Raw genomic sequence first — 112973 nt, forward strand, 5'->3', positions numbered from 1 at the left:
ATATATTTCCTAGAAATTCTTCAAAATGTTAGGCCCTGTCATGATAATTTTATGGTTGATTAGTTTTCTATCAAGTGCCTAAAATGCATGTAGGAGATACATACACTGTTTCTTGCAGAACAGTCATTAAAAATATATTTGGTTACTATCTGACTGCTGGTAGCACAGTAGACAGAATGTTGACCTGGACTGCTGAGGTCCCAGGTTTGAAACCCTAAGGTCACCAGCTTGAGCGCAGGGTTGCTGGCTTGAGCATGGGATCATTGACATGATTCCACAGTCCCTTGGCTTGAAGCACCAAGACTGCTGGGTTGAAGCCCAAGGTCGCTGGCTTGTGCGAGGGGGTCATTGACGCAGCTGAAGCCCTTGGTCAAGGTATGTATGAGAAGCAATCAATGAACAACTGAAGTGATGCAACTACTAGTTGCTTCTCACCTCTCACTTCCTATCTCTCTCTCTCTCTCTCTCTCTCTCTCACACACACACATACACACACACACACACATACAAACATATATATATGTATTTCATTACTAAATTTTCTTCAAGGACTTTACTTGTTACTAGTTAAGAAACTATTCTATACAAATAAAAACACCAATTAAAGGCGAGTGAGAAGAGAGAGAACAGGTCATTTATTTTCAGTAACCAGACTTTCTGTCACCAATCACAAGGACCAAATGACCCTAGGCTGGGTGAGTCTATGGAACAATACAACCTTCAAAAGATAATCATTTTCACATTCTCAGTAGCACAAACAGGACCATTTGATTTCTTAAACAGAAGAAAACCCTTTGCACAGCATCATAATAAATAAATAGTTCTGTACTAAGACGTATTGTGAGAGAAGCAATTCTGAAAACAGTATCTGTGGCTCACAAGCACCCATCTAATCAGCAGGAAATATACTCCTTACTGGAATACTTTTTCTAGAAAAAAGAATCACTGAAAATTCAGTTCAAGGGTTAGTGTCTTTTAAAATCAGAAAAAAAGAGTAGAGAGAATAAATTTTATTTTCTAATTTTATTCTAAAATACAAACAAGACTCTTTAGGATAATGTCAACATAATTCCTTGATACCTTTTTGTCTACAAATTCCTAACACAAAAGTCATAAATTAGGCTAGAAACTGCTGACATTTGATCAAAACTAACAGCACACAAGGAAAACTTTTTTCTTTTTAATTATCAGTTACATGAAACAAGCAATTACTAAGTACAAGGGCCTTTGAATTACAAAGCTTATAAAACAGCTCTACAATTACCAAAATCTCAAAGGTCAAAAAGACACTAGGAATTTTTTTAAAATCAAGGATGTTTGGAAACAGAACACTAGCTTAAATCATATGAAACAACTTGGACAAGACTTTGAAAAGTCACAACGGAGATGAAGTTGAAGAAAAGTTTGAATTCAGTATAGTTAAGCCACAGTGCCACCTAAAACCCATTTCCTTTCCTAAATGAAACAAAAGTTATCTCAAAGCTTTAAGCATTTAAATGATCTGAATTTCATTTATTTGTCCATGGAATATAAGAAAAGCACTCTTATAACACAATGTAAAAGAAAAGACAAACATATCATGCAGACTACTGCAAGTACCTTCCTTTATCACAAAGTACATCGATTACATTAAGGCTCTTTGTAGAATGCTGGAACTTCAGGCAAATGGCTTTATTCAAACTAAAACACATTGCAAAGCGGGGAGGGGGGGACAAAAATTTCCACCTTTGATGGAAATTTCCATGAATTTCTACAGAAGTGAGTAAAGAAGAAAGTAGACTGCTTTTCAGATAAAAAAATCAGTGCCTTAATCATCTTAAGTGCCTTAATTTTTGTGAGAAATTTTTGTTTCATTATTCCAGTTATATTAGTCTGTGCCATCCTTAAAAACAGAGTAACCTGAATTTTTTTTAAATTTCTTTTCCTAGAGAACACTTACAATGAACTTAAGGTAACCTGCTGGCAAAGAATGAGACGAATCAGAATCTGTCCAAGTGTAACAAGTATTAGAGTACCAAGAGGTTTGACAGTTATAGCTGGATACAGGAAAATAATTTTTAGGTCCCCAAAATCACTACCATCACTAACCTTAAATTAACAAAAAGCCATAATTCATAAAATCTGTTCACTTTGCATAAAGAATTCTAACATGATCATGGAATGGTTAACTCCAGGGGCACGCACCCCACCTAGGACCACAGCAAGGGCTCGCAGCGTAAGGCGAGAGCAGCATCTACTTCAGCAGGTTCTGCAGCATGGCCGTGGCGTACGTGGGCCTGGCTTGTCTGCTCTCAATCGCATTCTGAAGGTACTGGATGCCTCCACAGCGCTCCCAAATCTCTTCAAACTGTCTTGGCAAAATCTCAGCACCACGCTTCCGAGTCAGGCCTGTCTCCTCCAGGTTCAGCTCACACATCTCCATGTCATCCTTACCTGCACGAAGGAGACAGAGAAGAATGACCTTATCTCTGTCAGAACCATTTATTATAAACGTTAGTCCTGAAATATCTATCAATTCTTAGAGATTTGAGAACTTTTAAAACTTTCTTCTTCTAAGATTAAAATCTGCTTAATAAATTCACCAGAAACAAACGTGTCCTCACCAAGGACCTTTTCAAACAAACGATCAGGGTTAATAAAAATGCTACATTTCCTTAAACCACTACAAACAAATCAGCTGACAGAAACAGCAAATGACAGGTTCTTGGGATACAGACAAGTTTCTACCTGCTCTACAAGGGCATAATCCAAGTGAGTTCCTATTATAAAGAAATTAATCCTCAACTGAAAATGTGATTTAACTGCAAAACTCCATCCCTTGATCCCGAAATGTAATGAATTATTATATTATATACGAGGCTATTTCATTCAGAGTTTAAAATCCTTTCTTGCTTGATACATTTTTTTCCTGTGAGTCATACACACCAGCCACAAGCAGGATAGGTGGCTTGTCAGGATGGAGCTCCATTTGCCGGGCAATCCACGGTCCATCAAAATGGGCGTACCACCAGCCTTTCTTCTTGTTCTGCGGGTCCTTGTACTGGTCGGCGGGGCGGATGAACGGGATGCGGAAGAAGCGCTGTTGCCGGCTCACTTCCATCTCCTGCTGCCTGGCGGGAAGCTGAGCGGCGGGGTTCTGCTGAGCTGTTACACAGAGCAGGCAAGTTACACCCGCAGCTCAAGGGACAACAAAACAGCCTTTCTTCTTAAATGTCCCACACATATTTTTAAAATCAAGGAAAAAGGGTTCCCCACCAGTAAATTTAAAACAAGATGTAAATAATAATCACTTAGAAACGAATGCAATTCACAGTGAGTTTTCTTTCCCTGAAGTTCCTGAGCCTTGCAAACACACACAGGCAGTCCCGTGCCTGCACTTTCCCCAACAGCAGCGGCCCTGAAAACCACCTGCAACCCCGCAGATCCCCACACATGGCTGTATCACTAACCTAAAATCAGCTCCCACGGCAGGAAAGCAAGCTAGTTCTGTTTACTAGAGTTATATTTTTCCTCAGAGAGTTCCAGTGAAACCTGGAGAACTTTTACAGGGCTATTTATGATAAAACAAACAGTAACTTCACAAATCTGAAGGATCTCAGATATTTTTGTCAATTCAATTGCAAGTTCCTCAAAAAAGTAGAAGACAAAAGTTTTCTCTTTTGCCAATTTTGGGATTTAAAATGGCCAAAATAATACAGACATTTTACTAAAACTATTTCAACAACTTCAGGCCAATAACAAAGACAAAAAAGCTGTAACAGTAAGCAAGAACTTTCCCTCAGATACTTATTACTCTGAAAACAGATTTCTCTTAGAATAAAATCCACTGAGATAAGTGAAAAGTGTGTAACTTGGTTCTTTTTGCCAATAGAAAAAAATCCTCGCTTTTCTGAGACTGGGGATTGCCCTCATATTAAACTTTCCTCTCTTGCTCAATTTTCATTACTAAACAGTTAGGTTTCTATTTTATCTACAAATATAAACAGTTCTCTGAGACAATAACTTTATATTTTCAGCAATATAATTTGGGAAAGTCTGTTTAATATGCTTTATACTTACAACTTTTAAAGTGGACCAACCGTTTACCACAGCTCAATTAAGAATCTCACTGAAAAGCTAAATATGTCGATGAAAAATTATATAATTTGTGTAAGTCAAGAACAGCCACACGGCTTTTGTAACAATTTCCAAATACCGAAAGGATGAAAATACTCTTATTCTACTTTTCACACCAATAGCCAAAGATTTATAGCAGCTGAATTTATTTCTGTGCAAAACAGAGAAAGCAAAAAGCAGTTAGCAAAGCGACATATGCCTAGGAGAGAGGGAAACAGAGGCCCAGTTTTGTTAGTGACTTTAAAAAGTAGCATCACATTTAGCAGTTAACAGAGATGAGCTTATTTATTCTTGTGTTCCTTTCCCCTAAAACTTACAGCTCAGTGTTTCCATTTTAAGTTTTAAAAATTACCTACTTTGTAGAAAATACATTAACTCAAACCTTTTTTAAAAAAGGATTTTAAAAAATCGATCTCTCCATCTTAAGCAGTGAATTAGATGTCAAAGTCCAGTTGACAGGAAGCTATGATACTGACAGTAAGTCTACTGTAATTTGATGTATTGGGTAAAATTAAGAAACCCAGCATAAATTCTTTGATAGCTTTTTCTACTACTGTGAGAACTGAAATTGTATTAGGGAAGCCTGCAAACAAATATTCATCTAGGAAAGTACAAAGATACAGACATTAAAAGCTTGAAACTAATCTTCTAAACAACTATTTCTTTCACATCCAATGATGTTATCTTCAAAAGTATGAAATGGGCCCCAGCCGGTTGCCAGAGTAGTGGAGTGGCCTGGTGTGTGGATGTCCCAGTTCAACTCCTAGTTAGGGCACACAGAAAAAGTGCCCATCTGCTTCACCCCACCCTCTCTTGCTTCTCTCTCTTTCTCTTACCCTCTTGCAGCCATGGCTCAATTGGAGCAAGTTGGCCCTAGGTGCTGAGGAAGGTTCCATGGCCTCTGCCTCAGGTGCTAAGAGCTCGGTTGCTGAACAAAGAAGCAACACCTCAGATAGGCAGAGCATCACCCCCTAGTGGGCTTGCCTGGTGTAAAAGCTGGAGTCTGTCTCTCTCATCTCCCCTTCTTTCACTGAATAATAAAAAAAAGTGTGTGAAATGAATTCCAGATATATCCCTCTAAATTACTAAAAGCACTTTAAAAAAATCAGATCCAATCAGTTGGCAAATAAATATGGAATTACAGTAAGTCTTCACTTAATGTCATCAATAGGTTCTGTGACTTTAAGTGAAATAACACATAATGTGACCAACTTTATCACAGGCTAACTGATATCAAGAGTTCAGTTCCTATGGCATTTCTTCAACATTATAACAAAATGACACTAAATGAAAGGAAGCAATTCGAAGACCTCCTGTATGTCCAAATCACTGTTGAAACTGATTCTAGAAGAAATTTACCATACATTAAGATGATTCAAATCTTTTAAATTATCAAAAAAAAGTGCATTGTAGGAAGCTACAAAAGTAACAAAAATCTCTTCCTATCAAACCTGTACTTGAATTATTATACAAAACTCAAATCTCTTTGGATAGTAATGCATATACCACCACAGTGTTTGAAACCAGCACATAAAGTTAGCCTTTATTCTAAAAGATCAGCTGCTTATTAAGTCTGAGTTTTGCTACAATAAGAATTGTGTATACTCATATTTTAAAATGTTAGTAATTTTTTAAAATGAAGTAATTTGATAAAACACATTTTAAATTTAGATTAACTAAATTTTGTTATTAATTATATTTTGGAGTAATCCAAATGAAAGTATAATTTCAAATTAAATACCTAATAAAGGTAAACCAACATTAATGTACTATAATTCCACTTAAAAATTGTAGCAAAACAATGTTTAATAGAAGTTAGTACTTTATGAAGTATTTTTAACCCATCTTCCAGTTAGCTCATGAGTTACCACCCAATGACTTACGTGAATTGTTCAAAAATGGTGCAAAATCTGTGAACAAATATTTTATGTTGAAGAAAAGATAAAATCACCAAGACTGTTAAATGAGCATTCTTCTCACTTATAAAAGCCTTTCCATCAGCTGAGGTGGTGACTAACAAATAACAAATACTCTCAGAACTACCTACAACTAAATGCTTTCTCACATTAAAAAAAATAGTGTCTATTTTTATTTTGTTTTAGGAAATTATGTTTGATGGACATATGAGGAGGACCAAAATTTAAAAATTTATAATTTTGGGACACAGTACTATCCAAATAAAAGTCCAACACAATGACTTAATAATGACATAGTAACTCAAGGCATTACCAGAATTTTGGTAGAAAAAAAAAAGGATAAATTCTAAACTTATTAAAAAATTATATGCACTAGAGAAAAAGTATGGCTATGTTTACATATACCCAGTATGTTTTAATTTCTTCAAATTTTCTAAATATTAAAAACATGCCATTTTTATTTTAGGAATTATGAAGTAAAACTGCTCTCCTAAGTCATGGTTTTAAACAACTAAACACAACAAATTTTTGCTGGGTAATATTCCACTGCACCAAAAATTATTTCTGAAAATCTTTCTGTAGTAAATGTGGTGAGAGCAGGCCAGGGGGTCTGAGGATCCAAATTCCAAGAATTTACCATGATTTGTCAATGTATTCTTCTTAAAGGCAATAACATCATTATATTTTTGTTAATCAAAGGTGTCATCATTTTATTTTCTCAAATTAATGAATACAAATCCTTCCAAATACTGAACTACAGAGCAGTTCTTTTTAAAGGCTGACTAGCTGCTCCACTATAAACCACCTGAGTACAAAATTTTCCCCACTGAGCTGGTCACGTATCTTGGTGTCCACCTTGCCTTTCACCTGTAGCTCTGCTGTCAGAATGAGTTTTACATGAGAAACAAAGAGATAAAAATAAGAGAGTACTTTTCTGAGCAGAAATTACATTTTATACTAAAAATGACACATAATCAAATTTTCTGAAGGCTATATATAGGAGTGTGTTCACATAAACTTCCTCAATTTGTACCTGGATGGGACTTTTTAATCTACTCTTTTGTTCTTACAAAACAGTGTATTACAAATGAAACAGGGTAAGCACCAGCATGGTAAGCCATGTATTATTTGCTCCTGTTGGGGCAAAATGGGATTGAGTAAAGGCATCAGAGTTTGGCTTGAAATTAAAAGAAATATTTGTATCTGCATTCAAAATACGTATGCAACATTAATTCCTTTTTAAGAGTTGTAATCATTCATATGTATAAATTTTGAACTCAAATATAATGAAAGACTAACGGTCATCTTTAGAATATCAGAGCAAAAAGAATAGCCCATTGCAAGGCTTACAAAACAAAAGTAACTGTGGTTGGAAACCGGGTACAGTCAGTGAACAGGTAACAGAATCATCCTGTCCTCTTCAAGTCCCAGTGACAAATTTTCAAACTGGAGACACCGTGGAGGCCACAAGATCAGTGCTGAGAGGGTGCTCCACTCGCCACTCCTTAGTCCCCGTGACCCCTCACTGCCTTCCAGAGCGCAGGTGCCGACGGATGGCTCCCCAGGCACAGTCACTCTTACTCATAATGTATTTCCCACAATCAACCTATTTTGTGACAACTTAGAAACATTAAAACCCCACCATTTAAATGACTTGAATCAAACATTGCTTTTATTTGGTAGGATGGTGAAGGAGGCAAAATATAACTGAGAGCTCATTTTCTAAGTCAGTTTGGGTCACGCATTTGCCAAACTCTACTATCGAGTGCTGAGAATATACTCCTTTAAAATAAAAGACATTAAAGATGCTGTCATCTTGATGTTAACCAGAATTAAGCTAATAAATTATGCCAGTTTAAAGGAAGCAAGTTGAATAAATGAAATTCCAATTTGTAAGATCCCATGAAATTCCAAGTTGTAAGACTAAATTACAACTCATATATTACAGGTATTCTCAACGAACATTAAAGCTAGTGCATGCTTTCACTAGGTTATGCCTACCCTGCTCTGTTTTCCAATTTTAAGAATAGAACTTTCCTTTTGCATAACAAAGTAACAAAACTCATTTTTGGATCTTGGTCAAAAAAATTGAATCCTAGTCTTAGCAAAACTCAGTAACACACCAATATACTATTTCTCACTCATGTTTTCACAGTACGTATCTACATTATTGCATAACCTCTTCAGTATAGACAAAATTATTCTAACCTACAGAATGTATCTTAACAGATAAGACTTGAAAGCTGCATTTCATAGAAATAATGCTATGAAAGACAAGCCATCATGGTTGCGATATGCTCGGATCATAGTTCTATAGTAAGAAAAAAATTATATTGGACATTTGATGCAAATGACTTCTGTATAGTTACTTGTATTTTATTATCTACACTTTGGAACATTCAAAAGAACTATTTGTTTTTACCATAATCAGTAACAGACTTTGGAGCACGTTGCTCTGTTTCAGTATTTCTCTTCTTGTTCTTGGATTTCCAGGCATGATACACTTTTAGTCTCCTATGAAATTCTTCTCTGCAAGCTGCCAGGAGCTCAATGTCTACAGATTACATAGAAAGAGCCAATAAATAAATAAACAAACAAACATCTAATTTAGTTAATGTAATTATTCTGTGGTATAAACATATATATAGTATAATATAAAGTTTTCATTTTTAATTAATAGTAAGACATCAAAATTAAGTAATTATTGATAAAGATGAGCTTTTTAAAGTAACATTACCTTTTATATTTACAGAACATTTCATTATGCATTATTACTATCTTATATAATTTGTCCCACATAAGAACCTTGACTAAATAAGTCTTTTATAGATGAAGAACTTAAATTATCACAGAGATTAAGTCATTTGTCCAAGGTCACAGGCCATGATGACAGAGGGCATGTATGAGAAGCAATCAATGAGTTCACAACTAAATGGAACTAAGTGAAACGAGTTGAAGCTTCTCTCTCTCTCTCTCTCTCTCCCTCCCTCCCCTCCTTCTCTCTTTCAAATCAATAGAAAAATTAAAAAGAAACAGTTACTGTGTTCAAATGCAGACTAGATATATATATAACACACTTTTATGTTTATAATTATGCAGATAAACTCAGTGATGTGGGAAAGAACATAGTGAGAAGTTCTGTACAATTACGACACTTTAGTTACTAGTCCTGGTGTCCTGCATTCAAACAATGATTTAACCAAGAACACAACTACATGGGATCTTCTAGATATAGTATTTTACTGTGTTCCATTGAGAGAAAAATAGTGTTAAAAAGAAAGGACTGCAGGACTATCTTTTACATTGTATTCACGAACCAAAAGTGTCTGATAAGTATTTAAATATTATAAATATATTAGAAGGGTCGGTCATTAATATAGCCCAAATCATAATTTATTTCTCTATGCTTTTCTTCTCAGACCTAGGCAAGAGATAGGCAAATTGATTTAATTTAGTAAGTGTGTCTTTCTTTTAGCTTTGTTGAGTAAATTAGGACTTCATTTAAGGTAACAAAGGGAATGGCTTATACTGATCAGAGTGTTTGAAATCCCACTCTGATCTGGGTACTTATTACCTGTCGAGTACAGAGCCTTCCCATTTTCCATCCTCTCCACACACTCACCACAAGAAGTATTGATGGTATCGCGGAGTTCTGCATATTTCCATTTACTAAGATCATGTTTCTTGGTACCAGCAGCTGCCTTGGTGGCTTGCACAGCAGGAGCTCTGCAATTGTCACATATTTTTACATATTTAAACTAGAAACATAAATGAAATGTTGACTAAAAAAAGTAAGACAGTGAGTGTTAAGAAATGGAAATAACTACTAGAAAAACATGTAATTTTTGTATCTTTGACAGATGAAATTAAGAATGGTGTACTATATAGAGTGTCCAGGTAAATTAAAATTTTCCAGAAAAAAAAAAATTCCAGTGTGCCATTTAATAGCCATGTTAGGTTTTCAATCAGAATTTCTGATTCCAAAATTCTAGTACTATAGATTTCCCCCCAGATTACAGTTTAAATGTTCTAACTGAAGGCTATATAAATAAATTATCTAAAGTTAAATAATACATTGATATGTAGTCCTCAAAATAAGAAAAGAAATCCTCAACACACTTGAAGATCATTCGTTAGAAACACATTAAGGATTTGTTTATGGGCCTTCAGACCACACAGCACCATTGCCTGCAGACTACTGGAAGCTGGAGGCAGCCAAGCCCCTACATACCTAAAGGCTCAGAATCTGCCTGGGCAGCAGGACCTCCCAGGGGCCACAGGTAAGTGGCTAAACCAGAACCCACTGCATTAGTCATTAAAGACAGGCTCAAAAAGCTATTGGATTCTGGAAACACCGAGGACTTTCTGGTTTCATTGTTAAAGAATACTTAGAAAAGTTCTAGAAGCAGATAGAACCCCACCCTCATCTTTAGTGAGTAAAAATATGACAACTAGTAAATTAAACGAAGGGGTTTTAGGTCATGAAGCTGATAACAGAGACTGCGAAAGGTACAAGTGTTGTATCTTGTCCTGTGTAATGGGAATTATTTTAGTGGGAAGAGAGAAAATACATTTTAAAAATTAAAAATATGTATAAAAAATAAATAAAAATTAAAAATATGTATAAAATATAAAAAATAAATAGTAAATTTAAAAATAAAATGGGATAAATTCAACTTTTTCATAGCAGTGCTACTCAGGGTTTAAGACTTGTTTCTATATACATAACTAAAAATAATTATTCAGAAAATACATAATTTAAAATAATTGTTTGGAAAAGAACAATTTCTTTTCTGTAATAATGAACATTCCAGTAGATTACACTTGCCACAGAGGAGACACTTAGAATAAGCTGCAAGTGATGTTTAAGTACAAAGTAACAAAACAAGAATTTAAATACATCTGATCTCAAGACATGAAAAGAAGACACAAATATCAAAAACTAAATATTAAAGAACTAAAATATTGCTTCTCGGGTACCACACAAGGAATTTTGTATTCATCATCCACTACTTGAAATTTTTCATCTTTTAATAAGGAACAATCAAAGTCTAATACAAAAATGAGCTATTTTCTCATCTTTTTACATTTTAAAAGGTAACAACAATCTTGACAGTCAAGATAGAGTGAGACTGATATTGAGAACTGATGTCTGAAAATATATATCCCTCTTCCTGAAATAAAGGAAATTATTTCTTCACTAGTAAGCTTAACAATGAAATAAGGTCCTTTTGCCTCCTTAAACGGCCTATTTATGCTTTCATTTTAGAAAATAAAAAACAACATACTTCAGCCTACATACAACACTTAAAAATTATTTTACACACAGAAGCCTGGCTAAAGAATAATAATGTGTGACCATTTATTCCTTCCTGAATTTCTGTGGTTAAAATCTGTTTTAGGTTTATTGAAGAATCCATACTTTTCATCAGCTTTGTGACAGGCAATTTTTCATGTAGCTTTTTCTTCTTAATTGCTTTGCTCAAAAAGAGCCAGCTGTGTATCAACAAGGTCTATCACCCTAATAATAAATTATTGCTTTAACATTTTAAATGAGTATTTTTAATATCCCTACACCACCATTCAATAAACTAACAAAAAATTCTCTTCCTAACTCTTCGAAGAGTCTTTTCTAAGAGAGCAGCTGAAAAATTATTATGGGTTTTTTGCTGTTACTTTATTTCCTTTTGAAAGAAAAAGTGAGTTTATAATTATACAGATTGTTATAAAATACATGAGGTGTCAATATACATTAAGGTGTGTTTTGATACTTTTAAAAAATAATATAATTGGATTAAAATTATTGCTTACAATACGGTTCTAGTATTACTAACTTTTCATTCATATTACCTCAAACAAAAATACACCTGCCTAATAACATATTCAGCACCCTAAAAAGTACACGAATACAATGCATTTAAGCGTGCAGATCTCTGGATTATTAAAATAGTAAAATAAAGCTTAATTTACTGATTTATTAGACTTATAAAGACAATCGTGTAAGCAAAACAGTAATGTAGTAGCAAAACTGACTTTGGATTTTTAAAAATATATTAATTTTTACATTTTCAATTAATCTTGTAAATTCACAAGTAACAGTTAAAATGTTATTGATGCACATCCACTTATAAAGGTAATGGACCAGACCCTGCCGGGAAGTTACATCCCTTGAGTGTTTATATCGGTGGTTTTTAAACATGTATTCATGTATTACAGTGTAAAAACCCTTAGGAGCCATAGTCTTCCTCTTCTTCCTCCCTTGCACCCAGCCACAGGGGTTGCCCATCCAGGGGGCAGCACCACCTGTAGGAGGAGTTTGAAAAGTAAGGTTCCCCTAAGAGACTGAGTTGGTGGGGGCCAGTGATAAGCACAACAGCACTAACAACAAGGAACAGTCCCACCCAAAATGCCAGTGGTGCTGCCATTGAGAAACATCGATTTAGAGGAACATTGGTTTTTATCTTTCGCTACGTGCGAGTGAAGTGACATTTCTTGTACAGAAAATTTACACTGAAAGAGTAGGTTATTCATATAACAAACAGGTTCTGGTCCAAATAATGATGGGTAATTTAAAGATATGATTTTGAGGTGACACTTATTCCCCCAAATTGCACTGCACTAACCTACTCAAGAATTCTGACATTTCTTTCGCCATTTGTTCCCTATAAGAAAAATGACAATGCAACATAGTTAAATAAAAGACAATTACATATAAAGTACTTAAAATATCTAAAAGAATTAAAATTCTTTATTTTCAATGATTATTGAATTACTAAACATTCACTACTATTTTACTTTGCAAAGGTCTATAGTATACTTTTTAACATACATAGCAATATATAGCAAAATTTTTGTTTAAATCCAGTTAAAGTTATGTGAGCTTTCCTATTTTGCATAAGAAATTTCAGCTAAAATCTCATCAGCATCATGCTTCTGTGGTATTTTTTAAAATGTACAGAATAAAATCAGCGTGTTCTAACTGCATACAGAAAACCTAGCAGGATATAGCCTGATCAGTGGTGGTGAAGTGGATAGAACATTGTCCCGGGATGTTGAGGTCCCAAGTTTGAAACCATACGGTCATTGGCTTGAGCACACAGGATCACTCAGTTTGAGTGCAAGCTCACTACCTTGAGCGCAGGGTTGCTGGCTTGAACCCAAAGTTCACTGGCTAGAAGCCCAAGGTTGTTGGCTTGAGCAAAGTGTCACTGGCTCGGCTAGAGCTCCCTGGTCAAGGCACATATGTATGAGAAGCAATCAATGAACAACTAAAGTTACATAACTACGAGTTGATGCTTCTAGTGTCTCTCCTTTCCTATCTCTTTTCCTATCTCTTTCTCTTGTCTCTCACTAGAAAAAAAAAAGAAAACTTGGCAGGATATGGATTCTATACAAAGATTTTTACACTGCATTGTTTGGAAAACATTAGATAAGACATAATGGTGGTAAACCAAGCTGATCAATTTTACATTGCCAGAGTTTAAATAATTCTGATGTAGTCAAAGTTCTAAAATTCTAAATTACTTTTTTAAAAATTCAAATGCATCAAGTACTTGTTAAGCATAATTATTAAAAGTGTTCTAACCTTTCAAGGACATACATTTTCCCAAGGCAAAAACTTAAGTTATCTTTTATTACCCAAAAGTATATAACTTTCTCAATACTTTTTTAAGTCTGTGACATGGAATGGATGTTTCATCATGTTCCGCAGCACTTCATTAACTTCATTATTTTATATTTCTGTCCTCTGCTGTCTTCCTTCATAATCAATCATTTTCTTATTCATTCTATTCATCAGACTCTGATAAACCTCTAAGTCTTACAAACTAGTAAAAGTCAAAACAAAAGAAGATGGGTATGTTTGCTTGAGGGCAAGTTTCCTGGATGCCTGGATACTCTAATTATAAAGCAGCAGAAGGCTCCGTGGTCTCCTTCCTTGTTAATGACCACGGATAAGATCAGGTACTGAGAGATTTCTAGCCAAGCAAGTACAGTCAGAGAAAAAGTCATCTTTCAAAACTGATGATCAAGGACAACAAACAGAATCTAAAGAAATTACCTACTGAGCAATTTATCAATCTCTCTTTAGGCTAGTCAGAATTTTCTAACTTTCAAACTCAGCATAATTTTGATAACTATATATTTTTAATTCTATTATTATCTTACCTCAAGGTTTCTATCTTAGTATCCAAGAGCATCTCTGTTTTTCACCTCTCCTTCTCTTAAAGCACCTTCCATTTCTTTACCCAGAGTAGGTTCCAAGGGAAGCAGAGCTCTTTACTCCTTTGTCTATTGATCAGGTAGAGACTTTTCTCTATGCCTCAACACTTAACTGGGAGGCAATCTCTACTGATTTAATGTCTCACCTGACACTATATTACTGCTCCGGAAGCTACACCAAATATATTGAACAGAAACGGTTCCTGTATACAGGTTTTTCCTTCTGATTTTCCAAACTAAATATCAGTGCTCACAATTTCACCTAAGACATTGGTTACAGAGTTTAAATCAAGCTCAAATATAACTATAAAGAAGTCATTCTAGGGAAGGGCAATAATAGCCTCCTCTCAGTAACACTTTCAAAATTTTTGGTGCACTGTGGTTAACAATGATGTTTTCTGCACCGCTAGTGTTTGATGGGGTGAGAGGTCAGGGATGCCAAAACTCTGGCATAAGAAAGAGCTGCCCTATGCCCCAAGTGATTTAACATGCCCACCAGACGTATTGAGGTGAAATGCACAGATATATAATTTTACATGTAAACAAAGTTTTATGTGTAAAAGAAGCTTCTTTTTTTTTTTGCCTGGTTTTAGTATTCACATAATTATTGTAAGAATGCATTTATTGTATAATGGAGAGAAACTGTACTCAACTCTGTTCACAACTTTACAAAGGATTGTTAACAATTTCATGGCACTGATTTGACTGATGTAACAATCCTATATAAATTTGCATTTGAAGCTGTTGCATTCATAATTCGGACTATAAACACAAATGTTTTAGTATCTGATTATGTTCTTCTGTAGTTGTGACCAAGCATTTTCATATTGAAATAAACATTGTTTCATTATAAACTACTGTGCATATAAACTTCTCTTTTATATGTATTATTTGGAGAGAATTATTTATGTAGGTTGCATCATTTATAAAACAGGTTATTGGTGACTGAGAGAGTTCAGAACCATCACTATAAACACCATACTTGAGGTCTGTTGAAATTCAGATTTTACATATATTCCAAAATTTTATATATAGTATATATAAAATATAGGCAAAAATGTATTTTATATGTATATCCCAAATATTACCTAGATTTTCTCTCTGTGGAGAGATTTTCATAACAAAAAGATACACTAGAACCAAAATTAGCATTATATATATTATATGTAACTTCAGATCATGAGCTATTTTAGATACTAATAGAATAAACTATCATATATACTGAAAACTAAACTATCTGCTATGACTCAAATACTTAAAATATTTTACTTATTCTTTTATCTCCACATCTGCTTCTATAAGGCATTAAAAAGGCATTAAATAATCAATTAAAAACACATAAAACAAAATCGGTGTTTAAACAAAGTTAGAAAACACAAAGGAAACGAAATCATAAGCCCCTGTGACTGTGCACCAGAAAAGAACACTGTGGGGAAAAAAGAGTCATACTATTCTTTTTAATTAAAGAAAATAATGTAAAATTAACGTCAATGTGAAAACAACTTCTCCTAAAAGTACCCGCAACCTATTAAAAAGGTGACATGACTAAGTCCAGTTTTAAAAAGGGAAATGACATACGGTGTCATTTTGGGTCCTCCTCCATCAATTCTGTGAAAAGAATACATTTTAGTTAATATCATAACCAATTCTGAATTGTGAAAATCTGGTTGTGCCAAATTTATGTGTCAGTGACTTTACTGATTAAAAAATTACGTGATTTTTATTTAACCTATGTATGAAATCACTCAGAATTTTAATGTTTTAAAAGCTTCATTAGAAGTGATTACAAGAGCATAAATTAAAGGTGTTCAGTGAAAATTAGGGTGCAAATACATTACATCTAGATTACAAAATTCATACATGATGAGGTTTGCTTGCTTGTTTTTAACAAAATGTGGAAATTTGTAATTGTAGGCACAGGCACACCTTGTTTTATTGTGCTTCACTTCACTGCGTATCACAAATGTTGTGTTTTTACAAACTGAGGGCAAGACCCTCCACCAGCAGAAAGGTTACTACTTGCTTTACTGCAGTGATTTGGAACCAAACCCACAATATCTTGAAGGTATGCCTGTTATGTGAATACATAACTCTGCAACAAGAATCATGTGTTCATATTTTAAAATGTATTACATATGCGAAAAAAATTCTTACGTAGAAGTTACTCGATGGGAACCCAAGCTGGAAAAGTAAATTGAAATTGTTTATTGCAGTAGAATCCATCTCTATATACTATATTATGAACAGGGTTAGAGAGTTCTACTCATGAATTTTTAAAAAGAACTCAGTACTAACAAAGGAAAAATAAACATCCAAAGACATCAGGTTAGCACAGGGAGTAAGATAAAATGATCAAACATGGAAAATCTGTACAGAACAGCATCCACAACAAGTTGCTAAGGCTTCTAGTACAGAGTATAAAATGACCAGAGGTTCAGAGGAGAAGGAGCGTACCAGACCCGGGGGGCAGTGAAAGCTTCCTGGAAGAGGGCTTATAAAAAGGAGTTCAGTGGGCATTCCAGAGGAGGGACCGCACCTCTGGGCCCGTCCCACAGGAGAACTAAAACTAACTCTTCCGGCTTTCAAGTTATAACTGCTTGAATATCTCCTAATTACTTAGCAGTAATTAGGTCCCATTCCTAGTTAATTCTGCCTAACTTAAATCACAGGCAACCTGTCCTTTATGTTCAAGGTGCTAAGTGGTCCACTCTTCCCGAGACGACTCACTTGGAAAGAAGTGCATCTTTTCTAAAGATGGAAAGCAGCCCACAAACGAGCCAGTATGTTTTCATATTATATGGGATGACACTGGATATAGCTTAGTATTTCAAAAGCTCACACATAAAGCTAGGCCATGAATACCAATCACTACATTAATGAGTCCTTTCGCAGTGACTTTCAGCCATACTAAAGCCAGCGCTGTCCACTGCAGCAGGTCCTCACACATCAGGGATGGCAGCTCTAAGAGCTTGGTTTGTTTAGGAGCCTGGCCAACCCACGAGTCAGTTACACACAAGGACTCCTGGCCATTCTAACATGACACAGGCGGAAGGAATGGAGCAGAAGCTAAGCTAGGTCTGCAGTTACAAAAGCCACAGATGGGCAGAAATGTTTTAATTACATGAAATGTTACTAAAGAGTCCAAATACTGGACTCAAACCTAAGAGCTTAAAAATTATAACACCTGTGCACCTGTGTTTTATAGGCCTATTCTGTTTATTTAAATATAAGAAATATACTTTCATATACAATTCAGACTTCAGAACACTTCAATATAATCACTTACTAGAAAAAGAGTGAAGGGAAGTTAACATACCCTTTTCCTCCCCTATCCTGTTTTCACAGTTAATAAAACCTAAGCACTGTCTTGGAAATCTACTGGTTGCAGTTTAATTATATTTTGTCATAAACAGTGCTCTAACATTCTGAAAAGCATGGTTACATATATTTATGTGCCTCAAAATATAGCAACCAAGATTAAGGATCAAGTCCACTGGAGCGCCCAGAAATACAGCACCTTGCATAGTGCTTGGCATATAGCAGGTGCTCAACACATTTTTTTTAGTATTTTTTTGGTTATTGGACACTTCTTCCACATTGATTGAATAGAAAGGGCATGGGCTTTAAGATCAGAGAGACCAGGGTTTAAATCCTATGCTCTCCACTTATTAGCTGTGTGATCTGAAGAAGTTAGTTGAGCTCATTGAGTCCCAGTTTCTTCCAAGGGGGATAAAAATACCCCTACTCTAACTCACTGAAACAGAAACCAAAAGGATGGTTAGCAGAGGGAGGAGGTGGAGGAAAGGGTGAAAAAGGTGAAGGGGAATATAGTCAATGATAATGTGATTAGTTTGCACAGTGACGGGTGGTCACTAGAATTAGTGGGGTGATCATATCATAATGTATAAAAATGTCAACTCATTATATTTTTAAACCTTTATTTATTTATTTTAGGGTGGGGGAAAGAGAGAGAAGTGGAGGAGAAGCAGGAAATATCAACTCCCATATATGTGTTGATCAGGCAAGCCCAGGGTTTTGAACCAACGACCTCAGCATTCCAGGTCGACGCTTTTATCCAATGCGCCACCACAGGTCAGGCCCTCACTATATTGTTGTATATCACACTTGAAGTTAACATAACCCATATAATATTGTATACCAACTACACTTAAATAAATTAAAATTTTTTAAATATATGTATACACCCTGGCTGGTTGGCTCAGTGGTAGAGCGTCGGTCCCGTGTGTGAAAGTCCTGGGTTCAATTCCAGGCCAGGGCACACAGAAGCGCCCATCTGCTTCTCCACCCTTCTCCCTCTCCTTCCTCTCAGTCTCTCTCTTCCCCTCCCGCAGCCAAGGTTCCACTGGAGCAAAGTTGGCCTAGGTGCTAGAATGGCTCCAGCCACAATGGAGCAATGCACCAGATGGGCAGAGCATCGCCCCCTGGTGGGCATGCTGGGTGGATCCTGGTCGGGTGCATGCGGGAGTCTGTCTGACTGCCTCCCCACTTCTAACTTTGGAAAAATACAACATCAACAACAAAAAAGTACACACACACACACATATAGAACATACATACCTACATATAAAGAAACTTCACAAACTAGTTTTGTTGGTTTTATAAATAATCAGAATAACTAATGTTTCTACATTCTAAATTTAAGATGAAACCTTCCCAAAACTTTTAATAAGGACTTCCCTATATATTCATATATATGTGTGTGTATATGTATGTACATATGTATTTCAATTTGCATTAGGAAAATAATAAATCCAAACCTCAAATACATAAACTGGATTATAATACACTGACTGATTTCTATTCCAGCATTTAGTGGCAGGTATTTGGGAATTAGATGTCTACCCTCTGTACAATACTCTGACAATTTCAGAGAAAAAGTGGAGCTGTTTTCTTAAGTACTCATGAACTGAAATATCAGTTTTGCTTTTCAACAGTTTAACAATTTGATTAAAAAATGTTTTATTCATTTGGGTATAAAAATGGATATAAATACGTCTTAAAAGATTTTACTTAAAATATATCTGGACCTAAAGGAATATGACTTTCTCCTATTCCCTTCACGCTGAAATGAGAGGCACAGAGGTAAGAAAGCAAAGAGCGCTGCGCCCACCCAGTGGGCCCCATACCTGCGGAGCGCCGAGTCCAGCTGGGCCTCGTCGCTGATGAGCTCTGCTTCACTCTGGGCGATCCTCAGGGCCAGCTCCCGGTCCCGGCGCTCCTGCTCCAGAACCGCCTGCTGCTGGGACTCCTCCTCCCGCTGTCGGGCCAGCTGCTCCTCCACTTCAGCCTGCCAAGGACAGAAAGCCGTTTCACCAAGGTGTCTCCCGTGTTCTCCTGATCATTCCCATTACGACTTAAAATTACTTCAGATAAGTTCTTTACTAAGGAACATATTTTGTTTAACCAGAAATCTCTTCAGTCTCTATGCTCATCTATATTATGACTTATACTTGTTCTTTCCAAGTCCAAGAGAAGGTAAAGAAACCATAGTTCCACCATTCTATAACTCGAGAGTGTTCCAAATATCACACAAGAATCCTGTGTCACATTAACACCAACACCAGGCAAGCAAATGTCAGGAATTTAAAGTGTGGGCTATGCTCAGGATAAATTAATAAAGACAAGAGACTCAAATACATAATCAGTTATTCTCAAGCATGGACATTTTTTAAAAATGAGACTTAGGAGAGAATCTTATCCTAACCTATTACCATTAGTATCTACAAAGTTATAAAATAACATTTTATAATTTGTTTAATTGGAGCTATATATTCTAAAATTATGTTTTAAGTAAATGTTCATCTGACTTCCCCCTAGGTATAATAATAATAACAGTAAACTAATATTTATTGAACTGAGTGTTGTTTAAAATGCTTCAATGTGCAGAATGGATGCTCACAACTTTACCCCATTCCAAAGAGAGAAAACAACGGCCCACAGTCACTCATTGCAACTTGTGCAATGTCATCATTTCTGTCAGAGACAAAGTCTGAATTTGAACTAACTCCAAAGCCCCTTCCCATAACCACTTCAGAAGCTGCTTTTCGTCTCTGGGACACACCAGTGATGGCTTATTTAGCAAATCAAGATCTTGCTTTCACTCCTTCTGCTTTATAATTTTGTAGTTTCTACTTTGATAGAAATGCAGTCCAACTGACTAATTGGTACATACCTGAATACGTTTTTCATCATCTTCCCTTTTCTTTCTCTCTTCTTCCTCTTGTTTTCTCTTTGCTTCCATCTCAAGTTTCCTAATAAAAAATAGAAAATTCTTTAAAAAATTTAATAGAAAATAAGGAATCCTTCAGAAGGCAATCTCACTATTAATAAACAAAAGTTACAGAATGTGGATTCATATTAACCTCCTGGCCATATATATTATCAACTTAGTTTTTAAAAAATAAATCTAACTCCACCGGTAATTCTGAAACAAAACAAATACAATTATACTAAATAAGCTTTAACATCTCTAAGTTAACTTGGTTGTAAAGCCTAGTTGTAAGGTTCTGGTTACACGTTCTCCCCTCTTCTTCTCCAGTTAAGCAACTCATGTTCCTTCTGTCCACCTGATAATGCAAATTTTTTAAAACGTTACCAGTTTTAAAAATGCAGAATAGTCATAGTGCCTTTTTTCTAGCTTATTAAACAACATATAACTCACTACTTTAAAAAGAAGAAATCTTCAGGTGTAAAAAATCTAACCAAAATTCAGATTATAGTTAAAAATCATTTTGTTATTATAAAAATGAGATTTTCTTCATTTTCAGAATTATTCTAAAATTACAGTCATCAGCTATATAGCAACATTTTGAACAACATATGCAACAATGTTATACCACGTAGACTAGGTGTGTAATAATGAACCGCATATACAACAGTGTTAGGCCGTATACCCTAGGTGTGTAATAGGTTATACCACCTAGGTTTGTGTAAGTCCATTGTACGATGTTTGCACAATGATGAAGTTGCCTATTGACACATTTCTCAGAACATATCCCCATCTTTAAGTGGCACATCACTGTAGTGTTTTTAAATGAGAATAACTTTTAAAAATAACATTTTTCAACCAGCCACAAGAATTCACTGTTCTGTTAGCTCCTAATTCAAAACAATATAAATGCCTTACATCCGCCTTTCCTCCTCTTCCTTTCGTCGACGTTGTTCATCTTCTTCACGTCTTTTTCTTTCTTTTTCCATTTCTTCTTGAATACGCCTCAGCCTTTCAGCTTCCTCTTCCTGCTGTTTTTTTTTCTGTAAAGCACTGAGGAGATCCTCTGAGCTTCTAACTAAGGCGTCATATTCTTTTTGTATCTGTTCCCTTGTCATCATAGTGGACTTTAAAAATAATAAACATGTACTTAAAAAGCTATCTTTTGTTGCACAACAATGTGAATATACTGAACATGACTAAAATGTACATTTTAAAAAGGTTAAGATAGTAAATTAAATGTTATATGCCTTTACCACAATTAAAAAAATATGTGCAAAGATGGAAAAGGTTGGTAAGCAATAAGCTCATTATCTGTATTATACTATTTGTACATTTAAAAGTTATCTTTGCAGACAAATATCTACATCTAGTTCCTATTAACCAAGTAACCAAATATCTAAGGCAGCAGTTCTCAACCTGTGGGTCGCGACCCCGGCGGGGGTCGAACGACCAAAACACAGGGGTCGCCTAAAGCCATCGGAAATATATATTTTATTTAAAAATGTATTGTATAGCCTGACCAGGTGGTGGCACAGTGGATAGAGCGTCGGACTGGGATGCGGAAGGACCCAGGTTCGAGACCCCAGGATAGCCAGCTTGAGCATGGGCTCACCTGGCTTGAGCAAAAAAGTTCACCAGCTTGGACCCAAGGTCACTAGCTTGAGCGGGGGGTTACTCGGTCTGCTGAAGGCCCACGGTCAAGGCACATATGAGAAAGCAATCAATGAACAACTATGGTGTCGCAACGAAAAAACTGATGATTGATGCTTCTCATCTCTCTCCGTTCCTGTCTGTCCCTGTCTATCCCTCTATCTGACTCTCTCTCTGTCCCTGTAAAAAAAAAAAAAAAAGTATTGTATAATAAATATGTATTTTCCGATGGCTTTAGGCGACCCCTGTGTTTTGGTCGTTCAACCCCGCCGGGGTCACGACCCACAGGTTGAGAACCGCTGACCTAAGGGGTATACTGAAAGTAACATACAGTAGTTAAAAATTATTTTTTAAGAAATTAATTTTGCCAGCATTTACTAGTTTTTAAAAATAATGTTCAAACACTACCTAAGGAACACTTAAGAAACGATTTAATACATCCAAAATCGTGGAATGATTTTCCTCAATGAGCCTTCAACACCTGTGGCTTGGTTGATTTTAATTGATTAACACTACATAAACAAGGATGGCTCTTGATATATTTGTAAAATCAGTTAAGTTTATCCAAAGCATTTTTTTTTTTCTTCCCTTGATCTTCTTTCTCCATTCTATCTCTAAGATTAAACTCCGTCTACATAAAACATTTTCAGGAAATACGAGAAAAGGCTCACTTTAAGGTAGTATATCACACATAACTGCAGTGACTTATTAAACTAGATGAGAAAAACATTAAGACTCTAAAATATACCAGAAAAAGATATAGACAGATGAAATGTAATTACGAGTATATGGAAAAAACTTCCAAACCCACTGGTAACCAAAGAAATGAAAATCAATACAAAAAAAAAGAGGCCCTATTCTTTTTCTACAAATTAGGAGGAAATTAATTGCTACTTTTATAAGTTAAATAATTTATGATAATTACCCATATAAAGGTAAATATAATTATAGGAACAAAATATATGGCACAACGATAGAGGCAGAAAACTCAATGTACTTTAGGATAAGAACTATGCAAAAAATATGTACATATAAAGTAAGACAGAAAGGGGGACATACAACTATAAAATGGTTACATGTGTTAGTTTGGTATGGGTTTTTTGGTGATTTTTCTAAATTTTCAGTATTATATTACTTTTATCATTTAAAAATTGATTTCTGAAAGTAGAAAACATGAAACAAAATAATGTACACTAATCCTCTCTCAGTAATGATTATGCAAAAGTTTACCAAGAGTATTTAGCTGCTATTTAAAATAGTAAATAGTAACTAAATAAAATAGTACTTTAAAAACAATAAATAGTAAATAGTATTTTAGTTACTATTTTGGGGAAAAATCTTTCCTAGTAACAGATGAAGGTATATAACTGTGTTGTTTTGTTTTTCATTTTTTTTTGCTACAAAAATTTTCAAGCCTAGAGTAGGGAAAGTAATATAATGAGCATCACTTGTCATCATTGGGCATATTTGTAATGCTTTGTATCCTTCAAACAATAAGGACATTTTCCTATACAATTTCAACACCAATAACAAAAGATATTGAATTTTTTTTTAATTTTTTATTTATTCATTTTAGAGAGGAGAGGGAGAGAGAGAAAGAGAGAGAGAGAGAGAGAGAGAAGAGACAGAGAGAGAGAAGGGGGGAGGAGCTGGAAGCATCAACTCCCATATGTGCCTTGACCAGGCAAGCCCAGGGTTTTGAACCGGCGACCTCAGCATTTCCAGGTTGACGCTTTATCCACTGCGCCACCACAGGTCAGGCGATATTGAATTATTTTTAAAAATCAAAATTGGCCCTGGCCGGTGGCTCAGTGGATACAGCGTTGGCCCAGCATATGGATATTCCAAGTTTGATTCCCAGTCAGAGCACACAGGAGAAGTAACCATCTGCTTCTCTCCCCCCTTTCACTCCCTTTTCTCTCTCTCTTCCCCTCCCACAGCCGGTGACTCAATTGGTCCAAGCATCAGCCCCAGGCACTGAGGATAACTATGTTGGTCCAAGAGTATCAGGCTCAGGTGCTAAAAATAGCTCAATACTCGAGCATCGGCCCCAGACAGGGCTGCTGGGTAGATCCTGGTCAGGGCGTATGCCAGTGTCAGCCCACCTCCCCTCTTCTCACTTAAAAAAAAAAAAAAGTCAAAGTCATTTGGGTTAAAATTACATACCTTAATTTTGGCCATTGAAGCATCAATAGAAATTTCAAGGTCCTTGACCTGTTTATTCACCTCTGGTTTTCCATCCTTCAGTGCACTTACTACTTCATTAAATTTATCAAGCCTTTTTTTCAGTGTGCCCACCTTAACCAGGCCATCAATGCTGTAAAGATAATGTTTCATCAGAGTTTATTTCACCATTTAATGCTACAGGTTGATTTTTCATTTTAATAAAATGACAAGCATTTTGTTAAATAGGATATTTTACTCCTGTTTTTTATATTATTCAGTATTTTATTTTTTAGATAACTGTTGAGGGTTAAAAAAAATCAAATATGAGTGTGAATGACACTGATGTCTGTCAATAAAATGCAAGTCTTCTATATTTACACTAAAAAAATTGAGAATTTAAATTATAAAATAACTTAAAACAGTTATCTAGTGTCCTTAAAAGGTGTTAATAAAAAAAAGGTGTTAATAATTAAGTTATTCAAGACCTCCAAATTTAAAGAGTATTAATTAGTAATAAAAGATGCAAAAAAGAAATAAAGACTAAATTTACAGAGAGACAATTCCTATAGATAATCCAGAAAATAATGGTTAAAACATTAATGGGATGGATATTTTTCAAAGCAATGTCAATGTGACATTCATCAAGAAACTTCAGTCACTAAAATAATCAGAATAAGAGAGCTACTTTCAACCAATTTATTTTTGACCTTTTATACTGTCTACATTTTTGTAAGCTCATTCAAATTCTTTTGTAGAATGAGGGCAGAGATGAAGTAATTAAATAACTAATTTCAAATAAATAGTGCAACTAACATCATTTTACAAAGAACATGAGGAAGGAGAAAACTCTGAATACCCACTGCCCTTCATTAGGACTGCAGAGCCACTTTACATCTGGAGAACTAGGTTTTGTAGGAGTCTTCAGGCACCATTCATCTTACCGAGGTTTGTGTCTCCTTTTGCAAAGCCACATTCGAACAGTTTTTTGCATTTCAATGCAGGCTTCAGCTCGATATTTTATTTTGTTTTTCACTATGTGTAAGAGAAAAATATGATAGAAAATTACTCAGTTTAAATCAGATATAAAATAGTTTTAAAAACCACTCACTTTCACAAAGCAGTTCTCAAGAAACTTGAACTCTTATTAATGAAGCTATTATACCAGACATCAAAATCAATACATTTTATGTTCAATTCCACATGCTTCTTAAAATAAAAAGTACACCATGAATACAACTAAATTTACATGGTAAATGTAAGGAAATAATACATTATGCTCCTCTATTGCTTCTCAAACTGTCCTAGGCAATACTGGTCTATGAAATGTTAAAAGATGTGTCTAGAAGAGATTCATCTGTGAAATAAATTTAGGAAAAGCTATATGCTACTTTTGGCGATTCACAATGAACCTACTGAGTGAGGCCTCTGAGAATCCTACAGTAAAGAACTTCATTTAATATTTAACTTCAATTACTCAGAATTTCCTAGACTGATTTGACCCTGAGACCTTTTGTTAGAGCTTCTCTAACATCTGGCATATATACTGACTGGTTATCAACTTCGACACTGCACAACACATTCTACAAAAAAATGGCATAGTATAGATAATCAATATAATATGTCATCCATTCCAATGCAATGTATAAAACTGAAAGCATTGAAATATGTCTATATTTTATTTGGAATATGATGGGAAAAGAGCTGAGATTTTTTTTAAATCATAGTTTTTATCTATATTCATTATTGTCTAGCAAAAGACCTCAATAATAATCTTTGTTTGCATAGTTCCTTTTCATTACATAAAAAGAATTTTATTTTTCTATTAGTAAGGAACAATTTACTAAATCTTTTCCATGTGTCTAGCAATGTTCCAGGTACTCTGGTGAGTGGGGAGGGGAATTATAAACTTAGTCAAGTTACTAACAGCAGCTCCCTGCACTGAAAGGTTTTCCATAGACCCTAAGGTAACCCCAAAATATGCTGCCCCTCACCCTTGTTTGGGATCAGAGGCAAGTACGACCTGGCCAAAAACACAAGAAAAAAGCAGCTCAGTACAGTGTACTGGAGAATAGGGTCTAAAAGAGCAGAGGCAGAAGAGGTCGAAAAGAAAAGCTGAAGCCCCACTTCACATGGTCTTAAAAGATTCTAAGGCTTTTGACTTTGCTCAGCATTTAAGAGAGCCTTACTAAAAGGCCTTTAGTTGAGAGAGAGAAATCCAGAGCCCAGGAAAAGCAACTTGTTAGTCACTGCAGCTACTCTGCGAGTGGAGGAGGGCTCCGCTCGGGCACTGGGCAAACAAGGGGAACAAATTCAGTGCTTGGAGGAAGAGCCAGCAGGGTTTACTGAATGACAAGACTTACTTCAGGAACAAGAAATTCTGTTTTCTTTAGGACACGATGAAATTAATTCTCCTATAATACAGTCAAATAAAGAAGTATCACATACACTCAAAACCAAGTCCACGAATACTAATTTCTCACATGAGGTATCACTTGAGGAAGGAGGGAAAGAACATGAATAAGTGATGCAGTCCCCGTTGTCCACTCACCACTGAGACAACTGTGTAACACTCCACAAACCCATTCATTTCTGAGTAATTACAGATCTTGGTGTGAAAGAAAACACCTACATTTGATGACTGAGAGTGAACACCACTGAACTTTCTTCCAGCGACTGCAGATAAGCCAGTGATTGACTCTTTTAACCAACTCTGCTAGATGGTCAGGGTCAGACTTCATAATCTGATCAAATTCTGCAAACTAGGAAATAAAATGATTTAATATCTGTATCAAAAGATAAATGGGCTTATACACACAGAGATACAAAATAACTAGAACTCAAATCCAAAATCTAACTTTCTGGAACTGTCACAGCCATTGCAGAGGTAGGTTTCAGTGGAGTCTACAGCAAATCCAAACACACTTGACTGTACCTTGCTGCCTTTCACTTCCCCTGCCTTTGGGCTCAAGCCAGTGACCACGGGATCATGTCCATGACCCCACCTTCAAGCTGGTGAGCCTGTGCTCAAGCCAGTGACTTCAGGATCCCAGGTGCTCTACCCACTGCGCCACCCCCCTGGTCAGGCGTGAAATTCTTTTCTTTTTTTGGTTTTTTAAATTTCAATTGTTCATTTTTAGAGTGAGAGGTGAGAGAGAAAAAGTGGGGAGGAACAGGAAGCATCAATTCCCATATGTGCCCTGACCAGGCAAGCCCAGGGTTTCAAACCAGCAATCTCAAGGTTCCAGGTTGATGCTTTACCCACTGTGGCACCACAGGTCAGGCAGGTGTGAAATTCTTAATGAAGACCGAATTAAGCCCTGGCCGGTTTGCTCAGTGGTAGAGCATGGACCTGACATGTGAAAGTCCCGGGTTCAACTGCCCGTCAGGGCCCACAGGAAAGGCAACCATCTGCTTCTCCCCTATTCCTCTCTTTCTCTGTCACCCTCCTGCGACCCTAGCTCGATTGGTTCAAGCACATTGGCCCCGGGTGGTGAGGATGCCTCCATCTCGGGCACTAAAAGTAGCTCAGTTGCTAGCAGTCCCAAATGGGCAGAGCATCATCCTCAGACGGAGCTTGCCGGGTAGATCCCGGTCGTGGTGCATGTGCGAGTCTGTCTCTCTATCTCCTCTACTCTCACCAAAGGAAAAAAAAAAGAGAGAGAGACTAAATAAATATATTTTAGGAAAGTTTCTTACTTATTTAAAACAAAAGTATTTTCTGGCTTACCCTTATTTAAACAGAAAACATCCAATCAAACAATTCTATGATTCTAATACTTCTATAGCTAAAAAGAACTAAAACTTTTACAGGGTATTACACACTGTAAATGTCTCCCATATTCATATATGCATGTTGTTAGTGATCATAATTCAAGAATAATTCAAGTCACCAAACACTTAAAAATATTCACTGAACCCCAACTATCCATATTCATTATGTTTAAGTTTTAAAAAACAGTACTTACCTTGCCAGGTCTAAAAAATACTTTTGTTAATCCAAACTTGTAGTCAATTTCATTTAAGCCCAAAGCTTTAAAAAGAGCCTGAAAAGTAAAAGTTAAAAAGGTCAATGACAACGAGTAATTAATAAGAAAGACATCTACAGCTAAGAAACTTCAATTCAGGTGGCATGTGTACCTTACAAAACAGTCTTGGATCTAATCTTGCGAGTTTATCCGGCATGTACTTCTTATACATGTTGTAGAGCTCATGAAATGAGGCCCGGGACGGGAAACCACCCTGCATCAAGTCCAGGACAGACACCATGCCTAGGTTCAGAAACAAACTCACATTACTGCCAACCACTGGACAGAAGTCAAGAACAACTTGTGAATGATCATCTTTATAAATTAATGTTCAGAAAGGTGCAACTTACAGGAATTATCAGCAAGGAAATATTACATTGGAAATCTCATGTTTATATTTACTATGACCCAATTTACCCATGACCTAAATCTACTTCAGCAAATTTCATAACACCAACTCTGAATAAACCATTTCTTTAGAGATAAACTATTGGTCTCTAGGAAGCTCAAATCTAGTTTGTAATTTTTTTTTTCTGCCACAAACCTCTGTGTCATAATCAAAGACTATAAGGCCTGCACTGGATCACTTCCCAAATCCTGGTGTTAATTTTAGAACAGGATTTCTGAGAGAGTCTCCAGGAAGTAGTCACATTCCCATGTTCTCACCAAGTGGTCAGGAAAAGGGAGTTCACTATTTCACTACAAAGATTCCCTTTCACTCAGCTCTCAAAGAACCTAGGCTGCTGGGGTAGAGCCTATAGAATGGATATCTACTTCCAGTGAAATTCTACTAGGTGGTTAATTTGAGCCTTGAGTCAATGTGAACTTTTCATGTCAGGAAAAGCATAAAATAGGTAGAAAAAAGCTCAACTACAGACAATGCCAAAAACCTTTGTTCACCAAAAAACCCTGGATTACAGACTCTGGGACTATTCAACTTATGGAGAAAATAAAATTATTCAATAAAAAGTGTGAGGACAAATGGCTAGGCATTTAGAAAATAAAAATTACATTTGATCCCTTCCTCACTTATACCCAAATAAATTTCTGCTAGCCAAAAACTTAGCAAAACGATACTATACAATACAAAAAAGTAGATTTTTATTTTAAAATCATCTCATGGTAAAGTTAGCCTTTCTAGGCAGTCAGACTGCATTTTAAACTGTTTTAATAGGAAAGGGGTAAAACAAAAATAGTACTCAGGGTTGATGGCAGTGCAGGAAAATGCACACACATTCCTATTGGGAGAGTAAACCAGTGTAACAAGTTTGGATGGCAATTTGGAAATATTTATCCCTTTGACTCAGTACTTTCTACTTATATGACTTTATCCTACAACTTGTCACATACGCGGGCCAATATATGCATAGAGAATGTCTATATAACCACTGGGCCACTATTTACCATAGAAAAAGAACTAGCCCTGGCTGGATAGCTCAGATGGTTAGAGCATCATCCTGAAGCACAGGGTTGCCAGTTCAATCCGTGGTCAGGGCTCATACAGAAACAGATCTATGTTCCTGTCTCTCCCCCTCTCCTTTCCTCTCTCACTAAAATCAATCAATAAAATTTTTTTTAAAAAGAAAAAAATCAAATAACTTAAATGTCAATTAATTATGTTACAACCATATATGATGGGTTCATTAAAGAGAACAGAGTTTATCTACCCAATATAAAAAAACATATCCAAGACATAAGAGTTAAGTGGTCACCCCTGAGAAGTGACACATTTTTACTTATATTTTTCTGTACCATTTCATTTTGTTAACAGTAAACATATAAATAATTTTTAATACTAATCAATGAAACACACAAAAGCATTCATTTCTATGGAAAGAAATCTCCAGAACTAGATTTAGTTCTAGGCTCTGCTTGAAGAAACAAAAGTATGTTTTGGTTGATGCTGTCACAATTTTTTTACTATTTATATCAAATACACAAGTACCCTTGGAAATGTTGAAATCCACCACTGCTGAATGCCTTAGCCTGTCCTGTAACTGTGGACAACATATGAACTGGATCAAAGTTCATTAAGAATCTTATGGAGCTTAACAAATTACCAAGCTTATGGCTGTTTTCTCAGCACATCAAGATAATTTACTCAAAAGATCTTCTAATGCTTAAAAAAATAAAAATCACCACACCAAGTACTCTTTGTTTAAGAAATTCCCACGACCCGATCTTCCACTGGGAGTGTGGGAGGGGCCTGTTGGTGCAGTCCTGGCCGGTTGGACTCAGAACCCCTCTCTGCTAGCACAGACAGGCAGTACGGCCCAGGGTTACAGAGGAAGACGACCTACCTGCCTTCTCATACCCACCCCTGCTTTACCCGGCATTGGCTGATTAGAAGATATTAATTTTAGTAAAAGATACCCTAGGTTAATTAATTATTTCTAAATTGGAAAAAAATAACAAAAATGGGAAGGCAAATTAGAATTCAAAATCTATGTTTTTATTTAGAAAGCTTCATAAATATTTTTATTTCTACCAGTTATTGTGGGGTTTTTTTGGCATTTTCTCATTGCTTATCCATATGACTAGAACCAATTCTATACTGTTAGTAGTATTTTCTTTTAAAAATCAAACTATTATGAATTAGTATCATCTACATATTGAACTGCCAGTATATCTCAGAATGTTGAAATATACTACTTACTGAGAGAGGATCCCAGATAGAGCATCACTACGCCCATACTCCGCTAATCTAAGAGTATGTATAGGTAAGTCTAAACACGTCTGCCTTGCCAGTACACGAGATGCTCACTCAGGAAATATATGATTACATTAGGCTAAATATCTCCTAAAGAAAATTTTAAATAAGAAAAAAGTCAAACTCAAAGTAAAAACAATCTAAAGAAAATATTACAAAAATACATCTAAACTATATGTAGGAATGCAGCAGACCTAAATTATTTAACTTTCTTGTATTTGCTAAATTAATCACAAATAAATCTTTATATTTGCTAGACTATGCATTTCATTCAACAAATATTTACTGGGACTAGTTTACACCTTGCCCTGCTAGGAGGCAGGGATGCATGTGCAAGCCAAAACAGATAGTTTCTGCCCTCAAAAGGTTTATAGGTTAAAGAAAAAAATTATTATTATTATTCAAATGCATATAAAATTTATGACCGTGAAATGAAGGTGCTCAGCGCCCCTTACCCGGGCTCCCTTCCCATGAAGAAAGGCTTTCATAAGGAAATGACAATCAGGCTGAGATGTGAAGACAAAAGAGGCAGAAGCAGCCTGTGCACAGGCCCTGCCACAGGAGAGAATTCGGAGCATTTACGGCACTAAAACAAAAGCCTGTGTAGGCTGCAGTACTAAGGGAAGGGAGGGGAGGGAGATGACGCTAGGGACACAGGGGCCAGTCCACACGGGCCTCAGAAGCTACTGGGATTCTGTTCTTCACCTCAGGAATAATCAGAAGCCATTTTAGCATTTTAAGCAGTAAAAAGACAAACTCAGACTTGAGTTGTACAGCTGTAGTTCTGGATGTATGGGAAGAACAGGCTGAGCAGATGCAAGGAGAATGCTTAGGAAGTTACAGCAAAAAGCCAGATGAAAGATGGTGACAGCTTGAATTAGGAAGTATGAAGACTCGCTAAGAGAGATAGATCTAAGTGAGTAGGTCTTAAATATTCACCACAAAAAACAGATGGTAACTATATGACCTTACAGAACGTTAGCTAATGCTGTGGTAGTAATCATTTTGTACTGGATAAGTGTATCTGTATAAGTATCAAATCAACACATTGTACATCTTGAATTTATACAATGTTATATGTCAATGATATCTGAATAAATCTGGGGGGGGACACACTATTTAAGAGGTCACACCAAAGGGATTTGAGAGGCAGAAAATATGTAGTTATGCTGTTCAATATGGCAGCAACTTGCCACATACTCTGTAGTTGCACTAGCCACAAGTGACTATTTACATTTAAATTTTTTTTAAATTAAAATTAAATAAAATTTAAAATTCAGTATTGACCTCATACTAGTCACATTTCAAGTGCTCAACAGCCACAGGTATCTAGTAGCTACCATATTGGACAACTCAGATACAGACAACTTCCATCTCCATGGAAAGTTACACTGGACAGCAGTGACAAAGAGTGAGAAGGAAAATCTGCCTAACTCAAAGCCTGAAAACTCTCATAAATAATATCCAGGTAGAAAAAGGTGACCCTGTAGAGACGCAGGAAAGGCCAGAGAATTCAAAACAAAAGCAAGGACATATGTTGTTTCGGGATCCAAGAAAGGATTTGTAAAAGGTCCTGGTCACAGTCAAAGGCTGCTGTGAAGTCTACTGAGATAAGGACTGCAAATAGAACATCTGATTTAGGATCAAGGAAAGCACTGATGACCTACCTCATCGAGAATTATTCTGTTGGACTGGTCAAAGTGGAAATCGAATTCTGTGGGGTTGAAGAGCAAGTGGAAGGCAGGAGAAAAAAAAAAGCAAGACTAGACTATTCTTGGACAGAAAAGGAAAAACTGGAGAACAAAATGGGAGGCGAGAGATACGGAGGCAGCTGGAAGGGAAGGCAGGTCCGAGGGAAGGAAGGTCTCAGCATGTTTACAGAGGAATGGAGAGATCCAGCTCAAAGACGTGGCTCACCATGGGCCAGGCAGCTGTGATGGTGGCCCTGGCTACTGGCTTTACACCCGGCGTATGGAAGACCTAGGTTCAATTCCCGGTCAGGGCACACAGGAGAAGCGACCATCTGCTTCTACATCCCTCCCCTCCACCTTCTCTCTCTCTCTCTCTCTCTCTCTCTCTCTCTCTCTCTCTTCTTCTCCCACAGTCATGGCTCAAATGGTTCAAGCAAGTTGGCTCCAGGCTCTAAGGATGGCTCCATGGCCTTGCTAAAATAGCTCGGTTGCTGAGCAGCAGAGCAAAGCCCCAGCTGGGCAGAGCAGTGCATCACCCTGTAGGGGGCTTGCCAGGTAGATCCCTGTCGGGGTGTATGCAGGAGTCTGCCTCCCTGCCTCTCAATTAAAAAAAAAAAAAGATGATTCAGGAAAGGGTAGGAAGGAATGGGTTCCAAAGAATTACAGTCCAACTAAGAAGAGAGGAACTTCCTACCTTCTGAAAAGGAGGGAAGGTAATGCAGATAGGAAGCAGTGTCTGGTAACAGGTGAAGCTTTGTTTTGTTGTTATTGTTTTTGGTTTTTTGGTAAGAGATGAGGCTGTCTGCTGGCAGAGGCTCAGAGATCTGAGATGAGCAGGATTGGTCTGACTAGTTTCCATGGAGAAACTGAATATGCTGACCAGGGAAACTTGACAGAATGGGTTACAGAGCCCTTTAAAGGTTAGTGATCATGAATTTATAATGATGCCAATCTGTCTTGCTTATCTTATCTGTGCAGATGAGGAAGGACAGAATTAGTTTCATCAACAGCTAAACTTCTGTAAGAGAGGTCAAGGGCAGATCCAGAATGGGGCGACTGAAGATTTTACAAATAGGGAGGGGACTGTTTTAAGAAAAAGGTACATACATGATTACAAATTACAAAAGAACACAAAATCAGGTGCAAGCTTGTAAAAGGAGCCCATTTAAATGAGGAACCCTGAAGCATAAGTGTCCTTAGCTTTATAATAAATCCATCACTGAGAGGAGCAAAATAAGGAGTCAGAGAGGCACAAGAGTTACAGGAAGTGTCACAAATCTGAGATGGACTGAAAGGAAAGCAGAGGACTGGTGTCTTGGAAATAAGTTGTTCAATGAGGGATGGAAGATGAGCATGAAATAAAGGAAAAACAGTGAGCCTGGTGCCTAAGCCTCCTGGGATCGAGCAAGGTTAGAATGGCAGGTGAGAGAGAGGAAGAAGGAACAGTTTAACCAAATGCATAAAAGTTCCACAGAAGCTGAAGACAATGTGTTGTTCTCACTCTTTTACAAGTGGTAGCACAGGTAGTAAGGACAGCAAAGCCAACCTCCTGACCCAGGTTATGTGGGGAATGAGAAATGAACTGCTGGGTTGAAAAGGTCAGAGAAACGCCACCGATCAAGGAGGTTCGTATGTTTGTAGTTTTCATAGATTTTACTTTAATGTCAAATTGTTTTATTTTACAATAAACCATATCCCAATATTGCTCCAATAACTCTAGCCATGCTTTTCTTATAATTAAAGGAAATATAAAATAAAAATCTTATTACACTTAAAAATCAAGATAATTATTAAACATTTTAAAACAGTGGACATATTAAATTTTATTTGAGCTTAGACTCCTGACACACGCTGATACAGATTATGAAAATATGGAAATACCTGAGCACTGTAGTTGAGACAAAATTTGAGCACCTTCAAAGTGGTGGCTTGTCATCTTTAAATTAGGTTTTATACAACGAATAAAGCTTGCTCCCTAGAAGAATAAAGACAATACATACAGCATTCTCATTATTCCATTTCTCTGAAGACCAGGAACTTTCACTGCATATTATCATTAATATATGAATCTCTTTTAAAATAATCTCTCAAGTACATCTATGTCAAATCACTATGTTTTACTCCTGAAACTAATATAATACTGCATACCAACTATACTTTAATAAAAATAAATATTTGAATAAAGAAGATGAGGTAAATATACATAATGGAATTCTAGTTGCCATAAGATAAAATACTACATTTGTGACAACATGGATGGACCTTAAGAATATTATGGTAAGGGACTAAGTCAGTCAGGAAAAGCTAAGAACCCTGTGATTTCTTCATTCAAATCTGGGATACAACACTGAAACTCAGAGACCCAGACAACAGTATGGTGGTTATCAGAGCGAAGAGGGCTAGGTAATAGTAAAGGGTAAAGGGGGCCAAATATATGGTGACAGAGGTGATTTGATTTTGAATGGTGGGAACACAATGCAATACACAGACCATGTATCACAGAAAGGTACACTTGATACTTATACAATCGTATTAACCAGTGTCACCCCAATAAATTTAATTTAAAAAATTTTTATTTTTATTTATTTATTTACTTACTTACTTACTTACTTACTTATTAAGTGAGAAGCAGGGAGGCAGAGAGACAGACTCCACATGAACCCCAACCAGGATCCACCTGGCAAGGCCATTTCCAGGCAATGCTCTGCCCATCTGGGGCCATTGCTTAGCAACCGAGCTATTTTTAGTACCTGAAGAGGCCAAGATGCCCTTCTCAGCACCTGGGACCATCTTGCTCCAACTGAGCCATGCTGATGGTTGCTTCTCCTGTGTACCCTGACTGGAAATCAAACCCAGGACATCTACACGCTGGGCCAATGCTCTACCACCGAGCCAACTGGCCAGGGCCAAAAAATTTTTTTAAATAAATAATCACTAAGGAACTGAAAACTTAGCATAAATTTGCAACTTAAAGCTTAGAATAAATTTCCACATTATACACTAATATTATTAGAAAAATACTGCATTTTTCAGTGCCAAAAAATTGTTATTATAAAAAGAAAAGTCTCTCATTGTGAAATATTTTAACATATTTAAACATTCTCTTTAATCCTAAAATAAAATACATTTTCCTTCCCCATAATAATTATTTTTACTTCCCTCAGACTCTAGGATAATCTTAATAATATTCAGAGAATTCTATGTATTTATAAAATAATTTGACTTCAATTATATATTTAACTTTTTTTCTGAACAAACTTAACCAAGATGGTCACCATTTTAATAACCATTTTTTAAAATGAGGGAATTTGGTTTAAAATAAATTCTAATTATTCTAGATTTACTGAACCTGAGTAAATATTCATAGTTCAAGAGCACCAATTAAAAACCCTGTTTTTCAAAATATACTCACAGTACTTCGAAGTTTATCCAGAAGCAAATTTAACTGTGTCTGTAAAAGAAAGGAAATTACTTTTTTCAAAACACAAAAACATACTACGTCACAAGTTAATATTAGTTCTTTGACATTAGAATAAAATAACATGCAGTAACATGGATACATAACATATTACCATTTAATAGCTTCTGGTACACAAACTCTTTGACAGTAACATACAAAATGTATGACTAATATAATGCCAAGCACAATAACTTATTTTACTTATACAGAACTTGTCTAATTAAAAGACTCAAAATTAGCAGTACTAAAAAACACACATGCACACATGCAGGTGGGGTAAATAAGGAAAGTGAACAGGCAGGGAAGAAAATAAATGAAAACGCTGGGGATGCCTCAATAAAAGATCAGCAGAGCAGTATTTGAATACATGGCAAACTAGTATAGTTTGTGTCCCACTCCATTAAGAATGAAAGCATGTTTAAAATATACATAAATGGTACGTATTTGGATTGTTTTATATAACACATCATAAATAAAATTATCCTGCTTTGTTGTAGAAACTCTCATTACTATTTTAAAACGTTTCACATCTCAATTATTTTTAAAAGCTTGGATGTTTTTCTCCAAAATAAACTGACAATGAACACTACAAGTTACTATGCTTTCCTCTTTTTAACAACATTAAGTGCTATAATTTACTCTCATTCAGTACTTATTTAATACAAATATTTGCTTCTCGGCAAAGTTAATTATATAAGCTTCTTATATCAACTTTATACTAAGATGTTTATTATACTACTTACTAAAGATTAATTAAGATGATATTTCTTAAATTAACATATCGGATCAATCACAACTATATTTAATAATAATTATAGTTTACTGAATGCTTTCTATGAGTCAAGCACTACTCAAAGCTTTTCATGGGCATTATCATGTTTAATCTGCACAACAATTCTAATTAAGAATATAGCATTAGCCTCATTCTACAGGTGAAAACAATGAGGCCCAGAGAGATAAATTACTTACCTAAGAACATAAAATTGGTCATGGCAAAGTCAAAATTCCAACATAGGCCTAACACCAAAGTTCATTCTCTTACCAGTAACACAACAGTATACAGCCTTACAGAGTTCATGCTTTATTTGTATTTTATTTTTATTTTAAAGCATACAAATATTTATATATATGTATATATAATGACAGAATAAGGTTTCCATCAAAAAGGATTGCTTTTATTAAAACACTAACAGTAAAAGGGTTATGTTAAATAATCTGAAAACGTTGCTTCTCAAAAGTAGAAAACTACTGGTTCTCAGTGATATTGGATAACTGAAATATTATTGTAAATGCTAGCCTATTTTGTTTTTTATTGCCTCATATAACTTGACTTTAATTTAATGAGCTATTCTATTTAAAATTAAGAATTAATATTTCATTTCAAAGTATCTCATAAAAACATATTTTGAATTTCATTATTAATGATGTCACTAAGTTACAGCTTCCAGCAGTTTAAAGTGTGAAGCACATTTTATTGCATATAAGCAATTTTCAAGTATCAGAGTAAAAAAATACTTGAAAAAATTTTTTAAGAATTCCCTGACCAGGCAGTGGCACAGTGGATAGAGTATTGACCTGGGATGTGGAGGACCCAGGCTGGAAACCTCGAGGTCGCCAGTTTGAGCGTGGGATCACAGACATGACCCATGGTCACTGGCTTGAAGTCAAAAGTTGCTGACTTGAGCAAGGGGTCACTGGCTCAGCTGGAGACCCCTTGGTTAAGGCACATATGAGAAGTCAATCAATGAACAATTAAAGTGCCATAACTATAAGTTGATGCTTCTCATCTCTCTCCCTTTCTGTCTCTCTCTCTCTCTCACTAAAAAAAAAAAAATCATCATTTTAAGAAAGTTTTGTTTTTATTTTATCATATAAAATTTCGGGTATGTTCTTACCAGCATTCCAACTATTGTAGTAAGAAAATACTTAATGAATAATATCCATTTCATTAAATTAACATTATTATATATCTATTAAGGAATTTAAGAATAGCCATATAAGAAAATGTTGCTCAAGAGAATTAGACACTTGTAATTAATAAATATATAACAACGCTAAAGACTTTTCACTCAATTACCTGAAAACTGTATTATTAGCTTTCTTCTACATTTATGTTTCAACTTTTTAAAAAAACCTAGCTTTATAAATTTTTATCACGTCAGTGTTTTAGGGCCCATTTCAGTGCACAAGGGATTACAGGAGGCTTATTCTGTTAGTATCATAGTATTCTAGTACTTAAATACTATTTCTAATTACATCATTTTTAAATATTTAAAATATACTATGAAAAGCATATATAGAATTGTCTTGTAAATGTAACAATGATAATGGAAATTTATGAGAAAAATTAATTCTATTTCTTTGTTCTGTGTGTTATAATCTTTTTAGTCATTGAACTTTTAAATATCTTTTTCTATGTTAAACACTCAACAATTAGAACCAATTAATGTAACAGTGTTCTATTTCTAAGACACACCACGTAATAATTCCTGGTCAGATAACAAAGAATAAATTCGTAATCCAAAATTAATAAAACAAATGAAATGTTTTTCAACGTTAAGCAATTTGAACGGTTTGCCACACACAGCACTTATCTTTTACAGTTTTTAAAAGCGTTAAATTTTAGCATAATATGCACACCCATAATGCACTGCGACAGAAAGCACATTGAAAACGAATTACAAGCTGAATCATTAACTTGAGACGGCCTCTTTTTAACATGGCAGCCACTCTATAAGTAAGAGTCCACAAAGGTGATCATTTACCTGAAGCCCCTGGCTGTGCCTGCTTTTCCTCTCAACTCAACTAGTCCTCTCTAGCCATCCAGAGCTGGACTACTCCAGCTAAAACACAACTGCTGAATGAGGAAGGAAACAGAAAACACGTGGGAAAGAGAAGGTCTGAAGGTCAACCAGACAGTAAGCAGAAGCAAGACCATTAGGAGAAGCAGTCAGCATGGTAAGTAACAAGTAAGAAGTCATTCATAAAATAACAAGAATTTTGGTACGTTCAATTACTATACTTATTTTACATACATATATTTTTGCATACAAATACCAACAATGCAGGTTCTGCTCTTGAACTTCACTCATGGGATTTCTGACGGAGCCTACAATATGCACTGTAGAGTATAAAACAATGTATTTTATTTTAAATGCAGTGAAAAAAAGTTCAAGCAATATATTTAACACAAATACCTTAAACTTGTTTCCCACACTGATGAAGCTAAGTTTTCCTGCTTTTTGTTTAGTGTCTTTGTTGTTGTTTGTTGCTGATTCAAATAATTCCCGTATAAACTTATCTCTGGATTCACAAATTAAGGATTCAAGAGACATATGTAAAGCATCATTATTTTTCTCCACAAACTGGGTCTGAAAAACAAAGCAAACAGGAATGATTCGCTCTAGTTTGTGAGGACGCCCCTGGCACAGCGCAGCACAGCAGCGCCTCTGGGTGCCGGAGAAGCTCTGGGTCCGCACTGTGCAGCACAGTCACCACCAGCCAGTGTGCACACTGAGCGCCTAATGTGGAGCCAATATACTGAGGAAACAAATCTGAAATTTTATATTTTAATTTAAATTCAAATAGCCAGATGTGGCTACATGTTACCATAATATTGCACGGCGCAGCTTCAACATCAAATGGTTTTTTCCTGGTAGGTTATACTCACTGTCTCATAGCACACTGCCCCTGCAAAATGCCTGATAATGAAGCCTTCATCATCTCTGAGGTTTCTATGAACTGCCAGCTTAGACTTTCTGGGAATCTAAAAAAAACAATATACATCAGTAATTAAGTTATCAAAAATATATTACATAATTCTCTTTATAAAACCTTAAAGTACCAGTGGAATCTAGCAAATATCAATATTTGTTTATAACATCTAAGGAAAGAAAAAAGGAGTGAGACCAAAAATTAACATTATTTAGAAGCACATGCAAAACATAGTGGGCATTTTATCTAGTTAGCTGCCTACGTCAAAAGCAGTGGTTCTTGCCCTTCACTGCTGACTTAGCATCACCTGGAGAACCAGCAGTCCTCCCAAAGCCTATGCCATTTACATCAGGTGATTGCTAAGTGCAGCCAAGGTTAAGAAGCAATGTTCTGAAGAAACACCTGAAATCAGCACTGAAACCCACTGTTTTAAACCAAACATCCAACCACAATCAGCATGACTCTATTTGAAGAAAACTAAGTTATTTTAGGGTTGTGTAATCTAATTAGAATATCTCGTATTTGTATGATAATTAAAAGCTTCCAAAATGTTTCACATAAAAGATCTCAGCTGGCTTTCAAATTAACGTCATATTAAGAAATACACAATCTCACTTAAAAACAAAAAAGCAGAGACTTTGGAACATTACTCGGCTTTTTCAGGGTGAGGGAGCTAGCAGACTACAAAGCCTCCTCTGTGTTAGGTAACAGACCAGCACGAGTGCAAATAAGGGGCCCTAATTCCAGAAGCGGATTTAATAGTGGGCGCACTGGGCGTGCGTCCTGGGCTCCTCCCCCAACTTCTGAAGGGCCCCAACTTCTGAAGGCCCCTCAAAACCCCAACTTTACACTTTTTTCTAATGACACCAAGTCATTAGACTTGGTTTGGTTTCATATGTGCAAGTTTAATATTAACAGTATATATTTTTTATTTATTTAAAAATATGGCTAACATGTATTTTTATTTTCCCTGTCTCTCTTTCTTATAAGGGGCCCAATATTTTCTTCTGCACCCGGGGAATCAATCGTCCTTAATCCACCTCGGCCTAGCTCTCAAATCCACCACTTCCTCACTGCTGAACTTGGCAAGTCAGTTATCTCTCCCTGCAAGTCTCACCTCTAGCGTGGGAATAAAAACAGAATCTACCCTAAAGAGAGGATTAAATAAAACAATTCCAGTAGAATTATTTCTACTGGCACATGCTAAGCTTGCAATAAATGGTTACTATTACTTTTTTTAAATTTTTATTTATTGATTTTAGTGAAAGAAGAACAGAGAGACAGAAACACCAATCTGTTCCTGTCTGTGCCCTGACTGGGGATTGAACTGGCAATATCTGTGCTTCAGGACGATGCCTTAACCAACTGAGCTATCCTGCCAGCGCTACTACTACTTTTATATCCAAAGGCATACACCAAGAGTAATGGTCTATACAAATTAGAATTTACTGTCTTGTTCTTTTTCTCTTTTGAGAAATGTGGCTAAAATCCATCCCTGTGGTTTTCATTTGCTATCCTTGGAGTTATAGGTCTCTGATATCCTGGTCACAATTTTGTTGACTAGCAATCAGTATCTTTAATAAATGCAACCATGGACCCACAGGCTGCTCATAACAAAGACCAGTGAGCAATGAATAATAATAGGACTAGATACATATCGTCAATCTTAGCAAAAGTTTTGTTGAAGAAACATTGTTTTATTTATGTTTCCCCTGAAGGAAGAGAAACAGGCTCTCCACGTTACAAAATATTTAAGGATACAGAAGTACTACAAGTCAATGGAACAGGTGATTGTGGGATCCAGTCTCTAGAGAAAGTGATCACAATTATATCAGCTTATCAAGTAAATGCATTCAACCTATCTACCTAATACATTTTTTCTTTTTTTTTTTGCATTTTTCTGAAGCTGGAAACAGGAAGAGACAGTCAGACAGACTCCCGCATGCACCCGACTGGGATCCACCCGGCACGCCCACCATGAGGCGATGCTCTGCCCACCAGGGGGCGATGCTCTGCCCCTCCGGGGCATCGCTCTGCCGCGACCAGAGCCACTCTAGCGCCTGGGGCAGAGGCCAAGGAGCCATCCCCAGCGCCCGGGCCATCTTTGCTCCAATGGAGCCTTGGCTGCAGGAGGGGAAGAGAGAGACAGAGAGGAAGGCGCGGCGGAGGGGTGGAGAAGCTCCTGTGTGCCCTTGCCGGGAATCGAACCCGGGTCCTCCGCACGCTAGGCCGACGCTCTACCACTGAGCCAACCGGCCAGGGCCCCTAATACATTCTTAATTTAGTTACTGATGTGAGACTACTTGTCATCATTCACTTAAGCTCATGGAACCATTAAAGTAATGACTTATACTATGCTACAATTTTAAAACAATAAAACAATATGAGTAGCATTTGCAACTCTAAACAGTGTTTCCTTTCTTTCCTCCTTTCTTTTTAATTGTTCTCGGTAAGATGAGGGAGCACCTATCTTCATAGATGAAATGACAGCAGTGTCCCCTTATCTGCAGGGGATACGTTCCAAGATGCCCAGTGGATGTCTGAAAACAAACACAGCACCAAACCCTACATACTCTATGTCTTTCCCTACACACATACCTATGACAAAGTTTCAATTTATAAACTAGGTACAGAAAAAGATTAACAACAACAAATAATAATAAAAGAGAATAACAACATACTGCAATAAAAGTTATGTGAATGTGGCCACTTGTTTCAGGGGATCCCTTCCTGAAGTCTTCCAAAAGGCTCAATGCTTTCTAGCACAACACAATTCCATCAATCAAAACACATTTTCTGTCATGTCCTCCACCCACAAATTTAATGCCTTTTCCATCTTAACTGAGCACTAAACACACTGTGGCTGTAACTTTTGCAGTTTGAGGTGCGACATCAAAACTACATGAACGTCTTTTTCCTATTTCACAAGTTCAGGAACAGAATATTTGTTCTTAATGTAGATCTTAGTCACCTCAGCATACAACTTTTATCCTTTCCTTATTTAGAACTTTCACCTTTAAGGAAGCACTTTGCAGCTTTTCTTTGGTATATCTGAATTTCCAGCATCACTACTTTTGTGCTTTGGGGCCATCCGTGAGTAAAATAAGAGTGACTTGAACACAAGCGCTGAGATACCATGATAGTCAATTTGATAACGGAGACGGCTACTAAGTGGATACACTGGACAAAAAGATGATTAATGACTTGGGCAGGATGGAGCAGGCAAGTGCCAGATCCTGCCATGCTACTTAGAATAATACGCAATTTAAAACTTTTGTATCATTTATTTCTGAAATTTTCCATGTAATATTTTTGGACCAAGGCTGACCATGAGTAACTAAAACCACAAGGGGGGGGCCTACCACACATCCATAGTGTATAGGGCTCTTGCTGGGCACAAGAAATTGTCCCTGAATTATTTCAGGTGATGATGGTTGAGTGTAAACATAGACACAGAATTAGGTGAACACAGGAAACACCAACAGGCACACAGTCCGTCATCATGGAGAATAGCCCGACTGTCCTTTGCTGAAAGGATTCCCACACACCCTATGACCCAACAGCAGTTCAGGGAACCAGTTTTCCGGCCCTTTTAGAACTGTATTTCTCATTTATTTCTACTGCTGTGTGCCTGTTTTTCCCTTTAGCTAATTCTTCTATTGCTTCAGTTTTTATGACCCCCTCTTAAGTATATTTTCTATTAAAAACTCCTTAGGAAATGGCATCAGAATGAACTCACTAATCACTAATACGGATTACATCCACCAGTCACACTAACACACACATTTCATTGATGATCTTAAAATGCGCAGAAAAGCAGTTGCTTGTGTCTCTAGATGCTAACGCCTAGAATGTGAACAGGTCACATGGTACAAAACAAAGCAACTATGACCATTTAACACAGAAGGGAGACCATAAAAATACTAGGTAAATCTTTTGTCCATTATAGTTAAGTGAAATGCATTTTCAATCCAGCTTAAAGGGCCTTGGTTACATCATTATCTTCAAAAATAGATAAATAAATTAGATGTCCATCTATAGAAGAAGATGCTGTGCTGGATAATATCAAGTGATCTAAGCCCTGTATAACTTATGATTCTATTTTCTAATACCTAATATGCCTTTCTAAAGGCTTCTCTTCCCATCAGAGTCTAAATCCTGGAATGGCAAACTCACAGTGAGTCGGAAATGATCCCTGTGCTTCTGGTGAACTGCGGACGTAAAGTGTTGATCACTTGGCTGGGGAAGGCGATTTTCTTCATCCAAAATATCCAATATTCCCACTAATTTTGCTTCAATTAAGTCTATTTCAAAAAATTAAAAGATTTGATAAGGTAAAAACAACATTTTAAAGATATGTGAACAGTTTACTAATTACAAATTAGAAGGGTTGGTCAAGAACAATATAACAGATGATTTCATAAGCAGTCCATCAAAAACTATAAAAATCAGGTAAATTTTATTACAGTTATGTCAATTTATTAGGCAGTAACGTATTTAATATAGCTTTCATAAAAACAACTCCTTAAAGAAAATGACTAATGTAATAACCACTCCATTTGTGAGGGCAAGAGGCTAAGGAATCAGAAATCCTCTTCTTCCTGATGAAATCTACACTCAATATGATATAAAAACTATAGAAGCTTTTGCATACATAGCTTTTTAAAACTACTAATAAATATTTATTCAAATGTTTCCCAGCAAAACTTTGGTAATAGTACACTTTTATGTTCCTTTCATTCATTTTTATGTTTTTTGAATTTCCTGTTTGTTCAAAATAACTGTAAAATGTAAACTTCTTAAATATAGTATATAAGAACTGTTAAATGGGACTGACTCTAAAAATTATAGGACATATAAAGAGATATTAAGATTCTAATTGTGTTGGTCAGAAAATTATGATCTTGAGTCAATTACTGGTAGTAAAGGAGGGTGCACACTAAACGAGAGTATTTTGACATATGTAGAGGACATGGAAGGAAGGAGTTCCAGCTATGACATCAACACACAGTCAAAGGCACAGGGATCTGAAAAAGGATATGATCCATAAAGGGAACACTGAGTAGACCAAGGAGGATATAAAAGTGCTTTGGAGAGTTATACTACTATAAAGAATTATTATAATAATACTATCTTTGTACAAATCTAGCACAAGAGTCACTGACTCAATTGTCAAAATAGGTTTTTAAAACTGTTACTGGATCAAACCAGGTCCAGCTATTCAGTAGTTTCATCAAAAGACAACACCAATTAGATTTTATAAAAAGTAATGTGAATGGTGGAGTGAGAGATACTCTTGATCTCTCCCCTTGAAATTTCAACAAATTGAACAACTATAATACAGCAAAGGAACCCCAGCTCAGCGCGCAGGCATGCCTGAAAGATCTGTTCACCAAATGGACTAAAAGGGGGATGAGTTGGCCCTGGCCGGTTGGCTCAGTGGTAGAGCGTCAGCCTGGCGTGCGGAGGTCCCGGGTTCAATTCCCGACCAGGGCACACAGGAGAGGTGCCCATCTGCTTCTCCACCCCTCACCCTCTCCTTCCTCTCTGTCTCTCTCTTCCCCTCCCGCAGCCGAGGCTCCATTGGAGCAAAAAGATGGCCCGGGCGCTGGGGATGGCTCCTTGGCCTCTGCCCCAGGCGCTAGAGTGGCTCTGGTCGCAACGGAGCAACACCCCGGATGGGCAGAGCATCGCCCCCTGGTGGGCGTACCGGGTGGATCCTGGTCGGGTGCATGCAGGAGTCTGACTGACTGTCTCCCCGTTTCCAGCTTCAGAAAAATACAAAAAAAAAAAAAAAAGTGGGATGAGTTGAAAAGAAAGGTAAAATATAAAATGCATTCGCAGTGGACTCTGGAGAGGAGACAAACTCAGAGTAACTGGGTTTTCTTTCTCTGCCAGACTATGGGAAGGAGAAAAGCTTGAGCTGTCTGGGTTTTGTCTGAGGAGTACGGGGAAGGAACCTGAAATGACTAGGTCTTCTTCTGCCAGGAGAAGCAGTAAGATAGAGGAGCAGAGGAGGAGAAACTAAAACCAAGTGGCCAGAGCTCAGCGTCACCAGTGTTCCCACAATCTGCCTGCAGCCAACACTCACATAGACAGAGAAAACTAAAGTGTGGCTCCCCAGCCTACCAGATCCCGCCTCCCTCATCTTGCAGGTACAGACAGCAGCAGAGACAAACCCCACAGGAGCCACACTCTCCTGAAGAACAGAAGTGCTCCATGTCTGACCCCAACTCTGTTAAGACGTGGGGAGGTGTGCCCGGAAGCTGGACATCGCCATTGCTAGAACCATAAAGTGGAAGCCAGAAAGCCAAAGCCAGAAAGCCTTCATAACACACCCCACCCACCAATGCAACTGTGGCCCTGCCTACATCACTGGGACAGCAACACCTCAGCAGAGGACAGCCCAGAAATTTAACAAAGCTAAAACTCATAATACAATGACAATGACTGGAAGAAACCTCCCCAAACCAAAATTTATTTTTCAATTATTTTCTTCTTATTCGTTTTTTTCTCTTTCTCTCTTTTGAATCATTTTCTTTAATTTTTATATTTTTAGTGTGGTTTTTTTGTGGATGTTCTGTTTTTGATTTTTTTTTTTTTTTGGCTTTCAATCTTTGTTTTCTGTGGATTCTTGTTTACTTGTCATAATATTTTAAATTTTTATATTCATTATATATTTTTAATTTTAATATTTCATTTTTTGTTTTTTTTAAATGAGGGTTATTAACAATACCACTCACAAATGCCATCAAGAAATAAGAAAGCAAATACTATAGCTACACAAGACAGAGATGTAGTTCATAAAAAAATTTTAAAATCTCAACCACATAAAAACCCTAGAGTTAAATGATAGAGAATTCATAATAATTGAAGTTCTGAAAATACTCAACGAGATGCGAGAAAACACAAACAGGCAACTTAATGAGCTCGTCAAGGAGATTGAAACTTTAAAACGAGAGATGAAGAACTCAATGCATGACCTGAAAACTGAGGTAGCAAGTTTAGCTAATAGAACAAGCAGATGGAGGAAAGAATCAGTGACATCAATAACAGGCAACTAGAGATGCTATAGAAAGAAGAGAAGAGAGACTCACAAATTTAAAAAATGAGAGAGCTCTACAAGAATTGTCTGATTCTATCAGAAAGAGCCATATAAGTATAATGGGCATATCAGAAGAAGAAGAGAGGGAGAAGGGAATGGAGAGCCTATTCAAACAAATAATTGATGAAAATTTCCCAAGCTTATGGAAATAGAGACTCAAATCCAAGATGCAAACAGAATGCTGAGTTACCTCAACCCAAACAGACCTATTCCAAGGTACATCTTAATAAAATTGTTAAAAATCACTGACAAAAGAAGAATCCTTAAAACAGCTAGGCAAAAGAACATAACAAAGCAGCTAGGCAAAAGAACATAACATATATAGGAAAGCCCATTAGGTTATTATCAGATTTCTCAGAAAACTCTACAAGCCTGAAGAGCATGGACCCAAACATTCAAAGTACTGAAAGAGAGGAATTACTAGCCAAATATACTATAACCATTAAAGTTATCCTTCAAATATGAAGGAGAAATAAAAACTTTTTCAGACATACAGAAGCTGAGGGAATGTATCACTGAAAACCCCCACTGCAGGAATTACTCAAAAGGGTTATTCAACCAGGCACAAAGAACAAAACAAATCAAAACCATAAGTGAAAGCTCCAACAAGGTCACAATAAAAACAAGGTAATCTGTGACAACAGTAACATAAAAGAGGAGAGAATAAAGACCTGCAGTACGAATGGTGGATGAAGTGCAGAAGCACTCATAGGACAAAGAAATCTTGTACATATAAACATTTTTCTCAAAAAAACCTAATGGGAACCACACACAAAAAAGTCACTACTGAAACACATAACTTAAGAGTAAGAAACAGTGGAAAAAGTATAGAATACCATGAAACAAAAACAACTGACAGAAACACAAAAGAGAAGAACCAAACAAGACTCAGAGCTACCAGAAAACAGAACATAAAATGACTTTAGAAAATCCTCAAGTGTCAATAATTATCCTAAATGTAAAATGTAAATGGACTGAATTCACCAATAAAAAGGAACAGAGTAGCAGATTGGATCTGCAATCATGTGCTGCCTTCAAGAGACATATCTAAGTTGCAAGGACAAAAGCAGACTCAAAGTGAAAAGTTGAAACACAGTTTTTCAAGCAAATAATATCCAAAGAAAAGTAGGTGTAGCCATTCTCATGTCTGACAATGCTGACTTAAAGACAACAAAAAATCAGAGACAAAGTTGAACATTTCATAATGATAAAGGGGACACTGTATCAAGAAGACATAACACTTCTTAATATATATGCACCAACCCAGGGAGCACCAAAATATGTAAGACATCTACTAACTGATTTAAAAATAGAAGCAGACAAAAACACAATCATACTTGGAGACCTCAACACACTATTGATAGTTTAGATAGATCACCCAAACAGAATTATCAGCCTTAAACAATACATAGGACTAAATGGACATAATAGACATTTACAGGACATTTCATCCCAAAACATCAGATTATACATTCTTCTACAATGTACATGGAACATTCTCCAGAATAGACTATATGTTGGGCCACAAAACTAACATCAACAAATTGAGAAAGATAAAAATTATATCAAACATATTTTCTGACCATAAGGCTTTAAAATTAGAATTCAACTGTAAAAAGGAAGTAAAAAAAACCCCACAGAAATGTGAAAATTAAACAACATACTTCTAAAAATTACTGGGTCAAAGGAGAAATAAAAGCAGAGATCAAAAGATATACACAGACAGATGAAAATGACAACACAGGCCTGACCAGGCAGTGGCACAGTGGGTAGAGTGTTGGACTGAGATGCAGAGGACCCAGGTCCGAAACCCTGAGGTCGCCAGCTTGAGTGCAGGCTCATCTGGTTTGAGCCTGGGCTCACCAGCTTGATCACAGGGTCACTGGATTGAGCGTGGGATCATAGACATGACCATATGATCACTAGCTTGAGCCCAAAGGTCACTGGCTTGAGCAAGCAGCCATTCGCTCTGCTGTAGCCCTCTGGTCAAAGCACATATGAGAAAGAAATCAATGAACAGCTAAGGAGCTGCACCAAAGAATTGATGCTTCTCATCTCTCTCCCTTCCTGTCTGTCCCTGTCTATTCCTCTCTCACACACAAAAAAGAAAATGACAGCAGGGCATATGAAAATTTCTGGAATGCAGCAAAAGCAGTAATAAGATGAAAGTTTATATCATTATAGGCTTACAACAAGAAACAAGAGAGATCGCAAGTAAACAACCTAACATCACATCTTAAGGAACTAGTAAAAGAACAAAGGCAACCTAAAGTCACCAAAAGAAAGGAAACAGTAAAAATTAGAGAACTAAATGAAATAGAGAACAAAACGACAAAAAAAAGTAATACAAGAAAGAGCTAGTTCTTTGAAAAGATCAATAGAATTTACTTACTAGGCTTACTGAGAAATGACTAGCTAGACTTACTAAGGAAAAAAGAGAAAAGACTCATATAAACAAAATCCAAAATGAAAGAAAATTACCACAGACATCACAGATAAACCAAGGATCATAGTAGAATACTATGAACGATTATATGCCACCAAATTCACAAACCTAGAAGAAATGGTTAAATCCTCAGAAGTATACAGTCTTCCTAGACTGAGTCACATAGAAGTAGAAAACCTAAATAGACCAATGAGCAGAGAGAGAATAGAAAACAACCATCAAAAACTTCCCCAAATACAAAATCCAGAATCAGTTGGCTACACTAGTGAATTCTACCAAACATTCAAAGAGATTGGAACCTATCCTTCTCAAAGTCTTTCAAATAATAGAAGAAGAATAGAAATAAAATAGAAAATATTTCCAAACACATTTTATGAAGCCAACATAACCCTCATAACCAAAACCTGGCCAAGGAAAGACAAAAAAAGAAAACTACAGACCAATATCTTTAATGAATACAGATGCAAAAATCCTAAACAAAATACTAGCAAATCAAATATAACACATTAAAAAAATAATAATAGCCTGACCAGGCGGTGGCGCAGTGGATAGAGCGTTGAACTGGGATGTGGAGGACCCAGGTTCGAGACCGCGAGGTCGCCAGCTTGAGCATAGGCTTATCTGGTTTGAGCAAGGCTCACCAGCTTGGGGCCAAGGTCGCTGGCTCGTGCAAGGGGTCACTCGGTCTGCTGTAGCCCCCTGGGTCAAGGCACATATGAGAAATCAATCACTGAACAACTAAGGAACCACAACAAAGAACTGATATTTCTCATCTCTCTCCCTTCCTGTCTGTCTGTCCCTATCTGTCCCTCTCTCTGACTCTCTCTATCTCTGCCACACACACACACACACACACACACACACACACACACACACACACACAAATAATAATACATCATAATCAAGTGGAATTCATCCCAGGAGCATAAAGATTGTTCAACAAACATAAATCAATCAACTTAATACACCACATCAACAAAACAACAAAAGTCATATGATCCTATCAACAGATGCAGAAAAGGTATTCAATAAAATACAACATCTCTTTAAGTTTAAAATACTCAATACAATCAGAATAGAAGGAAAGTACCACAACATAATAAAGGTCATGTATGACAAACCATCAGCTAATACAGGGGTCCCCAAACTACGGCCCGCGGGCCGCATGCGGCCCCCTGAGGCCATTTATCCGGCCCCCGCTGCACTTCCAGAAGGAGCACTTCTTTCATTGGTGGTCAGTGAGAGGAGCATAATTCCCATTGAAATATTGGTCAGTTTGTTGATTTAAATTTACTTGTTCTTTATTTTAAATATTGTATTTGTTCCCGTTTTGTTTTTTTACTTTAAAATAAGATATGTGCAGTGTGCATAGGGATTTGTTCATAGTTTTTTTTATAGTCCGGCCCTCCAACAGTCTGAGGGACAGTGAACTGACCCCTGTGTAAAAAGTTTGGGGACCCCTGAGCTAATATATACTAAATGGTAAAAAACTGAAGGTTTTTCCTCTAAAATCAGGAACAATACAAGGCGGCCTACACACTCCACCCTTATTCAACATAGTTCTAGAAGTCTTAGCCAGGGTGATCAGGCAAGAGAAATAAATAAAAGGCATCCATATTGGGAAAGAAGAGGTAAAGGTATCACTTTTTCCAGATGACATGATCCTGTATAAAAAAAACACCAAAGACTCCACTGAAAAACTATTAGAAACAATAAGCCCATACAGTAAAGTTGTAGAATACAAAATCAATATACAGAAGTCTATTGCTTTTCTATACGCGAATGATAAAACTTCAGAAAATAAACTAAAAAACAAAAAAACAATTTCTTTAACAATAGCAACAAAAAGAGCTCCAGTGGCACAATCTAGCGTGTGGTACTTATACAAATGCAACAAAAAAATAAAATACCTAGGAATAAACTTAACAAAGGATGTGAATGACCTATATACTGAAAATTATCATACAAAACATTATTAAAAGAAATTTAAAGATATAATTAAGTGAAAAAATATTCTATGTGCATGGACTAGAAGAACCAACAGTTAAAATGGCCATATTACCCAAAGCAATATACAAATTTAATGCAATCCCATCAGAATGCCGAAGTCATTTTTTAAAGAAGTAGAAAAATCACCAGGTTTGTATAGAACCATAAAAACCTCAAATAGCCAAAGCAATCTTGAGGGAAAAGAAAGAAGCAGGAGGTATCCTACTACCTGACTTCAAATTATACTACAGAGCCATGATAATCAAAACAGCATGGTATTGGCAGAAAAATAGACATAGAGAACAATGGAACAGAATCAAGAACCCAGAAATAAAACCACATATATACAGACAAATAATCTTCAACAAAGGAGCCAAAAACACACAATGGAGAAAAGAAAGCCTCTTCAATAGATGGTGCTAGGAAAATTGGAAAGCTAAATGTAAAAAAATGAAACTTGACTACAGTTTGTCCACCTGCACAAACTAATTAATTCAGAATGAATCAAAGACCTAAATATAAGATCTGAAACTATAAATTACATATAAGAAAACATAGGTACTAAACTCTAGACTTTGGCTGTAAAAAATAATTTATGAATTTGACCCCAAAAACAAGGGAAGCAAAGGCAAAAATAAATGAATGATACTATATTAAACTAAAAAACTTCTGCACAACAAATGAAACTGACAAAAAACAAATAGGCAGCCAACTAAATGGGAAATGATATTTGCAAACAACAGCTCTGGTAAGGGGTTAATATCCAAAATATATAAAGAACTCACAAAGTTCAGAAACAGACAAGCTAACAACCCAATTTAAAAAATGGGGGGAAGACATGAACAGACACTTCTCCTCAAAAGAGGGCATACAAATGGCCAACCGATATATGAAAAGATGCTCATCTTTATTAGCTATTTGAGAAATGCAAATCAAAACTACAATGAGATACCACCTCACACTTTTTATATTGGCTATTATCAATAAGACAGGTAATAACAAGTGTTGGAGAGGCTGTGGAGAAAAAGGAAACCTCATTCACTGCTAGTGGGAATGCAAATTAGTACAACCATTATGGAAGAAAGTATGGTGGTTCCTCAAAAAACTTAATAGAATTACCGTATGACCCAGCAATCCCTCTACTGGGTATCTACCCCAAAGACTTGAAAACATTGGTACATAAAGACACATGCACCCCCATGTTCATTGCAGCATTATTCACAGTGGCCAAGACACAGAAACAACCAGTGTCCCTCAATAGAGGATAGGATAAAGAAGATGTACATATATACAATGGAGTACTATTCAGCCATAAGAAATGATGACACAGTGCCATTTACGACAACATGGATGGACCTTAAGAACATTATACCAAACGAAATAACTAAATCAGAAAAAGCTAAGAACTGTATGATTTCACCCACAGGTAGGATATAAAACTGAGACTCATGGGCCCAGATAAAAGTGAGGTAGCTATCAGTGGGAGAGGAACATGGGGGATTAGTTGGGGGGAGGGGTATAATGAGGGACAAATACAAGGTGAGGGAAAATGATTTGACTCTGGGTGATGGGTATACAACATAATCAACAGTTCAAATGCTATAGAAATGTTTACCTGAAACCTATGTACTCTTAGTGATCAATGTCACCCTGTTAAATTTAATTTTCAAAATAAAATTAAAAAATGAAGAAAATAATGTGTTACTTAGATCTAAATAAAATAACTATATACAATAACAGAAAAAAGAAGCAATGTATTTTTTTGCAGGCCAGCAGGCAAGAACATGTCTGGGGGTTGAGGTCACTTCCCAGAGTTGCCTGACCTGACAAAGGCTGGGATTTGGCTTTATTCAGAAAAATTATGCATAAACATCAAGGTGAGCTTCATCGTTGCATGTATAGGTGGGGACATTCCTGTGCATGTGCCATTAGAAAACATGCCTACACATACATACCATGTTCAAAAATGAGAGAGAAATCACTACCCTCGGAGATTTTAGTATTATAGTGAGGGTATATATAATGAGAACATTTCAAGAAGAGGTAGGTCAGCAGAGGCCACTTCAGCCAGCCTCAGGCAGTTTGAGTGAAATCAGCCCCCTGGTTTTGCAAATCATCCTGAAGAAGCAGCTCTGGGAATCATCAGTGTCAAGGAGGGCACAGGTATGGAGGAACATTTAACTAATTCTCAGCCCTTCTGCAAAACTTAGCCAGTTCAAGGATATGGTTTCACAAATCTCATAGCATAGAGGGTGATTTAACTGGGTTTACAGCTTAACCTAAACAATGTTATAAACTGTAAATAAAAGTTAGTCTCTGCTAATTCTACCCAGAGGCTGCCATATATGTATTATATATATTAGGTTACCAACAAGCTTTATACATCAGGTCATTTTAAAGATGGGGTGGGAGAGAAAAGAAAGACTAAATACTAGTTGGGCAGTGACAAGAAAAAGGTTCTTATTGATAAACATAGAAAAGAAAAACAGAAGCCCTACGCACAGCATTGTTTGGATGTGACACATGGAACTTGTGAAGTCCACCTACAACCAGGCAGAGGGTGCTGCCAACGCACAGAAAACAGAAACAAGATCTGCAAACCAGCAGAGCCAAACCCTGTCACCCCTCACCTGGAGCCTGGCTAAACTAGGACCGTCCTGTGTGAGATAATAAATGCCTTTACTGCTGTGCAGTTACTCACACATTAGCTGTTTGAGAAAGAAAATATTTTACCTGAAACTAACATAATATTGAAAGTCAACTGCAATTGAATTTTTAAAAAAAAAATGTAAAACATTCATCACAGTAAATAAAAGATTTTAGGAAAACTTTCAACCTATCTGAATTTGATGCTTTGGTAGGAAAAATAACTTCCTAGAAATACTGAAGTAAAACCTCCCTCAAATATGACAGTTTCAGTAAGTTCTCTTAACCAATAATATTGGCCACAGGGCACAGAAAAATTACTAGTAAAAGCATTCATGATATCTTCCCAGATTTCCCAAAAGTGGAGTAAAAAATGTACATACCTATGCAGTCCTGATTATCCACATAATGCACTTCATTAACACCTAAACCTTCTTTTTGATAAAGTTCTTGTTCCTAAAACAAAATAAGCATAATTATGAATATGGAAATACCACATAATATAAAATGGATTCATTGTTTTGTGCTGTTTCTGATCATAACATTTACTTGACTAGTTCCAGGACAGAGGTTCATATACGCTAGTTTGGAGGCTGGGGAGTTTTACAAAACATCAGAAAAGCAAAATCCTTGCTCCTAAAGCAATGTAAAATCAAAAATGAGATGGCCAACAAATTTATATATGTGCAAATGTTCCCTCCTGCAGAAAAAAAAGCACATTCTTCTTGAAATATGAAGAGCTGCTATGCACAAACACAGAGATCTGTGTATCAGCATTTAAACCCAAGAAAAAAGGGCCTGGAAGCATTTTTAGTGATTTTAAAATCAAATCTGTCTGTTAACTAATAAAAAGGGTCAGCATACTTTTCTGTAAGTGGCCAGATAGTAAATATATTCGGCTGTGGCCACACTATCTGTCAGAGCCACTCGGCTATGCCACTGCAGCACGACAGCAGCCAGAGGACAGTAAGTGGAGAAGCTTGGGAAGGAGGAAGTGGGATACGTTAAGTGAGAAGCACACAGGCTAGGCTTCACATAGTAATGGAAGAACATGAAACATTTTCAGAGAAACTACCTTAACTGATAAGTACTTGTTTTACCTGTTTATTTATTCCAGAATCAGTTTCATTATGGTATATAAGTAAAGGTAGAAAAGCTGGAATGTGCTGGTAAACCCATTAATACAAAAATATAATAAAAATGTAAAAAAAGAAAACTTTAACATTTCAAGTCCGGATACAGTGGAAAACAGGACTTAGGAAAAAGCAGTGCTGCCTGACTGGTGGCGCAGTGGACAGAGCGTTGACCTGGGATGGGGAGGACTCAGGTTCGAAAACCTGAGGTCACCAGATTGAGTGCAGGCTCATCCAGATTGAGTGTGGGGTCTCAAGCTTGAGCATGGGTCATGGACACGATCCCAAGGTCACTGGCTTGAGCCCAAAAGTCAATGTCTCTGCTGGAGATGCCTGGTCAAGGCACATACGAGAAGCAATCAATGAAAAACTAAAGCACCCCAACTACAAGTTGATGCTTCTCATCTCTCTCCCTTCCTGCCAGTCTCTCTTTAAAGAAAGAGAGAGAGAGAAGGGGGAGAGGGAGGGAGAAAGGAAGGAAGAAGCAGTGCTAATAATAAGAGAATACAGTGTCATGGCCAACAGCCAGGAAGGTGAGTTCACCTGCAGAAGTCACTGACTGCTCTGGGAATTCATTTCTTCATCTGTAAAATGAGGGGCCGGACTATATTACTTCTGAATTGTCTGTAACTCTATTACCTCTATTCAGCAAAACACATCTCTAATAACTCAAAGGAAGGAAAAGTCAAGGGGGATGATAGGGAAATAATGGAAAATTCAAATACAAGGGGAAAGTGGTGACTACTATCACAAATCAACTGATCCAAAGCTACTTTTACTCACTCTGTACTCTAAACAATCATAAAGTAACCTTCCTAGACTCAGACTGTGAGTGCCAGCCATCCCTATAGTTAGTTACTACAAGGAAGTTCCCTAGAGACCAAAGACAGTGTCCGACCAAAGGTGCCTGGCAGTGCACCAGCCAGCATGACCAGGGAAGCCCTGCCCAGACCTCAGGCCAGTGGCCCCCCGAATCTCCTGACTTGTGGCTTTCCTGCCACTACAGAGAGACAGAAAGCAGGGAGCAAAGTGGGGCAGAAGTAGGTGACACAGAGGAAGGGTGGAGATGCCTCGGTCTGGAAAAAAAGTAAGAAGTTGACTGGCAGTGGCAGGAGTAAAAACAAGAGAAAAAGAAAACAAGTAAAATTCAAGTCTAGTAAAAATCACTAGTAAGAAGCAACAGATGTTCATTTATGAAGAAGTGCCTGTTAGAGTTGTTATCGGGTCCCTAAGCTTCAGCTGTACCAATAGTACTTCTGACATGCCTGAGCAAACAGCTAGGCCACTGGGACCTATGCTGGGCTCACCTTACATTCTACCACATCAATCAAAGTAACCAGCATCTCTCTGTTCCTTGGAACTTAAAACAGCTTAATGCAGTTCTTAAATGTAAATTGTAATGGTAATTACCTCCTTCAGAATCCTTTCATTAAAAAATTGTTGAAGTTTCTCATTGCAATAGTTGATGCAAAATTGTTCAAAACTGTTATGTTCAAAGTACTCTGAAAACATAACACCAGAATCAAGAGTCATCATCAGATCAACTTCATATTAATAAATTTATCTCAGGATAAAATTTTATTATATCAATCCTTAATTTACAATTAGTTTAAAAAAACACATATAATTGTTGCATACTCTCCATATGCTCCCATTTCAAGACTTAAATTTTGTTAGGCATTAAGATTAAGTATTAAAAATATCTTGCTTATCAAATGAATAAATGTCATAATAAAAGATATAAAATGTAATGATTTTTAACTATTTAAATACAGGTATAAGTCTAAATTAAAGAAAATGACAAAATGCAAATGTTATAGATTTTTTTGTTTAATCTATAAAATTACAGTTATAAAAATGTTACGGCCTGACCAGGTTGTAGTACAATGAATAGAGAGTGACCCTGGGACACTGAGGACCCAGGTTCAAAACCCCAAGGTTGCTGACTTGAGCGCGGGCTCACCAGCGTGAGCATGGGCTCACCAGCTTGCGCACGGGCTCAGAGACATAACCCCATGGTCGCTGGCTTGAGCCCAAGGTTGCTGGCTTTAGCGCGGGCTCACCAGCGTGAGCATGGGCTCAGCAGCTTGCGCACGGGCTCAGAGACATAACCACATGGTCGCTGGCTTGAGCCCAAGGTTGCTGTCTTGAACAAGGGGTCACTAATTTGGCTGGAGCCACCACCCTCCTCCCATCAAGGCACATACGAGAAGCAATCAATGAACAACTAAAGTTCTCACACACTAAAAAAATAAAATTATGGATACTAACTCATTTCTAAAATTAAGAGTTTGTATTACATTTTCTCTTAGATTCCTACAGCTCTAAAATTATGATTCTGTTTATTGTGTTACAGTAAAAACGGTAACAGATCACCAGTAAATAAATGTCTAAAGAGTGTGAACTCTTAAGTCAGCAATAAGTGTTTCTCTACCTTTGAACGAAAGATAATTTATTATATTTTAAAATGAATATCACATTAAAACAAAACTCAATGCTCCTCTCAAGATGTAAACATTTAGACCTTCCCTTAACAAAGGTAAATAAAGTACAAAGGAGGAAAATACCACTGAGACACAGACAGAAGGAACGTCCACACTGATAAAGCCCAACATAAAAACAGATTTACTTTGAGATTTTTATAACGCAATCATTCAGAACAAAGGAGCATTCAGATGTTGGTGACTCATTCCACTTCTGGTTGCACAGCTCTGCAGTTCCCAAATATTATCTCAGCATCTTATTCATTAAGTGGAAACTAATTGGAAAGCTATCTGGTGACAATTAGCACTAATGATGAATTTTTACACACAGTAATGGGTTAGGACTACTGTATATGCTAGGTCAGTCTGTACCCTGTAGTCAGTGGTTTCAATGACCTAATTCTCTTTATTACTAGCACTCAAGACTTTACTTTTACTCAGCTGCGTTCATGTAAGAGTACAGAGATATCTGTCTACTAGGTACAGTAGGTCTTCAAATAACGTTATTTTGTTATAACATTGATGAGAAAAAAATTAATTCCCAACCAGAGGTAATATCTATGTGGAGTTTGTACATTTAATCCATGTATGTATGGGCTTTCTCTGGGTACTCTGGTTTCCTCCCATATCTCAAAGCTGTAACATTAGGTTAATTGGCCTGTCTAAATTGTCTCAGTCTGAATGAGTGTGGGTGGTGTGAGCGCACCCAGAGATGTAAAGATGTCCTATCTGGGGAGGGTTCCCGCCTTGCGCCCTGAGCTGCCAAGATAGTGTCCCTGAACGGGACTAAGTGGTTTGGAAAATAATCCTTTTACTTGTTTTTATTCATTTTCTTAAATGTATATATAGCTCACATTTATTGCCATGTTTAATTAGAAGTGTTTGGGTCTTTATTTGGAAGTTTGGAGACATTTTTATGACCAGAAATATGCCTAGAAAATTAACTTTTGTTTATATTGATAATTCCATGGTAAAAACGGTCTTGTTATACATCTTTTTGCTTAAAGTCACAGTTTCCAAGAACCTATTGACATTAATAGAGGTCATACTGTATAGTAGTTTCAATCAACATGTTTTAATTTTAGCATTAGTGTGAGCAAAACCCATGAGTCTTTTCCTTTGTTTTACATAGCAGCTTTCTATTTAAATCATTTTATGAAATAAAATATAAGTAAAGGCATATAACTGAAAATACATTAAGTGAAAAGTATTATAAGGAGAAAAGTTTTTTTTAATTTTAAATGTGTAAAAAAACTGAATGAAAAAATATAAAACTACTACAAACTCACAAACAAAACTGTACTTACCAAAACCAGCAATATCTAGGACTCCAATAAAATAGGATGATGTTTCAAAGGGAAAACACTGATTCACTCTGTTCACCACGTGATCAAAAAGATGGCTATAGACGGTCTTAGCCAAGGCATCACGGGCGTTGTTCGCTTGCTCCACTTTCAGGGGTACCCTGTAAAAGAAGACTATATCAACAAAAGTCTTCATAGTAATGTATTGTAAAAATTATGCCAGATACCCAAGATCAAAGTATCAAAGTATATCTATATATTCATTGTGAAGAACAAAGTAAATTTTACAAAAGGTCATTTGTGGATATGCACAGACAAATGAGGTGAAGTAGAATAGTACAAAAGAAGAACTAAAGGAGTTACCTATAACTGGATAAAAATCAATTATTGAGTAAAAGAATTTCAGGCTCAAAATTCTTTTTTTTTTTTTTTTTTAAGGGAGAGGAGGGGAGATAGACAGACTACTGCATGTGTTCTGACCAGGATCCACCTGGCAACTCCTGTCTAGGGCCAATGCAGATGCTTGAATCAACTGAGTTCTATCCTCAGTGTCTGGGGCCAATGCTTGAACCAACTGAGCCACTGGCTGCGAGAGGAGAAAAGAGAGAGAAGGAGGAAAGGAAGGGGAAGAGAAACAGATGGTCACTTCTCATGTGTGCTCTGACAGGGAATCGAACCTAGGACTTCTGTACGCTGGGTTGACACTCTATCCACTGAGCCAACTGGCCAGGGATCAAAATTCTTTTTAGCTTTATTATTATACACTTCATTGTACATGTTGAATATATAAATTATTCAGAGGAATAATATTCCTTCTGATTTTCTTTAAATGCAAAAGAAATTGTGTTTAATTCAGAGTAACTTTAAAAGTTCAGTAACTTGTTTGTCTTGTTTAGAAAAAAATGTTTACATCTTAAAATCTGAACTGTCCAACTCTACAACTTAATATAAGCAACTACATGATATAAAAGTATTCGATATTGCTGATATACACACAGCCCTTGTCCTCAAGAATATGATAGTCCTGATAAAGAGAGAATGCCATAAAAGAGAATTTCTAAACACCGTGCTAAATGCTATCATAAAAGTAATACGAGGACCATGGAAACAACAGAAAAAAAAAATGTCAAATTTGGAAATTGACATTCAGGAAATTCCATTCAGGTCAACTTGAGTCATTCAGGTGAGTGACACTTCAATCCATCCTAACCAGTGGTATTCCAACTTACATTTCCTACAGTGATAACTCTTCATAAAGTGAATGTTACATGAAGACTCCATACGTGACACACATGAAAGAACGGCTCCAGAACACAGGGGAAATGGAGGACGTGATGCCTGAGCACCACCTACTTGTGCTTTCCCAGCCTTCCCTTGTGCCTCAGACACCTCCCTAAGGGACCAAGCAACTGTAAGGCACTGCTGTGCAGCCTCCTCACTCCGGTGTTATTCAGAGTAAGAATCATTTGTAATTAGCTTAGCAATCAAACAGGCTACGCACACCTGGATAATATTTCCAAAAGTATTGATTTAATTTCCTAAATGGCTAAGAGTTTTTAATCCCTTCTTATTTTAAATTGAAATTTTTCTGAAGTATGTTGCTAGAACTTCACTGCCTGTCTTATATAGCAAAGGATAGAGAATCTATTCCCCACCAATAAAGATCTCACAATGCTTCCAAATAATTACTGAGTGTCAATTTTATTTTATGGTATTAAACACAACAATATCTAAAACAGGCTTAGAGCCCAAAGTGTACATAAAAGCCCAGATACAACCTAGAAGTTTTTGGTTATTAATCGAAAAAATCTTGGCTAGCCTTTTATTTTTCTGTCATTTGTAATTTCCTCTAAATAAAGAATCCTAAAGGAAAGGGAAAATTCCATTTGCTAAGTGTTTTACTAAAGTAAGTTCTACTTAAATAGAAATTTTAGTACATGCCATTTGCAAGGAAAATCACTTTTAAAGTAAAATGGTTGATTGCCTTCTGAAACTAAATAATGGTGATGATTGAAAATATGTTTTTTTGTTTTTACAGAGAGAGGGACAGATAGGAACAGACAGGAAGGGAGAGAGATGAGAAGCATCAACTCATAGTGTGGCACCTTAGTTGTTCAGTGATTGCTTTCTCATATGTGCCTAGACCAGGGGGTCCAGCCAAGCCAGTGACCTTGCGCTTCAAGCCAGTGACCTTTGGGCTCGAGCCAGTGACCATGGAGTCATAACTATTATCCCACACACAAGCCGGTGACCTCATGCTCCAAGCTGGTGAGCTGGCGCTCAAGCTGGCAACCTCGTGGTTTCAAACCTATGTGCTCAGCGTCCCAGGCTGACACTCTATCCATTGCACCATTGCCTGGAGAGGCACAACATTGTAAATACACTAAAAATCACTGAATTATACACTTCAAAAGAGTGAATTATATCTCAAAATATATAGGTCAGAAAAACTAAAAAAAAAATTTCTGTTACCTAAAACAAATATTAATATAATCAACTAATACAGGGTGAGGCCAAAGTAGGTTTACAGTCGTTCATATGGAAAATAATACAATTAATAACTAGCAAGACAAGAACAAACTCTCATGTTCCACATACCTACTTTTGCTCCACCCTGTATTTTCATAGTTGTACAAAATGAAACCTCTCTCTAACCTTATAAATTCCCAATTTGTGCAATGCAGTATATATCTATAAGAAACAACTTGAAGAGCCACGGAAGTCAGTGTTAATTTTTATGATGGATTACTGTGGTGAGAGGCACAGAATTCTGATGATTTGCACATGTTTTAGAACATCATAATGAAAAGAATGAATCATACATAAAGATCAATTTTAAATCTCAGTGTTCTTAAAAAAAGATTTTTCCTTGACAAACCGCAGCACAGATATTTAAAGAGCAATGAGTTAGAGAACTTACTTTATAACTGTTCCTTTGGTGCCCCCTGCTGTTGTTAGCATGACTCTTGTAGTTAAACTCACACGAAGATCATCTTGATCCAAACCCAGTAACTCAGCACAATACTCCAATGACTGAGTAGATTTATTCTTCAGATTACAACCACCTAATAAAAATATATTTTAATTTGAAATTAGTAAACATAGTGTAAACCAGACTTTTGAGATCCACTTCTTAGAGGTATCCTTCATTTATATACAACTGTGGAATAGACACGGCTCATTTATGACCCTGCAAACAAAAAATATAATGAGTGAATTCTAATCCTTGCTAACATATTATATCTCTGAAGAAATGTAGTGCCTTATCATTAAAACTCATATCAGCCTGACCAGGCGGTGGCGCAGTGGATAAAGCGTCAGACTGGGATGCGGAGGACCCAGGTTTGAGACCCCGAGGTCACCAGCTTGAGCACGGGCTCATCTGGTTTGAGCAAAAAGTTCACCAGCTTGGACCCAAGGTCGCTGGCTCGAGCAAGGGGTTACTCAGTCTGCTGAAGGCCCGCAGTCAAGGCACATATGAAATAGCAATCAATGAACAACTAAGGTGTTGCAATGCGCAATGAGAAACTAATAATTGATGCTTCTCATCTCTCTGTTCTTGTCTGTCCCTGTCTATCCCTCTCTCTGACTCTGTCTCTTTAAAAAGAAAACAAAAAAACCTCATATGATCCCAGAAAACTTTAAGGAATACTTTTAGTAGCAAATATTTTTCCCCTTTCTATGAGTTGTCTTTTCAATTCTTGGATGGTGTTTTTTGAAACACAAATGTTAAAGGATATAGAGTTTCCTTTTGGGGTTGAATTGTTCTAAAACTGATTGTGGTTATGGCTGCACAACACTGAATGTATTAAAAACCACTGATAGTACATTTTAATAGGTGAATTGTATGGTTTGAATTATATATTATATATATTTAATAAAGCTGTTATAAAAAAGGAAAATAATTCTTAAGATTTAATAAACCTCTAACTTTATGAAATTAAGTTTACTACTAATTTTTAGTTTCTACACATCTCTGCAGTCTCTAAAATAACATAATTGTAAAAGAAAATTACCATCAATAATTCATTAATGTATTTAAATACTTCTCTTTTACTATGTAAGTTTCCTATACGCTTCTGGGAATTATGTAAAGCTAACAAAAAAAATAATTTATTTCAAAAATTTTAAAAAGGCAAAATTCTGTAAAATAATGTAAAATTTTTATGTTACTCCCTTCCAAAGAAAAACATCTTTAAACATTTAAAAACATTTTGTTAAAACGTATTTTTTGCTATGTAAAATTTAAAAAGCATAGAAAGTCCCAATCGGTATTTTTTGTGTTTCCATCAAGCAAAAGTTTTTCAGTAATGGTGTTCTCTAAAAATCTATTGGGGAATAAATTTTCTAGTAAAATAATTACAAAACTATTCAGAGCTTTTTCAGATTGTTAAGAAATGCCAAAATTGATCTCTCTAGTTGGAAAAAGTAAATTCTAATTGGAAACCATGTGGATCTCTAGAAAGGGTGATAGGAAGAATAAAGAGTAATATAATGCCCTGGCAGGTTGGCTCAGTGGTAGAGCGTCAGCCTGGTGTGCAGGAGTCCCGGATTCGATTCCCAGCCAGGGCACACAGGAGAAGTGCCCATCTGCTTCTCCACCCCTCCCCCTCTCCTTCCTCTCTGTCTCTCTCTTCCCCTCCCGCAGCCAAGGCTCTATTGGAGCAAAATTGGCCCGGGTGCTGGGGATGGCTCTGTGGCCTCTGCGTCAGGTGGTAGAATGACTCTGAATGCAACAGAGCGAAGCCTCAGATGGGCAGAGCATTGCGCCCTGGTGGGCGTGCCGGGTGGATCCCGGTCGGGCACATGTGGGAGTCTGACTGCCTCCCCGTTTCCAACTTCAGAAAAATACAAAAAAAAAAAAAGTAATATAATGAAATCTTAGCTATTAAAAAAGTAACCATTTTTATAACCTCTATTGATTTATTGCATCATTCCAATCTTCTCTTTCTGCTCATTTTCACGTCAACAGAAAAAAGTTTGAGGCCCTGGCCGGTTGGCTCAGCGGTAGAGCGTTGGCCTGGCGTGCGGGGGACCCGGGTTCGATTCCCAGCCAGGGCACATAGGAGAAGCACCCATTTGCTTCTCCACCCCCACCCCCTCCTTCCTCTCTGTCTCTCTCTTCCCCTCCCTCAGCCGAGGCTCCATTGGAGCAAAGATGGCCCGGGCGCTGGGGATGGCTCCTTGGCCTCGGCCCCAGGCGCTAGAGTGGCTCTGGTCGCGACAGAGCAACGCCCCGGAGGGGCAGAGCATCGCCCCCTGGTGGGCAGAGCATCGCCCCTGGTGGGCGTGCCCGGTGGATCCCGGTCGGCGCATGCGGGAGTCTGTCTGACTGTCTCTTCCCGTTTCCAGCTTCAGAAAAAAAAAAAAAAAGTTTGAAAAGAAAAAGAGAGCAGAAATACATGCTATGTGCCTTTTGACCAAGTTTAAGTGCTTTCCAACCACACTCAGATCTTCTACATCAGTGGTCCCCAACCCCCGGGCCGCGGACCAGTACCGATCCATGGGCCATTTGGTACCCATCCGCAGAGAAAGAATAAATAACTTACATTATTTCCGTTTTATTTATATTTAAGTCTGAACGATGTTTTGTTTTTAAAAAATGACCAGATTCCCTCTGTTACATCCGTCTAAGACTCACTCTTGATGCTTGTCTCAGTCACATGATACATTTATCCGTCCCACCCTAAAGGCTGGTCCCTGAAAATATTTTCTGACATTAAACCGGTCCGTGGCCCAACAAAGGTTGGTGACCACTGCTCTACATACATCTGTATGTTCTACGTCAGGATAACAGGAGGCGAGAAAATGCTACCGGAGCACTTCTAACAACACTTGCCAAGTGTGCATTAAATATTCTAAACTTTCTTTGTGTTACTTACAACTACCACTTGCTCCCTTAGTGTAACAATGACATAGAAGAAATGAAATGTGTTTTAAAATTAATTACATTTTCAAAATAAATTTTTAAAACCTTCAAAAAGCTAATTAAAAAATTTAATGCGCACTAAGAACATACCTGTTTTTTCCTTTTTTTTCCATTTTAAACTGGGAGTGATCTGTATTTTTATTTTACTTATTCACTAAAAATACTTATGGTGTTATTACTATGTACCAGACATAAGTATTCACATCATTTTACAAATATTTCACTCACTTATTTCTCTTTATAACTGTTGTTATCCCCATACACAGGTGAGGAAACTGAGACACAGAGAAGGTAAGTTCCTGGCCCAAGGTCACATGGGCAGTTAATAACATGGTGAAGAGTCTGGTTCAAGAGGATGTGCTAGTAAACACTACACTATGCTACCCCTGATGTTACTGACCTCACAGTACCACAGGACATTAAATCTAAAAGTCATTAATACTGGTTTTTTTCAATCTCCTCATTCACAGATTACAACACTTGGGAAGGTTCGTAACTAGGAGCATTGAGGAACAATTATTTAAACCTGGGTAGAACCCAGCTCTCACATCTACAATTTCATTAATAAACATTTAACTGCCTGACCTGTGGTGGCGCAGTGGATAAAGCGTCGACCTGGAAATGCTGAGGTCGCTGATTTGAAACCCTGGGCTTGCCTGGTCAAGGCACGGGAGTTGATGCTTCCAGCTCCTCCCCCTTTCTCTCTCTCTGTCTCTCTTTCCTCTCTCTCCCTCTCTGTCTCTTTCTCTCCCTCTCTCTCTCCTCTCTTAAAATGAATAAAATAAAATTTAAAAAAATAAATAAACATTTAACTTATGTGCAGGATGCACTTGTATAAAATGGAGATAATATCCCCTACCTCATCTTGATCAAGTTTAGATTATGATCATGATGTTTATGATGACATACAGTATATAAAGGGTCTTGCACACCACTGACGCTTTTTTTATTTTTTGTTATTTTTATGAAGTGAGAAGCAGGGGGTTGGGGGCAGGCAGCCTCCCGCATGTGCCCAACCGGAATCCACCCGGCATGCTCATCAGGGGGCAATGCCCGGCCCCACTGGGGCGTTGCTCTGCTGCAACCAGAGCTATTCTAGCACCTGAGGATGAGGCCATGGAGCCATCCTCAGAGCCCAGGCCAACTTTGCTCCCATGGAGCCTTGGCTGCGGGAGGGGAAAGAGAGATAGAGAGAAAAGAGAAAGAGAAGGGTGCAGAAGCAGATGGGCACTTCTCCTGTGTGCCCTGGCTGGGAATCAAACCCAGGACTTCCACACACCAGGCTGACACTCTACTGCTGAGCCAACCAGCCAGGGCCATAGTGACACATTCTTAAATGTTCTTTTTCCTTACTCTTGCGCCCTTCCCTGTATGCATACTGTTACCAGTTACTATACTTTAAAAGCACTTCTCATGGATTATTTCCTCATTTTACAAATGAAAAAACAAAGACTCAGAGTGTTTCTTGGATCTGACCAGTGGTGGGATTCAGCCAGTGTGCGCCAGCTCTGCAGAACCGATACCTAATTTTTTGTTGAGTTCGACAAAGCGGTTGTTAAAATGGCACTTGTAATCAGGGTTCTCTCTAAGATGGGCGCCTGAGCAGTCGCCCAATGTGGAAATCACAAATTTACATTCCTTACTCTTTTTTAAGGTTTATCTGCACAACAGCGTATCCTAAATGCCCAGAGATGTTCCTTCTGCTCATAGGTGAAAAAAATTGCAAGTGAGGATGCCAATCAAGAAGCAATATGAAAATATCTTAAATAATAGTTTTATTGTATTTTGTCAGATATTTAATCTTTTTTCATTAATATTTTAAAACTTATAATCTAGTTTTGTATACCTCTTTTATTGTTCTTATTTAAGTATAAAATGCATGATATAATGAACTACAATATATACCTTTCCGTATACTGTTTTTTTACACTCAAAACAGTCATTAAGGCAAAGAACCAGCTGTTAAATTATTTGAATCCCAACACTGGATCTGACACCAAAGCCTATGTTATGAACTACTTACTATATGAAATAGTGTTTCAATTGTTTTAACTCAGTATAAGATTTTTAAATTAGTGTATTTATGTGGGCATCAACAATCTTTTTCGCTAACGTGTCAGATTTTAGGTTTTGCTGGCCATGCACTCTCTGTCACAACTGCTCAAGTCTGCCACTGTAGCATGAAAGCTAACTAGAACAGACAAGATGTAAGTGAGTGAGTGTAGCTGTGTTCTAATAACATCGTATTTACCAAAAGAGTCACCTGGTCAGATTTAGTCATGAGCCATAGTTTGCCAACCTTTGTATTCATAAACAAACTTAAGAGGATATAAAAATTCTTATTCTTTGCCTGACAAGGCAGTGACGCAGTAGATAGAGCATCGAACTGGGATGCAGAGGACCCAGGTTTGAGATCCCAAGGCCGCCAGCTTGAGCACGGGCTCATATGGTTTGAGCAAGGCTCACCAGCTTAGACCCAAGGTCGCTGGCTTGAGCGAACTGTTACTCAGTCTGCTGAAGGCCCACGGTAAAGGCACATATGAGAAAGCAACCATTGAACAACTAAGGTGTTGCAACAAAAAACTGATGACTGATGCTTCTCATATCTCTCTATTCCTGTCTGTCTGTCCCTATCTATCCCTCTCTCTGACTCTCGCTCTGTCTCTGTAAAAAATAAAAAATAAATAAAAAAGAGAGACCCACCTCAAAAAGAGAGACCCACCTCAAAAAGTAAAAAAATTAAAAAAATAAATTCTTACTCTTTACATAACACTAAATATAATACTAATTGAAAAATTATCATGCTTGCATTTAAATGCTCTTTTCAATGTGCATAATGCTCAATCTATTTTCATTTTCCAGTAATAAATTATGCGGGATTTTATATAGTCAACTGCCCTAATTAAGTGATCCAAGTTCAAATCAGTGTACCCAAAAAACATCAAAATACCTTAACAGGTGATAAAGAATTATTCTATTCACTTAATGGGAAAGTACAGTATATCAGTTGAAAATTTTAACTAAATATGACCCTGGCAGTTAGTTACTTGTCCTTCATAAGATGAGTTTATTCCTCACCAGTATCACTAGTTTCTTCAGAACAGTTCGTAATGATTAATAATGCAGTATCCTTCATTTGATGATTCACCATGTAACAGTACTCTCTAGAAATTTCTGCACACAGATTCAATTTACATAAGACAAAGAAATAACAGAATTCCGTATTTTACTCCTCCTAAAACAAAACAAAACAAACAAACCTGAAGTGCTGCCCGCTTCCTCAAAATCAATATTTCCAAGGTGCAGGACGCCAGCTACTACCCGGAAGAGATCAAGCTTTTCTTCATCATCCAAACCAATCTTTTTCATGGCTGTACACATTCTAATGAAATCTCCATGGTCATCCAGCAGAGGGTCTTTCAAGGAACCTGCCTTAAGATACTATAAAATAAGAAGACATCAGTTAACTGCACTTTACATTCTTTATGTATACTAAAAAACAAACCAAAAAACCTCAACTATATGTCTTATTTATGCACTATATAACATGCAAAAATAAAACGTGTCAATGGGAAAACTTTAGTATTCTAATAATTCAAAAACTAAATGGCTAGGCAAAGTGTACACAGGATCACTCTGTAATCTATAATTACCTCAATAAAAATTCCAGCCAAAAACGGAATGAGGTATTTTCCAATTAAATTATATGAACTCTAAGGCATTACAATGCTAGAGTATTAGATAAAATAAAAATTAAGAAAAAAAATGAAATACCAGTGGTTGAAATTAATTCATATGAACCTTAGGTCAAAACAAACTGAGTCAAAAAATTATTTAAAAATTTAAATTTGACATTTAGCATTATACCCCTTTAGGTTAACTGCCATTAACTGCACTAATATTCAACAGTAGTAAACAGAGAACAGATTAATAATTTTCATGGCCTGAAATAATTTTTTAACCTTTCAATATTGTAAGTATATATGAAGGAAAATGTATTAGCATTAGCCTTACTCTAAAATTGTATGCAATGACTGAAAAAAAATTTTAAAAAGGGAAGAGAAAATTTGCTTTCCCTCAAAAGAACATGCATCAAAAGTATTCCTTTGTTAGAACCTATAACAAACCCGGAAAAGGAAGAAAAATGTCAGGCCTGCATAAACAAAAAGGAGAAAAATAAAAGTTACTGGACACATGAAAGTTGGGCTAGGAATTTTCCAGAACTTGAGAATGAATAAGTAAAATTAAACATTAGGCAACAAGACATGAAATTAATTGGCCATTAAAGATGGCTCTAGGAGATGTTTCTTCTACTCCCAGTTGCCAATTGCTTCCCAGCTAAAGTTGTGATTGTCTTTTCACAAAATTCTTTAAAATATTTAATGATGTCTAAAATTTCTGGAAAATGTCTAGATAAAAAGAATTTTATTTTATTCTTAAAAGAAGCAAAGGAAACAATTACTTGCAAACAAAGTTAACAGAAAACACACCTGCAGAATTTTTAGTCTTGCAATTGAATGTTTACATTATTTAAAAACTGTTTCTAATCAAATGTTAACATGTTTTCGTTATGAAAGACTAAAAACAATGCATTCTATTAAAATTACATACAGTAAAGACACTCAAACAGAACTAGGCAAAGAATTTTAATTAATCAAAATGATCACCTCATCCTCCTGATAAAGAAGACATAAAAAAGTAATTTAAACATATTAATCCAGTGCTCACTTATATATTTCCATGTACAAACTCAACAATATGAATAAGATTCCTAATAAAGTAAGCTGACACTAGAATCGGAAAGAGTACATTTTCTTCACAGGAAAGTACCAAGAGTGCAAGAGAGCATGCTACCCTTTAAAGCGTAAAATCCAGCCTGACCAGAGGTCACGCTGCGGATAGAGCGTTGACCTGGAATGCTGATGTCGCTTGTTGGAAGCCCTGGGCTTGCCTGGTCAAGGCACACACTAGAGGCAACTACTAGATGCTTCCTGTTCTTCCCCCACACATACCTTCTCTCTCTACTCTCTATAAAATCAATACATAAAATCTTAAGAAAAAAAAAAGGGTAAAATCCAGTTTGCTTTCCTCTCTACTCAGACTATTCCATGCCAAAGGAAATATCTCTATTATCTTAGCAGAAAAAAATACAGTTTCCATATTTTGATGTCTTATGAAAATATAGGTTTTTATGACAAAGGAAGATATCATAATTAATGTTGTTTCTTAAAGTTCCAACCATGGATATAACAAAATAAAGTTTTCTAATTTATAATTCAGATATTTGTGACTAAAATGATAAGTAAAATGTCAACTTAGAAATTAATTGCTTGGAATTCAAAATAATGGGAATTTTCATTTGCCTTCTGTTCTATTCTATGAGTATAATAAAGCCATAATTCATCTCACTCATTTTGAAAGGAGTCAAAAGCATCTTACTCTCAAATGCAGGAGCATTAAAAACTGAATACAATAGAAACTTATTCAATTAAACATTCAAAATAAATCTTTTAATAAAACTAAGGGACAATAGGACTAGTCCCAATAATTAATCCTGACTCTATATTTATCATTTAAGCTTATTGAGTAAGTACAACTTAATACCATTTATTAAACATTGTACATTAAAATTTATAAGGGTTGTAGATTTTAGATTAAGGATTTAATGTTTCTAAAATACTACTTAATAACTATAATTACTTTTAGAAGTGTAATAATTTAGTAAAACCTATATATAAAACTTTTCATAATATATTACAGAAATATGATGTTTTAAAAAGAAATACAATGATATATAAATATTAATTCATAATGAAGCTTACTCAGTGTCCAGTACAAAACTTATTTCTGCCCAGAAGTAGGTAATTACTATATAAAGGACATATTTTAAACTTAATCCCAAATGGGTAATATGAAAGGAAGTTTCAAAAATATTAGCACAGGATAATTCTTAGGCAACTCCACACCTTCATGCTGGGAAAAGAAGAGGAGAGCAGGGCACTGAGGCCCAACCCAGAACCAGAACCCACAGCTTCTGTAGATCCCAACACAGGCACCAAGTGCTACATACACTCTGAGAGTTGGATAAGTAGTTCGTTTTTAAAAGTAAAAGATTTTTAAAATCTTATCTGGGATCCAAAATAAAAAATACATCTTTCAGCATGACTTCTTTTGGATTAAATATTTTAATTAAAAAAAAAAATAGGCTACTATACCTCAGGAGTTTTTCGGTTCTGTAAAATCTGTTTGTCGGTTTCTTTGTTAGCAAAGTATCTAGTGCAGCCTCGGTTTAAATACTGTGACAAAAAAATGTAAAGTATAAGTAACAGATCTGATCCTCAGGAAAATAACACAGAAGACAACACAGCTTATCAAGTTCTGCTAACCATAAAGAACTTCTACCCACAACCTGAGCATCACTTCGTCTCTCAGTTAAAATCAGTACTTTTCTGTAAGCATTTCACTCCTACTAATCAAACCAGGGATGTTGAAAATCCTAATCCCTCCAGATAGATAAAATGATTAACATAAAAATCAATACCATAAATTCTACCTGTATTTAACAGACAGCAATATTAAACATTCTCAGTGTCAAACATCTTCACATCTACTACAGATAATAATGAAAATCATCTTCTTCCTAAATATGTAGTCTCTCAAATAAGGATTCACACAATGTAGTTTAATATATCAAGTAATATTTTAAATTGAAACTAACAAGTATTATCCTTGAATTTCTTTCTTTTTTTTAGTGAGAGGGAGACAGACAGGAAAGGTCAGGAAGGGGCAGAGATGAGAAGCATCTCTGTTGTGGCACCTTAGTTGTTCATTGATTGCTTTCTCATATGTGTCTTGATCAGGGGGCTCCAGCAGTGACCCTTTGCTCAAGCCAGTGATCCTAGGTTTCAAGCCAGCAACCCGGGGTCATGTCTGTGATCCAACGCTCACGTCGGTGACCCCATGCTGAAACTGATGAGCCTTGTTCACGCCAGATGAACCTGCGCTCAAGCTGGCAACCTCGGGGTTTCGAACCTGGGTCCTCAGCATCCCAGGCTGACACTCTACCCACTGCGCCAATGCCTGGTCAGGCAATCCTTGAGTTTCTTAATTTTTTATTTTTAGAATCAGTTCTCTAAAACATGCTGTACATAAACTACAATACTTGCTATACGAACCTTCATACTTACTCAAATTACAGTATCTCAAAAATGTACTTTGTTGCCCAGAAACTTTTTAAAGGCTAAGTGCTTTCAATACATATAACAAGGGAAGTAGTTGAAAAGAAAATAATCCTCTATTTGTCTCAAAGAGAATCTACCTCCCTTTAGGGGAGTGAGGGAGGAGCAGGAAGGAAGTACATGGGAAACAAGATGGCAAATTTAAAAAAACTCCCAGCCTCTCTCAAACCGGGTCACTATGATTCCATGCATCATGGCATGAATTCCAAGAGCAAATATACCACAGCATACAGACACCAAGAAGAAGAATTATAGTAAATATTGAATAATTCTGGAATAAATTAGTATTTTAGATGATCAATGAATCGATCTTTTCCTCTCTATTATAATTATAAATATTAAAATTGGTTAAAACCAAAATATCGTATGTAATGAGTTTTTCTTTCACTCCTAGACTCTTTGGAGAAAAAAAACAAAAGAGAGAGAGGGAGAATAGTACTGGTAAACATTTTCAATTAACTATTTCAAAAAAGAGCTCTATTATATAAGATAATAATAGCTTAAACACACAGAGCCCAAACAGGTGTTTTCTTTGCTAACAAGAGTTTTATTCCCCCACCCCAACTGTTTTATTAATTACTTGGCTTTTGGACAGATGGATTTAATATTAAAACCTAGGAAAAATAACTGTTTCTTCCAAGTTTCTGTAAATGGAAAGCTGTTAACTATTCTTGTCATCATTCTCTTTCTATCCAAGCTTCATTTATGTTCAAGGGTCTTTGTTTATATCACTATAACAAATGTTTCACAAAACGCAAAAATACTTGAAAATTTTGAATAATGCCAGAATTTTTTTTTTTTTCATTTCATTTTTTTTTTTTTTTTTTCATTTTTCTGAAGCTGGAAACAGGGAGAGACAGTCAGACAGACTCCCGCATGCGCCCAACCGGGATCCACCCGGCACGCCCACCAGGGGCGACGCTCTGCCCACCAGGGGGCGATGTTCTGCCCCTCCGGGGCGTCGCCATGTTGCGACCAGAGCCACTCTAGCGCCTGAGGCAGAGGCCACAGAGCCATGCCCAGCGCCCGGGCCATCTTTGCTCCAATGGAGCCTTGGCTGCGGGAGGGGAAGAGAGAGACAGAGAGGAAAGCGCGGCGGAGGGGTGGAGAAGCAAATGGGCACTTCTCCTGTGTGCCCTGGCCGGGAATCGAACCCGGGTCCTCCGCACGCTAGGCCGACACTCTACCGCTGAGCCAACCGGCCAGGGCTGCCAGAATTTTTTTTATTAAGTGAGAGGCGGGGATGCAGAGACAGACTTCCAAATGTGCCCATACCAGGATTCACACAGCAAGCCCCCTACCAGGCAATGCGCTGCCTATCTGGGCTCCTGCTCTGTTGCTCAGCAACTGAGCTATTTTAGCACCTGAGGCAAGGCTGCCAAACCATCCTCAGCACCCAGTGCCAACAGTGCTCAAACCATTCAAGCCATGGCTGCAGAAGAGGGAGAGACAGGAGGGGTGAAGAAGCAGAGGGTCGCATCTCCTTTGTGCCCTGACTGGGAATTGAACACAGGATTTCCACATACCGGGCCATTGCTCTACCACTGAGTCAACCAACCAGGGCCAATGCAAGAATTTTAAACCTTTTATTTTCCAAAATACACATGTACTTAATACAAATGTTTTCAATCAGTTGTAAATCTATAATTGTTTACATACTAATTTGGATAGAGTAGTGACAAAAAAAAATTGGAAGTGTTCACCCCACCATAGGGTTCTTTGTCTTTACAATCTTCTCTATAATTTCTGTAAACTACAGAAAAACCTGATGAAATTACTAACATACTTTCAAATCACTTTAAGGTATAAACATTTTTATTTTTATTTTATTTATTTATTATTTTTTCATTTTTCCGAAGCTGGAAACGAGGAGGCAGTCAGTCAGACTCCCGCATGCGCCCGACCGGGATCCACCCGGCATGCCCACCAGGGGGTGATGCTCTGCCCCTCAAGGGCATCACTCTGTTGCATCCAGAGCCATCCTAGCACCTGAGGCAGAGGCCACAGAGCCATCCTCAGCGCCCGGGCCATCTTTGCTCCAATGGAGCCTCGGCTGCAGGAGAGGAAGAGAGAGACAGAGAGGAAGGAGAGGGGGAGGGGTGGAGAAGCAGATGGGCGCCTCTCCTGTGTGCCCTGGCCGGGAATCGAACCTGGGACTCCTGCACGCCAGGCCGATGCTCTACCACTGAGCCAACCGGCCAGGGTTAAGGTATAAACATTTGAGGGAAGGAATACAAAAGAGTGTGTATGCATACGTGAGAGGACTATCCGAGACAGCAGATGTATCTGGGCGGAAGGGAATGCTGTTTCTCTTGTCTCCCTAACACCAAAAGGACTCTCCTGGAAAAGAGGAAAGCATGCCTCCCAGAGGCAGGAAACTCTCTCAGAAGCAGGAAACACTCTTAGGATGCCTAACAATGTGCCAGGAAAGGCAGTATGTTCTGTGACACGCAAAAACTATGCTCCTAAGCCTCCAAGCAGAAACGCTAGAGTAAGACAAGAGTAGTCACATCATTTTATCATTAACTCACTGAGGACAAAGCCACATCATCATTATTACATTTCATACAATTCACATTAATTTATACTCCTTTTGTAAAAATCACTGTAGAGATATGCCTCTTCTACTTTCATGAAGATAATGTGCACAATGCAGTGTGCACTTGATGTTTACTGAGTTGCACACCTAAACCTGTACCCCAATATTCAATTAAATAAATATCAAAAAAATAATATGAATAAATCACCTTGATGAAAATTAAAATGTAGCCTGACCAGGCAAGTGGCTCAGTGAATAAAGAATTGGTCTGGGACGCAGAGGACCCAGTTTCAAAACCCCGAGGTTTTTGGCTTGAGTGCGGGCTTATCTGGCTTGAGCGCGGGCTTATCTGGCTTGAGCGCAGGCTCACCAGCTTGAGTGCAGGGTCATTGGCTTGAGCATGGGATCATACACATGACCACATGGCCGCTGGCTTGAAGCCCAAGGTTGCTGGCTTGAGCCCACGGTTACTGGCTTGAGCAAGGGGTCACTCACTCTGCTGTAGCCCCAGGTCAAGGCACATATGAGAAAGCAATCAATGAATAGCAAAGTAGCTACAACGAAGAACTGATGCTTCTCCTCTCTCTCCTTTTCTGTCTTTCTGTCCCTATCTGTCCCTCTCTCTCTCTCTCTCACAAAAACTAACAATAAATAAATAAATAAAATGTAATATTAAAAAAGATAATATGGGCAACTAACAGCACATTTCAATTAATTGGTGAGTTCTAAAGTAAGGTTGGACCTTTCAGAAGTATATAAATAGTCATAAAGCATCTTAAAACGATTAAGTTTTAAAATTTCCAAGTACACATTTAAAGAAACTAATTGAAGTAATAAAGAGAAGCTGGGTTGCCAAACACACACACACACACACACACACACACACACACACGTGTGTGCACACACATATATACGCACAGAGCAATAATTATATATGTGTGTCATGATTCTCAAATGGAAAACTTCTGTCCAAAGACAATCAAAATTACCTGGAAATATTTATACAAACCACATTCCTAACCCCCATTCTGTGACTCCCATATTGCCCTCACAGGAACAATTTTCTAGCTGTGAATCTGCAAATTATGCTAACCCTCCCCAGCCACCACTTCTTGAAACTCGATGAGCTTGTGATTCTTGGCACTAGCGACTCTCCCCATACTGCCCTCACCATTCCACATGTGCTTTCTTTCTAGGAACTCTGCATCTGCTCAACCTGCTTTCCTACATTATGCAATTTCTCTTCACAATCTCATCTGCTCACTGTCACAGTTTTAATAACAGCCAGAGTACTGCCATCTCCCAAACCTGTCACTCCAGCACTGACGCTGATCTTCCGATTAGTATACGTAAAAGTCTTCTGAACATCTCTACTCACGTGATCCACGGGCTCCAAACTGGAACTCACCTGGCCCCAATATGGCATTTACATCCACCCAGTTTGCCTAGTCAAATGCTGTAAAATTATTCCAGACTCTTCCTTCTCCCCACCACAGTCAGTCTCCAAATCCTACAAATATTACCTCCTAATATTTTGTACATCCTCTATGCTATAACCTTGCCATGTACAAGCCAAATTCAGACACTGAGCAATGGTCGCTTCAACCGATAGCCCTAGATTCCCAAATACTTTAGCCTTGGTTGCGATATCAATCATTCCATTTCCACTCCTTTAAAAGCCATCTCCATATTAAAGCCAGAGGTAAATACAGATCTGATATCCAATTTCCTACTAAAGTCCTTCAATATCTCCCTATTAAATACAGAAGGAAGTCCAACTCTCAAGCCTCTACTCCTACCGTTTCTTGCCTTTCTTTGTTCATCTTTTTGCATTTATTGCAAACACCCTTTACATCTTTCCTTCTCAGATTAACACTTGAAAATCCTGCCTAACCAGGAGGTGGTCAGTGGGCAGAATGTTGACCTGGCATGTGGAGGACCCAGGTTCAGAACCCGAGGTCACTGGCTTAAACACAGGCTCATTCGACTTAAGAACAGGCTCACCCACCAGCTTGAACGCCAGGTCACTGGCTTGAGCACGGGATCATAGACATGACCCCATGGTTGCTGGCTTGAGCCCAAAGGTCACTAGCTTAGCTGGAGTACCCCCAGTCAAGGCACATATGAGAAAGCAATCAATGAACAAATAATGTGCAGCAACGAAAAATTGATGCTTCTCATCTCTCTGTCTGTCCCTCTCTCTGTCTCTCTGGCTAAAAAAAAAAAAGGAAAAGAAAATCCAGGTTTCGGATCCATTGTTCCAGTTAGCTTCTCCCAATGCCCAGCATTCTATGCCACAGCACTCTATGTATATCTTTCTTATCATTCAGCACATTAGTCAGACTGTGTATGTGTGCGTGTGTGACCAGATTCTAAGTTGCTCAGAAGTAGAAACACTCATTTATCCTTTTTTCTATACGCAAGAGGACGGTAGATAAGAGACAGACTCCTGCATGCGCCCCAAACGGGATCCACCTGGCAACCCCTGTCTTGGGCCGATGCTATGTTCATCTGAAGCCATGCTGCCAATGAGCTATTTTTAGCACCTGACACCACGGAGCCAGATTCAGTGCCTGGGGGCCACATGCTTGAATCAACTGAGCCATGGCAGAAGGAGGGGAAGAGAGAAAGAGAAAGGGAAAGGGGGGAGAAATAAATGGTTGTCTCTCCTGTGTGTCTCGACCGGTAATCGAACCCAGGACTTCCACACATCAGGTTGGCGCTCTACCACTGAGCCAGCCAGCCAAGGCCTCATTTATCTTTTTAACCCTGGCACAATGTCTGGCAACCAAGAAGACATTGGACAATGGACAAGCGTCAATATTTGTTGTTGAATTGTATTAAGGAAGATAATCATCGGTGCTTTATTAATATTAATTCAGTGGTCAAACTTTATTTTTTTTACAGAAAGTCAAAGGTAACTTTAGCCTGACCAGGCAGTGGCACAGTGGATAGAGCGTCGGACTGGGATGAGGAAGGACCAAGGTTTGAGATCCAAAGGTCGCCAGCTTGAGCGCGGGCTCATCTGGTTTGAGCAAAGCCCACCAGCTTGGACCCAAGGTCACTGGCTCGAGCAAGGGGTTACTCGGTGTGCTGAAGGCCCATGGTCAAGACACATATGAGAAAGTAATTAATGAACAACTAAGGTGTCTCAACGAAAAACTGATGGTTGATGCTTCTCATCTCTCTCCGTTCCTGTCTGTCTGTCCTTATCTATCCCTCTCTGTGTCTCTGTTTAAAAAAGAAAGAAAGAAAGAAAGAAAGAAAGAAAGAAAGAAAGAAAGAAAGAAAGAAAGAAAGAAAGAAAGAAAGAAAGAAAGAAAAGGTAACTTTAAAGCCAGCATTACAGAACCATTAAAAATTTCTTTATTGAGCTTAAATTGATAAGGGTTTAACATCAACCTATTTATCCCATTACAATATTCCTCAGACAGTGTTATACTATACTGCTCACAAAAATTAGGGGATATTTTATTGCTTCATATTCATTTTGAAATATCCCTTAATTTTTGTGAGCAGTATATAAAGTCAGCAGTAAATTTCAATAGAGATCTACTTAGTACAGAAGTCCTTCTGTCACATTACACTAAAGTTAACATAAGTTATATTAAAAGACTATCAAAATCCACTAAAATAAGGTTTATAATTGTAGGCAATTCAATATGCAAATCTTGTATGAAAATTTTCATCCAACCTACCCGAAAATTATCTGGGGAGCTCAAATGAAGTTTTTCCCTAATATCTTCAGAAGCACCAGCACACAACCTATAAAAGATATGATAATTCCTTTCCTCTTTGCCTTGAACACAGATCCTAGATTTCTCTAGAAGATAATGTGAAACAAATCCTCCAACAACTGAACTCTAAAAAACAAAACAGAAAAAATATATTTTTGCATTTCAAGTCTTAAAGTATAACCTACAAATGTTAAAATATTTATCTTTTCTAATAAACATTTTTCTATCAAAAAAGTTGTAATATTTATCAAATAAAGGAGCTAAAACAGGTAACTAAATGTTAGCTTAAAGCATTTCTAGAGGTCATAGTGAATATATATATATAAATATGTATATATTCTAAAATAACAAAGAGAAACTTAAATTTACTATAGTTCAAGTACCACACCGAATCTATCAAGACCCTTGTATTTTTCAAATCACTCCCCAAACATATCATTGACAAACTCACTCTTACCTTTTCATTGAAATGTATTTCTACAAATTTTCCAAATCGACTGCTATTATTGTTGCGAACAGTCTTTGCATTTCCAAAGGCTTCTAAGAGTGGGTTAGCTATTACAAAAAGAAATGAAAATACCCCATCAAAAATTAGCATAAAGAAAATTAGAAAATATAACTAAAATATGTTCTCAAAAATTTTAACATGTAATGTCAAATCCTACAAACATTTACTGACCACAACTATATTCAGGCCTATTAAAACACAAGAGAAGAGAAAGTTATTTTAAAAATATTGAAAATATATATGGTAAAAGACTAAATTTTTAAAAGTCACTAGAACTCAGCTTTTAAAATAACTCCTTAAAAATGTTAAGATCTTTACAAATACATCAGCCCTACTAGAGTACAATAGTGGTTATAATAGGAAACAGAAAACCTCTTGTGACAAAATATAGGCAACAAATTATTAGCTGACTTACTTGTCTAAAATACTGTATATATTAATAAAACTTCCAGATTTAACATTTTTATATGTACATCCAACAATACTAACAAACTAATTTATAGAATTACCTATAAAAGATTTTCAGAGTATTTTTCAAATCTCAATGAACAAATAAATATGTAATTGTTTTTCTTTTATAATCAGACAGATCACATGACTGCAAAAAGATTACTAGAGTCTATTCTTGTATTTAGCAGTCTCAACTATAAACATATCAGACTAATGTCAATCTTATTCACATATTCATCATCAATCACCTAATAAATTACTGCATAATGTCTACTGCTAGAATATTTTTTTATAAAATTTTTGAAAGTCATTCACAGTAGCCTGACTAGGCAGTGGTGCAGTGGATAGAGCATCAGACTGGGATGTGGAGGACCCAGGTTCGAGACCCTGAGGTTGCCAGCTTGAGCACAGGCTCATCTGGTTTGAGCAAGGCTCACTAGCTTGAGCCCAAGGTCGCTGGCTCGAGCAAGAAGTCACTCAGTCTACTGTAGCCCCACGGTCAAGGCACAGAGGAGAAATCAATCAATGAACAACTAAGGAGCCGCAACGAAGAATTGATGTTTCTCATCCTGTCTGTCTGTCCCTATCTGTCCCTCTATCTGAATCTCTCTGTCTCTACCACAAAAAAAAAAAAAAAGTCATTCACAGTACAGTATAAAGCTTAACTAGTCTCTAAACCCTTTTAAAGATCACTCTTCAGTTTTTTTCAAAATAAGAAAGTACTGTAAAACTAAAAGAAAATGTTAGCGTATATATCTCACCTTTCAGATAAACAAGAAAACTGATGTCCAAGAAGGTCAACTGACTTGTGGAAGGGCACCTGATTAAATGACTAGTTATTGGCAAAGAGGGACTTAATTACAGGTCTCCCTGACTCCTTTACTGACTCCATTACCAGTTTTTACTGAAAGATTTAATTTTTTTTTTTTAGTGTGTGTGTGTGAGAGAGAAAGAGGCAGACAGACAGGGACGAAGAGAGAGATAAGAAGCATCAACTTGTAGTTGCGGCACTTTAATTGTCCATTGATTGCTTTCTCATATGTGCCTTGATCAGGGGACTCCAGCTGAGCCATTGACCCCTTGCTCAAGACAGCGACCTTGGGCTCAGGCCAGAGACCTTTGGACTCTATGATCCCACGCTCAAGCCAGCAACCCTGGGGTTTCCGAACCTGGGTCCTTAGCATCCCAGGCTGATACTCTTATCTATTACGCTACCTCTTGGTCAGGCAAAAGATTTAATATATTAATAAAATAGCCAAAAATAGAATAAGGGTCTCTCCATTAGAATATTATATTAATGCTATTAATAATATACTCATTCCAAACTTCAATTAAGGATGGCATCAAAAGATATCTATGTACTACCAGTTAATATCTACTATCCTCTAGTAAGAGGCTGTAAGAACATTTGAAATAATACTTTCCAACTTTCCCCAATTCTAGAACACTACATATTGTATAATACATCATGGAAGAAACCAGCCTTATATTCAATTCTGAAGCATGTCTGCACCTCAAGTAACCAAATTAGAATACTAATTGTTGCCTTGGAAACATGATCAAAGATCTCATTGATTTGCTAGTGACCCATTTTACCCTATAAATAAAGCAAGATGCAGTTTTTGAACACACTTTGTTCTTGCCAGCAGCAATTACAGGGCCCTCCTGACCCACCGTATTTTCTTAATTCTGGGTATTTTCTTAATTCTGCACCATTCTCATTGGGTCCTGGAATCACTAACTGCGCTGGTTCACAGCATGTGTCCAGATATAAAAATAAATATAGTTACTCCATTATACCATTTCACTATGGAAATAACACTCTTTTTGTTAGCAAATCATTATTATATTTATTATTAACACATCATTATATTATTTTTAGATAAATATACCCAAATAAAATGGATAGATTTCTCAAAAAGAAGCATGATATTGAAGAATCCAATTCTGGAAGTGAGAAAAAGTTAAGTGTAAATAAAATAGGACTTGAAGGCTGATGGGCAGAAGTTAATTTATAGCATTTTCCATCACTTAACACTGAACAATACAATTGGATTAGAAATCCATTTATGGAAGCTTCAAGTGATTTTGGTTTAACATTAACAGAAAAGAAGAACTGGCAGCTATATCCACTGATCATGGATTGATGATTAAACATAAGGAATTGTCTCTTGAAGCCTTTTGGATTTCTGTAAAAGAAAAATATGTGGCAATATCTAAAAAAGCTTTGAACATTTTACTACAATTTTCAACATCCCATTTATGTGAATTAAGATTTTCTACCCTCAACACAATTAAGAGTAAAAAGAGAGAAATTCTTCAATGTATTGATGAGAAAATAAGAGTTTGCCTTTCAAATATATGCCCAAACATTGAAGAAATTGCTAGGACACATCAGGCTCATGTTTCTCATAAACACAAGAATGAAAAAACACATTAGCACCGGTACCTGCTGAATTTACTAAACCTTACTAAGAATGTATCTATATATATAAAAAGATAACATTTTGGCTTTTTAAAATTTTTTAACCTTTCTTTTTTACAAATTCTAAAAAGCATAACTCAAAAAATATAACTTAAAAATGTTTTTTAATGTCAGAATAAATTTAATTTTGTTGTATTTATTTTGCTTAATTACCATAAAAGCATGCTTGGACTTTATATATATACTTTTTTAATTAATTTTAATGGGGTGACATTGATAAATCAGGGTACATATGTTCAGAGAAAACATCTCTAGGTTATTTTGACATTTGATTATGCTGCATTCCCATCACCCAAAGTCCAATTGTCTTCCATCACCTTCTAACTGGTTTTCTTTGTGCCCCTCCCCTCCCTCAACCCCCTCCCTTCCCTCCCCCCCACCCCGTAACGTCCACACTCTTGTCCATGTCTCTGAGTCTCATTTTTATGTCCCACGTATGTATGGAATCATATAGTTCTTAGTTTTTTCTGATTTACTTATTTCGCTCAGTATAATGTTATCAAGGTCCATCCATGTTGTTGTAAATGATCCGATGTCATCATTTATTATGACTGAGTAGTATTTAATAGTATATATGTACCAAAGCTTTTTAATCCACTCGTCCTCTGACGGCCAAGTATCCTCTGACGGACACTTGGGCTGTTTCCAGATCTTTGCTATTGTAAACAATGCTGCCATAAACATGGGGATGCATTTCTCCTTTTCAAACAGTGCGATGGTGTTTTTGGGGTATATTCCTAAAAGTGATATAGCTGGGTCAAAAGGCAGTTCGATTTTTAATTTTTTGAGGAATCTCCATACTGTTTTCCACAGTGGCTCCACCAAGTCTGCATTCCCACCAGCAGTGCAGGAGGGTTCCCTTTTCTCTACATCCTCGCCAGCACTTATTCTGTGTTGTTTTGTTCATGAATGCCATTCTGACTGGTGTGAGGTGATATCTCATTGTGGCTTTAATTTGCATTTCTCTAATGATTAGTGATGTTGAGCATTTTTTCATATGCCTATTGGCCATCTGTATGTCCTCTTTGGAGAAGTGTCTATTCATTTCTTTCGCCCATTTTTTTATTGGATTGTTTGTCTTCCTGGTATTGAGTTTTACAAGTTCTTTATAAATTTTGGTTATTAACCCCTTATCAGATGTACTGTCAAATATATTCTCCCATTTTGTAGTTTGTCTTTTTATTCTGTTCTTATTGTCTTTAGCTGTGCAAAAGCTTTTTAGTATTTGATATAGTCCCATTTGTTTATCCTGTCTTTTATTTCACTTCCCTGTGGAGACAAACTGGCAAATATATTGCTGCAAGAGATGTCAGGGAGCTTACTGCCTATGTTTTCTTCTAAGATGCTTATGGTTTTACGGCTTACATTTAAGTCTTTTATCCATTTTGAGTTTATTTTTGTGAATGGTGTAAGTTGGTGGTCTAGTTTCATTTTTTTGCAGTAGCTGTCCAATTTTCCCAACACCATTTGTTGAAGAGGCTGTCTTTACTCCAATGTATGCTCTTACCTCCTTTGTCAAATATCAGTTGTCCATAAAAGGGACTTTATATATTTTTTCTTTAATATGTGACCTAATTATTAAGACATATTTCTCAGAAATGTGTATATAGTGCACCTAGAATTATTTGTAAGATTTTAAATGCACCCCGACTTCAAAAAGTTTGAGAACCACTGGCCTAGACCCATAGTCTCCATACTGGGGTACAAGAAGATTTTCTAAGGATATGTAAGCATTAGGGGCTTCAGGAAATCAATTTACAGATTCTTGCCTTCCAATTGTACTCTTCCATTAAAATGATTTTCCCAAAAAAGTAACTCAATTTCAAATACCGCCCTTGCTTTCTCTTTTTTTACCAAAAAGAAAAAAAAAGGTAAAAACAGGAGGCCGAAAGAGCTTCCTGTATTTCTTTCATTCATCCAACAGATGCTTCCTATGTTTCTTTCATTCATCTGATAGATATTTATGGAACATGTGCTATGTGTCAGGCACTATTCCAGAGGTTTTGAATAAATAAAAATTCCTGCCTTTTTAGCATTTACATGGGAGGGGTGGGGGGTTGAAAATAGGCATTAAGTAAATGAAAGCATGATATCTGAGCAAAGATTTGTAAAAGGGAGAGTCTTCTGGATCTCTGAGAGAATATTACAGATAACTCAGAGAATTCTATTACACACCTAACAATGTAAAATAAGAATTTTTAAAATTAACAATACCTTCAACAATTCTATCATCAATATCTTGGCCTGTTCCATAGGATTCAGTCAGATATCTGTTTAAAAATAGAATATTCAAATTAAGATGACAATAATATTACACACATTACAATTTTAATATATTTTTTTTAATACATGTAAAATTTACTCCTGGACCATCATTGTAACTGGTTTTTTTAAATTATAAATTTTTATTTAAATATAACTATTATAGCTATTTAAACATTTAAAAGTCTATTTGAATTGTCTTTAACATCTAAACTCAGCACTATTTTTTTAACTGTTTTGGGAAATATTCTGACTTTAACCAACTCTCTGTTTTTAAATATGCCACACATTGCATAGAATAATATTCACTTCTGCATGAGATTCCAAAGTCTTTTATGATAGCCTATTAATTCAGTCTTTATGGCTAAAAAATACAGTAATCTGCAACTGAACAAGAAGTTCACAGGCGAGATAAAATATGACAGAACTACATGCCTGGCACATTTCCATACAGAGTAACCTCAATTTACAGTTTTCACTTCCCTAACTACTTGTTCATTTTCAAAAGTCTATATTAACCACAGAGTCACTATATGACTATTATATACAGGAAAGAAAGAAATTGAACCACTTAGAATTCCAAGAGTATTAAGAAGCATTCATTTAACCAGAAATGTATATACATATTAGGCAATAACAAACTTAGATTGGATTTATACAAATAACTCTAAAAAGCACATATATTTGCATTAAAAAATGGCAAGATTTGAAAAAGGGACCCACCATGTAGCCATCAACTAAGAACTATATAATACAGTGAAAACACTAGTGAGAATTCAGAATGCACTCCCTGGACCTAGCTGTGGCTTCAACATTAGATTTAACATCCCTGAGTATGCATGTTGAAAGAATTAAACTATAATGAGCACTACTGTTCCTTCTGTACTTAAAATGTTATGCTTTTAAACAAAGTACAGAATTTAATTTTTTTAGTTTAACTTGATGGCAGCAAAGAAGATACACTGGAAGAAGTGCTGTGGCGAGACAGAAATAAGGCAAATCGTCATGAACTTAACAAAAAAAGGGTTTGAACCATACTAATGGAGGGGAATATTGAGAACAAAATGTAAAGGATGGATTTTGAAAGAATATTCATCAATTTCCCTTTGCCTAACCAGTGCTGATCTCTTCCAGTATCCTCAAGAGAATAACATCAGAAATAGTTTTCAATCTACAGCCTAGGTTCCACATAAGTTGTCTTTTTTAAAAAGGGATAGAACCCACCATTTTACACTATGTCGTACAGCATGAAAAAGAATTCAAAGTCAACCTGTACAAATTAATCTCAAAGAGGTATTTGTATCTTTGTTCATAACATAGTCATAGCAGCACTATTCACAATGGCCAAGAGGTGGAAGCAATCCAAGTGCCCACTGACAAACGACTGGATAAACAAACTGTGACAGATACAGACAATGGAATATTATTCAGCCTTACTAAGGAAGGAAATTCTGAACTGTGCTACAAGATAAATGAACCTTGAGGACATTACACTAAATGGAATACGCCAGTCACAGAAAGACAGACACTATATGATTCACTTATATGAGAGGTATCTAGAGTAGTCCAAATCATAGCGGCAGAAAATAGCAGTGTGTTTGCCAAGGGCCGAGGTAGAGGAATATGGGGAATTGTGTAATGAGTATAGAGATTCAGTGTTGCAAGATAAAGAGTTCTGGAGACTGGCTGAAAAATAATGTGAATATTCTGAACACTACTGAACTGTACACTTAGAAATGGTTAAAATGGTAAATTTTGTTATATATATTGTTGTTGTTATATATTTTTACCACACACACACAAAAGAAAAATCAACCTGTTCAAATTATTCCAGGTTAGCTAAATGTTCCTCACCTTAGAACAAACTTTGTATTTTCCGTTTTGCCAGCTCCTGATTCTCCAGATACAATGATAGACTGACTCATCTTGAGCACCTTCATGTCTCGAAAAGCCTTATCAGCTACGGTCAAAATAACACATTAATGATAATTTACTACTAAATAATAGAAAATTCATTTCCTATCAAAAATAACTTGCTCCTAAAAAAATTATAAATGTGTGTTTATAGTTGATAAAATTTTTAAATAAAATTATTTGAAAGTATTCAAAACATCTCTAAAGCATGTACTTTAAATGGTCTGGCTTATTATCCTGACAGCTAAGTAATATGAAAACCAAATAAAAAACACTTATGTTTATACTAATATGTCTCCATATTATGAGCTGTGGCTTAGTTCTTCCCAGAACCAGAGAAGATCAGCAGAGATTAAAAAAAAAAAAAGCTCACTATGAATAACTCTAATGAAGTCCTTAGCAAAAAGCAGGAAGTAATAAGCTATCAATTAAGAACTCTAAAAAAAACATTCTTCTGGGGAAAATAACACATAATTGTAAAATAATTACAAAATAAATCCATGTTTTCTTATGTAATACCAATATTAAGTTTAAACATCTTGTAGAATTATATCAACATTTCAAAAATAGGCAAAACTAACTGCTTTAATTTGTTCAGATTTTTAATTGTTTATATACATATATTTTTATATACATATATTTTTTAACAATCTTCATTATACTCCAACAATTTATGCTATAAAATGTCTTAAAATTTAAGACTATGCAGACAAGTTGAACATGATTTAATTTTGTTAAAATGATCTCAAATTAAAACAATTTTAATTCAAAATTAGGTCCTAACCAATTTAGTCCTATAAGACAACTATTTCTGCGCTCAGACAAGTGCTACCCTTACCAATGAAAAGGGCTTTACAAATGCCTTTTATCTTTTTTTAAAGAAATAGCTTTTATTCTAAGGACCAAATGAAACTACATGGAAGAGAATACGCATCCTTTTGACCAACTTCTAAGCAATCTGTTCCACCCACTTTTGTGGAAGCATTGTAAAATACTATTTTATCAGTAAAAAGTAGCCAAAAATAAAAACCAGTTTATTTACATTTTAGACACGTAATTTCTCTCCAGTGATGAGCTTGCTCACATTCAGGTTCTAAAGATTTTGTACCATTTTGGTAGCTGATTGAAAACACATCATTACCCATTAGAGCATTTTAGAATCAAAAGTCAATCTGCCCTTGCACTGAAATTGGTTGACATATTCAGTCTGCCCCATAGTAAACAGCACACAAGCCAGCCAAATCCGGAAGTTCACAAGGCCAAAACACAGGCATGAAGTGAAAGCCCAAAGAGAAACAGCTGCACTAAGAATCAGAACCAAAACACGTCATCATTTAACTACAGGTTATGTCTGGATCCAAAGGGTTAGCTAACATCTCTGTGCTTGCAGTTACCAGCTATGGTATGGGGAGAAGGGAGTGTCAAGTAATTAATTCCATCTGTCTGTTCCTCAGAGCTGCAGTGCTTTAAGCTAAGAGAGCGCCCTAAGAAAGGAAAGACAGATACTGCTGTCTTCCCACACAGAATCTCCAGAAATATGAAGTATATACCATTTTCAGTCCTTTAAGTTTATAAAGCCCTAATGCAAAATAAGGCCTGGAAGACATCTGCTCTTACAGCTCCTATCCAACCCGAGTAACACGCTCACAAGTGATGACCTGGGAACAGCAAAAGGCCTGGGCCTCCAATGTGTAAAGGAGGACACTTTTAAGCTGGAGCTGATTCTGTTGAAGAGTCAAAAAGAACCATGAGGTCAGCTTTTATTATGTCCTACTTTCAAGTGGGTGAACACACTTAAAAGGACACAGACATTTAACAAAGATACTGATATACAACTGTCCCATAATTTGGCTGTAAAAGTATTCTTCCCTACCCTGTGTAAAATACATGCTCCTAACAATGGTGATTCATCCAAAATGCACAGAAGCTCTCTAAAATACCTTATACATAGTCAGCCAGACCAGGTGGTGGCATAGTAGATAGAGCATCAGCCTGGGACGCTGTTCAAAACCCCAAGGTCGCCAGCTGGAACACAGGCTCATCCAGCTTCATTGTGGGGTTACTGGCTTGAGCCCAAAGGTCACTGTCTTGAAGCCCAAGGTCACTGTCTTGAGCCCAAGGTCACTTTCTTGAAGCCCAAGGTCACTGTCTTGAGCCCAAGGTCGCTGGCTTAAGCAAGGGGTCACTGGCTCAGCTGGAATCCTCCAGTCAAGGCACATATGAGAAAGCAATCAATGAACTACTAAAGTACAACAACAACAAGCTGGTGCTTCTCATCTCTCCCCTTTTCTTTTTGCCTGTCCATGTCTTTCTCTCTCTCTCTCTCTCACACACACACACACACAAAAATTAAATTCATGGTATTTTCTATTAACTTATTAAAAAAAAAAACCTGAGTAAATTTGTATGCAGTAAGAAAAATTAAAAATTATGATGCAATGAAATTACTTACCAATTGCAAAGACATGAGGTGGCATTGTCCCAAGAGATTTTCCTTGATATGACTTTATTGTTTCTGAAGAATATATTTTAGGTATGTCAAAGTATGGGTTCACGGCAATCAGAATGTTGGCGACATATGTCTAAATAGGAAAAACATAAATGTAAAGTTTTACAATTACTATTTTCATTTAAAACTAAACAAGGCTTGCCTGGCCTATGGTTCTCAGTGGATACAGTGTCAACCTGGAGGGCTGGGGTCGCTGGTTTGAAACCCTGGGCTTGCCTAGTCACGGCACATATAACAAGCAATCAATCAGTGAACAACTAAAGTGAAGCCACTATGAGTTGACACTTCTTGCTCCCCATCCCTCTCTCTGCTCTCTCTGTAAAACCAATAAATAAAATATCTGAAAAATATCAGCAACTAAACAAGGCTCATCGGAGAATGAAAATTTAGCAAACAAATGCCTTCAATTCTCTATATAACTAGGATCCCCAAATCAGCATTTCTACCCCTAAACATTCCCTGATCTATACAGCACCCATATTTTTCTAACTCTCAACAAATACAGCTTCTTATTTCACTGTTATCTCAAACTCAGTACATCCAAAATCAAGATTATTTCTTTTGACTTCCTTTTGCCTCATAGAAAACAATGTCTCCTCCCATGTGCTCTCCAGGTTCATTGTATCACGACCAAGTCATCACAGAGAGTTAGGTCTCCACGCCTCCAGCTCACTCAACCTTCTACTCATGAAATCTACTCTCCCATTCTATTCCTACAGCCCGAATTCTGATCATTTATATTCCTCACCTACACTATTTCATTCATCCTATTACTGAAGACTTTAATATAGCTCATAGGATCATCCAGGACTATTCCCATGCCAGAATAACAAGAATTAATTTAGCTCTGTGGTGACCATTTGGTCCCAGATTTTGCAAAACAACATATGCTAACCATTACCTAGAATATTGACGAACTAAATGTTTAATGAACAACTGAACCTTGCTTTTAAACTTGGAATTTAACTGTGGCTTTAAAAGACCAAAAAAATGTACCAATAGGATTTATAAAATTCCTGCGGGTAGAAAGAGAGATGTGGTTTAGCAATTAGTTGTGGTTTACTGGTCACACTAGGACACACAGAACCATATTTTCCTCTTTTCTACTTCTATTTGTGGAAGAAAAATGCTGTGGAAGTCCTGAACTCTTAGACTACTAATCTAAAATTCAGTGAATGCTCCTAAAGATGTTTCCTGGAGTGGGGTAAAAAAATAAGAAATTCCAGATAATAATATTTCTGTGGGAGACAAAAGGAAAGTAACAGAAATCTTAATAACCAATGAAAATGTTAAAGTGGGCCTGGCCGATAGTCCAGTTGGTTAGAGCACTATTGTCCCAAAGCACAGAGGTTGCCGATTTGATCCCCGCTCAGGGCACATACAGTAATGTTCCTCTCTCTCTCTGTCAAAATCAATAAATTTTTAAAAAGTTTTAAAGAAAAATAAATGTTAAAGTGAGTTAGCTATTGTTATACTAAAGTCTAAGGGAAAATAGTGACATTTCTGGTTAATGGGAAAGAAAAATATATCTAATTTAAACTTATTCCAAATTGCTTCCTTCTCTTCAAATTTTATAGTAATAACTATATTTATTTCTATATTGCCAATTTTTAATGACTTTATAACTAAAAGGCATAACTGACTTGGAAAAAACAAGCCAAGCTAATCTCGGCTTCAGTTAACTGAAAATACTGTTCCTCTAAACAGGAAGCTGATGATGCCAAACAGCCACTCTCCAACATAGGGCATGTGCCCAACTGCATATATACCTTAGAAAAAGAGGGTAAAAAAACTAGTAATAAGCCTAAAATTCTCCAGAGTGGTGTAGACATTATACGTGAGAAACTAAATCTTAAAATTTCACAAACAGATAATTTTTTTATTTATCAACCATGCAATTTAGCAAAGACTTGTGAGTAACTAAACTCAATGTTAAAAAAAAAGACAACTAATTTTTAAAATACAATTAATACTACATGTAAACCTAGTTGTTAATGGCCACAGTCAGCACATACAGTACTACTGCAATACAGGAAGCATTAGAAGACCAATTAGAATGGGGGGGGCAAAGGAGATGTCGAGGGGAACACAGGGGTGTGGGATGCATTCAGGGGGACACTAGAATCTATGTAAACACAATAAATTAAATCAATAAAAAAAAGAATCCAGTGGGTATTAAGCTTTTGTATAAACATCCCACATAAAAACAAAGTATCTCAATTTTTAAAAAGTATGATGATTCTGTAAAGGTAGTAAAAAATATACTAACATCAAGAAAAAAATTTCAGTCAAAACTTTTTCAAATAAGTAAGATTGCTCCACCATCACCAAGTAATAGAAGACAAGTAAGAAAAAATAATGACCAATTCTACTTGAAAGATGATATTTCCTGGTTATATCCAGTCAACTTTTATGGGCTTATTACAAGTTAAACTGCTTTAACAAACAAATTTTAGAAGTTTGTATTATTATGGTATCTAAAACAACATTTAGCACACATCAGATGCCCAATAGCAGTCTGCTAATTGAGTTTTGCTTCTGAATATATCTCTAATGAGGAATAGCCATAAATAAACCTAAGTATACTCTTTAGTTAGCTGATTTTTTAAAAAATAAAGGAGGAAAGTAAAGACTTAAAACTGTGCTATGTATACCGATAGATGGCAAATAAACTCTTTTGGAAAAGACTAGATTATTTCTATTTCCCAGCTGTCACTACTTGGACAGATGGCAAAGACTAAAGGTAATTTAGTCAGAATTAACTAAGTACAATTAGGCAAACTGATAGTGTTATAAAAGATTAAGACTGTCATTTGATCTAGGAGGTGTCAAGAGCCATGTGTTTTCTTCGTTCAAAAATAATGAAGAGTACCATCTTTATAACAGGAGAACTACAGTGGGTCATTTTTCTCCTGCCAACAAAGGAATCTATAACTAGGTCATATTAAAATAAAACCCCTAATGTGCCCAATGAGTAATTATAATTAAAACATATTAGTAATTATCCATCTGAATGATTTGGTGTAAATCTATTTACATTAAAAGCATTCTCTTTTATTTTTTAATATTCTGGACTTTTAAAGTAAGGCATCTATTTAGGAAGTAACTGATTATTTCCTCAGGTATTGCCTTTATTTACATTTTTTGTCATTCAGGTTTTTAATTTCAACATATACTTCTTACAGTATATGTTGCCTTAAATTCTTTGCTAAACAATGTGTAAAGTAAATTAATTAAACAGCTTGACATATATCTCCCCACAAAAAATCAAAACCCACAAAAAAAAATAATGTTTTTTTAAGATAAAAAATTGAACACTTTTAAGTCTGAAAGATTCTAGATGATGCTCTGAATTATTTTATTCCACAAATATCTTCCAAGTGCCTACTATGGACGTACATGTTCTAAGCCCTGGAGTTAAGAATAGTAGTAAGGGCCCTGGCCAGTTGGCTCAGTGGTAGAGCGTCGGCCTGGCGTGCGGGGGACCCGGGTTCGATTCCCGGCCAGGGCACATAGGAGAAGCGCCCATTTGCTTCTCCACCGCCCCCCTCCTTCCTCTCTGTCTCTCTCTTCCCCTCCCGCAGCCAAGGCTCCATTGGAGCAAAGATGGCCTGGGCGCTGGGGATGGCTCCTTGGCCTCTGCCCCAGGCACTAGAGTGGCTCTGGTCGTGGCAGAGCGACGCCCCGGAGGGGTAGAGCGTCGCCCCCTGGTGGGCAGAGCGTCGCCCCTGGGCGTGCCAGGTGGATCCCGGTCGGGCGCATGCGGGAGTCTGTCTGACTGTCTCTCCCCGTTTCCAGCTTCAGAAAAATGCAAAAAAAAAAAAGAATAGTAGTAAGTTAGAAAAAACTCCTAACCCTCATGGAGCTTACATAGCAAATATAATTTTGTGTTAGTAAATGTCAAGCTTGAAATAATTATCCCAACAAAACTTGAATCATAGGTAAAGTACTTACATAAATTCTATCTTTACTGTATCGAACTTTGATATTATGGAGAAGTGTGGCTTCATTTAAATACATCAGTGAACCTGAAAAATAGAATATAAAGATCATTAGATATTTGAAGAAAAAAAAGTAAAGTAAAATAATACTATCTAAATCACTATAATCCAAGCTAAATTCACTTGTTGGATTTAATTCCATCTTTTTCAAACCCTGGTACATGTAAACTCAATTTAAAAAAAGAGGCCAATTTCAGATATATCCAGTTTACATATGTTACAGTGATACTTACACAATGAATTTCCAACAAAGTGAGTATATCTAATGAGTACCAGGTGAGTACACATTAATGAAGGCTGGTTAAAAAGCCAAGTACAATTCAGGTGGAAAGGAAATACGACTTTAGATAGCACTGGTTTTAATACACTTTTGAAACAACAAAGCGATGACACTAATTTAATCTAATACTTTAAGTTTTATAGAAAATAAAATGCAAGATATAATTTTAGAATGGAAAAGGACCATTAGATCATTCAACCAGTGCCTCAAAACTGGTATGATGAAAAGTTCTGGAAATAATACACTTGACCCTTGAGGAACTTGGGGTTAGGGCTGTTAACTCCTCTTACAATTGAAAATCTGGATATAACCTATGTCAGCCCTCTACAAACTTGAATTTCCAAGCACAGATTAAAAATATGTATATGTCTTGCCTAACCAGGCGGTGGCACAGAGGATAAGAGTGTTGGACTAGGACGCAGAGGACCCAGGTTTGAAGCCCAACGCCACTGGCTTGAACGTGGGCTCATCCAGCTTGAGCGCAGGATCGCTGGCTTGAGTGTGGGATCATAGACATGACTCATGGTCGCTAGCTTGAGCAAGGGTTCAGTCGCTCTGCTGGAGCCCCGCTCCCACCCCCGTCAAGGCACATATGAAAAAGCAATCAATGAACAACTAAGGTGCCACAATGAAGAATTGATGCTTCTCATCTCTCTCCCTTCCTGTCTATCTGTTCCTATCTGTCTTTCTCTCTGTCACACACACAAAAAATTGCTTATGTCTTAACCCAGGAAATGCAGCTAGTTAATGTTAGAATCAGGGTAGAAATCTTGTTTTTGTGATATCTGTTCTACTAATATGTTAGAATATAATGCATATGTACACACACACACAGTCTGACATACTCTATTCTCCAGTCTTCCAATCCTCTGAGCTTCATTTCTACATTCCCACCACATGCTCGAGTAGACAAAACCAATCTTCTTTCCAACCACTTTGTTTCTATGATTAGCACCACCGGACACCAAACCTTAGGCAATACTTAGGATCATCTTTTCTCTCCCTCCTTGCTGTAAACCAGTATTTGACTCTTTATATCATGTGATAGCACAGTATCAGACTCAGTGGCAGGCTCTCAAAATTAGCATAATCTAAATCTCTGAAATGTCTCCCCTTTCTCTGCATTTCCACTACCCCAATCCCAGTTTAGGTCACATTACCTCTTTTGTAATCATAGCACCCTCGTAACTATCTACTGTCTCAGTCTCTCTCCTCCCTAACCCAGACTGCTCAGCACACTAATCTAACTAAACCAGAACCCTAATTTCATCTTTTTCCTTCTCAAAATAACATCAGTGGGTCACCATCTACCAAAGTCCATATTCAAGTATGATATTCAAAGCTCATATTAAAGCTACATTCAACTTACCTTTTCATATAATTTTCCACAACTTGCTTTAATATTGTCTAACTTACAAGCAGAATAAACTATTTATTAAACCCAAATACCATTCATGTACTGGACTTCACCTCTACATATCTAAGTATCAAAAATCTACCTATCCTCTAAGATCAGTTTAAAGACTAACTCATAAACAGTATTCCCCATTCTCAACACTACCACCACCACCAGAACTACTTCCTTCTTTGTACAGTGTGTCCGTAAAGTCATGGTGCACTTTTGACCCGTCACCGGAAAGCAACAAAAGACGATAGAAATGTGAAATCTGCACCAAATAAAAGGAAAACCCTCCCAGTTTCTGTAGGATGATGTGGCAGCATGTGCGCATGCGCAGATGATGACATAACACCGTGTATACAGCGGAGCAGCCCACGGCCATGCCAGTCGAGATGTGGACGGTACAGAGGAAAGTTCAGTGTGTTCTGTGGCTCTCTAAATTCGAATCCGTGACCAAAGTGCAACGTGAATATCAGCACATTTATAACGAAGCGCCACCACATAGGAATAACATTACTTGGTGGGATAAGCAGTTGAAGGAAACTGGCAGTTTGGTGGAGAAACCGTTCTGGTAGGTCATCAGTCAGTGACGAGTCTGTAGAGGCTATACGGGATAGCTACCTAAGGAGCCCTAAAAAATCTGTGTGTGAGTCCACATCGAACTGCACTGAATAGGTATGAAACTGGGAGAGTTTTCCTTTAATTTGGTGCAGATTTCACATTTCTATTGTCTTTTGTTGCTTTCCTGTGACCAATCAAAAGTGCACCATGACTTTACGGACACACTGTACTTTCTTCATGGTCTTTACCACAGGCTACCAGTATTGCAGTTATAATTTTGTATATCTGGTTTTGGCTACTAAATCAGATCTCTTCAGAGAAACACCCTGTCTGATTCATTTGCTTATTTGCTTGATTCCCCAACAAGGTTGTATGTATGCCTACACTGTATTATTCCTATCGTACAATTCAATACCTAACCAATTCTGTCAAATAAGAGCCTCCTGCTATACCTATCTCAAAGACTGCCCAGCTTCTTCTATATTCATATACTGCAGCAAACCCACTTCCCAGAGACACAGAGCTCACTGATTTTTTTAAGGGTTTTTTTTATCCTTTTTATTAAATTCACTGGGATGACACTGGTTAACAAAATTACACAATTCTGAGGTGCACAATTCTACAACACATAATCTGTACACTGTATTGTTTGTTCATTACCCCTACATGACTATTTCTAGTACCATTTTATAGCAGAACAAAGCAGAGTAAGAAGTGGGTGGACTCTCTGTCGGTCAAATAAGTTTGTAAATATGATATATATGTTTGCTCACTTATAGTTTGCATTGGGTGTGGGAGACAGGCTGTAAACCGGCAAAGTCATTATAGCCTGGGCTTAGTTTTAAGACTAAGCCTTTCCTGCCTTTTTAATACTAAGATCATTTCAAAACTAAATTTTCCCCCACACCCTTGACTGATTGCATGATGTGGGGTGGTGCACTCTCATGAGGAATCCCATTATGCCTCAGATAAGTGACTTTGTATCAGAGACTTCCTTGTTTGTATATTGGATTCAAGGTTTTGATTTCTACACTATAAAATGGGGCAGATTAGAGGCCTACTCTCTCAGTTCCTGAAATCAGCATTGCAAGGAGAGGCAGCCAAGATGGGGGAATGCTGAAGAAGCCAGTTTATGCAGTTTGTGCAGAAAGAAGGAGATGGGGAACTGAGGAGAATAAGGCTGGTGAGCCAGAAACCTTTGATTCTAGGAATACTCGAATGCGTCAGTGGCTTTGGGAGCCCTGAATGGAAAGGGAAGTGTTTTCCCACTCTGTGTATTTCTTGCCCCCTGGGTGCGAGCTAGGATTAAATGAATGGCCCATCAGTTCTTGGCTCCGCTGTCTCATTACCATCTGTCTGAATCACTGTGAACCTGCATGGCCAGGTGGCTGGGTTGGTGGCCGTGGCTACTGGCCTTTCAACCTCCAAACCGGTTTAATGGCAGTTTTCCTTTGAATTAAGAAAATATTTGAAGAAGGTAGGCAGCAGAGGTGTATGTAGCTTCAATTTTTGGTCACCTACCTTTCTATATTCCTGCTCTCCTTCCATCCCCATCCCAGGAGCCTGGCCTACATACCGCCTTTTCTATTCAAAGCGCGGTGTTGAACCACTCCCAGGTCTCTCACCTTCCTCTGAACTACCTGGTTGTTCGATATTCTCTGCTTCCTTTAAGTAAGAATTCCTGATCCCACAGTAAGCTCTCCTGGAAAAGCTAGTCATATGACGGTTAACCTAGACTGACATGTGACTGCTCGCTCTCATTTCTTTACCTCCTTCACACTCACCACCAACCTTCTCAGGTTATCTGCTAATTAAATAAATCTCTAACTGGTGAAATGCCTTCCAGTGACAATACGAGTATGGACAGAGGGTCTTCCTCTTAAATCGTACTACTCAGGCTGTTCCATATCATGGAAACATGGAAAGGAAAAGACAGAGAGGAGCATACACTTATGATGCTCATTTTGCCAGAATGGGAAATGGTAAGTCTTAATTTCCTAAGCATCCCTACAGGTATGGCCTATGTTCACAAGGATCTCAAATAACTTCCTGCTTCACCTAACTCCCTCGGCCTCTCCTCTGCTAGCAGCCAGCCTTAGGACTACTTGATTTGACTAATTATGTGCAATCCTTCATATAATCTGTTTGCCTTTTATGCCTGCTTATTCAGACATAACTATTCTCATAGTAAATGTTTAAAAGACCCTGGCCAGTTAGCTTAGTTGGTTAGAGCATCATGCAGAAACACCAAGGTTGTATGTAGTGGGTTCAATCCCCAATCGGGGTACATATGTGAAGTGACCCATGAATGTACAACTAAGTGTAAGAACAAATGAATACTTCACACTCTCTCTTCTCTCTGTCTTTCTAAAATGAATCAATATATTTTTTTATTTTAAAAAGTTTAAAAAAAAAAGACATATAATAAAAGAACACTTTATAAGCTCCCTAAGCAGCACTCCGGTAAAGTTTCTAATGAAGAGTGGGGATGACTTCATTATTAAGTTTAGGAACCTGACAAAGGAGTTATGTAAACATTTAAGACCCTGCTTAGTCATTACAATTCTAATTCACTGGAAGAAAAAAGGAAACCACAAGCAACTTCAAAATGGTAGAAGTCAATCAATTCTGTAGTTACATTTGTACCAGTGGTTCCAAAACTGCAAAAGACAACTTGGGATTCCTCCCAATATTATATCTACATTTTATTACTCTCAAATTATTATTATTATTATTATTCATCTTCTTCTTTTTCTTCTTCTTCTGCTTTTTCTTCTTCTTCTTTTCCAAGTAAAAGGAGAGGAGACAGACTCCCACATGCGCCCCAGCTGGGATCCACCTGGCAACCCCCGTCTGGGGCCTATGCTCTGCCCATCTAGGGTCACAATTGCAACTGAGCTATTTTTACCACCTGAGGCAGAGGATTCATGGTGCCATCCTCAGTGCCTGGAGCCGATGTGCTCGAACCAGTTGAATCATGTCTGCGAGAGGAGAAGAGAGAAAGAGAGATAGAGAAGGGGAGAGGAAGGGTGGAGAAGCAGATGGTCGCTTCTGTGGGCCCTGACCCAGAATTGAACCTGGAATATCCACATACTGGGATGACACACTACCACTGAGCCAACCAGTCAGGGCCTTACTCTCAAATTCTAATGATGATAATTCATAAAGAATATTATATACCATGTAAGTAATAGTAGCTTCAAAATCAGCATGAAGAAAATGCTATTAATTACTGAGTTCCCATCCCTGAATTATTTTCCTGGGATTTTGTCAATACATAGCAATCAAGTAAAAAGGCAAAATTAACATATTAATCTTCATATATAAAACCCTCCACATAGCATAACATTAACCACCATGATATGAAGAAGAGGCAAAGATTCTAGAAATACACACATGAAACCCTACAAAACAATGTCACAGCATTTGGCAGAAGACAGTGGTATAGTGACAAGCCTCAGAAAAAATAACTAGTAAGTGATGGAGCCACTTTAGCTGAAAAACCTGTGTTTTAAACTCTACAACCAAAGCTGCATTAATCATGCAGTTTCAGAAAAGGGAGTTCGAGTAGAACTGGCCTATGAGAATGGTTACCATCCACACATTAGCACTGCTGCCCCACTGGCTCATCCCTGAAGACACCTGAAGGATGCAGCAAGCTTACATTGAGAATGGGGAAATTAACTGGACAAGTATAACGTCAAGATGAAATAACCAGAGGGAGAATGTTTTTAAATATTAGTTTAAGAAATAAATTTTAAATTTTTAAAACCATTTCTGTTTAGCTACAAGTGGCTATTTAAACAAACAAACAAAACATTTATTTTAATGTATGAAAAGAATTCCTAGTTCTGAATACCCTATCAACCTTTTTTTTTAATTCAGTAAGTGGAGGGGAGGCAGAGAGACAGACTTCCACATACACTCTGACCAGGACCCACCAGACAAGCCCACTAAGGGGTGATGTTCTGCCTACTGGGGTGTTGCTCCATTGCTCAGCAACTGAGCTCTTCTTAGTGCCTGAGGCATAGGCCACGGAGCCATCCTCAGTGCCCAGGGCCAACTCACTCCAATCAAGCATGGCTGCAGGAGATGGGGGGCGAAGGAGGGATGGAGACGCAGATGGGCACTTCTCCTGTGTGCCCTGACCAGGAATCAAATCTGAGACATCCACACCGGGACAACATCCAAACCAAGACAACAATCTACCACTGAGCCAACCAGCCAGGGCTTCAACTTTTAACAGAAAAGAATATTCTTTCATTTTGGATGTGGCAGAATCTCATTCTTTTTTTTTATTCTAATGATTGCTATTCAGAAAAAAATATTACCCCATCACAGAAATTCTCCATCAATTTTGGAAAAGAAGGGAGCTTCACATTTTCTTCTAAATCTCTTACACCTAATAACAACAGCTACCATTTATCAAGAGACTATTAGAGATTAAGAACTATGCTAAGAATTTTAAATATGTCACCTCCAGACTTGCAACATACACATGACTCCCATTTTAGAGATGAGAAGCTGAAAGAGGAGACATAAATTGCTCACAGGCACACAGCTTCTCACTCGTATAGTCAGAATCTGAACTCAGGCTCTCCTTGAGTCCACCACTCTCCCATATTCCACACTGCCCATTCACATACAGGATTTCACAGGCTTACTCAAATGTGAATTCCCAAGAAAATCAACAAGGACAAAATATACTCTTTGCTCTTTTTTAAAAAAAGTTTTAAGACTTTATTCATTTTAGAGAGAAGAGAGAGAGAGAGAAGAGGAGGAAGAGGAGCAGGAAGCATCAACTCCCATATGTGCCTTGACCAGGCAAGCCCAGGGTTTCAAACTGGTGACCTCAGTGTTCCAGGTCAACACTTTATTCACTGTGCCACCAAAGGTCAGACCTGCTCTTTTTTTCCCCCACATTTCCTTTTTTTTATCATTATTAATTTTAATAGGGTGACATTGATAAATCAGGGTACATATGTTCAGAGAAAACAACTCCAGATTATTTTGACATTTGATTATGTTGCATACCCCTCACCCAAAGTCAAATTGTCTTGCGTCACCTTCTATCTGGTTTTCTTTGTGTCCCTCCCTTCCCCACCCTCCTTCTCCTCCCCCCCCCCACAACCATCACACTCTTGTCCATGTCTCTGAGTCTCACTTTTATCAGACCTGCTCTTTTTTAAAAAACTTTTTATTTACTGATTTTAGCAAGAGAGGAAGGAAGAGAGAGTCAGGAGCACTAATCTACTCCTATATGTGCCCTGTTAGGTATCAAAGCAACAACCCCGATGCTTCGGGACAATGTTCTACCACCCAAGCTATCTGGCCAAGGCCTACATTTCTTGATTTTAGCTGTATTCTTCAAGTGAAGAGTTTTTAACGTCAGATATCTAATGAAATCCATGACTACTGGACATGGTTCTTAAATACTGCCAAGTAAAAACTGAAATATGATTACTACTTAATCTTGAAAATGTAAGAATTAATGTGGCTTGTTCACTGAATAAAGTTTTTCCACGAGACATGCTAAGACAGTTACAGTCAAAATAATGTTTCATTTTCATATAATGTTCTGGAATTAATTTTTCAACTAGCACGTATTAAACAGTTTTTTAAAATGTGTGTTTCCTTCAAACAATAGCATTAAATGGGTCCTCTTGACTCAGCTTCTAAATTATTGAACTACATATACTGCTATAAATACCTGATTCTAGACAAGGTTCAAAAACCATTAACAAGAGATCTTTAGTTTAGACTTCATAGTAAATTATTACCATTCCCTAGTTTTACACAACTGAGATAACACTAGAAAGACATTCAAGAGACCCTTTTCACCAAAGTACAAATGTGAAACAATGATGAATTTAGGGCTTTTGAGCTCCTCCGGTCACATGAATCTTTATGTCAAAAGGCCACATATTTCTTCTGAACCAGTATCATGTACTTAGTAATATGAATTTTTTTGGAGGAACAGTTTCCTTTTCTGTACTGAGAATGACTTTTAAGGGGATACTTACAGTTATCTTCCACATCTTTTTTACTGTCCTCTTCTGCAGGGAACACTTGGTTTATGAGAGCCAAAAATGTCTAACAAAGAAAACAAGAGTTCATTACACTAGAGGTATATAAATAGTAAGAAAAACAAAGAAGTTTAATTGCATACACTGTAATAATGGCAACAACATGTTCCTCATTAAAATATAATACATGATCCTACTATTAAATAAGTTTCTGACCCAAAAACAGTATAATTTTACTCATGACAATGAAATCAATAATGAAAAATCAGTTTAAAAAACCCTATGCTCTAATATCTATAGTAGGACAAAATAAAAGTGTATTAATATTGCACTTATATGGTATACTATTAACAACTTCTTTAAGAATAAAAATTTTAATGTATATATATGTAGCAATTTTTTTTTTTTTTTTTTTTCATTTTTCTGAAGCTGGAAACAGGGAGAGACAGTCAGACAGACTCCCGCATGCGCCCGACCGGGATCCACCCGGCACGCCCACCAGGGGCGACGCTCTGCCCACCAGGGGGCGATGCTCTGCCCATCCTGGGCGTCGCCATGTTGCGACCAGAGCCACTCTAGCGCCTGGGGCAGAGGCCACAGAGCCATCCCCAGCGCCCGGGCCATCTTTGCTCGAATGGAGCCTTGGCTGCGGGAGGGGACGAGAGAGACAGAGAGGAAAGCGCGGCGGAGGGGTGGAGAAGCAAATGGGCGCCTCTCCTGTGTGCCCTGGCCGGGAATCGAACCCGGGTCCTCCGCACGCTAGGCCGACGCTCTACCGCTGAGCCAACCGGCCAGGGGCAATTTTGTTTTTAAAAAGAAAAAAGTAACACTCAATCAGATATACCAACAGAACGACTACTATTTAATTAATGATATTTGAATAAAACATTAGATACAAATTCTTAAATATGCAAGTGCTACATGTGCTACAAATATAAACAGTATCAGAATTATTTGGTCCATAAAAGTATAGGTATGCATGAATAGTTTGTATTTGTTATATCACTTAAATATTTACATAAAATCCTAAAATTAAGATAGTAGTATCTTGTAAGAGATATTATTTCAAATTACATCTAAAAAGAATCATATTTTATTCATGCCATTCTAATAGTAATCTATAAATTTATACTTCTCAAGAAATTATAATTATTTTGTGGTTGAAGTTTACACTGGTAGCAAATAAAATTCTAAGGAAAAAATTGTTCAATTATTGTAAAATATTTGTAGGTTTGTATATGTATACATATATGTGTATGTGTGCACGCACACAAGTATAAGACAAGATCACTAATATATTTTACAGAGTTAATTCAGGCTGCTGGCTAACAGCTCAATTTAGTCATACCCAAATTAGAACACTGTTATGCTCTAAATACTCTGTAAATTAATAATTTGGAATCCAGTACATTGTTCTCAATGTTATAAATGTGAAAAGATTTAGAGAATAGATCACAATATTGAAACTAATAAAAAAAACTAATTCATAACATACATTAAGTATATTAATGGTAATATAAAACAACTCACAAATTATAATAATGATCCTACAGGAAAAATGCATTCTGAAATAACATTGCTAACATCATAGTCCTATGTGCCCACTTTCACAGCCATGGCAATGGGGGTCAGGTCCCCAGACTCTAGGTGTTGCTTCAATCCTGTTAGGAGCCATGTGAAATAAAAGAAGTATCAGGTGGAGAAGAGGTGAAGGGCGAACTTCCCAAAATGGGAAGGTTAGAAGGGCTGAAAGACTAGTAAGCAGTCCTAAAAGATAGTTTCTTGCCCGGCCCTGGCCGGTTGGCTCAGTGGTGGAGCGTTGGCTTGGCGTGCAGGAGTCCCGGGTTCGATTCCCGGCCAGGGCACACAGGAGAGGCACCCATCTGCTTCTCCACCCCTCCCCCTCTCCTTCCTCTCTGTCTCTTCCCCTCCCGCAGCCAAGGCTCCATTGGAGCAAGGTTGGCCCAGGTGCTGAGGATGGCTCCATGGCCTCTACCTCAGGCGCTAGAATGGCCCTGGTTGCAGCAGAGCACTGCCCCAGATGGGCAGAGCATCGCCCCCTGGTGAGCGTGCCAGGTGGATCCCGGTTGGGCACATGCGGGAGTCTGACTGCCTCCCCGTTTCCAACTTCGGAAAAATACAAAAAAAAAAAGACACCCCCCCCAAAAAAAGATAGTTTCTTGCCCTCCTCCACCCTTCAAATTATCAGCAGCCCCAATCATCTCCCCTTTTCTACCTGCTCAATGAGAAACAGACAATCTGCATAAGGCAACTGTTTTCTCTTAGAAGAGCTCTTATCAAAAGAAGATCATGTAACAACTCATACCACTCCTTGAAGGAAGGACAAGTCAGGTAGATCAGTTTGCTGATACAGTTGAACAAAGAAGAGGGAATGATTTAACTTTAGTAAGGAACATATCTTTGATGATAGCAATGGCTTTTAAAGGTCTTCCAATGTGACCCTCAATAAGAAGTAGGTTTCACATTCCATTAGGTATGTGTAGTATGTGTGTGTATTTTACATGTCAGCAAGTATGTGTATGGTATGCATATGTGTGCATTCAAATGAAAGAATTGGTCAAATGAAACATTCTCCATATGATATATTGATATTTTCTAATGCCTTTCATTCTGTCTTGAACCTCTAAATTGATTGTATGTTCTATATGTGCATGAGACTGGCCTTCAGGCTAAAGCCCTAAATATATGGATGGCATTTAAGGATTGATATTTTTTCCCCTATTTTGCTGGTCTTATCTTTTATCAATCAATAGTTGCCCTCTCAGACTCTTACCATAATACTTATTCTTATGTATTTTTTTCTCTTTCTCTTCTATTCTTCCCATCCATAGTGTTTATCAAGCCCCTACCATGAACCAGGTGATGCTGGGTGCTTTGTGTTGTCGTTCACAGTACTCTTTTTGCCTGGAATGGCACTCTCCGCAGCCCTTTGCTTAGCAAATACTTATTTCTCAAGACTAATTGAGGTCCCCGCCTTTATGAAAGTTTCCACAAATACCAGAGCCCTCTCTTTTCCTCCATGCAATAGAATTTACTATTGGTTACTTCATCACTTTATGCATTTAATTCCTTAATATATAAAAGCTGATGATCTCCAGACCATGAATTATCTAGGTCAGTGGTCGGCAAACTCATTAGTCAACAGAGCCAAATATCAACAGTACAACAATTGAAATTTCTTTTGAGAGCCAAATTTTTAAAACTTAAACTATATAGGTAGGTACATTGTTATTAACTTAATTAGGGTACTTCTAAACTGGCCTTTGCTAAACACTCAAGGGGCCAAAAAGCTGCATGTGGCTTGCGAGCCAGGGTTTGCCGACCAAGGATCTAGGCTAAAGATTGTGTCCCAGCAGAGCCCAAGCTCTACCTTGATCAGGTGTCCCTAATTCAACTTCTTCACACAGTGGGACACTCCTGCTTATCAGCAGGACTGGCAGCTTCTTCCAGACTACTCTTGAGGCGGCTATGAGGATTCTACTTATCAGTGTCGACGCCAACTGCCACCGGAGGAAAGACACGACCGACACACAAGTTAATTACAAGAATCACACAGGCAGTTTATTACTCAAAAATCTTTTTGGCGTCCCTGGGTACAGCTGAAGGGGGCCCGACAGCATGTTGCTCTCAGCTGTCTTTGGTCAGAGGGGCGTGGAGACAGTCCATGTTAACATTGGAGTCTGGGCAACTACCGCAGGGGGCGGGGGGGGGGGCTTAGCTTTAGTACCTTTTCTGGCCAACACCTTCTAACAGGTGTCAATCCATAGGATTATTACCTCAAATCAACTTTTTGGGAGTTCCTTGAAGGGAACCCTTTTTATGTTAATCTACTGAAATTTTACATCAAGCCACTTTTAAGATGTTCCTAGGGAAGCCCCCTGTCTACACCAACCCACAGAGTTATGACATCAAGCCACTTCTTATCTATATGTAACTTCACACACACACTGAGCCCTGCGTGAAAGGCAGAGTCTGTTTATCATATCTGTACACACTATATTGATTCCTATCCAGACGACATAACTTTAATTTCCTTAATTGCTTTTAATATTATATCCTAATTATTTTTATATATCTTCCATATTTTTCTATATTTCTCTATATTTAATTACTATAACCTTATATTACTGCAACAGATTGCTTCTCTTGTGGATCCTTTTAACCATACAGGGGGAAATTAAGATTAAAAGCAATTACCAAAAATTTGTTAACCCTCAAAAAATGCTTGTGAAAAGAAGCTTCAACTTTAGTTTATGGAATTATCTACAGATCCACATTTACATCTTAAGTGTTCTTACTAGTTCTATGTGCGCACCTGATTGATATTCATAAGGCATAGGGAAAGCACATAAAATATTTAAAATGTAAAAAAGGCATATACCCATAAATAAAATTTCTTCTATGCTTGAAGTGAACTGTTGTCACCGATGGAGATAACAGAATTATACCTAAAAACACAACAAACTTAGCATATATACTTTTCACTTCATTTCAGCTTTCTGAATTACTGTCCTTACAAAATATGTTAAAGAAAAAATAAAAAGAAGACTTTGAAGGATAATAGAAGGCTCACTAAATTTCTGTCACCCCAAAATAAGCTACTTTGATATTATTTTGAGTTAAAGGCATTGAGAAATAGTGTGCACAAGAAGGGCACTCTGACCCTTCCTTTTATTCCTGAGAGCAGGACATGTAACTCCGTGTGAAAGGTGTCCTCCCTGTACCAGAGGGGAAGGCAGACACTCTTACCGCCGGAGCAGGGAAGTGAGGCCAGGGAATCCGTGCAGACAAACTGTCATACTGACCCTCATCCTCCTGAGCACTTCTCCACAATGCGCTGCCCCTCCCCCAAGCCCTTTCGTCTTATCAATTCTTCACAAGTTGTTTTTTGTCTAAAAAGTATAAAAGCTTTCTGCTCTGGGCACTTCTTCAGTTCTTCATTCCCTTATGAGGGCTCCCAAGTGCATGTGAAAATTTAATAAAAATTATGTTTTTTAACTGTAAATCTCTTATGTCAATTTAATTCTTGGACCCAGCCAAAGACCCAAATTAATAGAGGAAAATTCTTCCTCCCCTATAAATTCAAACAAATAAAAAGAAATGAACTTATTTTCTTTTAATGTGTACTGCATTGTAAGTACAAATAGGTACTTGTTAATAAGAGAAAAAACTTAGAAACAGTTTGTTTTTTATTTCCTGAGGGTATCTTTAACTGGCCTCTTCTAACATGCTACATTATATATTATGCATTCAGGTCCCTGGGTTGTTTACAGTAACAGCATAGTTTTCTCTATAAAAAGTTTCATAAGTGACCCACCTTGTTTTTCTTCCTTTTTTTTTTTTTTTGGTGAGAGGAGGAGAGAGCGTGAGATAGACTCCCACAGGCAGCCTAACCAACATCTATCTAGCAACCCTGTCTGGGGACAAAGCTCGAGTACCGAGCTATTTTTAGTGCCTAAAGCTGACAAGCTCAGACCAAACAACTGGGAAGGGAAGAAGAGAAGGGGGATAAGGAGGGGGGTAGAAGCAGATGGTCGTTTCTCTTTTGTGCCCTGACTGAGAATCAAACCCGGACAACTACATGACAGGCCGACACTCTATCCATTGACTGAGCCACCAGTCAGGGCCACCATCTTGTTTCTCTAAGGTTCACAAAAGGGTGGCAGTCATATGGCATTAGTTATGTCAGCAGAATATAAATTATTCATGAACATTCACAGAGTCCAAAGAAAACAAATGACATCAACAAATTTATTTAGTCAGAAGACCTACTTAACAGAAATATTAATTAAATGGAAAATTGTAAGGATCTCACATAAAAAGAGACTCTACAGACCCCAAAAAGAGTGAAAGAGACCCCTGGTCATTTGATCTCCAAACTCTCACTTTGTAATACTGTCTGATCTATGTCTAAGCATAAAAGGAAACAGATAACATGTATACAAAATTAAAGTATGCTTTCATGTTTCAAAAACTGTCACTATAGCCTGACCAGGTGGTGGTGGTACAGTGGATTAAGCGTTGACCTGGAACACTGAGGAACCAAGTTCAAAACCCCGAGGTCGCCAGCTTGAGTGTGGGCTCACCAGTTTGATTGTGGGGTCATCAGCTTTAGCGTGGGATCATAGACATGACCCCATGGTCTCTCGCTGGCTTGAGCCCAAGTTCACTGGCTCAGCGGAGAACCCCACCCCCACCCCCACCCCCGTCAAGGCACGTATAAGAAAGCAATCAATGAACAACTAAGGAAACTAAGATGCCACAACAAAGAATTGATACTTATCATCTCTCTCCTTCCTGTCTGTCTGTCCCTATCTGTCCCTCTCTCTGTCTCTCTCTTTGTCACAAAAAAAAACTTAAATATCTCTATTTATTAGAAATAAATTTATTCCAAGTCCATGTTAATAAATTAATAAAAAGCTTAAAAGAATTGCCTAGGAGCTAAAGCAAAAAGCAAAATTTGATAAATAATCCCATTCACTTTTCATATTTTTGATTTGTAACATGTTGCATATATTACCTATACTTTTTATTTATTTTTTTATTATTATTATTTTTTTACAGAGACAGAGAGTCAGAGAGAGGGATAGATAGTTATCTATAATTTTTAGATTTGGGTCCAGGACCCCTTACCAATAGCTTCAACTAGCCAGGCGGAGCTTCAGGTGACCCAGGCTAGACCAGTTCCCCTGACTCTCCTGATTGGTATCTAACCCCTGTCCCACCCTGGGGCATACTGACAGTCAACCTCCATCACTTATCTAAACATTCTTTACTTAGAGCCACCCTACCTCCCCCATTGTTTAAACTGCCACAGGTAACAAAAATGTTCCCCCTGCAGTGAGAAATACAGTGGGTCCTTGGGTTATAACAGTCATGTTCCAAGTTTACAATGCTCCCTCCCATAAAAACCTTTAAAAAATTAAGATGTGAGTGTTTTGGCTTATGCAGTTAGCATTGTATTTACAGACTAGCCTGGAGTAATTCTTTAAGAGGGTAGAAAGGCCTGCAACAGATCCTGTGCCTTCTATATCAACTGCTTCTCGAGATGAAACACCTGTAGTACAGGTAGAATCATCTCCAGCATCTCCTGCATGTTCCTTAGACAATCCTGATTCACCTGACCCAGTGTCTCCAGCACCTTCTGCAGGTTCTCCTGCCTCTCCAGCTTCCTCCTCCCAATAGGTCACTCTCCCCCACCTTGCAAGGCCCCCTCCAGTGTGCAAGCCAACCACAGGAATAAGGGTAAGGAATATTTTTTTTACACTCATTTTTGTCTTTTTTTTCTGTTACTTATGTCCTTTTCCTTTTTCTGTGGCTTAGTTGTGTTTTTATGTTCTAGATTATGATTTTACAACTGTGTTAGGATAGGTAAGTGACTTAGGCTAGGGTGTGTTTTGACTTACACCAAAATTCAGGTTCTGTCTCATCCTATCTGTTCACAAATGCATAAATAAACTTCTTATAAAATTCACCAGGCCTTGTATGTCTCTCCTTTGGCAATCGAACATTATTAATAACTTCATAATTATGTATAAAGAAGAGTGTTATATTTTATCATGCTATCTTCTTTTCTTCAAAATGTGATAATAAAAGGCTCCCTCACTTTCTGTCTGATTTTACCACAGGGTCCTATTTTCTCCCAAGGGTAAGTACTTCTGATTTAATTAAATAACTCATTAGAAAACTACGATTCACTTACCAGAAAACTGCTTTCCACTATTACACTGTGCTAGTAATATCTACTTCATTGATAAGGGAGATGTCTGCATAAAAAGAAATCAAATTTCGGAATCTTTCTGAGATACTCACCTTGCCTTTCTGGTTCAAGGGTTCAATGGTTAAGCTGTCAGGGCCAATGTCCACAATGTTGCCCATCTGAAACCCATCCGTAGGGTGCGGCGCCCAAACGGGCTTTCCATCTTCCATTTTCGAAGACAGCTGTATCCTGTTTCAAAGGAACAAATAAAGCAACATGAATAACTTTGGAAATAAAAAAAACAAATAACCTATCTTTTTCAAAAATTAACATGTAAACTGCAATTTCTAGAAACACATGTCTACCCCTCCCACAGGTAATCCCCCCTCTCCCGTCCTGTTGCAACCTGCCCAGCTCTTATCCACCTTTAGATAAGGACCAAGCAGAGGCGGCTCTATCCACAGGTACCGTCTGCGTCTGCGTTGCTACAGCCTTCCTTCAGTAGAGTACTTACACGCTGAGTAGTACAGAAAGAAAGAACAATGGTCTCAGCTTTTACCTACTGTCCCAGCATGATTTATAACAGCACTCCCTTTTCTGGATTGCACAAAAAATTAAACAGTTAGTTATTCTAGGAACAAATGTTACTGTGTTGAGTTAGCTCAGAGTTGGACAGTAAGTCATTTCAGACCTGAAGGGATAAATCTGAGAGATTACTTCCTCTGGAAACTTTCCCTGACCATCTGAGACTACAGAGACACCTCACCCAAGTGACCCCTGTAACGTCTTCACAGAACCACTCAGCATACTGTTTTTGTTGTTTTCTTATTTTTTTTACTGAGACAGAACTTATACAAAGTATATACAAATCCTAAGTATACAAAAGTTGATGAGTTCTGACAAATGAACATAACCATTTAACAGACACCCAATCAAAATACAGAACATTTCTATCACCCTAGAAATTCCCTCATGCTGCCTTCTGGTCAATCCCTACTCCTCACAGACACCTGCTGGTTTGTGTCAGGGCCAATATCCACAATATCCACTAATCTATCATCATAGATTAGTCTCTGCCATTCATTAAACTTTATCTAAATGAAATCATAGAGGATATATGCTTTTGTGTTTTGCTTCTTTCTTTCAAAAGAATGTTTGTGATACTCAGCCATGGTGTTGTATGTACTAGCCTACTGAATGACTATGCAATTGTTTAACTGTTGTCCTATATTGATGAACATTTGGATTGTTTGTGATTTCTGCCTATAATGTATTCTGATTTAATTTTTCAAGTGTTCCCAGACAGCTTCTTCCATGTTTGGCATTCTCAGACTGCATATTTACAATTCTGTCTTTTGAGAGTACCTGAAAGGGTCAATTACATGTAAAATATTTAATTTCACCTAGCTTGAATTCTGTAAGGCTGATGTAGTGAATCAGCTACTGAGTAATACCATATGTTCCTAGTTTTAGCATGTCAATGGGAATTTACTTTTCATTATTTATCTATACTTAAAGAGTCATGCATGTGCCATAACTTCCCTCTTATGTAACATAATCAAATCTGAGATTTCCCATTTTGATGTTCTAGGTTCTGGTCTCCCATGAAAGTCAAGGGTGGTCCTGGCCAGTTGGCTCAATGGATAGAGCATCCGTCCAGCTATGGACATCCCAGGTTCAATTCCCAGTCAGGGCACATAAGAGAAGCAACCACCTGCTTCTCTTCTCCTCCTACTCCTCCTCTCTCCCTCTTGTCCTTGAAGGAAAAACGACTTGTTTTACCTCATGATCCTTTCTTCAACCATTCCCCTACCCTCTTCATCTGGCAGTGAGTTCCCAGTCCCCAACATCCAGTCATCCGGTTTCCTCTGACCATTCCCCAACCCCCTCATCCAGTTAAGGATATCCCCATCACTCACTTCCCCCTTACCATGGCCATCTGAACTAGCCAATCGAGGAAGACTAAGGTTGTGTGGTCAACGCCCCTGCCAATGGGGAAACATCCAGCTTAGGGCCTGCATTAGAGATATAAACAAAACCCGCCCTCTGCCCGCGCTCTTGCTGGCTAGCTTTCACTAGTGGCAGCATGTCCTTCTGCAGAAGTTATTAAATTGCCTTGCCGAGGTATTTTGTCTCCACGAGTCTTGCTTAATTCCACCTCTAATACCCTCCCGCAGCCAGTGGCTCAAATGGTTTAAGCATTGGCCTGGGCGCTGAGGATAGCTCGGCTGGTCTGAGTGTGTCAGCCTCAGGTGCTGAGGATAGCTTGATTTGAGCATGGACCCCAGATGGGGCTGCCAGATAGATCCCACTGGAGGTACATGTGGGAGTCTGTCTTACTATATCCCCTCCTCTCACTTAAAAAAAAAAAGTCAGTCAAGGGTGTTTGGTATATAATTCAATCAGAAAGCTGCTAACCAGTGGTGAGATTCAGCAGCTTAATACTGGTTCATCAGACCAATACCTAATTTTTTGTTGAGTTTGGTGAACCAGTTGTTAAAATGAAACTTGTAATCAGGGTTCTCTCTAAAGTGAGAGTCTAGGCAGTCACCCAATGTGGAAATCACAAATTTACATTCCTTACTCTTTTTTAATGTTCATCTGCACAATAGTATATTCTAAGCACCTGTAGAGATGTTCATTCAGTCCATAGGTGAAAAAAAAATTGCAAATGAGGACAATGAGCAATATGGAAATATCTTTTTTTTTTTTTTTACAGAGAGAGAGAGTCAGAGAGAGACAGACAGACAGGAACGCAGAGAGATGAGAAGCATCGATCATTAGTTTTTTGTTGTGACACCTTAGTTGTTTATCAATTGCTTTCTCATATGTGCCTTGACCGTTGGCCTTCAGCAGACCAAGTAACCCCTTGCTCAAGCCAGCGACCTTGGGTCCAAGCTGGTGAGCTTTGCTCAAACCAGATGAGCCCACGCTCAAGCTGGAGACCTCTGGGTCTCGAACCTGGGTCCTCTGCATCCCAGTCCGACACTCTATTCATTGCGCCACCGCCTGGTCAGGCTAGAAATATCTTAAATAACAGTTTTATTGTTCTTTGTCAGGTATTATTTAATATTTTTTTCATTAATATTTTAAAACTCATAATAATGTAGTTCTGTGTACCTCTTTTATTCTTATTTAGGTATTAAATGCATAAAATAATAAACTACCATTCAGTACGTATATCTTTTTTTTTTTTTTTAATTTATTTATTTATTTATTCATTTTAGAGAGGAGAGGGAGAGACAGAGGGAGAGAGAGAGAGGAGAGACAGAGAGAGAGAAGGAGGGGAGGAGCTGGAAGCATCAACTCCCATATGTGCCTTGACCAGGCAAGCCCAGGGTTTTGAACCGGCGACCTCAGCATTTCCAGGTCGACATTTTATCCACTGCACCACCACAGGTCAGGCCGTATATCTTTTTTATACTTAAAACTGTCATTAGGGCAGAGAGCTGGTTGTTAAATTATCTGAACCCAACCACTGATGCTAACTATTGGTATCTCTGCAGTATGCTTGTCGGTTAGTGTCCTCTCTGCCATGGCTACATGCTGTGATTTACATTCCCCATGCAGCAAATGCTATTAGGTTTAAATGTAATTCCAAGTTAAAAAATTAAATGAGGATTCTCTACAGAAGTGAATCTGTAAACACTGCTTCAGACTTTTATTACCACACCTACACACTTTCCCGGGATAATCATATCTAGTCCCATGGCTTTAAATATCTCCTAATATCAGTAATGCCCCAATATTTTTCTCCACCCCAGACCACCACTGAGTTTCCACATGTTTACTGCCTCCTGGATGTCTCCTCACGCATATAATAATAGCTGTAAAACTGCTATTATTATATTACTCTGTTCACCACCCCAGCCTGTTCTTTCTTGTATCAGTAAAGGCACCAACCATACTCAGTTCAAATCAAACCTGGAGAAATCCTCTATTCTTCCAGCTCCTTCCAAATCCATATCCCCACTACCCCCAAAACCTGTTGGCATTATCTCCAACAGGTATCTTAAATCCACCCACCCCACTCTCCTCTGCCATCCCAGTCAAAGCAAAGAAGGCCTTTACCAGGATTTCTATAACTTAGCTGCCTACTTCTACACTTACCAATCTGCACAAATCACCAGGAATCCTACTGAAGGGTAAATCTAACTATGGCATTCCTGTTCCATCAGGGCAGTCCTCTCAGTGTCCCCAAGGCCAGCAGAGAGCAGGCAACTCAACAGTCACTGAGTGCATGAATAAACTGTTCACAGTTTGGGAAGAGTAAAAGGAGATGGTAGACTAGAAAGAGTTGAAAGATCTTAAAACCAACGCTTGACTAAGCTCCACCACTGTCTGACTAGTTCTTTTGTTTGTTTTTTAAGTGAAAGAGACAGAGACAGACAGAGGGACAGACAGGAAAG

General features: G+C 37.4%; 1 protein-coding gene across 8 annotated transcripts; it reads right to left on the bottom strand.

Moving 5' to 3' along the window:
• Nucleotides 1–612: 612 nt before the first annotated feature.
• Nucleotides 613–108814, bottom strand: MYO6 (myosin VI). Of its 8 annotated transcripts, XM_066358987.1 has the most exons (35): nt 108678–108814; nt 100842–100911; nt 92532–92605; nt 88521–88650; nt 86009–86114; nt 84107–84162; nt 78907–79004; nt 78411–78575; nt 71151–71231; nt 68196–68376; nt 61927–62071; nt 59010–59167; nt 56630–56721; nt 54470–54542; nt 44077–44204; nt 39857–39952; nt 39384–39557; nt 36139–36177; nt 34608–34701; nt 28438–28568; nt 28266–28343; nt 26930–27059; nt 25242–25332; nt 24301–24451; nt 21400–21608; nt 20446–20524; nt 19400–19560; nt 16407–16433; nt 15831–15860; nt 12656–12694; nt 9655–9758; nt 8455–8586; nt 6000–6026; nt 2926–3144; nt 613–2433 (listed from the first exon to the last, which is right to left on the bottom strand). In XM_066358987.1, exons 1-35 carry the CDS (start codon nt 108792–108794, stop codon nt 2234–2236), a joined length of 3885 nt encoding a protein of 1294 aa, XP_066215084.1. In that variant the 5' UTR covers nt 108795–108814; the 3' UTR covers nt 613–2233. The 8 variants fall into 8 exon arrangements, with proteins under 8 accessions (XP_066215084.1, XP_066215085.1, XP_066215087.1 ...); XM_066358988.1 differs by lacking the exon at nt 16407–16433; XM_066358990.1 differs by lacking the exon at nt 12656–12694.
• Nucleotides 108815–112973: the final 4159 nt, after the last annotated feature.

This window comes from Saccopteryx leptura, chromosome 1 (genome assembly GCF_036850995.1).
Source record: "Saccopteryx leptura isolate mSacLep1 chromosome 1, mSacLep1_pri_phased_curated, whole genome shotgun sequence".
In the NCBI taxonomy this organism is placed as follows: Eukaryota; Metazoa; Chordata; class Mammalia; order Chiroptera; family Emballonuridae; genus Saccopteryx; species Saccopteryx leptura.

Bases quoted from the DNA above. Each gene is read 5' to 3' on its own strand.
- MYO6 (XM_066358987.1), bottom strand. From the start codon at position 108,794: ATGGAAGATGGAAAGCCCGTTTGGGCGCCGCACCCTACGGATGGGTTT. The intron at 68,377-71,150 runs GTATAGTAGCCT...CTTATTTTATAG, and splicing joins AGAACCGAAAAACTCCTGAG to TATCTTAAGGCAGGTTCCTT. The intron at 12,695-15,830 runs GTATGTCATTTC...TTTTTCTTATAG, and splicing joins GGAGGACCCAAAATGACACC to GGAACAAATGGCGAAAGAAA.